The 144179-nt window shown below is 38.2% G+C and overlaps 1 protein-coding gene across 2 annotated transcripts; it reads left to right on the top strand.

The window, feature by feature from the left end:
* The first annotated feature begins 515 nt into the window (after window positions 1-515).
* On the top strand, window positions 516-98435 carry cog6 (component of oligomeric golgi complex 6). 2 transcript variants are annotated; one of them, XM_051665095.1, is made up of 19 exons: window positions 516-695; window positions 1237-1380; window positions 5798-5869; window positions 10446-10504; window positions 40020-40131; window positions 41036-41118; window positions 46309-46379; window positions 47249-47342; window positions 55479-55607; window positions 58502-58593; window positions 58846-58910; window positions 59124-59215; window positions 59469-59586; window positions 62692-62823; window positions 68465-68632; window positions 69163-69270; window positions 86985-87038; window positions 87134-87213; window positions 97757-98435. In XM_051665095.1, the coding sequence occupies exons 1-19, from the start codon at window positions 540-542 to the stop codon at window positions 97902-97904; spliced, it is 1977 nt and encodes a 658-aa protein (XP_051521055.1). In that variant the 5' UTR covers window positions 516-539; the 3' UTR covers window positions 97905-98435. The 2 variants fall into 2 exon arrangements, with proteins under 2 accessions (XP_051521055.1, XP_051521056.1); XM_051665096.1 differs by having other exon boundaries at window positions 86985-87043; window positions 97757-97896.
* Window positions 98436-144179: the final 45744 nt, after the last annotated feature.

A 144179-nucleotide genomic window follows, 5' to 3' on the forward strand; every position in this document is an offset into this window, starting at 1 on the left:
AAAGTTGATATCAGGCATAACAACGCCACAACAACATGGGCCGCCATCTTGATTGTTTTTCGAAAAGCTCAGTTTTCGCTGTCAAAAACACTGAAAGGGGCAGGGGCTCGAGCCCCTGCTGCCCCCTTTTTATGCACGCCATTACAATAGTCCTGCAGTTTTGCTATTTTTTCTTTTTTTTTACTGAAAGTAGAAATATTCTGAGGTGTCTGAGGTCCTAAAAACTACATGTATATTTATTATAAAAAATAATTAGAAACATGTTTTTTTTATTTTTTTTATTTAGTTTTGCATATAACCTGTCACACTGCAAGACTGCATCACTGCTTCAAATGTCATGTCATCTACCACGGTAAACATTGGTGTGCAAAAAGCTTAAAGATTGGCATGCATGGAAAGACTGGCTATCGGAGTGATTTAGTGACCGTATTCTCATACAGTAATATTGCGCTCCCATGCCGGAACCAAAGGTTTGAGCTCTTGTTGCAGTGGGGAGGTATGATGTGTAACTCAAAACAGCTTCCTGGAGTCTGACGTGGATGTTGATGATGGCAGAAACTAAAGCAGCAGAGCTGTCAACAGACACACCAAACCTTCACATCTCTAACAGCGGCGTCAATGTGTCCTCACAGCCAAATAACCCTCTGTCCCGAAAACTCAACAAAATCCTGGAGACCAGGCTGGATAACGACAAGGTCTGTGACAGCTGATGTTAGCCGCTTAGCCATTCATTGCACCTGTCACTAAATACAGTTTACAATTTGATAAAAAATAAATAAAAAAAAACTAAAAAAAAAAAAAAACTGATTCAAATAAATAACAAAACGTTTTTGAGACTGAAATACCATATTATATTATATATAAACGTAAAAAGATGTCAAGTAAAGATGTGCAGCTCACTAACCAAATTGTGCCATGGTATTACCGTGTTTTCTTGGACATGTACCTTAGTAATAGTATATTTGTGACATGACACAATGGTAATGTCATGGTTTTTGTCATGTACAGTACCATGATAATATAATGATGGTAATACAATGTGTTTTTGGACATTGTACCATGGTAATATCTTGTTTTTGGCGTGAACCATGGTAATGTACTGTTATAAACATGTTATCTCATGTCTAGACATGATCTTCAAGCAGCATGTGATGCTTACATGCATCATGGTGCACATGATACACAGTCAGCTTTAAAGTTCCTGTTGTCCCCTTCTCAATTTGTCTATGTCTATAGGAGATGCTGGAGGCGTTGAAATCTCTCTCAGTTTTCTTCACCGAGAACAGTCTGAGAACCAGGAGGAACCTGCGAGGAGACATCGAGAGACGCAGCCTGTCCATTAATGAAGAGTTTGTGCAGATATTTAAAGAAGTGACAGAGGTAAATCACAGTTTGAATTTGAGCTTGAAGAGATTTTTGTGGAGGTGCACACATGGATGTAAGGTGTAGATATTAAGAGCTTAAGCAGTTAATAGGTTCACTTGCAGTGATAGTGGGACACAAGAACATTACATGGTTATTAGTAAGGCAAAATGTATTTCTTAAAAAAAGACCATAAGACCTGTGAAAACTGGTTTAGACAAATATAATACATATACAGAAACAAAGGTAAAATGTCTGTTGAAATGTTACATATCATTGGTTCCCAATTAGGGAAAACCAACAAAACAAACAAAATCTATTAAAATAATTCTGTGAATAATCTCCAGTTTTTTTAATTACTTTAAGGAAAGAAAGAAAAAAATAGTTTTATTTGTTTAAAAGTGACTTTAATAAAATTAATGATGCTAAATTATATCCAGTGTAATATGAGGCAGAAGAAACACATTTTGGTTTGTTGCCTAATGGACCCTTCTCTTGAGATCCCATGGACCAAGTTTCATTCGTCCATTTGGCCTACGTATAAAAACCCATCTGGAGAATCTGAAAGTGGATCTAAACTGTGGAACAGACACATTTCTGCAAAATTCCTCCATGGGATCTCAAAAAGCCTAAAATCCATCTAGATTTAACAAGGAAACAAAAATCCAAAATGCATTCGAATGACTTCCATCAACAATTTCTGGACATAAGAGCAGTATACCCACAACATATCCCAATATACACAGATGGATCTAAATCTGGAAATAAAGTGGCAGCAGCTTTTGCAGCAAACCAGCTATGTCAGGGTATCCGCATCCCTGACCAAAGTTCAGTTTTCACTGCAGAGGCAAACACTCTACTACTGGCACTGAAGTTTATTGAGACTGCTCCACAACATTTTTGTTTAATAATAACTGATTAAAAATCATGTCTTGAAGCATTGGAAGCTACTAAAACTGATTACCCAACAATCGTGAAGATTTTAATCAAACTCTCATCTCTTGAAGCAAAGAGTTTTAATATTATTTCCTGCTGGGTACCTGGACACTCAGGAATCTCCAGTAATGAACAAGCAGACAGAGCTGCCAGAGAAGCACTATCTACTGAACCAGTAAAATGCCCTATACCTTCCACAGATCTGAAACCAACTCTGAATGTATATATCAAAAACAAATGGCAGTCGGATTGGGATCAATGTTTAAACAACAAATTACGAGAAAAAAATCTTGTTGTTGGAACAAGATATGTGTTCCCTTTTAATAATCGCTGGGATCAAGTCATTTATACACGATGCCGGAAAGGACATACAAGACTCGCACACCAATTTTTACTATCAGGAGACAATTCACCAAAGTGCTCATCTTGTCAGAACCCACTATACATTAAACATATTTTACTGGACTGTCATACCTCTACACATCTGAGGAACCTGTATTATTCAGTTGATTCTTTTGAAAAAGTTTTTAATCAGGTGAATCCAAATGTAGTTTTAAGGTTTTTAGGAAAAATGAATCTTAAACACCTCATTTAACTTATTTAACTATTTTAAATAACTAAACCTGGTTCCCACCATAGAAGCTGGCATGGCATAAAAAATGAAAGAAACAAACATATACATTGTCCAAAAATTCTAGAAATGAATAAATAAAGAATTAATAACAATACAATATGTAGCTTAATAAACGTCAGTACTGTTAGTATGTCAATTGCTGACCACTTAAAGAATAAATAAAATAAAAATCAGTACTGTATGTTTAGTATCAGTCAATTGCTGACCATTAAAATAAAGAATAAATAATAATACAATAAATAGCTAAATAAACATCAGTACTGTTTAGAACCAGTCAGTGGCTGACCATTTAAATAAAGAATAAATTCATATAAAATAAATAGCTAAATAAACATCAGTACTGTTTAGCATCAGTCAATTGCTGACCATTAAAATAAAGAATAAATAAAAATACAATAAATAGCTAAATAAGCATCAGTACTGTTTAGAATCAGTCAGTGGCTGACCATTTAAATAAAGAATAAATTCAAATAAAATAAATAGCTAAATAAACATCAGTACTGCTCAGTATCAGTCAAATGCTGACCATTTAAATAAAGAATAATAAAAATAAAATAAATAGCTAAATAAACATCCGTACTGTTTAGTATCAGTCAAATGCTGACCATTTAAATAAAGAATAATAAAAATAAAATAAATAGCTAAATAAACATCCGTACTGTTTAGTATCAGTCAATGGCTGATCATTTAAATAAGGAATAAATAAAAATACAATAAATAGCTAAATAAAAATCAGCACTGTATGTTTAGTATCAGTCAAATGCTGACCATTTAAATAAAGAATAAATTCAAATAAAATAAATAGCTAAATAAGCATCAGTACTGTTTAGTATCAGTCAGTGGCTGACCATTTAAATAAAGAATAAATAAAAATACACTAAATAGCTAAATAAACATCAGTACTGTTTAGTATCAGTCAATGGCTGACCATTTAAATAAAGAATAAATAAAAATACAATAAATTGCTAAATAAACATCAGTACTGTATGTTTAGTATCAGTCAATGGCTGATCATGTAAATAAAGAATAAATAAAAATACAATAAATAGCTAAATAAACATCAGTACTGTTTAGTATCAGTCAATGGCTGACCATTTAAATAAAGAATAAATAAAAATACAATAAATTGCTAAATAAACATCAGTACTGTATGTTTAGTATCAGTCAAATGCTGACCATTTAAATAAAGAATAATACAAATACAATAAATTGCTAAATAAACATCAGTACTTTATGTTTAGTATCAGTCAAATGCTGACCATTTAAATAAAGAATAATACAAATACAATATATAGCTAAATAAACATTAGTACTGTTTAGTTTCAGTCAATGGCTGATCATTAAAATAAAGAATAAATAAAAATAAAATAAATAGCTAAATAAACATCAGTATTACTGTTTAGTATCAGTCAATGGCTGACAATTTAAATAAAGAATAAATTCAAATAAAATAAATAGCTAAATAAACATCAGGGTCCGGTTGCACCAGCTATACGTACGTTACAACTTAGCCTAGTTGTGGCGTAAATGGGCACTAAGTCACAATTTACACTCTACTAAATATTTGAGTGTTGCACCATTAAATTTATGTAGGACGTAACCCTACCTATAAACTAAATATTTACGGAAGACTCCACCAGGAGCAACTGATGGAATAAAAAAGCAGACTCATTTAATGACATCAATGAGCTCATGTTTTGGTTGACAGGCATCAGTCCTTTCGACATATATGATGATGCTGGCATATACACTCATTTACATTTACGAGAGAGAGAAAAATAAAACGTACTTTTAAGCGGCTCTTCAGCATAAAACCGATCTAATGGTGCAGTTTTTAGGGTGCGTTGCCTGGTGTCAAGTTTCAACACATTCAAAATATATATTTATATATATATATATATATATATATATATATATATATATATATATATACATATAGGATATTAAAATGAATAAATGTCTATTTTTCCAGCCTGTTGTATTAGTATTTATCACCCCTCATTTATTTTAGATACAGTTCCTATATATTATTATTTACACAGGGCAAATATACTATTTATTAAATCTACTTTTATTACGTATCCTATTTTAATGTCTGGAAAACCAGACTTTTAAATATTACATTTTATAAATGACACGACTTTAATTGTTCGGATGAAGGGGTTACCAAACTGTGAATCCTGAACAAAACAGTTTGGTGAATACATGTTTACACATTAGCTTCCACTCAGCTGACAAGGGATGAAAGTAGCTATGTGGTTAGCTAGTTAGTTGTAAGCTCATTGTCATGGAGAGTAAAAGATGGACTTTATTTACTTTCCAGCATTGTGTCTCACCAACTAGGTAACAGCGAAGCGTGAAATCAACACTCACCACACGCAATGCACCACCACACCGTTGTCTGCTGAGCTGCAAATAGTTGCTCTGATGTTTACCTTTCAATCTGCTACATTACTGACTGCACTGACAAACTATAGCTAACAGCAAACAGACATGAGTGACATGGTTGTCAGGGACAGGGTTGACATTATATTAGTTATATAAAATGATGGGGTCATTTTTTATGAACTTTCCAGTATGTATTTCACAAACTAGTTAGCAATTTAATGAGAAAAGATCTCCTCAAATCCGCACCGTTTAACTCCGCCCTGTCTGCAGAGCCACCCTCAGCTCAGAGTCAGCTCTGTAAACAATGGAGTCAGTGCACGCTCTGCTGGACAAACTACGCAATGACACCAATTCTAAAGCATTGTTTTCTGCATTGTATGTTCTGAAAAAAAGTTTTCATATCGGCGCATATTGGTAAAATATATGCCGATACCGATATATCGGTCGGGCACTATTTTCAACTGTGTCTTTCCATAGGAACTGGAAAGTGTGCATGAAGATGTTCAAGCCATGAGCTCCTGCTGTGAAGAAATGACCAACAGATTAAAGGTTTGCTTTGTTTTTTACTTACTGTATTTTCTCAATAGGCTTATAAGTCTTTAAATGGGTAGTTGACACATTACATTTTAAAATTGACTTTTTTTTTTTTTAAATCAACGAAGTTTGTAGGTTAAAATTTACATGAAAGTATAAGCGAATCTTAAGGCTGCACTACGGATTATTTTTTTTGGTTAAAAATTAACCCCCAATCAATGCAGCTGTAAGCCCCAAGTAGCCAAAAACTTTATATCTGCTCTTACCTAGCAGATTTCTAACAAATGTGCCATTACTTACTTGTCTGCGAGCTTGCTTGGGTGAATAATCCAATGTTTTCTAATCTAAGATATCTAGAACAAAATATGCAGTCCAGCAGGAAAAGCATGCTAAACAGATCACTGGAAATATGTTATCGACTATTGGAAATGTTTTATATCATCACAAAGGGGAGAATCTCCTTTTTTTAATGACACCTAGATTGAGCTTCAAGTCCACTCAGAGGCCGAGATATCCAATGAAACAATGGGGGTGGTGCATGAATTGAAAATTAGACTGAATGTCTATGGACGAGCACATCTCTAAGGGCTATGTGTTAGACCGCCCCCTACATTTCAAATCTGAATTTTGTGATGGAAGGTGATAGAGGAATAATATTTTTTGTAGTACTTGCTGACATTTAGTAGAATAAAATATGACTTTTTAAAGGCAGAAAGAGAGAACAGAACCAAAATTACATTCTTATAAAGTTAGGACAAAAAATAAATACATAATTTGTGTTCATCATAAGATTGTAAACATGTACAATATTTTTTATGAATAACTGGAGTCTTTTTAATTTGGGGGGTGTTCAGAAAAAAATTAGTCACATTTTTTGCAATTAGTCCACAGTATGTGTGAATGGTGTGCTTTTAAATTTGAGTGTGAAAAATTGCTGGTGGCAGACCAAAAATGCACCAGATTTTAAGGGGTTAACTGAAGTCCATTATTAAGCGAGTACATAAAAAAATCAGTGTTCAAAACCCTATCCTATACACTATAGGCACAAGGTACTACAAGGTAGTTCCCCATAAATATATATTAATCTTAAGTTATTTATGATTAGGCATGTCGCGATTATTAAATAACCGTCTGATCGTGGTTATTTGATCTAACCGCGGTTATTTGAGACAACCGCGATTATTGGGCATTCAAATTCCAATCACATTTTAATGCCCAAATAAGGGAATTTTAAGCGAATATACTTAATACTTTATAAATGCTATGAACGGCGCGTTTGTGTGTCATTCAACTGAACTACGAGTCCGAGTGTCACTTAGCCGCACCGTGGAGGTCAACAGGCTCCTGTCCTGAAGAGAGCATAAAGCGCTCTGATGCGCATGTTGTCAGCAGAGGCTCACGCCAAACTCCTGTGAAAATATAAACGAACAAGTATAAACTTTGATAGGTTTCACTTTAAATAATCGCGTGATGGCATGGGTGTAGCAGCCAGGGGGGACGTGGGGGACACGTCCACCGCACTCTTTAAAAAAAGGTGATTTGGTCCCCCACACTTTTTCCAAGCTAAACCCACACCGAGTCCAAATGATGGATTTGTATACAGTATTCTTTATGTTTTGTTACTTTGGGCTGATTGAGCGACCATCCAGCCAATCACAGGTGAGTTTCATTAGCCAAAACAGCCCTTACGTAATAGGCCATCAGTCAGACAGTCTAATCAACAAGGCTCCATTAATTTCTGTATTTTATCGGCATTGATGTTGATCTAAATTAATAATCTAGAGATGAGGAACACACAAATGAGTTATTTATCTGCATATCATTCTTGATTGGCAGCATTACGTGAAATGCACTGCAGAAAAAAAAAACAAATGACAATCCTTTTAAACACACATTGTAAGTGGAGTTTATATCAGTGCATGAGTCTTCATTCAGTTATGCTTTTTACATTATGTTTGTGAGGTAATAGTTTGATCGGTTCTTTTTGCCAATTTAAGCAGATTACTTGATCTGTGTTAAATATGTAAGCTATTTTTAATATCAGCTCCTGTTTTTTAACTCTATGCTGTGTGCAGTCGACAAACTGTAGGAAAAAAAATGTATCTGCTGTGTTCTTAGAACACTTTTTTTTTTTTTTGGCATTTTACTGAAGTAAGTAGACATGTAGAGATGATTTTTTATACATGAAAATGTATAGACGTTATTGAAACTCACAATAACATAATATGTCATAATATGATAAGTCATGCTCAGCAGCTCTCAGCAGATTTGTTTTGTTCTTATAATGCTTAAAACCTCTTCTAAAGTCTCTTTGTAGGTCTGTAGACTAACACATTTTAAAAGATTAAAATTTTCTTTTGATCGTTGATTCAGTGGCTAACTTATTTTACACAAGATCATCAGGTGGCATCACCAGAAATGGTCACTGAACTATTCATTAAATAAATCTGAACGAATTTTGGTGAACGTAGTCAAAACACTCGAGCCACTTGGATAAATGTAAATCCCACAATGCACAAGCACAATTGCCATTATTGTAATTGATTAAATAATTTATTCAAGGACCAGCTTGTGCTCAGTCTTTTATTGTCATGTGTGAAACAGAAGCAAGTACTCCACAAGATGCCCTTTAATTTTGTTGCTAATTTTGCACTTAATTTGCAATACCTGAATCTTTATAATACTACAAATATTAAAAGTAAATAATACATATATATTATTATAATACTTGTATATTAATACAGTATATACTGTAATATATAAATACTGCACTGTAAATGTTGGGTCTGTGCAAGCCACCTACTGATAGCTGTGTCCCCCCACTTTTGAAATGTCTGCTACACCCCTGCGTGATGGCAAAAGTTCCTGGTTCATACACACACTGTTAATGACACGCAGTGACAAAGAGATGGAGATGCACACTTTATTTCTGTGTAGTGATAAAATGATGAAACAAAAAAAGGTTTTACTTCATGACAGATAAGGGCTCCTGGATTTAAAATAACATGTGTAAGTGAAGAATTTAGGAAATACATTTTTTACTATTGCATTATATATATATATATATATATATATATATATATATATATATATATATATATATATATATATATAAATTATTATAAAATATGAGTTCAAAAAAACAAGTGTAAATGTAAAATTGACCAAAACTAAAGTTGACCAAAAAGAAAGACATATTTTAAGTGTTTAGAAAGATTTTTATATTTAAAACATTATTTTCATGTCATTCATGTTTTTAAAGCCTTAAATGGAAATCATTTTATATTTTGATTTGTATATTTGAAGTTAAAATGTAAAAATGACTTCTTAAGGTGTATGATGCGCACATGCAGAAAAAAAGAACACCTTAAAAAATGACAGTTTATATGACAGTTACTTGTGAAAGCCTTTAACGAGACAATTAATTGGCATAGCCCTAAAACAGACAGTTAATCGTCATAATCGCAATTATTTGTTTGACAATTAATCGTCAGCCAAATTTCATAATCGTGACAGCCCTATTTATGATGTAGCAATTTCGTGGCACAATAATATATATACACTTTTCATTTGTTAAGCATGTAACCATCACTTTATTCTAACTTTACTGCCAAAGATGCATTTAAGAAAACTGTTATAATGCATATTTCTGCATATTATTTTCAAAGTATATTTCATTGCCATCATTATTGAATCTTCTTTGTTATTAGTTTTCAGTTTTATTTTGTGCATACTATTTGAATATTACGCTTTACTTGCATTATCCACTGATGCTGTAGAGTGTAAAATAAAAATAATTAAATGTTTCCCATTGAACTCATATCAGCCATATCATGTGTTTCACCTCTTAAATTTGGGATATTCTGTGTGTAGTAAAATAGAAACATTAATGTGTGGTGGATAAAACACTTGAATAATCCTAATTAAAATATGTAAATAAAAGCATTGTCTATCTGCCTCAAAGCAAGTAATCTTGTTTAGAAATGCTTTATTGAATAACATAATATTAATGTGAAAAGAGCATGTCATGAATCCAGCTCTGCAGGTGAATAATACAGAGATTGTTTTGTGATGACAGGTAATCTCAAACCATTAGATTCATCCGCGCAGAAGAGCAGTGCTGAAGCACAGCTGAAGTAAAAAACGAAAGAGTGTTCCTCCGCAAGTAACTTGCAATTTAGGTTTCAACCACAGATGCCGATAAACTGCCCAAAAGTTCCTTAGTGCAGCTTTAAAGTTTTTCACCAATTGAATCACCCTTTTGCCTTCACTATTTCATTTTAAATGGTCCTGTTTTTAAAAATAACTTTTTGAAAGTACAATAATTCCATGTATTAGGTTAAGTAATTTGAGCTCCTAAAAGCTGCATGCATAATAATTCTAAAAGCATTAGAAAAATGGATTTTAAAATAATTTAAGATGGAGTTTAGCCGGTCAAACTGCACGATATGCAACTTTTCAAAAGTATTTTATGTTATCTACCCAACTAGTTTCAGTCTTTCTATTTAAGATCTATTTAAAGTGATAAAGCTGAAAGACAAAGATGCTTGTTTTTCCAATACTTACTATCGTGTTCTTTTTGTGTCAACAGGTGGCCAAAGAACAAACCCAGGACTTGATTGTGAAAACCAACAAACTTCAAGGAGAGAAGTGAGTTTGAAATAATGCTCTGTGATATGAACATAATAATGAATTTAACCACATTCTGTATAAATATCTTGTTTGGGTGGCCTTTTCAATACTCAATTTAAGTTATTTAGTGCTTTACCCTGTACTAACTCTAGTTATGTGAGATGATATTTATATTATATGTAGGATAATTACTAAAATACTGATTGGTGACCTGCAGTACACACATTCCATGCAGAATTTTTGTTCTCCGAAGCATCCCGGCTTATTTATCTTTATTTGCGATAATTTCTATAACCATTATTACATTAATGTTAACCTGCATTACATTACTGCATTTAATTCAGAAATGTTCTTATTGGGTTTTCATGGAAATTAACGATCAGTTGATTGTTTAATCATTAGCATTAATCCTGCAAAACACAAGTGGAGGACTCCAGATAATATGTGCTGTTATAATTTAAATAAATATACTTAAGAAATATGAGTATTGATTTTTTCCTATTTAGAATGGCTGCATTACCGACAACTGTAGCCTAAAACAAAGCCTAAATAGCTTTTTGGCTGTTATTTAACATTAACCAATAGCCTGCATGGCCTAGGTGACATCAGCCATAAAGGAAAGTAATTTCAGTGGCGGAGCAACTTATTGTATTTCGATTAAATATATTTGTATTTATTTTTTGGAAATATGTGCACTAGGCCTGGGTATTGATACAGATTTCCCGATTCGATTCCGATTCACAAGCTCTCAATTCAATTTGATTTAAATTTGATTCAATATTGATCAAAATGGGTGTATTTCAGTTAGAATGTCCCTTTTGCTTACATATGAAAGAAATTCTCTCCCAGCTAATGCTGTTAATTATACAGGAGACCTTCTAACTAGGTACAGTATGCAAATATTAATTTTACTAATTATATTTTATTCATTTTTCATCATTTTGGTCACATTTTAGCAACAATCCGTGTATTCAATCAATGAATATGATATTATATTGCATATATTAGATTTTGGTACATGTTTATCGTTTAATTGCATAATTTGTACTATTAACAAGTATTTACATTGATTTGTTGAAAACATGTTAAAAACTGGCACTGTCTCTTTAAGAAAACTGGCCTTTCTGTAAAGCGCGTCTTTAAATGAGCACATGTTAACGAGAGAGACTGGAATGGCTTTACCTCAACTGTGCTATTCGTGATTAGAATTAAATGTTTCTTTTTTGTTGTTTTGATCAACAACTGAGTGTAGAGAACAGTAAGGGTATTAAAAGAGACATTATTCAGTGACAAATGGTTTGTGTGTATCTCGTCTTTGGACATGCATTACGGAACAACTTTTACTCTCAACAAGCAGTGAAAGGATGTTGTTGCAGAATGCTCCTTCACTATACTACACAATCACCAGTAAGTGAAATCTGAAAATGTACCAGCCAGTGGTTAATCACAGACATTTTGACTTGCATAGTGCGAAATTTGGTTGCAAAAGCGAGTGATTGCTTCTCATTGTAGTAGAGAGTTGTGCATAGAGTAAAAAAATCAGAAAATCAATATTTTACCCACCCCGAATGTACACTGATGAATTGTTCATAATAAGACAAGCAATGTGTATTTAGAAAGGAAATTGCGTCAACCTTGAGGTGGATGGGCTACAGCAGAAGACCGTGTCAGGCACATTATCTGGAACATAGTGTTCCTAATAAAGTGCTCAGTGAGTGTATACAAACGTTACCAGGTGTAAGTAAAAAGTAATTTGTAACATGCAATATGCAAACAACATTTTGTGATTCTCTACACCCAAAAAACACTCATTTTTTTAAAATCTTTTATGGTGACACACTTGCAGTTGAGTAAGATCAATTTTAAGCTCTTGTCTCTGTAATTGATGAAAATGCAGCTTGCTTTGAAGAATGTCACAGTGATCTTTTTCTGGTAAACATCACATTGTTTGACTATATTTGGCAGAACTGTAGAAACAGAAGCTGTTCTCTTCTACAGCACTGTCAGCATGGCAGTATCTGTACGGATGAGGACTCCACTGCTGTGTTCCACTTTCCCCATTTCCATTTATACATCAGAGAAATCTGAAAGAGTGTGCGCATGTTCACCGATGAGCTGAGCACTGTGAAGTCCAACTTTTGAAGAGGCCTATTGAATCATTCATCATCTTCTGCTGGAATATTTTACCCCCCGTTATACTTCAATATTGTGTTTCTAATTAATATTCCCTTCTCTGTTTTGCTGCTTGTTTTGAATGCGACTGATTACAAGCTAGCTGCTGATAAAGAGACAGTGTGATACACAATAAGTCAAAATGACAGCTGCCCTCAATCCCAGAGAAGAGGATTCTGGGATATGTGGCAGGGTGCCATGTTTGGTTACGATATGATTGGTTGAACTACATGCCATCAGGAAACTTGGCTGCAGGTCTGGGACTCAAGATGAGGGCACAGATTGATAAATTGAGGCTCTAGCTTGAGCATATCTCATACTTCCTACCACCCACATATCAGCTTTATGGCCCTCACTTGTTAAGTGTGCTTGTTTATGGCCATTTAGAGACAGCCAATGAAAGTCATTCGGGTGTAATTGATTGAAGAGAGGGCTGACGGGACGGTGAAACTGCTGGGTAATGGCGTGCCATCTGTTGGACCAATGAGACATAGAAAAAGACACCAAAGACTCTTTAAAGCAGATCTCGTGACCGGTAGACCAGATGACATTGTGTCAGCAGCGTGGGAGACCCGGGTTCAGATCCTTTGTTAAAACCATTAAGTAATCACATTTGCATAATCAGTGACTAGCGCAATTTGGAGGTTGCATTTTTCCCCATAACATGAAATTTTTACTTCACTGATGGTTAGGTTTAGGGTTTGGGGGTTCAATTAAAACAAATATTAATTCCTTTTTATGTATTACAACCTATACAGATGAAAACAACTCACTTCAAAACTCACTTTTGGGGCCCCTCTGTGTACATTTCGGGCTCTATTTTCGTGAGTGTGCACGAAGATGTGCAGCATCTTATCCAAGTTTCTTGAGAGCCCTAATTCTAAGTGCAATTTTCGTGCCAGCGCAGATGGGCTTTGGTGGGAATGTTTGCGCCATTGTGGGTGTAGGTACGCAAACTGTGAGTGTTTTCTATGTAAATGAAGTGTCTCCAGGGTTCCCGCAGATCCTTAAAGTCTTAAAATGTCTTAAATTCAGTTTTCCAAAATGTAAGGTCATAAATAAGGTCACAAAAGTCTTAAATATCTTAAATGATACAAAAAAAGTCTTCATTTTTATTTAAAGAGGTCTTAAATTTTGGGGGCGGAAAGACAGGAATCGTGATATGACCTAATGTGATTATCAAACTTCAAAAGATTATGATTTAATTAAATAAATGCATGCGCTGCATTCTTCAAAGTGAAAACGCAACACTGTTATATTTTCTCCAAGCACGTGGGGGCTTGTGAGTGTTTCCAGCTGTTGCAGAGCAGTTCACAATCATTAAGCCATATCGTAAATTTATGACAAACTATCACTAAAGATCAACTGTTGATGATAGAGTGTTGATGAAATATGACAGTGTTTACTTGTAATTGTTTATATTGTAATATGTTGTAGATTTTTGAAGGAGTCCACATTTTATATCCCTTATTTGTTTGAATGAGCAGCTGGAAGCAGTGAAGCGCAAACATTTCAAAATAAGAGCCCCTGGTGTATTTTAAAGTGCCTTTAAAGTTAAAAATTCCACACTAATAATAAAATCTGCAAAAGTGCATATGGAATTTAATTAAATTTGGACTCTTGTAGCCTCTGTCTGGCCCTCCCCATCACAGGAAGGAAAGACTAACAACATTTAATATAGGCTACTAATAAAAAAAAAAAAAAACTATTGCCAGATTAACTGGCTTTCTTTCAACACATTATCGAATTAGCAAAATCCAATATCGGTCAACCTCTAATTTGTATCTATTTATGTAATGGTATGTACACCAATTTTAATGTGATACATATGTGGAAAACATGTCTTGAGTATTTTAAACTTGCATATAGCCTTCCCTGTTTTACTGATAAGCAATGTTAAGGCCATGTTGAATGTGTGCCACTGCCTGTTTAAGTAAGAGTCTGTAATACATGATTTATTTTGAGATTGTGTTGGTTTGTTTTGGTATGGGAATACGGTATTAATTTTATTTGTTCAGGTCTTGAAATACAGTTGAAGTCAGAAGTTTACATACTTAGATAACTTAGTCAAATACATTTAAACTCAGTTTTTCACAATTCCTGACATTTAATCGTAGAAAACATTCATACAATCTTAGTTCAGTTATGATCACTACTTTAGTTTATTAATGTGAAATGTCAGAATAATAGTAGAGTGAATTATTTATTTCAGCTTTTACATCTTTCATCACATTCCCAGTGGGTCATAAGTTTGCATACACTTTGTTAGTATTTGGTAGCACTGCCTTTAAATTGTTTAACTTTGGTCAAACATTTTGGGTAGCCTTCCACAAGCTTCTCACTATAAATTGCTGGAATTCTGGCCCATTCCTCCAGACAGAACTGGTGTAACTGAGTCAGGTTTGTAGGCTTCCTTGCTTGCACAAGCTTTTTCAGTTCTGCCCACAAATTTTCTATCGGATTGAGGTCAGGGCTTTGTGATAGCCACTCCATCCATGCTTCACGGTTGGGATGGTGTTCTTCGGCTTGCAAGCCTCACCCTTTTTTCTCCAAACATAACAATGGTCATTATGGCAAACAGTTCAATATTTCTTTCATTAGGGGGGACATTTCTCCAAAAAGTAAGATCTTTGTCCCCATGTGCACTTGCAAACTGTAATCTGGCTTTTCTATGGCAGTTTTGGAGCAGTCTTTCAGATTATGTCAATATAGGACTCGTTTTACTGTGGATATAGATACTCATCTACCTGTTTCCTCCAGCATCTTCACAAGGTCCTTTGCTTTTGTTCTGGGATTGATTTGCACTTTTCCCATCAAACTACGTTCATCTCTAGGAGACAGAATGCGTCACCTTCCTGAGCGGTATGATAGCTACGTGGTCCCATGGTGTTTATACTTGTTTACTATTGTTTGTACAGATGAACATGGTACCTTCAGGCATTTGAAAATTGGTCTTGGCTGATCTCTTTAGATTTTTCCCATGATACAAGCAAAGAGGCCCTGAGTTTGTAAGTAGGCCTTAAAATACATCCACAGGTACACCTCCAATTCAGCACACGTCCTTTCAGAAGCTAATTGGCTAATTGTCTAAAGGCTTGACATCATTTTCCGGAATTTTCCAAGCTTCTTAAAGGCTCAGTTAACTGTATGTAAACTTCTGACCCACTGGAATTGTGAAATAGTCAATTAAAAGTGAAACAATCTGTCTGTAACCAATTTTTGGAAAAATGACTTGTCATGCACAAAGTAGAAGTCCTAAACGACTTGCCAAAACTATAGTTTGCTAATATGAAATCTGTGGAGTGGTTAAAAAATTAGTTTTAATGACTTAAACCTAAGTGTATGTAAACTTCTGACTTCAACTGTAGGTCTTAAAAAGTCTTAAATTTGATTTTAAAAACTCTGCAGCAACCCTGGGCTCAAAGCTCAATGGACTCCATGCACGGAACGTAGCCAACGTATTTCCGGTCAAATCTCAGGGGGCTAACAATCTTCTGGTATCGTATATAGCAAAAGTGTCGAGTTATAGCAAACTACTATTCTTTATAATAAAATAAAGCGATTTATCACAACAAATGTAATTTAGTAAAAGTATAAAAATGATCTCTGTGATGAGCTCCAAAAGTGTAAGTACATATGTTTTGAAGCTTGCAGAATGCTGAGCACTGCTTTACCATTGTGTAAGGCGTCCTCTGTGTGCAACGTATTTACATCCAGCGATTGTACAGAGATGTACAAGTGAGAAATACAGCAACACAAGCAATTCAAGAGCACAAACAATCACCTGAAGACGATGTGGGACAGTTGCTCAGTTATTCAGCTGAGGTTTTAGCACTATCTGCATGTAAATGCTTCACGCTGCAACCCCCCCAAAGTTCAAGCCAAATCTACACCCTTGCATTTCAGCACCACAGGAAATGAACAATGACTGATCAAACAAAAACATAGACATATTTAGGGTTTTTCCTGTGTCAAAAATGGTCTTCGGTGGTAGTTGATGTACACGGTCATCTACAGGCGTGAAGTTGGTGTATTACATAATTGCAATTCATTCATATTTAGTGTAATTAATTAGTTGCATATCAGGTATACAGTTGAAGTCAAAAGTTTACATAAACTTAGGTTGAAGTCATTAAAACTCGTTTTTTTAACCACACCGCAGATTTAATATTAGCAAACTATAGTTTTGGCAAGTCATTTAGGACATCTAGTAATTTTTCCAACAATTGTTTACAGACAGTTTGTTTCACTTTTAATGGACTATATCACAATTCCAGTGGGTCAGAATTTTACTTACACTAAGATAACTGTGCCTTTAAACAGCTTGGAAAATTCCAGAAAATGATGTCATGCCTTTAGACAATTAGCTTCTGATAGGAGGTGTACTAAATTGGAGGTGTACCTGTGGATGTATTTTAAGGCCTACCTTCAAACTCAGTGCCTCTTTGCTTGACATCGTGGGAAAATCAATAGAAATCAGCAAAGACTTAAAAAAAAAAAAAAAAAGTCTGGTTTATCCGTGGGAGCAATTTCCAAACACCTGATGGTACCACGTTCATCTGTACAAAAGAAAGTATGCAAGTATAAACACCATGGGACCATGCAGCCATCATACAGCTCAGGAAGGAGACGCATTCTGTCTCATAGAGATTAATGTAGTTTGGTGCGAAAAGTGCAAATCAATCCCAGAACAACAGCAAAGTACCTTGTGAAGATGCTGGAGGAAACAGGTAGATAAGTATCTATATTCTCAGTAAAATGAGTCCTATATCAAAATAATCTTAAAGGCTACCCCGCAAGGAAGAAGCCACTGCTCCAAAACCACCATAAAAAAGCCAGACTACAGTTTGCAAGTGCACATGGGGACAAAGATCTTACTTTTTGGAGAAATGTCCTCTGGTCTAATGAAACAAACATTGAACTGTTTGGTCATAATGACCATAGTTATGTTTGGAGGAAAAAGGGTGAGGCTTGCAAGCCGCAGAACATCATCCCAACTGTGAAGGATAGGGGTGGCAGCATCATGTTGTGGGGGTGCTTTGCTGCAGGAGGGACTGGTGCACTTCACAAAATAGATGGTATCATAAGGAAGGAAAATTATGTGGATATGTTGAAGCAACATCTTAAGACATCATCCAGGAAGTTAAAGCTCGGTCGCAAAAACCTCCAAAGTTGTGGCAAAATGGCTTAATGACAACAAATTCAAGGTACGGGAGTGGCCATCACAAAGCCCTGACCTCAGTCCGAAAATTTGTGGGCAGAACTGATAAAGCATGTGAGCAAGGAGGCCTACGAACCTGACACTGTTGCACCAGTTCTGTCTAGAGGAATGAGCCAAACTTCCAGCAATCTATTGTGAGAAGCTTGTGGAAGGCAACCCAAAACATTTGACCCAAGTTAAACAAATTAAAGGCAATGATACCAAATACTAACAAAATGTATGTAAACTTCTGATCCACTGGGAATGTGATGAAAGAAATAAAAGCTGAAATAAATCATTATCTCTACTATTATTCTGACATTTCACATTCACTTAAAATAAAGTAGTGATCCTAACTGACTTAAGAAAGGGAATACGTTTAAATGTTTTTGGCTAAGGTGTATGTAAACTTCTGACTTCAACTGTACATTGGATACACAACTTATTTTTGATAATCTAAGGATCTGGAACATTCTGAATTTGACTGTGGCACTCATGTGAAACCCAGGCTTCAATCATGTGGCGCAGATTTAGCGCTTAAGCCCAGTTCACACCGCAGGTGTCATCACACGAGACAGCGGAACGTCCCCATTCATTTTCAATGTAAGCACAGCGACTTTCGGCGACACGAGCTACTGCGGCCGTTGGCGACAGAGATCGTCATGGAGAGCAACAAGACAAGTTGAGAACATTTTAACTTTATGCAAATGACGAATGACATTCGTGAGCAACTACCAATAAGAGTGAAGACAGCAGAGCTCACGTCATCTGTTTCCTGGCAGACTGGAGAGGAGTGCAGGCAAGATGGAGAAGTTTCAGCTTCGTGAGGGATTTTTACTTGTCTGTAACCACATGCGTGGATATAATAAAACAATGATACAAGGAAAAGCATGTCAGAACCTGTCTGCATTCCGAGGGAGTTTGATTCATTCATTCATGATAGATTGATCATCTTGTTAATTATTTATATTGATAGATTAATCAACTTGTTAATGATTTAATGCACTGAACACTGCTGCACGTTTTATAAAACACTGCGGAATGTAAATTTTTAGAGACAAGATAACTGATTCCTTGTCAATACTGTAATGATATCTTAATTTTACCGGTATTAGGTCTCATCCGTGATCATATTTTCAAAAGCTATGGCCAGACGTGCAGTCTTCCAATAACATTACAGCGACAAACAGTAGGAACAGCCACTTGCTACACAAATCTTAGAGTCTAGCGACACCAAGCTACAAAGTTGCTGGCGGTGTGAATGGAGCTCTATGAAGTGCCGAACGCAAGATGAATATCATTGAATTTGCTTTGTCCGCCCAAAATTTTGCTTGGGTGCCTGTCAAAAAAAACAAAAATTTAATGTGGAAAAAACCTGATATTAGACTTTGGATAGTCTCAGCATAATTGTCAGATGTTAATTGCGCATACATTTATGAAATAATTAGCTTTTATTTATGTATAACAGCGCATTCCTGTGGATAGCCAACCATTCTTTTTTATCTACAATAATCAATCAACTTAATTTTTGAATGGATAAATACTTTTTTTTGAAATTCTAATAATCCAATCAAAATCCGCTTGCCTCAAAAATTTGAGTGTACAGTTTAAATGGGCAAGACACCATTTCTTTGGTTTTTGTCTGTTGAGCTTGTCACAATGCTTTCTGGGATTGCCTTTTTCATGAAGGATACTCTCTGTCTTGGTAATTGGCCAAAAGAAGGTATGTTAGAAAGCGGGAGCCTTCGCATCAGGGAGCTAGTTCAATAGGAAGGGACGTTTATTGTAAAGACACAGCATAAAAAAAAACATGAATAAAAGAGATGAACTGAGACATTGAAGTTCAGAGGCATTAGTGATTAATCGAGGACAGGAAGAGGAAATAATTGTGCTGTTTGAGCAGAGAGCCTCCACTATTTCTCTGACCTTGCTGAACGGCCCTTGATTTTGGCACCAGAGGAGATGCTGAAAGCTGTGATGGACAGCTGGCAGCTCTACGCTCTGTCACCACCAGTTGTGTACTCATCCAGCGAGAAAGTTTGACTAAATCCACAGAGAGATGCACAGAGACAGACAGGTAGGAGACAAGATAGAACAGAGAGAGAAACATCAAGGATATGCTTCAGAGAACCTGTTGAATCTTTAATGAGGTCATTTCTCCAGAAGGTCTGGTGACGTAATGCTGTCAGTAGATATTTGTTCATGGCAATAAATAATAATCAGCGTTTGTGTCATGCACATTCCATGCATCAATGTCTTATTTTAAATGAGACAGTATATTGGAACAAAGGACTTTTCTTTGCTTGTTTGAAAAATAAGTTTCAACAATGTAGACAAACTCAAAAATTCACATTTATTGAAACTGCAATTAAAATAAAATAGCCCTTTGGCTGAACTTGATTCAGTTGTAGACAGTGGTTCTATGTGTTTGAAATGAGTTTTCTTAACTTAAAAGTACTATGTACTAAATTAGACATGTCAACATAACTCAAATAAATCTCTTTTATTTCCTTATGTACCTAACTAGTGAAAGTGAATGTTGGCATGCTAAATACATGCTGGCTGGTAGCACTACAGAGTGTAGTATACAGTTAGGAGCTATGCTATGGTTAGCACAGCATTTGCTCAACGAAGCAAGCAATCAATTTCGTGTGTTACATCTACCTGTCCTCATTGTTAGCTCAAACTCAACTCTTGATGTTTTAAGATAACGCTGCAGATGGCTGCTTCAGTGTGAAGCTCTCTAGTGTTTTTGTTACTTTTGTTTGTTTGTCATGTTTTTTGTCTCTCTTTCCCAATCATTGTCACCAGCAATGCACTGCTGAATATTCAGCAGAGCATACCTGATAATTGTTTTCTGGTGTTTGATGTTTTATTAAACATCTTAGTTGAAGGCGCAGCGGTGCTCTACAAGCGATCCAAAAGACGCACTCGAGGGAAGCAAACCGGGGCGCTTGTGAAGCTTCTTCAGTGCGGCTTTAGGATTCCGCTGCCGAGTATTCATCTGCCAAATGTCTGCTACCCCGCCAACGAAAGGGACGAACTGCTTCTGCACACTCAAACAAATAAGGACTTTTCTAACTCCGCTGCTCTGTGTTTCACGGAAACCTGGCTAAATGAAGCCATCCCAGACAGCTCGTTTCATCTGCCAGGCTTCCACCTGTTCAGAGTGGATCGTGTTGCGGAATCATCGGGGAAAACGAGAGGTGGTGGAACATGCTTTTACCTCAACGAAATTTGGTGTACAGATGTAACAGCATTGAAGAATATGTGCTGTCCTAATTTAGAAGCGCTCTTCATCAACTGTAAGCCTTTCTACTCGGCATGGGAGTTTTCCTCGTTCATTCTGGTGAGTGTTTATATCCCACCACAAGCGTGTGTGTGAGCGCAGCGTTGCAACAGCTGGCTGACCACATCACAGACATGGAGCAACAACATCCGGACTCACTTATTATTCTAGGAGATTTTAATAAGTGGTGCTGGTGTAGTGGACTAAAGCACTGAACTGGTAAGCAAAAAGGTTGTTGGTTCAATCCCCACAGCCACCACCATTGTGTCCTTGAGCAAGGCACTTAACTCCAGGTTGCTCCAGGGGGATTGTCCCTGTAATAAGGGCACTGTAAGTCGCTTTGGATAAAAGCATCTGCCAAATGCATAAATGTAAATGTAAATGTAATAAAGCTAACCTGTGAACTGCCAAAATACAAACAACACATCACATGCCCCACCAGAGACAGAAATATACTTGATCACTGCTACCCCACTGTAAAGGATGCATATCACTCTGTCCCAGGTGCAGCTTTAGGACTCTGGTCTGGTTCATCTTTTCCCGACTTACAAGAAGAAACTAAAATCAGCTGAGCCTATAGTAAGGTCTGTAAAGAGATGAACCAATGAAGCAGAGCTGGAACTACAAGCCTGCTTTGAGTGTTTTTTAGGCTGCAGCCACAGACCTGGATGAGCTCACAGATACTGTGACATCATATATCAGTTTCTGTGAGGATATGTGCATCCCTACTAGGACATTGTTATCATTCAATAAGGATAAACCATTGTTTACCGAAAAACTCAGACAGCTTCGTCATGCCAAAGAAGATGCTTACAGAAGTGGGGATAAAATATTGTACAACCAGGCCAGGAACACACTGATAAAGGAAATCAGAGTGGCTAAAAGAAGCTACTCTGAAAAGCTGAAAAACAGTTTTCAACCAACGATCCGGCATCTGTGTGGAAAGGCCTGAAAAGCATCACCAAGTACAAGACACCTCCCCCTCGCTCTGTAGAGAGTCAACTAATGGCTGATGAACTGAATGTGTTTTACCCCTCCCCTGCTGTGATCTTCACTTCACACACACACCAACACCTCCTGGAACCCCCCTCCTCCCCCATCTTGCTACTCAATCTGCACTAATGATCTGTGAGGAGGATGTGTGCCAGGTCTTTTGCAAACAGAAGACTAGGTAAGCTTCAGGCCCAGACAGTGTTTCTTCTGCCTGTCTGAAAGTCTGCACTGACCAACTGGCCCCCATCTTCACACAGATCTTCAATAGATCACTGGAGCAGTGTGAATTTCCCTGCTGCTTCAAACTCTCCACCATCATTACAGTCCCCAAAAAACCCAAAATCACAGGACTTAATGACTACAGACCTGTCGCTCTCACGTCTGTGGTCATAAAGTCTTTTGAGAGACTGGTTTTGGCCTACCTGAAGGACATCACTGGATCCCTGCTTGACCCCCTTCAGTTTTCTTACTGAGCAAACAGGTCTGTGGATGATGCTGTCAATATGGGACTGCATTATATCCTGCAACACCTCGACAGACCTGGGACTTATGCAAGGATCCTTTTTGTGGACTTCAGTTCAGCCTTCAATACCATCATGCCTGATCTTCTCTCAACCAAACTGACCCAGGTCTCTGTGCCCACACCAATCTGTCAATGGATCACCAGCTTTCTGACAGATAGGCAGCAGATTGTGAGACTGGGGAAACTCACATCTGGGACCGTCACTATTAGCACTGCTGCTCCTCAGGGATGCGTTCTCTTTCCACTGCTGTTCTCTCTGTACACAAATGACTGCACTGCAAAAGACCCCACTGTCAAGCTCCTGAAGTTTGCAGATGACACCACGGTCATCGGCCTCATCCGCAACAGTGACGAGTCTGCATACAGATGGGAGGATGATCAGCTGGCTGTCTGGTGCGGACACAACAACCTTGAGCTGAACACGCTCAAAACAGTGGAGATGATAGTGGACTTCAGAAGAAATCCCCCCCCCCCCCCCGCCCGCCACCATCCTGAACAGCTCTGTGGCAGCAGTGGAGTCATTCAGGTTCCTGGGCTCTACCATCTCTCAGGACCTGAAGTGGGACACCCACATAAACTCCATTGTGAAGAAGGCTCAGCAGTGGTTGTACATCCTTCACCTTCTGAGGAAGTTCAACCTGCCACAGGAGCTGCTGACACAGTTTTACTCGGCCGTTATTGAGTCTGTCCTGTGCACATCTATAACATAATTTGGTTCAGCCACCAAATCAGACAGAAGGAAACTACAACTGACAGTCAGGACTGCTGAGAGGATTATTGGTGCCCCCCTGCCCACCTTCCAAGACCTGTACGTCTCCAGAGTGAGGAAATGTGCCAGTAGAATCACTCTGGACCCCACACACCCTGCCCACTCCCTCTTTAAACTGTTGCCCTCTGGCTGGCACTACAGAGCACTGAGCACCAGGACATCCAGGCACAAGAACAGTTTTTACCCTCAGGCCATTTTCCTCATGAACAAGTAAACCACCTCAGGACTCCCCCATATTGCAATAATGTAAATACATATCTCATGTACATATGTAAATTCACATATTTAATTCAATAACTGTGTGTACCCCTACCTTGCACTTGTACATATGCCATTCTGTTATATGTTATATGTACTCTTACCTAGTTATTTTTTTTTGTGTCTCACTATAATGTTCTGTGTGCACTTGTTTCTCCTATCACCAAAAACAATTCCTTGTATACGTGAGAACATTTGGCAATAAAGCTGATTCTGATTCTGATTCACCATAATGGGAATCGCCAAATCTCCAACATCTTCAAAATCGCAACATAACAAAACATTAAACACTAACAAGGATTCCCCTTTATATTCATCTTGTGCAAAAACATATAAAATAAAACTTAATTTGAACATTTACACCACCTATCGAGTCCCATGTAAAGCATGCAAGGAAATGGAAATCCCCTGCCCAGTTTCATCAATGCTACATTAACACCACAAAAAGTATTAATGTAGTCCCAGCTCAGATTAAGTATATAGATTAAGTAAAATCCTATTTTACAAATTTAAATGTATAGAACACAATAAAATCAAGTTGTGTCAAAATGTTCTAGAACTGTGTTGCTTTAATTTTTATTAAGTAAATTGAACGAGCATAAATCCTTTTTTTTTTTTTTTTTATAAGTGTGATTGTTATTATAAGAAGTGATTTTTATTTGTCCCAGAGTTACTAATGGTTATAACCAGTCATATCTGATTTACTGCATTGTCCCTTATGGACTCACATTGAGTGCTTTATGAATAGAGAGTGTCTCTCTGCATTGTGTTGTCCTGTTGGGACACAGCCTGTCTCTGTGACATTTTCATGAGCAAGATCAGCTACTTTTTAACCTTGCCTGACCGTGCCTGTACCCAGAGGGACAGCTGTGCGATGGACAGGTCAGGACATTGCTTATCATGCTTTCATAGAGGACAGAAAGCAGGATTTAAAAAAATAATACACATCTGTTGGTTTTCAGCTATTTAAATCTGGAGAATGTCCTGCTAATTACCTTACTACGTTATGTTGCATTTCATACTGTACCTAAATCCGATCATTAGGTCTGCACTATAATTTTTCAAGTGATGTAGTGTAGTCAATATCCAGTATATCATTTTCAGTTGCCATCGAAATGACTTATGTCAGCATGATGCCGAGAGTCATAAGAGTATTTGTCATAGTGGAAACAGAAAACTGGAAATTTCCATAATGACATATCTTCTATAGCTGTATGTGAATTCACTTATTTTTTTCTCACTCTGTACTCATTCACTGCTGTGCATTGTGTGTGATGTTACATAAATGTTGCATCACGAATGAAAAAATACTTGGAATTCATAAAAATTACCAGAATCTTTAATCCAATTTCAAACCACAGACGGATATGGTTTGGATTAGGTTTGTAAAAATGAGATTTCTTGTAGTTTTCTGCTGTTCAGACTGTAAACAACTAATATCCTGTCTACAATGGACGCAAACGGTGTCGCGTCGGCCGAAACGGCTTGAGGCTGATGTCACTGCTGGAATAGCGCCAGTGGGTGCACTGGCCATTTACTGGCCATTTACTGGCCAAATGGCCATTTACTGTCAGTGCGGCGCAAACAACATTAATAATAATGGGAGTGATTCGCTTTTGTCACGACGCACCGCACCTCTCGCTTCTGGTAGATGGTGCAAACAGATTTCAGTTGGATACTCCATATATTTTAATTTTTGTTGCTTGTCTAAACAAAGCCTTAGTTACTATTCTAAACCAGTGTGCTGTTGCCCTAATGAAACCAACAACAACTCTTTGAGGGCTTTGTTTTCTTGTAAAACTCTTTCACTGATCTCTGGAGTCAATTTATATTCATTTAATTAAAGGATTGATGTAGGTCTTTGTGTTTTTAAGAGACTTATTGAAATTTTTATTCTTTGCTCGATTCTCATGCTGCAGTGCTTTCTGAATATTAAGTGTTGTGTGATAAAGAATGTTTACACCTTCTGAATCCAAAAAGCCACATACTTTTTTTTTTTTTTTCTCAAGAAAATGAGAGTGGTGCTTGCCAACATCCAAAAACAGGCTCATTGGTAAAGCTCAGAATTAGTGCTACTTCTGCAGCCATGCAACTTGTTAATATGGGTGCCAAAATGAATATGTGCAGTAGAACGCAACCCATATGGGATTTTTGAGACCGATACCGATTTTAGAGGGGGAGAATTCACCGATTACCGATATGGTGGCCGATATATTTAATTTTTGAGATTTGAAAACAGACCTTTTCTATGTGGATTGTTCACCGATTTTGCACCGATATTACTATGCAAAGTTACTCAGAAGGCTGCTTTCTTAAACAAATATTTTTATCAAAGAACATTTGACATTATTATTATACATTGACAACAAATTCTAGAAATGAACACAAAGAAAATAAAGAATAAATAAAAATACAATAAATAGCTTAAAACATCAGTACTGTAAGTTTAGTATCAGTCAATGGCTGAACATTAAAGAATAAATAAAAATATAATAAATAGCTAAATAAACATCAGTACTGTATGTTCAGTATTTGTCAGTTGCTGACCATTTAAATAAAGAATAATTAAAATAAAAATCAGTACTATATGTTTAGTATCAGTCAAATGCTGACCATTTAAATAAAGTAGCTAAATAAACATCAGGGGCCGTTTGCACCATCTATACGTACCTTACAACTTAGCCTAGTTGTGGTGTAAATGGGCACTAAGTCACAATTTACGCTCTACTAAATATTTGAGCGTTGCACCATTAAATTTATGTAGGACGTAACCCTACCTATAAACTAAATATTTACGGCAGACTCTGACCAGGAGCAACTGATGGAATAAAAAATCAGACTTATATTTTATGACATCAATGAGCTCATGTTTTGGTTGACAGGCATCAGTCCTTTCGACATACAGTATATGATGATGTTGGCATTTACACTGATTTACCTTTACGAGAGAGAAAAAAAACATAAGCGGCTCTTCAGCATGAAACCGATCTAATGGTGCAGTTTTCAGGATGTATCGCCCAGTGTCAAGTTTCAACACATTCAAAATATATATAGGATATTAAAATGCATAAATGTCTATTTTTCCAGCCTGTTGTATTAGTATTTATTTATCACCCCTCATTTATTTTAGATACAGTTCCTATATATTATTATTTACACAGGGCAAATATGCTATTTACTAAATCTACATTTATTACGTATCGTATTTTAATGTCTGGAAAACCAGACTTCTAAATATTACATTTTATAAATGACACGACTGGAATTGAATCCTGAACAAAACAGTTTGGTGAATACGTTTACTCATTAGCTTCCACTCAGCTGAAAGTAGCTACGTGATTAGCTAGTTAGCTATAAGCTCATTTTCACGGAGCATAAAAGACGGATTTTATTTACTTTCCAGCATTGCGTCTCACCAACAAGATAATAACATAGCTTGAAATCAACACTCACCACACACAATCCACCACCGCACCTTTGTCTGTTGAGCTGCAAAAAAATGCTCTGAAGTTTACCTTTCAATCTGCTATATTACTGACTGCACTGACAAACTATAGCTGGCTAACAGAAAACAGATGTGATAAACAGGAGTGACATGGTTGTCAGGGACAGAGTTAACGTTATATTAGTTATATAAATGGGGTCATTGTTTATTAACTTTCCAGTATGTATTTCACAAACTAATTAGCAGCTTACCTTGAAAACACCACTCAGCTCACTCCGCCCTGTCTGCAGAGCCGCCATCAGCTCAGAGTCAGCTCTGTAAACAGTGGAGTCCGATATATCGGTCGGGCACTAATGTGCAGCCTTCTTGCTGCAGACTCAATGTGTGAAACAGGCCTTACCCGATGCTTTCTGCATAGCCTAATAGTTGAGTGATCCCGGACAAGCCCCCCATTTTATGATGTTTCATACAACTTGCATCAAGATTGATGGAAGAAATCCTAATTGTAATACATGAAAATTGCTTAAAAATTGTAATTGGTTTTCAAACCATGGAATGTGATTTGGATTGGGTTTGTAAAATTTTTATTTCTTGCAGTTTTGTACTGTTTAGATTGCAAAGAGCTAAACTGATTTGAGGAGCCCGCACTTTATGTACTCCTAGACTCACCAGCTTGTCCTCTAAAGATTGCAAGAGACTTCTCTGTTAATAATCCGGAGCACTGTTCTGGGTCTGTGAGATGCATGTTGAACTCTTAAAGTGACAGTACCATTTTGTGCTCTTGTTATACAAATGAATGTAAACTCAGTGTTATTACTTGTAAATTCTACACATTATTTCAAACAGTGACCGCTCAAATCATTATTATATATACAATTTCATGGTGTAATTAAAATTGATAGAATGTCAAATTTTTTTATTTTTAAAAAGTTAAAATGTGATTATAATAATGATGAGAATCTTTTCTTATAGAGAAAGGTTTAGGCTATAGACACTCTTATTTAAACTTTGAGCATTTATATTGTGTATTAAATAACTTTGTTGATGAGAAATTATAATGTGCATTTTGCTCATACATTTTTCAAAAATATAAACACAATTTTCTGTCATACTTTGTCATTTAAGATTTATTACATCGAATCGAGATTATATCAAATCGTGAACCTCATATGTTATATCGAACTGAAGATAACCGTATCATCCTATTCCTATGAAAAACGAATTTGCTGAAGCAACCACGTCATTTTGTGATGCGTCTATGACACTTTTGGCTCACTTGTCGACTTGCGTACTCTTCGGGACTCGTACTCTGGTACTTTTTGAGCTAGCTTGCAATTTGATTGTGCTGGAACAATGTAAATGTAGTTATTATGTAATACAAACATAAAGATGTATCACCTTACAAATCATGCACTATGGTAAAAGTGTTTAGATGACATAAGATAGCATTGTGCGAGGAACAAGGTGAAAAGTGTTTATGAACTGATAATCTGCTGTTTTAGGCAGCAAAATGGATACATGTTATTGTTATTGTATCACCTTTAGTGTTAATTTCATCAGGAAACTGCTGTGATATGTACAACAAGCAACGTAAAAATCATTTAGCAAAAATGTAGATATAGTTACGTGATTCTGTGTGACCAGGTTGAGAATAACTGTGGTGTACTGCATGTTTTTCCCTTCTGCCCTTCTGTATTAAAAATGCAGGAAGCACTTCGATATCAGTGAAAAAAAACTGACTGTCACGGTTTGATATTGCAGTGTACTCTTTTATTCTAAATGAAGAATAACTACACATTTCTTTGTGCTGAACATAATGCTTGTCATTGTCATCGTGTCATTTGCTTCCTGTACTCCTAATCATTTGCGTCAAATATCATCAGTTCTGGATAGTGATGAAAGCCCTACAAAAGAGACCAAGGACAGGCAAACAGACCAGGAACTGCCTGCATTATTTTTCAACTCCATCTCACTTTCTCATTTCTCCCTCTTATATTGTTAAATGACATATAAAGTAAGGGGAAGGAAGTGAATGTTTTTACTCTTCGCTAGGCGACTATACTTTATTTAAGGCTATTCCATTTGCTAGGCTATTGATATAGGAACTGTTGTTATGAAGTAAGTTTCATTTATATTGTTTCCCCCTTTTATCCGATATAAACTTTTGCACCAGTAACATCCCTTCCACCGAGTATAACCAGTAGCACTGTATACTGTGGCAAGCCTAAACCATTTCATTAAAAAATATGTTTGTGAGTTTAACTAGTTAAATTGGAGTGGTCCATTGAGTCCACTCAGGTCATAAGATAAACTAATGTCTTGAATTTGATGTGTCTTTCTCTGATAGTGTTGTTGTTGTGAGTGGAGAATTCTCAGTTTTAATCCTGATATTCAGAAGGGTCTGTTATCTCATTCTGCTAATTAGGCTGGGACCTTGTTACACACCCACACAAATGTTCTTTGTCTTTCATACACCCACATACCCAGTAACAGTAAATGGAAGTCAATAATTGGGTAAACCCACTGTATTATGTTCTGTGAGACTGCAAATCTGTTATTTTAGGTATAAACATTGATTAATGTCTTCACAACTCTATTCTATAATCAGAGTTTGATTCTATAATGAGAGTTTTATTCTATATTGTTGAGTTTGATCATCAGCAGGTTTGATTGGGGGAGGTGTTAGCCTCCACTTTGGATTTTTCTTTTAGCATTGGCAGATGAATAATTCATAACATTCTGGCTCATTGGTCGCTTCCACCTGAGAGAACCCTTCCCTGGTTTTGTATTGAAAAGGAAGTTCTTGACCCTATTTCGCCATTGCAAAGTCTTTCTATCAAACTAACTGGAGAAGTTAAGTTATACCCCGTTATCTCGCATTTACACTCGATATTGACAAAGGTGTCCAGAGTGTTTAACTCGGATATTTATTTAAACGTTGCCTCGAGCATATGGCTGAACCCTAAACTATAAGTCCCCTTTCTGTTGGTCAGATTGGATTGTGAGGGGGGTTAATACACTTGGTGACCTATATGAGAGTGGAGTATTGAGATCTTTTGAAAATTTGATTCAACATTTTGGGATTCCCAGATCTCAATTTTATAAGTATTTACAGCTGCGGCACCTGCTCTGCACTGTTTTTGGGAGTAGCATGCACCCCCCTAGAGCAGCAAATACTCTGGGAGTGGTGATTGCTGCTTTTGCGAAGGGTCATGAGGCATCAGTGTATTACTCCCTGCTAATTCAGAGTCTGGGGGACAGAGCTTTAAATTCTCTCAAAAGATTATGGGTCGGAAGATTTAAATTTGTTATTGGAGAAGTGAGTGTGGGCTAGGATTCTAAAAAACTTCAAGTCTGCCTCTAGAGATGCAAGGGTTCGCCTTATGCAATTTAAGATTTTACATAGATTTTATTGGACCCCCTCTAAATTGTATAGGCTTGGTCTTAAGGACACACCCATCTGCTGGCAATGCCATTCTGAAGATGGAGACACAACCCATGTTTTTTGGGGTGTCATAAGATCCAAGAATTTTGGCTGAAGGTGCAAAATTTTGTGTGTGATGTGTTTGGCACTCAGGTCTTGTTCTGCCCCAGACTCTGTATTTTGGGAGATAGGGAGGTCATGGATTTGGAGGATAAGTACATGAAGGACTGGGTTTTGACCAGTGTGATGATTGGTAGGCAGGTTATTTTGAGGAGTTGGAAGTCAGATGGAGCACCCTTGATCCCAGAGTGGTGCGCGGAGATGGGGAGGGTGGCTGCCTTCGAGGAGGGGTCGAGCAGATGGATGGGAGTTAGGGATTTTTACCATAAAAAATTGGGCAAAAATAATCTCGAGGAGGGGCGGTGGAGGGAGTAATTTAGAGTGTTTTTTTGTTTTGTTTTGTTTTGTTTTTTCATTATACTTGATTATTGTATTTTTTTAAATTTTTTATTATTGTGATTTTTTTTTTTTTTGTGTGTGTGTGTCTATATTCTATTAACCACAGGGGTGTTCGTGGGGGGTCAGGGTGGGGTGGAGTTTGGTAGGGGGAGGGGATATAGTGGGGGTTTAATGTTTAAAGTGATTGATTCAATACATATATGTTGTTTTTTCGTTGTGTTAATTTATGAATCAGTAAAAATGTTAACAAAAAAAAATAAATAATTCATAACATTCTTGGTGCATCACAAAGCTTGCAAACAATATCAAATAAAAATATTGGATGATGATGAAAATGTACTAGGCTTGGGATCGATGCCTTTTTCGTGCATCAATAATAATAAATCAGATATAAATAGGGCTGCTTGTTGCACAATAGTATACAGTGACAAGAAAAAGTATGTGAACCATTTGGAATTACCTGCATTTACACTATATGGCCAAAAGTTTGTGGACACCATATGTGCTTGAACATTTGATTTCAAACCCTTAGGCATCAATTTCCCCCTTTGCTGTAATAACAGATTCCACTCTTTTGGGAAGGCTTTCTACTATACTGTATGTAGTAACATGGCTGCAGGGATTTGCTCTCATTCAGACACAGGAGGTCAGGAACTGATGTTGGTCGATGGGGCCTGACTTACAGTTGCTGTTCCAGTTCACCCCAAAAGTGATCAGTGGGGTTCAGGTCTGGGCTTTGTGCAGGCCAGTCAATTTCTTCCACGCCAGACACAGTAAACCATTTCTTTATGGACCTCACTTTGTTCACAGGGGCATTGTCATGCTGGAACAGAAAAGGACTATCCCCAAACAGTTGCCACAAATTTGAAAGCACACAAAGCCCAAGCCATTACATAAAGAAACATTAAGATTTTTCTTTACTGGATTTAATGGAGTAACCAAATTCGTTAATTAGAAGGGGGTGTCCACAAACTTGTAGTGGATGTATAAATTTGTCTTAAAATCTGGTTTGATCTTCATCTAAGTTACAATAATGAACAAACACAATCTGTTTTAACTAATAAAACACAAATTATTGTATTGTTCTTGTACATATTGTATACATCATTCAAACATTCACAGTGCTGTGGAGAAAATATGTGAACCCCTAGGCTAATGATGTCAACAAAAGCTAATTAGAGTTAGGAGATGTCAAACCTGGCATCCAATTAATGAAACCAGATTGGAGGTGTGGGTTAGAGCTACTTTGACTTATAAAAAGCACTCAAACATTTTGAGTTTTCTATTCACAAGAAGCATCTGCTGATGTGGACCATGCATCGCAAAAAGGAGATCTAAGAAGAACTACGGTCAAGAATTGTTGCTATACATAAAACTGGAAAGGGTTACAAATCTCGAAGAGCTTAGAAATCTGTCCACAGTTAGACAAATACAATACAATCACTGTTTATACTAGCCATGATTTGTGTGTCAGTAGATGAAAATGATTAATAATAATGACTTAATTTAATGGGGCATACACCCAAATTCTGACGAGAATCACATTTTCTATGCACATAGAAGGAGCATGTCGCTGTCATGGAAATATGCCTGACATTCATCAAGGATGCAGTTAATGCACAGAAGAATGTAATTTTCAATTCTTCTAAGTCATTGCATACAGTCCATTTACACTACCAACGTCTTATTAATATGCTGTCTTTGTCTAAATCATTGGTGCTTGAGGGAATGGACTATATAGTAGGACATAGACATTGAATAACAAGAGAAGAACCTCAGAATTAAATGGCACTTGGTCACGCCTTTTGCTCGTTGCTCAGGTGATTTTGCCTAACCCTTGCACCTAGATATAGCACATGCTTGTATGAAAATACCAAAACTTCATGGCCATGCCCATTGACTTTGTGCTTATGACTTAAAGTATTGCCTTGCGCATAACGCTTGCGGTCTTAAAAAAGGGCCTATTGTTGTGCAAGGACTTGATGGTTACTTGATGGTTACACCACTTGACATTTTTAAAGTGATTAAATATATTTGTTTGTCTGTTTGTTTTTTGTATAAAATGCTATAAATGTTTTCAAAAAGTTAAATGAGTAAGTGTGTCCAAACTTTTGACTTGTGGTTTATACTCCAGTGAAAGTAGTGTGGTTTTCTTGGAGTGTGGAAATCTTAAATCAGATGCCTAGAATTCCATCTTTCTTTTTTGCAAGCTCCTATCTGCCCTTACACACACACACACACACACACACACACACACACACACACACACACACATACACATGAGCAGGCGTGTGCAACATGTCTTTGAGTTGAGATTTACGTCCTTTCTGACATTTACAATGCCCTCTACACACACAAACACACACACTGCAGAGGTGTATCCTGGGTGGCTGGCAATTACAGCTACTTAATGCATCCCTGACATGTTCCCATTGTTCAAATTTTCCAGGTCTGATATCTTTCCTCAGGCTTAAAACTGGTGTCATATGCTTCTTTAACTCCGGAAACATGGAATATGATCCCAAAGGAAGCCCACACAACCAAACGCATCCAATAAAAGCTTACATGCTTCCTTTGTCATGTTATACATTGGTACATGCATACAGCTGCAGGGAGAGTTGTAAGATATTATACTAAAGAAGGTGATAAAATTTAGAATAGTACCATGTTAGCTAATGGCATGTGAAATGAGGACTCGATTGCTGTGTTACATAAATGTTAATCTAAAATAGTTTAGCAAAACATTTCTTAAGCGAGAGCTTCATTTCGAAAGCTTAATTTCTGTTACAGTTTGTATCATGGAAAGTATGGATGCTTGATTTTCGCCAGATTTCAGCAGATGAAGTTGTCATTGCAATGGGGGGAATTTTCTTTAGATATCAACTCTCTTTTATTCTCTGTGTTTCTTGACATTTTCTGACTGTCTGGTGAAGAGAGGGCTTGTGAAACATTGCAGTTTTTTTGTCAGTTTCAATTCAGCATTTATTGTGTTTTAACATGCTTAGCATTACACAAGACTCAAAATAAGAGAAAAGGTTTAAAAGAGTCCCGATTTTATAAATATGTTCATACATATTCTAATGGTGTTGAGTAGTCCACAGTAATCAGTTTTGTTTCCTAACGTTTTCTTTAAAAAAAAAAAAGCAAGTATTTCAGCAAGTATGTGACAATGGAGACTGTTTTAGAAACGCTCCATTTTCAGTCATGGAAAATAGATTATTGTGGATAAGAGGCTTAAACCAGAGACTATTTAGCAAATACGGGCCACTTCTATTAAAATGAATGGGAGAAACTCTCAACGGATGTAGAAAGGTAGCTTACAGGTTAAAGAGCCAATCACCTTTTAGATATAGACATCGCCTGTCAATAACTATATAAAATATAGTACTTCGTTTTCGGTGGAGGAGAACATTTTTCCTAGTGTGGATAAGAGACGTAAATGTAGCTAAATCAATTAGTTAAAAAAAAACAAAAAAACATATTAGAGGCCACGTCCACATTAATCCATTAGCAAATCAAGCTCCTATCTGAAGGTACCGGCTTAGTGCAATAAATGCTTTCAATATAGAATTAGTCATTAAATTTCCCATAGTTTGTGAGCTTCATGGCATCAAATCTTTGAAAGATATATTTAAGAGTTTCATTTTCAGTCAATTATTAGCAAGTCAATGAGGAAGAATTGATTTATTACAATATTTCCTGGCCAAAACAATGGCTTGATATTTTTGTATGTTACATGTTTTCTTTTTCTTGACTGGTTTGCATTTCATATTTTATGTACTGTTTGGGTGATTCTAATGAAACCTGGACATATTTAACCCCAAATAAATAAATACAAATTATATTTAGATTTACAATATATATATATATATATATATATATATATATATATATATATATATATATATATATATATATATACAGGTGCATCTCAATAAATTAGAATGTCGTGGAAAAGTTCATTTATTTCAGTAATTCAACTCAAATTGTGAAACTCGTGTATTAAATAAATTCAGTGCACACAGACTGAAGTAGTTTAAGTCTTTGGTTCTTTTAATTGTGATGATTTTGGCTCACATTTAACAAAAACCCACCAATTCACTATCTCAAAAAATTAGAATATGGTGACATGCCAATCAGCTAATCAACTCAAAACACCTGCAAAGGTTTCCTGAGCCTTCAAAATGGTCTCTCAGTTTGGTTCACTAGGCTACACAATCATGGGGAAGACTGCTGATCTGACAGTTGTCCAGAAGACAATCATTGACACCCTTCACAAGGAGGGTAAGCCACAAACATTCATTGCCAAAGAAGCTGGCTGTTCACAGAGTGCTGTATCCAAGCATGTTAACAGAAAGTTGAGTGGAAGGAAAAAGTGTGGAAGAAAAAGATGCACAACCAACCGAGAGAACCGCAGCCTTATGATTGTCAAGCAAAATCGATTCAAGAATTTGGGTGAACTTCACAAGGAATGGACTGAGGCTGGGATCAAGGCATCAAGAGCCACCACACACAGACATGTCAAGGAATTTGGCTACAGTTGTCGTATTTCTCTTGTTAAGCCATTCCTGAACCATAGACAATGTCAGAGGTGTCTTACCTGGGCTAAGGAGAAAAAGAACTGGACTGTTGCCCAGTGTTCCAAAGTCCTCTTTTCAGATGAGAGCAAGTTTTGTATTTCATTTGGAAACCAAGGTCCTAGAGTCTGGAGGAAGGGTGGAGAAGCTCATAGCCCAAGTTGCTTGAAGTCCAGTGTTAAGTTTCCACAGTCTGTGATGATTTGGGGTGCAATGTCATCTGCTGGTGTTGGTCCATTGTGTTTTTTGAAAACCAAAGTCACTGCACCCGTTTACCAAGAAATTTTGGAGCACTTCATGCTTCCTTCTGCTGACCAGCTTTTTAAAGATGCTGATTTCATTTTCCAGCAGGATTTGGCACCTGCCCACACTGCCAAAAGCACCAAAAGTTGGTTAAATGACCATGGTGTTGGTGTGCTTGACTGGCCAGCAAACTCACCAGACCTGAACCCCATAGAGAATCTATGGGGTATTGTCAAGAGGAAAATGAGAAACAAGAGACCAAAAAATGCAGATGAGCTGAAGGCCACTGTCAAAGAAACCTGGGCTTCCATACCACCTCAGCAGTGCAACAAACTGATCACCTCCATGCCATGCCGAATTGAGGCAGTAATTAAAGCAAAAGGAGCCCCTACCAAGTATTGAGTACATATACAGTAAATGAACATACTTCCCAGTAGGCCAACCATTCACTAAAAATGTTTTTTTTATTGGTCTTATGATGTATTCTAATTTTTTGAGATAGTGAATTGGTGGGTTTTTGTTAAATGTGAGCCAAAATCATCACAATTAAAAGAACCAAAGACTTAAACTACTTCAGTCTGTGTGCATTGAATTTATTTAATACACGAGTTTCACAATTTGAGTTGAATTACTGAAATAAATGAACTTTTCCACGACATTCTAATTTATTGAGATACACCTGTATATATACACTATATTGCCAAAAGTATTCGCTCACCCATCCAAATAATTGAATTCAGGTGTTCCAATCACTTCCATGGCCACAGGTGTATAAAATGAAGCACCTAGGCATGCAGACTGCTTCTACAAACATTTGTGAAAGAATGGGCCGCTCACAGGAGCTCAGTGAATTCCAGCGTGGTACTGTGATAGGATGCCACCTGTGCAACAAGTCCAGTCGTGAAATTTCCTCGCTACTAAATATTCCACAGTCAACTGTCAGTGGTATTATAACAAAGTGGAAGCAATTGGGAATGACAGCAACTCAGCCACGAAGTGGTAGGCCACATAAAATGACAGAGCGGGGTCAGCGGATGCTGAGGTGCATAGTGCGCAGAGGTCGCCAACTTTCTGCAGAGTCAATCGCTACAGACCTCCAAAGTTCATGTGGCCTTCAGATTAGCTCAAGAACAGTGCATACAGAGCTTCATGGAATGGGTTTCCATGGCCGAGCAGCTGCTTTCAAGCCATACATCACCAAGTGCAATGCAAAACGTCGGATGCAGTGGTGTAAAGCACGCCGCCACTGGACTCTAGAGCAGTGGAGACGCGTTCTCTGGAGTGATGAATCACGCTTCTCCATCTGGCAATCTGGTGGACGGGTCTGGGTTTGGTGGTTGCCAGGAGAACGGTACTTGTCTGACTGCATTGTGCCAACTGTGAAGTTTGGTGGAGGGGGATTATGGTGTGGGGTTGTTTTTCAGGAGCTGGGCTTGGCCTCTTAGTTCAAGTGAAAGGAACTCTGAATGCTTCAGCATACCAAGAGATTTTGGACAATTCCATGCTCCCAACTTTGTGGGAACAGTTTGGGGATGGCCCCTTCCTGTTCCAACATGACTGCGCACCAGTGCACAAAGCAAGGTCCATAAAGACATGGATGAGCGAGTTTGGTGTGGAAGAACTTGACTGGCCTGCACAGAGTCCTGACCTCAACCCGATAGAGCACCTTTGGGATGAATTAGAGCGAAGACTGCGAGCCAGGCCTTCTCGTCCAACATCAGTGTCTGACCTCACAAATGCACTTCTGGAAGAATGGTCAAAAATTCCCATAAACACACTCCTAAACCTTGTGGAAAGCCTTCCCAGAAGAGTTGAAGCTGTTACAGCTGCAAAGGGTGGGCCGACGTCATATTAAACCCTATGGATTAAGAATGGGATGTCACTTAATTTCATATGCATCTAAAGGTAGATGAGCGAATACTTTTGGCAATATAGTGTATATATATATATATATATATATATAATACACCGATCAGCTACAACATTAAAACCACCTGCCTAATATTGTGTAGGTCCCCCTTGTGCTGCCAAAACAGCACCAACCCGCATTTCAGAATAGCATTCTGAGATGATATTCTTCTCACAACAATTGTACAGAGCGGTTATCTGAGTTACCGTAGACTTTGTCAATTCGAACCAGTCTAGCCATTCTCTGTTGACCTCTCTCACCAACAAGGCATTTCCATCTGCAGAACTGCCGCTCACTGGATGTTTTTTGTTTTTAGCACCATTCTGTGTAAATTCTAGAGACTGTTGTGTGTGAAAATCCCAAGAGATCAGCAGTTACAGAAATACTCAAACCAGCACGTCTTGCACCAACAATCTGTATATATATATATATATATATATATATACACAGTCATGGGAAAAAGAAAGTACACCCTCCTTGAATTCTATGGTTTTACGTATCAGGACATAATAAAAATCATCTGGTCCTTAGCAGGTCTTAAAATTAGGTAAATACAACCTCAGATGAACAACAACACATGACATATTACACCATGTCATGATTTATTTAACAAAAATAAAGCCAAAATGGAAAAGACGTGTGAAAAACTAAGTACACCTTATGATTCAGTAGCTTGTAGAATGACCTTTAGCAGCAATAACTTCAAGTACTCATTTTCTGTATGACTTTATCAGTCTCTCACATCATTGTGGAGGAATTTTGGCCCACTCTTCTTTACAACATTGCTTCAGTCCATTGAGGTTTGTGGGCATTTGTTTATGCACAGCTCTCTTAAGGTCCCGCCACAGCATTTCAATCAGGTTGAGGTCTGAACTTAGACTGGGCCATTGCAACACCTTGATTCTTTTCTTTTTCAGCCATTCTGTTGTAGATTTGCTGGTGTGCTTGGGATCATTGTCCTGTTGCATGACCCAATTTCGGCCAAGCTTTAGCTGTCAGACAGATGGCCTCCCATTTAACTCTGGAATACTTTGGTATACAGAGGAGTTCATGGTCAACTCAATGACTGCAAGGTGCCCAGGTCCTGTGGCTGCAAAACAAGCCCAAATCATCACCCCTCCACCACCGTGCTAGACAGTTGGTATGAGGTGTTTGTGCTGATATGTTGTGTTTGGTTTTCTCCAAACATGGCGCTGTGCATTATGGCCAAACATCTCCACTTTGGTCTCGTCTGTCCAAAGGACATTGTTCCAGAAGTCTTGTGGTTTGTTCAGATGCAACTTTGCAAACCTAAGCCGTGCTGCCATGTTCTTTTTAGAGAGAAGAGGCTTTCTCCTGGCAACCCTTCCAAACAAACCATACTTGTTCAGTCTCTTTCTAATTGTACTGTCATGAACTTTAACATTTAACATGCTAACTGAGGCCTGTAGAGTCTGAGATGTAACTCTTGTGTTTTTTGCAATTTCTCTGAGCATTGCACGGTCTGACCTTGGGGTGAATTTGCTGCTGTGTCCACTCCTGGGAAGACTGGCAACTGTCTTGAATGTTTTCCACTTGTGAATAATCTTTCTCACTGTAGAATGATGGACTTTAAATTGTTTGGAAATGGCCTTATAACAATCTTAATGGCCCTTAAAATAGGCTTAATATTCTATATGCAAAATATAATTTTATTTTGTAGTAAAATAGGACAGGACATTTTCTTGACAGGTTTCGAGAGAATCACCTGTTTAAATCCTGTTTAATGGTGAAAACTTACCCCATATATAGTGTGTGTGTGTGTGTGTGTGTGTGTGTGTGTGTGTGTAGTAACTGAACTTAATCCTTAATCCAAAAAGCTCTCAAAGGACACCAGCCATCATGAGCACTATTATTCTGATGTCACACTTATAGATGTGCTGGTGTTCCTATTCAAATATTATACCCAAGAGCCCATTTGCCCTTTTGTGCTATTTTTGTATTTTTATTTTATTTTTTAGATCTCATCTTATTGTTATCCCTTCAAAAAAAAATAAAAAAATATATCTTACATAAAGGTCCAATGATATGTTTATCTCAAGATTTGGAAGTGTACTGTACTTCCAACAGTGTTTTAAATTGAGTATTGCTGCCATCTAGTGTTGACGTGTGTCTTGTCCAAATAAAAATAACTTGCCAACATCAGAGAATGAAAAAGTGCCTTAACCATCAAGACACAGAATTTCCCCCTGCTGAAATTGTGAAATAGTTATATAAAGTTGTTTTTGTATTCTGTATGTTTCTCTCTCTCTAGTCATCGGCTGGAGGTTCGTGCTCAGGTGGCCCAGGCCTTTCTGTCAAAGTTCCAGCTGTCCGCCGCTGAGATGGCCACGTTACGCTCTGCTCGAGATGGTCCCGTGACTGAGGTGATCTTACATAAACATCATACAATAGATCTCTCCCATTCCCAAAAAAGATGTAACATCATGACATTTCATTGGCAGCATTATTTTACCTTAAATGATACATTTGCAAAAGCAGATGGAGGAGATTTTATTGACTTGCCCTTTTCCCGACAAAAGTTAGATGGCATGGGAAGCTGACTGTAAACTTGTCCAGAAGCATTTCTCAACTTAATCTTCCAGTTTTCGCTGTCTGAAGCAGTAGAAAAAAAAACATAGAGGAGTAACTTCTATTCCCGAAACAAACTATTTTTGGTTCTCAGAATGTTTTGGGAACATTAGTTTTTGGTTATAAAAAATAAAACCTAAAAATAGCCACTAAAGAAGCTCAGTATAAGTTCTCATTAGGTTGTTATGCAAAGTCCTCCCTGCAATGTTCTGGGAATGTTAGTTTATGGTTAGAAAAATAAAATTTAAACAGATTGTTCCAAGAACATTAGGAATTAGTAAAAAAACAAAAAAACAAAAACAAAATGGCAACCATACACTAACATTAGGGGAACATTCTGTGTTTGCTGGGTTGCCACGTTCTTTTAAAAGATAAATTGCTCTTTGAGAGTTTTGATGTTCTCTGATAGATTAAACTATTTTCATGTCAAATCGTGCAGACTAATTGAAAAATAAGTTTAGACAGAATCAGCTTTCGTAGTTTAGTTCTACTGTGATTTTATTTATTTTTTATTAATGTCCATTGTAGGCATCAAAGTATATTTTTTAATCAAAACATGAAATTACAAGACGTACTAAGCCCCTCTGGTGTCCGGATCGAGTTAGTATCGTAAAAAGGACAACATAACTTTTAATAAAGTAATGTGGTTAGCTGTGTTTTTATGAGGGTGTGTTCAACTCATTATGCTTTATTGTGTAGGACTTCTTCAGAGCTCTGAGCCGAGTGAAGAACATCCACGAAGATGTGAAGATCCTACTGAGAACCAACCAGCAAACAGCTGGGTGAGAAACAAACAAAGAAAGAAAGGCAATGAAAAGAAAATGAAAGTGAAAGAAAGACAATAGCTTTGGTTCCGCTAAAGTTGCAAATCTAATTATGCAAAAAGTCAGAATATCACAAAAACAATTTGCAAATAAAGCAGCATTTCCATCCCATGTGTTAAAGAGAACAAAATCATCACTTCTGTGGAAAATGGCGCAAAATAGAAATGAAAATTGAAAAGTTTTATTTTCACTTTTTGAATTGACTTTTATTACTTAGCCCCCCAGCCACTGGGGGTTGCGTCAGGAAGGGCATCCGGCGTAAAACCTGTGCCAAGTCAAATATGTGGATCACAGATGGTCTGCTGTGGCGACCCCTATCGGGAGCAGCCGAAAGGAGAACAACAACAATTTACTTTTATTACTTGGGGTTAAAGGAATATTCTGGGTTCAATACAAGTTAAGCTCAACCGACAGCATTTGTGGCATAGTTTCATTTTCTTTAAAAAAGCAAAATTCTGGGTTCCAGTGAGCCACTTACAGTGGAAGTGAATGGGGCCAATCTGTAAATGAGTCCACCTTAATCGAGTCCGAGTCTTTAAACAATCGAGTCCGAGTTGAGTCCGAGTACAGAAGGGGCCGAGTCGGACTCAAGACCGAGTCTGTTCATGAATCTGAATTAAAATTGTAATCGTAAACTCAACATCAATATTTTAAGCTTATTTTAAACTTCACAGCTAAGAAAACACAATTGTCAATATAAATGTAACAAAAACACCTCTATATTTTATGATTAGTTTCCTGCTGAACAAACTTCAAAGTGGTTTCAGAATGAAAGCATATGCTTTAGGTGTATGAAGACAAAACTGTCCTTCAACACAATTCTTATTGCGTTCTGTTGACATTTCAATTATTTGTTGCTTTTTCCCCTCCACTCAAACATAAACTAAAGTAAGTGAAAGCTGCGTTAGTCATTACAACCAAGGTTATGTTTTGAATTTTAATTTAGTTTTTATTTCTACTTCATTGTCAATTTCATTTGAATTTAGTTTTATTTAAAAGTATCCCTATCTAAAGAAATAATAGTCTATACTGAGATTTCTTTCTGAATCTTTTTTTTCTCTATTTGCCGACTGGTTTGGGAAAATACAGTACATACAAATGAGTCACACAGTAGTAATTAGCACTCGCTGAGAAGTTACGTCTCACGATTTGACTGCAAATTCTACATCCAAAAACACTGGAAAAGCCCACTGATCATATTAGGGTCATTTAACACGGACATGATTAATTTGCGGGAAACTGCGCAATGCAGGGCAGTTCTGCATGCTGCTCGTGTACCTAAATCCCTGATGAGTCCATGTGCGTCTCACAGCAGCTGCCGCTGAAAAAAAATAAATAATTATAATTGATATTTGCTTGAGCGGCAGCCGTGTTTGTCTGCAATCAGTCTGAAATCTTTAAATACCAACCAAAGAAAATTTCATTGAGCTCTTCTTTAACTGCAAAAACATTGAGAATAATAATTTTGAGTCATAAATTTAACAGAATTGTTCTTCAAAAGTGTCAGAGATATAGGCTAAAAAAAGATGTGCATAAGTTACCCGGTGGTTTACAATAAAAATAAAATAAAAATGTAAAATAAAAACATTATAACCAACTAAATTCATCTCGTAGAGTGAAGTTTAGCTTCATACACAAACTTTGTCATCGGTTAATACTTTTATTTTAAAGTCTATAATTAAATTATAATCAAAACATTTCACTGCCCAAAATATCCTAATATTTTATTGTGCATGGTTGAATGTTGTGAATGCTGGACAAATGCTGTAAAAGAATGTATTTTAAGCAGCTCGTCAATGCTTTGAAAATAGTCAATCAATAATAAATAGGTGCTGTTTATCTGTTTAGAGTTGCTGTCTGCTTTAGCAATAACGCTTTTTCCCCCGACTATTTAAAAAGTTACACCGTTAATTCATCAAGCTATTATGGACCAGTTCAAGCTGACAACACTGCGTGGACCACAAGAGACTACAGAAGCCTACATGTGTAGATACATTACGCCTAAAAAGACTTAATATCCAGTATTAATACTATTTTTATTTTATTTTTATTTCGATATGCTGTTTTTAGTAAACTGTGAGAGACAAGATGTGGGTGACTTGACTCAATGAAGTTCTTGATTTTAAGTTTTTAACCACGATGAAACCTCAATGCGAGCACTCTCTTGGCTGCACAAACGCCACACGCAAGTTTACCAGTTGTCAGGTCCCATGTTGTGTGAAACTGCTTTGTTTAGTTTCTGTTACATTGGATACAAACCCATCTTTATGTTTTCGTTGTGCCAGCCCTCAGTAGTCGATGTTATACAGTAGTCTCTGTAGTAACATTCAAGTGTATTGGTTGACTGATGAGTGTGCCTGTGCATGTGCGTATGTGTGTGTGCTGGCCTAAACACAGTGAGACAACTCTGGCTACGTCTATGACTTCAGGGGCTAATACAGCTGCATGCAGACAGAGATGTGTTCATTAATTTCTGTTTTGTTATTTATTTCATTGCATCACAAATATCACGGACTCGGCTGGACTCGGAACAAAATCCCGAGTCCCAAAGGCTCGAGTCCGAGTCAAGTCAGAGTAAAAATGATTGAAATTGGACTCATGACTTGGACTCGAGTCCGAGTCCAAACTTGAGTACCCCAACTCTACTGTAAACGTTAAAATATTCATGTGGTGATGGGGGCGTGGCCAAGCGACATCTGTGGAGAGTGAGGCCGGGAGAGTTAGAATGGTAAGGATTGACACCTGTGGGAAATTATCTCTTAACAGGTCTTTGTGTTCGCAGTGAGACCTGAGAGGGATAAAAGGGGCAGTCCAGACTGCCAGAGGGGAGAGAGCGCGATGCACGCAGCAGTCTTGTGTGTGTGTGTGTGTGTGTGTGTGATGGTTGTGCTGAAAAGCAAACATTTGTGTAGAATGCTGAAAAGCATTGTAAATAAAAGATTTACATCGTGTTTACCTGCCCCTGCTTTCTCCTTCATAAGAGAGCTAGTGATCTGTCACAACTCACTATTTCAAAAGTACTACCACAAGAAAAACAATATGCATGTTAACATGATTTTAGTGTGAAAATTTTAGTGTGTAAACTTTTCTGTGTTGCCATGACGATGTAATGTCAACAAACCCTAAAATAACAGTAAAAATTACGGTTTAAACAACTTTACAGCTCGAATAATACATGAGTTTTAACAGAAGAATTAATGAAAGTGCTTTTATAAAAATTATAAGCTTCACAATTCTGCATTTAAACACTCCAAAAATTGGCCCCATTCACTTCCATTGTAAGTGCCTCAATGTAACCTCAATGTAAGCCTTACATCTGGGAGCGAAAACATGTCAGACAGTTCAAGGGGGTAATAGTATCCAAACATTTTGATGACTGGTTTTTACATTTGAGATGCTATGCAATGCTATTGATCGAATTGAGCGAATAATTTATTGAGATGGCTTGTTGAGGCAAAGTCAAATAAATTGTTTATATATTCTATAGGAATATATGTTTGGTAAGTGTGTTTCCATCGAAGGTTATGCGCATGTCATCTTTCCAAATAAAAAATATATCCACCTCAAGCGAGCGTACAGTATAAGTTTTATGCACATTTTAGAAACTTCATATCTTGGTGTTTCCATCCAGCATTTTTAATGCGATATCCCAACATTTGCATAAAATTATGTGGATGGAAACCCAGCTCAGTGAAAAGAAAGTGAAAGGAAATTAAATCAAGAGAAATATAAGAAAGAAAAATAAAAAGATTTAAGTTCACCTTTATTGACAACAATAGGGGCTGTTAAAATTGAACTGAAAAAAGCTACACAACGAAAGTGTCCTAAGTCGTGTTTGTAAATGTTGATGTTCTTTTCAACTTGGCACAGCATCTAAAAAAAGCAGCGCTCCTATGCAAGATGCTGAAAAAAAACAGTGAGACGTGGCACAATGGATGAAGATGTCCGTTTAGCGCATGTTTACATAGAAAATAGGGCTGTCAATCGATTTGCATTTTTAATCGAATTAATTACATGCTGTGCAGATTAACTGAATAACATGAAGATGATTTAGTATATAACTATTTAAATAATTATAAATATAATAAATATTGTAATGCAAATAATTAAAATACATTACATCATATACATATTTTGTGAAAGCATTTAGACAACACAAAAAGTGGCTTTAAAAGTCAAAATATTGTTTGTTTTATATCCATATCATTGAACATAACCCTATTATTGGCCTTATTCCATCTGCACTATTTTTAATTGTTGGTATATGCACTCATGCGTCAGATGGACACTTTTGGAGAATCTCACTTTAATTGTTTTCAGCATGCCATCCCAGATGTAATTGACTTTCTCTCTACTCATAAACACATGTGAAGATTTTTTAGAAGAATATGTCAGCTCTCTATGTCTTTACAATGCAAGTGAATGGTGGCCTGATCTTTGACAATCCAGAAAGCATATAAAGGAAACATAAAAGTAATCCATATGACTCCAGTATTTAAATTCAAATCTTCAGAGGTGATATGATAGGTGTGAGTGAGTCCTTTGTTACTATAAATTCTCCTCCCAGCCCAGTAGGTGGTGATATGCATGAATAGTGTGAATTGCCAAAAACAAAAGAAGAATTTGAAAGTGAGAGTTTTATAGTAAAAAACTAGTTAAATATTGACCTGTTTCTCACCCACATCTATCATGTCGCCTCTGAAAACATGGATTAAACCACTGGAGTCATATGGATAACTTTTATGCTGACTTAATGTGCTTTTTGGACCTTCAAAGTTTCATTTGCATTATATGGACCTACAGAGCTGAGATATTCTTCAAAAAATCTTAATCTGTGTTCAGGAGAAGAGAGAAAGTCATACACATCTGGGATGGCATGAGGGTGAGTATATAATAAGAGAATTTTCATTTTTGGGTGAACTATACCTTTAATAGAAGAGTCTCGACAAAGATGATAATCAGGTTCACTGGAAAAGATTAGCCAGCAGTATGTGAAGGAAACATTACAGAAAGAGCTAAGAAAGAATCAGAAAGTGATGGAGAAGTAAGACCCTCTCTAAAGAGAAAGTCACAGTTCTGTGGATGTGTTTTGTGTCTGATCCTAGTGTTTAACTCTGTGCTCTGAGTGATATCTGTTTGTTTAAATAGACTGGAGATCATGGAGCAGATGGCCGTGTTTCAGGAGACAGCATATGAGCAACTCTATCGCTGGGCTCAGAGTGAGTGTGTGCTCTGGAACACACACACACACACACACACACACACACACACACACACACACACAGTAGAGCGAACAGTTTGTGGAATGTAAGCACAGCTGCTGCTGTGAGAGAATGTGGAAAAGAAAAGTGACTCACAGACTTATGAAACTCATGTTTTACGTTCATGATGACATTTTAGTACTTGAAAAGTTACATAATCCAATTATAACATGTTATTTATCTAAGCAATATCTCATGAGCAAATGGGCTCTTGTAGGGAATATTAGCCTTGGCTTCAGGGATACATGCTTGGATATAGATTTTATACAGAAGTACAACAAGCAAGTAAATAATATAAAATTGGCCAGTTAGTTTGTCCATTTCTTCTCCGCCAGAAAAATAGTTCCAGAAGAAGCCAAAGTGTCAAGCACAACTCGCTCTCTCTCTCTGCTCTCACACTATGGGTTTGACCTAGTGGTGTTCATAAATGAATCTGTGTTTTTGAACAAATCTTGTAAGTGAACTAACATTCTCGTTCACTTCTATTGTTTTAGTGGTGTGTTTTTGAACAAATCAGTTGATTTGATCATTAAATGACTCGCTCATAACATAAAAGACGCTCATTAGTCGCCACCTACTGGTGTAAATATGCAATCTCCAGAAATAGTCACTGAATTAATCAGTAAATGAAATCAAAATGAACAATAAATCAAAATCCCCACCACTGTTTGCAAAACCACGAGCATGGAGAATGATACGAATAGTGAAGCGTTGCTGTGCTGTTGGACTGTATATCAGCACTCTTAGACAGCCACTATTCCATTCACATTTTGTGTATCTGTCTTACCCATCTGTGTTTCTTTTTCTCTCCCTTTGTCTGTCTGTAGATGAGTGTAGAGGGTTGACTCAGGAAACATGTGATATTCCTCCAGTGTTGAGTCAGGCTATGGAAGCCCTCCAGGACCGGCCTGTTCTTTATAAGTGAGTTCTGTCTCTCACAAACACACACACACACACACACACACACTTCAGCTTTCCATAATTTATTTTGCATATCTGCAATGAACTGCATTAACTGCTGCAGTGGCTTATTAGAAGATTAAAGAAATATTTTAGGTTATTTAATGTACAGCTTAAGGCCTAGTGGGCAACACTATGGATAAATGTTTACAATATATAACCACATTTAACACTTAAACATTATACATTTTAGCATCAGACTGGTGTCATAAAATCGCTTATTACACGGGACTCTGAATTACTTGATTCTGATTGGTCTGTCGCAGCATTTTGCCAAGTGGTGTAACTGTGAAGTAAAAGGTATTAAAATTAGTGCTGTCAGTCGATTAAGCTTTTTAATCACAATTTATCGCATATTTTTTTTATTTTAGTTAATCGTGATTAACTGCAGATTTTGAAAGTGCTGAAATTTGACACTATATATACTTCTTTTCTTGTCAAAATGTATTTATTTCCATCTTAAAACAAATATGTAGCAATATAATACTTTATTAACATTTTCCAAACAAAGTCTTCCAAAATATAAAGATGGAATTGCACTAAAATATCACCAATTCCAGTAACATTAAACATTTCCCAAAGTCTAAGTGGGAGTTTGACTAATTGAAAGAACTAGTCCCCACATAGGTATTCATTACAATGAACATTAAATCTCTTAAACTCATCCACAATATTAATCTGCCAGTAGACTGTGGCTATCCGCTTTCCTATAGCAATCGTGAAGCTGCATTCCTGATTCGCGTTGGGGTGGCAACGCCTGCGTCGAGCGCCACTTTAAACTCACCAGGCGCCTTACATAGGCTGAAAAATACTTGATTTCTATCACAAGTCCCATCTGGGCTTGTTTTGTACATCAAATAGGGGTACATTGCTGTTTTATGCTAAACTTGCAGGCTCATCTTGGTATTAGGGCTCTTGCGCTGTTGTGCGTGCGTGTGTGTGTGTGTGTTTGTGGCATGTGGGTCAGTGTAATGACTCTGGGCAGACACATTACAAATGTTCCGCCCTTCATACAAGTGTTTATAATGTATTAAAAGTAATTGCGTTTAAGAAAAATTAACACGTAAACCTTTTTGAATTAATAGCATATGTTAATGCATTAATTCTGACAGCCCTAATTAAAATACTTTCCTTGCACCTTGAATACACATGAGTGTACACAACTTGATCATTAATTTCCAAAATGTTTTTCAATATTTTATTATTTTTCAAGGTAACAAATATTTTCACAAATATCAAGAAGTTTTCTAAGAGTTACTCCATTTGACCTGAAAAGTGCCAAAATATCAAATATAAAAAAAAAAAAAACATTTCACACAGTCTTGAGGGTCTAAGGGGGTACTCTCTGTTATATGGTTTTGTTGTCACATGACAACAGAATGGCTATCTGCATGTTGGTTACACCACCTGACTTTGATTTGGAGGACAAACGTTTTTAAATATGAATAATATGTATATATATATATATATATATATATATATATATATATATACAGTATATTTAAAAAAAAAATTCACTGCTTGAAATAATATTAACCCTTTAATGCATACAGTGCATCCGGAAAGTATTGACAGCGCTTCACTTTTTCCACATTTTGTTATGTTACAGCCTTATTCCAAAATGGATTAAATTCATTATTTTCCTCAAAATTCTACAAACAATACCCCATAATGACAACGTGAAAGAAGTTTGTTTGAAATCTTTGCAAATTTATAAAAAAAAAAAAAAAATAATTTAAAAAAAATCACATGTACGTAAGTATTCACAGCCTTTGCTCAATACTTTGTTGAAGCACCTTTGGCACCAATTACAGCCTCAAGTCTTTTTGAGTATGATGCTACAAGCTTGGCACACCTATTTTTGGGCAGTTTCTCCCATTCTTCTTTGCAGGACCTCTCAAGCTCCATCAGGTTGGATGGGGAGCGTCGGTGCACAGCCATTTTCAGATCTCTCCAGAGATGTTCAATCGGGTTCATGTCTGGGCTCTGGCTGGGCCACTCAAGGACATTCACAGAGTTGTCCCGGAGCCACTCCTTTGTTATCTTGGCTGTGTGCTTAGGGTCGTTGTCCTGTTGGAAGATGAACCTTCGCCCCAGTCTGAGGTCCAGAGCGCTCTGGAGCAGGTTTTCATCAAGGATGTCTCTGTACATTGCTGCATTCATCTTTTCCTTGATCCTGACTAGTCTCCCAGTTCCTGCCTCTGAAAAACATCCCCACAGCATGATGCTGGCACCACCATGCTTCACTGTAGGAATGGTATTGGCCAGGTGATGAGCGGTGCCTGGTTTCCTCCAGACATGACGCTTGCCATTCAGGCCAAAGAGTTCAATCTTTGTTTCTCATGGTCTGAGAATCCTTCAGGTGCCTTTTGGCAAACTCCAGGCGGGCTGTCATGTGCCTTTTACTGAGGAGTGGCTTCCGTCTGGCCACTCTACCATACAGGCCTGATTGGTGGAGTGCTGCATAGATGGTTGTTCTTCTGGAAGGTTCTCCTCTCTCCACAGAGAAACGTTGGAGCTCTGTCAGAGTGACCATAGGGTTCTTGGTCACCTCCCTGACTAAGGCCCTTCTCCCCCGATCGCTCAGTTTGGCCGGGAGGCCAGCTCTAGGAAGAGTCCTGGTGGTTCCAAACTTCTTCCATTTACGGATGATGGAGGCCACTGTGCTCATTGGGACCTTCAATGCTGCAGAAATGTTTCTGTACCCTTCCCCAGATCTGTGCCTCGATACAATCCTGTCTCGGAGGTCTACAGGCAATTCCTTGGACTTCATGGCTTGATTTGTGCTCTGACATGCACTATTAACTGTGGGATCTTATATAGACAGGTGTGTGCCTCTCATGTCCAATCAACTGAATTTACCACAGGTGGACTCCAATCAAGTTGTAGAAACATCTCAAGGATGATCAGTGGAAACAGGATGCACCTGAGCTCAATTTTGAGTGTCATGGCAAAGGCTGTGAATACTTATGTTCATGTGATTTCTTTTTTTTTTTTCATTTTTTTTTTTTTTTTTAATAAATTTACAAAGATTTCAAACAAACTTCTTTCATGTTGTCATTATTGGGTATTGTTTGTAGAATTTTGAGGAAAATAATGAATTTAATCCATTTTGGAATAAGGCTGTAACATAACAAAATGTGGAAAAAGTGAAGCACTGTGAATATTTTCTGGATGCACTGTACCTCGGGTCTTTAGTGACCTGGGACCTCATTCCTCCCCCTGTACCTCATACATTTTTTGGAGTTATGCCCACACTCCTTTAGTATTCATCAACCTTTCTATTCTAAATAGTGTTAAAAAAAAAAAAAAAAAAAGGCAAAATTGCAAAAAATACAAAAAATTATAACTTCTTAGTAATCAAAAGTGTATAGGTCATTAAAGACCTTATATATGTAATAGTGTCTTTTTTGACAATAAATGATATTTTTATGATTATTTCATATCTTTATAAGTTTACTATCACAGGATATCTATTTCTTTGTTTATTACAAGAGAAATGAGTGCTATATTCATAGGAATGACTACTATATTACTTTTATTTTCTGTGGGACAACGGTGAATTTTCAGTATTCCATATGTGTGCACACTTGCTATACATGCTATTTCTTACTCAAGGTGGCGCTGTGTGTCAGTGATTGACTTGATTTCGATTTGACGTTGCTATTTGACGAAGCAACATGGAAGTACGCTATTGCAAGTGTAACACATGAACAGTATGATTTGGGTATTGCCATTTGCGTGTACTACTGTAATTATGTAAGTTGTGCTACACCATTTAGACATTTTTGACTTTCATCATAGTAGAGGTTTAAGTAAATGTTTTCTATGACTTACATTTGTAATGTATTTTTGATTAACTTAATAGATCCAGACAGCAAAATATAAGCATCATGTCACTGACCCTTATTTGTTTGTATTATAAGTAGCCGTGTAGTAAGTGGGATAATATGCAATCAGCCGGTCACTCTTGCAAAATAAACTTCTTCAGTGTGACAGAAGACCACTCCACTTCATGTTGTTTACTTTGCGATAATGACTTACTGGCTGTTTATAATCCCACTTATTACTCGGCTACTTACCGAATAGCTAAATAAATGCATAAATAAATAAATAGGCATGACATTTATTTGACCATTTACCAACAGTTTACCAACTCTGTCTGTGAAAAGTTATATTCAATCTCTGAACTACTGTCAAAATCAGCTAAAAGAACTAAAAACATTTGCCTTTACTTGGTATCTGTGCAAAAATACCAGGAATGAATGTGATGTAGCTATTGAAAACAAAATCTTGGATTTTTGTGTAACCTAGTCCTGTCCTTTCACATAGGCAGCAGGGAATCAGGTTGCTGTTCCTCTTTTGTACCACGATGTGTCTCACCCGTCCACGTTGAAGCAGTTAAACGAGGACTATGTTTAACTTGCTCTGACTGTCAGTACATTATGAATGGTCAGACTTCCGTAAGAAAAAACAGCTGTCAGGATTGATTAGTGAGTTAATGGACAATGTTAATACAACACAAAAACAACTTTGTTTACAAGAATGAATGCTGAATGAAATGATAGTGAGTTTCAGAGTAAATAAACTCATTTCAGTTTTTTCAGTTCATCAGAATATGTTACACAACATATTTTGGTGAAGCCAACACAGTTTTAATCACACAATTAATTTCATCATTAGTGGTGTTTAAGGCAAGCATCACTTATTACTAATACTATTGTTCATACTTAGGGTTAGGGATTTGAACAAACCCCAGCCCTAATTATTACACGTAGGCACATAACTTGCGCAAGTTGTGCTACATACACAAGTGATATCTCAAATCATGAGGCTTGTTGAGGGGAGTTGTTCTATTACTTTTCTAACCAATTAGACTTGAAACAGACAAAAAAAAAAAAAAAAAAAATCCCATAGACTTGCATTGAAGGGAAACCCGTCATGTCTAGTGACCAGAATATCATAAAGACTTGGGTGTAGGCTCTTTTGCATTGAACAGAAAGCAACCACTCAAAACACCCTAACAACTGCATTACAGTGTGCTACCAACAACTCAGAACACCTTAGCAACCGCTTTGCAACCCTGCAACACTCAAACATCGTTTCAGTGATTTTTGCACAAGCAAGCATCACACGCATTTTCTTCAGAAAATGTAAAAAATATATTTTATAAGGTTATTGATCGAATAAAATGTTTAATCAAAGTAATTAATTACAATTACAAATTAATCACAATTAATTGCAAAAAAACACAATATTTGCTGAGAAAGGCCCCCAAATAAAGCTAATTTATTTATTTTATATATTTATAATTAGTTTGATAAAATATAATATATAATGTTACAAATATTCATAAAATGATATAAACATATTTAATATATTTTTAGTTTATATTCTTTTTTTATTATTTACAAGTATTTATAATTAATTATCAATTAAAATTCATCACAATTAACACGTTAAATCGACAGCCTTAGTCTATATATCCTCCTGAGACCCGAGTGTGACTGCTGTGTGCATTTTCCATTTCCCTTTTTGATTTGTAACTAGTAGCACCTAATAAACATGCAAAAAAAAAAAATTTAAAAAAATTCTAGCAAATAGTTTTCCTAAAAATGTATGTCCTCATATGTGGACAGTGGGACTAAGTTGTGAAATTTTAAATTATATCAAGTTATAGGAAGTTTTTTTTTATTTTTTTTTATTTTTTTTTTATTGTTTATTATGTTTCGAGGAGTGTTGGTTATTCATGTTTTTGAGACGTTACAGACATTACAGCTGATTTTCTGTTAAGCTGCTTTGGAACAATGTATATTGGGAAAAGCACAAATAAAAAACCACTAACAAAACTTAATTGACTTGATTTGACGTTTAGGTTACAATGTTTTTTTCTACTTTGGCAACAAAATCTCAATGTTCTCTTTTAGCCAGGTCAAACAAACAAGTGATAGCCAGTGCTAAAGCATTTTACCAATCAGAAAGTAGCATAATTAATTCCAAATAATGACCAGCATCATCCAATCACTGCCAACCATGTTGAAATAAAATTATACATTATAAATTCTGAATCTGAAAGTACTGATTACCATTGTCTCATGTCTGCCAGCCATGTTGAGTGGTTCAAACATCATCTGCAGCCTGAAACTGAACTTTTCATAGGAAGTTTGGTTTGAATGCACTTGGCTTCATAGGAAAGATATAGGATGCTCCCTTGCTCCCTATCTAGTGAATGACTTAATTCTCCAGTGTGCTGTCTGCCTGCACTGGTCTCAGAACAATTTGAAATGCACTGCATTTTCATAAAAATAAAAAATAAATCCTCAATGTGAAAATGCATAGTAAATATAGGATTTCTGATGAAAACTTTGTGCTATTGTCCGCTATTGTGTACATTGTGTTTAGCAGCGTGACGTTTTGCAATAAATAGCTCAGATTTTTAAAATGAAACTGGAGACTCTAATCTTTTGACTCAAAGAGGTTTCAATGTAAAAACGTAATTAGGTTTCCTACCAGATGTAGTTTTGTTGCCATTTCTCCCAAAGCCAAACTCCGCTGTGATCGGTGCCATGTTGTTTTGTCACATGACTCCGTACATCGAAAGTTTAACCCTTAACTGACAGCCCAGAGTCTCCTGAACTGAAATCAGTCAGTTTAAATGAAATAAAATTATGCTTTGTGTGTAGCAAAGCCAAAATACAGCGTCCACACATGTGGACACGGGGTCGCATGAGGATAAATATACAGTGTGTATATATATATATATATATATATATATATGTATGTATGATTGTTCACCCAAAAATGGAAATTCTGTAAAACAGATGCGAAAGTGAATGGTGACTGAGGCTCCATCACTAACATTTCCTTTTGTGTTCCATGGAAAAAATAAAGTCAACACATGGTTGAGTAAAATATGACTGAATTTTTATTTTAGAGAAAGACCACAATCTCTTATCTTTTCACTCAGTGACATCTCCTGCCCAGTCAATCTGTGAAAACATCCATGAGCATTTCTCTCACTGCAAAGCAATGCCAAATGCTCATATCGCCAAAATATTCAGATTTTCACACATCCTCCCCTGCATTCTCTCTGCCACAGTAACAGCGGTGCTATTATCAGAACATGTCTTTCCTAAAACTTTGGTTTATCTTTTCATAGACAATGCAGTTTTCCAAGGTGCTACAATCTTGTCATATGTGCTTGTGCATTTACTGGTTTCTTGTCATTCAGCATCTTTTCTCACACACTTTCTTGTTCTCTCTGTCTCTCTTTGTCTCTGTCTTCCCCTCTCTTTTATCCTGTGCTCTCACCCCATGGCCCGCAGTGATTTTATCTGTGGGAGTCCAAGTGCGACTCAGGGCCCCCAGAGTTCCTGGAAAATGTGCCAACTCTTCTCTATCCCTCCTCTCCTCCCTTTCTCTCTGGCTGTTGTGGTCGCTACTGTTTAGTCTGCACAGGGTCGTTCTCAGCCCGTAGATCAAAACACAGCCACATTTCCTCACTGCAAATGGGGCCCTTCATTGTTTTTGTCTGTGTGCGTGACCCTGGGTCTCTCTAACCTCACATTTTTTTTTTCTTGCACTGATTTCAGAGGCTGTTCCTAAGGTCTTATGTCGTGACCGGGCATTTAATCTCGTTTATACCTTTTTGTCTCTATTTCTGTGTGTCTGCCACTAGCGTTGGGAATAGTGCTTAAAATCAGCAGAAACCTGGCAATACGATATTTTATACTGATATGCAATAATAGTGTGATTCTTTATGTGTATTAGTGTATTACAATACAAAACGATGATATACTGTGATCTTTTACTCGTTTCTATTTATACAAATTAAGTTATACTGTATACTGTACTGTAGTTTTTTCTGTGTTTACATTTTGGTCGAATAGAACTAGAGCTTTCGTTGACCTAATGCCACCAAAAATGTTGCCTTCTCACTGGCAGCTAATCTCTCTTCAATCCAAGTTATATTCATGTGATGCTGCCTAATAGAATCTGTAACAGATTTGTTAAGGATCCGGAATCAATAAGTGGAATTGGAACAAGAATTGTTTTTTTTATTTCTCTAATTCTCCCTTCCTGTTTAATTTCTCGTAGGTACACGCTTGATGAATTCGGGACAGCCAGACGATCAGCAGTAGTTCGAGGGTTTATCGACGCCCTGACCCGTGGTGGCCCAAGCGGCACCCCGAGACCCATCGAGATGCACTCTCACGATCCAGTGAGGTGAAACTCTTATCACAAGTGCACATCCAATCCCTCCCATCCAGTCATTCCACTCAACAGCATGCAGAAAACACAATGGATGACATTTCACTTTGTTATGCTAAAAATAAACACTTCGTAGCCACTATAATTGGGGGTCATTTTTAAGGTTATACCGTTGTTAACCACTAAAAGCCTCTCCATTACCGAATAAAGTCCTTACTCACAGAAAACCGTGGGCCCGTGTTTCTGTGCAGGTCATGCTTTAATTTTCTCTATGCAGTGATATTACACTCAATGAAAACATTTTCTTTAACTGAAATTAAAAGAAGGATTATGCACATACATATATGCATAATAAGTAAATTTGATCAAATGCTTAAGTACATAGAAATTTAAGACGCCTAATATAAAGTGGGTCCCAATTGGGTAATTCAGAAACCCATTTCTTTGTTTGTTTGGATGTGTAGCCTACATAAAGTATATGACATGAATATGCCCAATACAAAAGAAGTATTTTAATGTAAATTGTATTAATTGAAATGAATCGCAATTACAGTATCATGGGAAATAATTGACACAGCCCTAAAACACCAAGGCTTCATCCACACAAATACATTTTTGGTTGAAAACATATTAATTTTGCAATTTTTATGTATCTCATTCACACTAGAAAAGTGTTTTCCTCCACCAAAAATGGAACGTTTAGAAAACGGTCTCCATTACCGCATACTTTGGTACTGCTTCTGTAGGTTTCAAACTAAAACAGATTCGTTTGGAGGTTGCCTAAAAGTAAATATGCTGAAAATCTAAAACAGAAATGAACAGTCAGTCAAAATGAAAACTAAAAAAAGAAACTAAAAATATAGAAATAACTACAAATTCTAAACTATAATAACCCTGCCTCTGTGGGCCACTGCTGCATCTACCGAAGCTGCAAATCCAATTCAGCCAGTAAGCACATTAAACCCAACGTGATTCTCTTAGGAAGGTGCTTTCGCTTTCAGAGAATTACTTAGCATGAGTTCAGAGAAAGGTTGGACTGTTGAGATCTATGGATCGCAGCATGTGCTCCAGGCCAGAACCCCTTTCAAGCTTTGCTACCCCTTCCTGTCAGGAACCCAAAGGAGAGAACATGAGGTTCCTGGCAGAACGTCGATAAAAGTGGGAAGCAGCGGTTCTCAGAATGCCACTTCCCCCCCACTGCCCCGTGTTAAAGTATATGGAGGCAAAGTAATGATAGCCAACTGTGATAGCCTCAGATCTCAGAAAATCTATAACGCAACTAGATGTAACTACAATTCTCGATATCTAGATGCAAAGTTCTAAGTAATGAATTATCTAGCAATTCAGTTCCCACCTGTGACAGTCTCTGCCCGATCTGTTTATTATTATAGCTGTTTGCTAAGGCAAGCATCACTATTACTATTTGCTCTTACTTGAGGTTACTGCTCAAATCCTAAGTATTAAAGGGGTAGTTCAAATCCTAAGTATTAAAGGGGTGAGTAAATGATGAGAGAATTTTCATTTTTGGGTGAACTATCTCTTTAAAATTTGTCTTGTAAGTCGTCCTGCACTGTTTGTGCTATGGATATGAATGATACCTCAAATTATGTGGCTTGTTGACCAGGGGTGTGCTATTACATTTCTAAGGAATCAGACTGAAAATTTTTGCCTGGCGAGTAAAAAAAGTGGGCAAAAAAAAAAAGAAAGAAAAGGAAACACATAGACTTGCATTGAAGTAGGGATTTGAGCCATATCTAATTTCAAGCCGTCAGTCATTACAATCGAATTTTGTACAGATTGGTTAGGTGGATTTTTAGTTAATGTTTGCGTGTGTTTTTATCAATGTGCATGCTTAAATGTCTGCTTGTATATACTGTATAATAGAGCTGTCAGAATTAACACGTGAACATGATTCATTTAAAAAGTTTTACGCGTTTTTCTTAAGCACAATTAACGCATTTACTGTTTATGCTACATAAACCTGCATAAATACTTGTTGGAAGGGCGGAACATTTGTAATGTGTCCGCCTGGAGTCATTACACTGATGCAGACTTCAAAACACACACACACCAGAGCCCTTCTACCAAGGGGAGTCTATAAGCTAAGTTTAAAATAGTGTTACGTGGCAGTCCCATAGACATCCTAAGGGCGGTAATGTCGTAACATGCAAGCTGACCGTTACACTCTCTCCTATGATAAAGGTTGTTATCTCAGTAAATAAAAGAATCTCTGCACACACAACAGCATTTACATGATAAAATGATGGCGAAAGGATCTCTTAATGCTATTTGATGTACAAAACAAGCCCAGATGGGACTTGTAATAGAAATCAAGTATTTTTCAGCCTATTTAAGGCACATTTTAATTACCACAGAAGTACGTCAAGTATTAACTATGAGATGTTTTTGTTTGCAAGCGCTCTTCATGTGTAGTTCAAAGCGGAACTGTCACTGATGCCCTGACGTGAATCATGAATGCAGTTTCGCGATTGCTGTCGGAAAGTGGATAGCCACAGTCTACCGGCAGTTTGTGGAGGATTTCAGTTTAAGAATTGTAATGCCCGTTGCATTTTCATTGCAACTTTGTGAGGACTAGTTTTTTTCAATTAGTCAAACTTCTACTTAGACTTTGGGAAACAGTTAATGTTACTTTAATTGGTGCTATTTTAGTGCATTTCTATCTTTATACTGTGGAAGGCTTTGTTTGGAAAATGTTAAGTGTTATATTGTTACATTTTGTTTTGTTTTCTTTCCTAGGATGGAAATACATTTTGACAGGAAAAGAAGTATATATATTGTCAAATTTCAGCACTTTCAAAATCTGTGATTAACTACAAAACTTGTATGCAATTAATCATGATTCAAAATTTTAACCGACTGACAGCACTAATATATAATCATTCTACCAGGTATGCTGGGGACATGTTGGCCTGGCTCCATCAAGCCACAGCCTCAGAGAAGGAACATCTGGAAGCTTTGCTCAAACAGGTTACTGTGCAAGGTACATCAAACTCTCATACTGAACAAACACTGTGAATACACTGGAAGCAAATGGTGCATTGAAACACAACTAGTTTGTTCCCAGGTATCATCAACGAATCTGTTATTCTTTTTTATTTTATTTATTTTTTTATTTGTTAAATATTAACTTGTACTCATGGAAAACCTGAAAATGTATTGCATCTTAGACTGAAAATGGCCCTGCCTCACTATCTGAACGTACTTGTTCAATTATCTTGCTGTGTTTTTGCAGGGGTTGAAGAAAACATGCAGGAAGTAGTTGGCCACATCACTGAAGGAGTTTGCAGACCACTTAAGGTGAGAGTGATGTGGAAATGATGACCAAAGACTGCCACACAAACTGTCAGAATATGAATTGATGTCATGCACATTTTTTAGCAGCTTTTCACTCTCCTTAGGCCTATGTATAATATTTGAACGATTCTTATTTCAGCGTGCTCATAGGTATGACTTTCATACGTGTACCTCAAAATTGTTTCGTTGATTTGTGTTTTTTGATTCCTTCATCAGGTGCGAATTGAGCAGGTGATTGTTGCTGAGCCAGGTGCTGTTCTTCTGTATAAACTCTCCAATCTTCTCAAGTTCTACCATCACACCATCAGGTACAAACACCACAGCTAAGTGAATGGCCTTTATAATGTGTTTATTGTCTTAATGTCACACTACATTTGACAGAAGGGCAAATTTTATCAAGCATTTGCCATGGCATTTGTCAGAACTGTAACATTTTGTTTAGCAGCCATAACAATAAATAATTCCAACTAAAACTAACATAAATCCAGTTTTGGCCATTGCCTTCAACGTTTCAATATGCTCGTCTGCTTTACTAAATGCATGTGTCTGTGGTTCTCGCAGTGGCATCATGGGTACCAGTGTGTCCTCTCTGTTGATGACCATAGATGAGATGCACATGCTTAGTAAGAAGATGTTCTTCAACAGTCTCAGTCTCCACGCCAGTCGCCTCATGGATAAAGTGAGTACTTACACTTTTTATAGTCATTATAAGCATAATCCTACATAAATTCTATGCATGTGAAATACTTAAGCATTTAAACAGTATACATCATCAGTATTAGGGATGTCCCAATACGACACTTGTATCAAAATGGGGTCTGTTACCGCACTAATGTACTTTTACCAGTTTTCATAAAAATGCTCTGATACCAAAAACCGATACCATCTGACATATGAATGTCATTACGTAAACATTCAGCTCACAAATTAAAATCATGTTATGTCCTAGTGTGATTATTGAACCTCAAAGGCTACGATTTAATTAGATAAATATAAAGTTTGCATGTGCTGCTCACTTCAAAGTGAATGTGTGGAGCCGGTGTTGTGCTCATACCTTTTTTAGAGGTCCATGGCTCATACACGGAAAACACCATCATGAGAATTGCGAGCTCTGTTTGTAGCAGATGACAGCGAGCAGAGCGCTAATTCACTTTGTGGCTGTAGGCACATACAAACTACATATTTAATTAAATGGCAGTCCTGTGCGGTTTAATAATAACGTTAGGTGTGCGTTCCATTCAGAAGTGATCCTCCCTATGCCCTGTTCCTTTTGAAGACTTTACCATCCACTGTGAGAGCTTTGGAGGGCTGAAAGGTGTAGGGTGCAAAAAGAACATTCATTCGGAACTTACCTTTTAAGTCATTTTCATTGGAAATTCTGTTTGAAGCATGGCTTACAGCATGGCTATCATGATTGATTGTTCATCCTTCGAAGTGCTATTTGGAGGCTGATTTATCCTGATTGAACACAGAGTATATCACGTAGCGACTTGCTTTTCTGGAGTTGAGAAGCTACCATCAAAACACACAGAAACTGAAAGGGCTTCACGCCAAAATAAAAGCTTCCCCCAAAATAAAAGCTCAATTTAAATGGAAAAAGTATGACAAAATTATGTCACTACTGTATAGTTATCTAATATTCACAGTAATATTACTACTACTACTGATAATAATAATTTAAATAGTAATTGTGTTATATTTAAACAGTATCATCTGTCATGCTCTGTTATGCAGCACTTTATTTGACAAAAATAACTCCAATGTTGTATTTTGAATTGTGCTGTGAGGTTCTGTATAAAAGCACTTCATTTGATAAAAATAATACAATATTACGGTGAAAAATGAATTGTTCAATTTTCATTTGATTGAAGGTTTAATTTATTTAGACACCATTTTGATGATAAAATTGAAATAAACATATGGAAATAAAAATAAAAAAGTTATCGTGTCGGCGAATACCGAAAAGGAAGTATCGGTACTTGTTCTCAAAAAAATGGTCTCGGGACATCCCTAATCAGTATCCAGATTTGCTGCTTGACACAGATCCATTAGCTTTGTTACATTTGTATTTTGGTGTGTATGGATTACATATAATTTATGGGTTACAAAAAAACATGCTATTAGCATAGCACAGCCAATCAGATTCTCACTTTCTTGTAGTCAACGCATCTCTTTCTGGTTAGTTTGATTGAGTTTTATCACCAGGCTAAAAAAAAAGAAAAAGCATTCTCAAACCAGGGATTGTAAATTACCCCCAAAATATCCCCGAACACGCACAGGTTACTTTGAAAAAACACTTTATCGACAAGTGGATCAGTAGCAAGAACAAGATGGCCTGCGCTCCACACTTCTGAGAGAATTATCGCCTTAGCAGCGCACTAATCAAATCACCTCGGCTTAGGACGTTGCATCTTGCTTACTAACGCCACTCGGTGCCAGCCACTAGCCTGAGCTAATGAGCCCTATTAGAGGCAGCAGTGCTCTGGGTAGGGCTCGCCTAGCAGGGTGTTTATTAGTCAGTTATCTTAGGTGTCAGTCTCGCTGTCAGACATGTTTGCCTTGATTCTGAGGGTCTTGAACATGAGTTGCAAGGGTAAATACAGCTCTTTAAACTTAACTCTAGCAGATGAACTTTGAAAGGGAAGTTGTAATGAAAATGAACAGGATTCCTCCTCTGTCTGAAACTGCTCAGAAACTGCAAAATATGAAGTCATAACCTCTGAACCTTTTCGTAGAGGGTCAATATGGTGCTGTATTTTTTGTGTCCATAATAATTTATTCAAAAAAGATTAAAGGGAGATGTAATCATTTACTCAGCCTCATGTCGTTCCAAACCTGTATGACTTACTTTGTTCTGTGGAACACAAAAGGAGAAATTTAGCAGAATGTCCAAGCTGCTCTTTTCCATACAATGAAAGTGCATGGGGACCACAGTCATTTTATGGAAACAAATCATCTTGGACGTACTAGATAACTCCTTTTGTATCAAATATCAGACCATTTTAAGGCATGGCAAGGTTAGTTCAGGATGCCAAATGGTAGAACCCCCAAAAATCTAAATGATATTCATGATTCAAAAATTCATAATATTTGTAAAAATATCTTTGCACCTTGAAACTTGTCTTTGAAAACTTTAAATAATGATTAAAAAGGTGCACTCAGTGATTATTTGTTTTTTGTTGTTTGTGCTAATTGCCAATTTCTTTTAAACTATGAAATTTATAGTATCTTTGAAAAAATATTTTTTTCAATGATCAGTCTTTAGAGTAAAAGCTGCTTTATTCTACATATGGTGTTGGGCGCCGATTCATTATTGCCACATGTTGAGATCAAATAACCATCCGAATGTTATTTGCTTTATCTCACTAATTCCCAGCGACTGAATGGTTTCATTCGCAGTATAAATTACTTGTGGCTGTCTCAAATCACGCATTTCTACATTGGCATCTCTAAACGCCTATTTCTAAATGAACGTTTTCAATTAAGCTGCTAGGTGTCAGCATAACGTAAACCAAATATTACTGAGTGCACCTTTAAGATGTGTACACTCACAAATGCATTCAATGAAAATGTTACTTATGTTGCAGTGTTACACTTACTGAACTTTTAGAGTCATTAAATCAAAACCTTTGTTGAAAATGTTAAGCATTTTTCTAAATGTATGAAACCAACGTGATTTCAATTATTACGCAAGAACTTAGCACATATGTTTTAAACTAGCGGTAGATTAATTGTCATTGAACCGATGATCTATTCATTCTCTCTCTCTTTCCTTTTTTCTCAGGTTGAGCTTCCTCCTCCTGATCTGGGTCCCACTGCCTCTCTCACTAAGACTCTGTCGCTCCTCAGAGAGGTTTTGGCCTCCCATGATTCTTCAGTTCTGCCTCTTGATGCCCGTCAAGCTGACTTTGCCCAGGTGAAGCCCCAAATCTTATTCTCAAATACTATTCGCTCACCTTATACTTTGCCTTTATATATTTATTTACCCCCACAGCACCATCTGTAAGGCTCAAGTACCCCATAATATTTTGTATTTTTTATTATTATTTATTTATTTATTTTATCCCCTTTTCTCACAATTTGGAATGCCCAATTCCCACTACATAGTAGGTCCTTGTGGTGGTGCGGTTACTCACCTCAATCTGGGTGGCGGAGGACAAGTCTCAGTTGCCTCCGCTTCTGAGACCGTCAATCCGCACATTTTATCACGTGGCTCGCTGTGCATGACACCACGGAGATTCACAGCATGTGGAGGCTCATGCTACTCTCCACGATCCATGCACAACTTACCATACGCCCCATTGAGAGCGAGAACCACTAATCGCGACCACGAGGAGGTTACCCCATGTGACTCTACCCTCCCTAGCAACTGGGCCAATTTGGTTGTTTAGGAGACCTGGCTGGAGTCACTCAGCACGCCCTGGATTTGAACTCGCGACTCCAGGGGTGGTAGTCAATATCAATACTCGCTGAGCTACCCAGGTCCCAAGTACCCCAAAATTGACACAATCAAATATGTGTAACAAAGGCTAAATATCATAATGTTTACATTAAAATTGTAATAACCCTGATGTACAAAATGAAAATATGTACTTGCCAGTTATGACATTTACGTATTTATCAACAACAACAAAATCAAATCGGGGCCAAATGAGCTGTGAAATGCACAATTAGAACAGACTAATTATACAGGGGACCTTCTAACATAATAAATATACATACACTGCGTGTGTGTGTGTGTGTGTGTGTGTGTGTGTGTGTGTGTATATATATATATATATATATATATATATATATATATATATATATATATATATATATATATATATTTATACACACACACACTGATCAGCCACAACATTAAAACCACTGACAGGTGAAGTGAATAACATCAATTATCTCGTTACAATGGCACCTGTCAAGGGGTGGGATGTATTAGGCAGCAAGTGAACAGTCAGTTCTTGAGTTTCATGTGTTGGAAGCAGGAAAAATGGGCAAGCGTAAGGATCTGAGCAACTTTGACAAGGGCCAAATTGTGATGGCTAGACGGCTGGGTCAGAACATCTCCAAAATGGCAGGTCTTGTGGGGTGTTTCTGGTATGCAGTAGTTATTACCTACCAAGAGTTGTCCAAGGAAGGACAACCAGTGAACCAGCAACAGGGTCATGTGTGCCCAAGGCTCATTGATGTGCATTGGAAGTGAAAGCTAGCTGTGGTCCGCTCTCACAGAAGAACTACTGTAGCACAAATTGCTGAAAAACGTAATGCTGGCCATGACAGAAAGGTGTCAGAACACACAGTGCATCGCAGCTTGCTGTGTATGGGGCTGCGTAGATGCAGATTGGTCAGAGTACCCATGCTAACCCCTGTCCACCGCCGAAAGCACCTACAATGGGTATGTGAGCGTCAGAACTGGACCATGCAGCAGTGGAAGAAGATGGCTTGGTCTGATAAATCACGTGTTCTTTTAGTTCATGTGGAAGGCTGGGTGCGTGTGACTAGGGAAGAGATGGCAGCAGGATGCACTATGGGAAGAAGGCAGGCTGGAGGAGGCAGTATGATGCTCTGGGCAATGTTCTGCTGAGAAACCTTGGGTTCTGGCATTCATGTGGATGTTACTTTGACACATACTACCTACCTAAAGATTGTTGCAGACAACACCTGCATGTCACCTTTCAAACTGAGTGACAGTCAAATGCAACATGAGGACGGCGCAATTTAAAGATTTATTTTATCTAGCGAAGTATATATGATGCTGTGTAAATGTTGCAGATTATGTCTTAATTAATCTGATTTGGATTTTAGAAAAGTTCTGAAATAATCAGTCTTTATCTTCATGCAATACCGTCAATGAGACGATTTCAACGGTATGATAACCGTCCGTTTTAAAACCGAGGTATATTTTGAAACCTTGAAACCGTTACATCCCAATTCCCAAACAAAGCCTTCCACAGTATAAAGATAGAAATGCACTAAAATAGCACCAATTCAAGTAAAATTAAATGTTTCTTAAAGTCTAAGTGGTAGTTTGACTAAGTATATACAGTATATATACAGTATCAATAAGTATGCACTGCTCCATGCAATGAGTTTCTGTGCTAGTATGTGCAGTCGACTCGAGCATGCACCTGCTAGAAATGTATATAAGCCAGTTTTAGTCACAGGAAGTGTGGTGGTGGGGTGGGGGTGGGGGGGGAATCATGAAGTTTTAGTAAGTGAAAATAAAAAAAAGGCAACTGTATAAATTTTCTTAATGTGTTAAATAGTCAACTATTAATTGCTGAAATTAACGTGTTAAATTTCCCAGCCCTAATATATACATATATTAATTCAATAGTCAAGACCTGGAGCTACTTCATAGCTGTTTACTGGAAAATATTTGCACACCTTAGAATGTCTGTCAACCAATCAGAATGAAGCATTCAACAGACCCGGTTTATATATATATATATATATATATATATATATATATATATATATATATATATATATATAAAGAAAAGTAAGCACATCAGAAATCAGATGACTGATAAATATTTATTTCATGCATCAAACAACCTGTTTACCAATCACACTAATTACTTCGGGAGTTTGCATCAGGGCAGAACAAGTAACTTGCGCTAGAGAGAGGTGGTGGCTCTCATTCAGCCATTGATCCCACGTTGGCACTATTTTACAGCGGACCCTTCCTTTTCTAAATGTGAACTGTGAGCTACGTTGTGATTGGTCAAGAAGGAGTTCAGTTACATACAGGTTCGATTGCTCTTCCTGAGTACCCCGGATGTCTTTGTCAAATGTACCCGAATCTGAATATAAAACCTGAATCAGTGTATTAAATTTTTTTTTTTCTGAATTTAATGATCTGAATTCGTGCCACATACATTTGAATTTAACGTTTGAATGTAATTCAAGTTCAAATAAACATGTTCAAATTCAAGTCCTAAATTTCAAGCTCAAAATCCCAATGGCACATATTTAATTCCATACTTGACCGCATAACGTTTTATATCACTTCACCAAATTATTTCAGTTATTTCAAAGAGCCCTACAGGCTACCACAGCTAAATAAGTTAAAACAAATACATTGGTTTAGTGTATCAGATAAGAATGACAAACTATGTCTATCCTAAATTTATTTCAATTTCGGTTGAAAAGCATCCACGCGCGCTCTCTCTCTCTCTCTCTCTCTCTCTCTCTCTCTCTCTCTCTCTCCTCTCTGTCACACACTCACATATGCTGACACGCATACACACATAGACTCGAGTCACAACCAACAAACAGAGCCACACCCCCCGCGCCTTGATCAATATTGTACAACAGTTTCTATATTATCCTAAATAACAATTAAATATGTGCAAGTGTTTTGATGTATTTCACCCTAATCAGCCTCCCATAGTGGAAGCATCATCGTGCTCCTTCTCTTTAGCTCTCACACAAACGCTCATACACGGACACACACACACATTCGGGACTGGAGCCAAATCTGCACACAGTTGTTTAGCAACGGAAAAGCTATATACAAGGATGGCGACTCGCGTGGCTGCTGAGAAGTATATTTAAACTTACATCTTGGCCATTTGAAGCGATGATATTGCTGATGAGAACCGCATTAAACCCAGTTAATTCCACACACGATCTCACTCAGTTTCTCTCTTTCTCTTGCTCACACGCACACACACCACCTTGTTACTTCAATGCTGAAAAGCAGCACATCCTCTGTTGCTAGTTCTAAAGTGACGTTTTCGAACTAGCAATAAGGCTTGGGCTGTTTCAAAGCTAGATGCTGAATCTGTGGAGGAAGAAAGTAGTTCCACTCACAAGAGTGTTTTTAGGGATGAAAAACAGAAAATGTCTTGATATAAAACCATTAAGGATGTCTTAAGGTGTGGTAACCGTGGTATAAGTGGAATGATTGTCTCCGGCCCGTTGAATTATTGAAAAATAATGCACACCCAAAGTGTAACGCTGCGTGTTGTGGCCGCATTACCACCTAGGGGTGTGCATTATTTTTCAATAATTCAACTGTCCGCCGTCAATTATTCCTTACATATATAGTACACACACACACTCAGAGATATACACTATATTGCCAAAAGTATTCGCTCACCCATCCAAATAATTGAATTCAGGTGTTCCAATCACTTCCATGGCCACAGGTGTATAAAATGAAGCACCTAGGCATGCAGACTGCTTCTACAAACATTTGTGAAAGAATGGACCGCTCTCAGGAGCTCAGTGAATTCCAGCGTGGTACTGTGATAGGATGCCACCTGTGCAACAAGTCCAGTCGTGAAATTTCCTCACTACTAAATATTCCACAGTCAACTGTCAGTGGTATTATAACAAAGTGGAAGCGATTGGGAATGACAGCAACTCAGCCACGAAGTGGTAGGCCACGTAAAATGACAGAGCAGGGTCAGCGGATGCTGAGGCGCATAGTGCGCAGAGGTCGCCAACTTTCTGCAGAGTCAATCGCTACAGACCTCCAAAGTTCATGTGGCCTTCAGATTAGCTCAAGAACAGTGCATAGAGAGCTTCATGGAATGGGTTTCCATGGCCGAGAAGCTGCATCCAAGCCATACATCACCAAGTGCAATGCAAAACTTCGGATGCAGTGGTGTAAAGCACGCCGCCACTGGACTCTAGAGAAGTGGAGACGCGTTCTCTGGAGTGACGAATCACGCTTCTCCATCTGGCAATCTGATGGACGAGTCTGGGTTTGGTGGTTGCCAGGAGAACGGTACTTGTCTGACTGCATAGTGCCAACTGTGAAGTTTGGTGGAGGGGGGATTATGGTGTGGGGTTGTTTTTCAGGAGCTGGGCTTGGCCCCTTAATTCCAGTGAAAGGAACTCTGAATGCTTCAGCATACCAAGAGATTTTGGACAATTCCATACTCCCAACTTTGTGGGAACAGTTTGGGGATGGCCCCTTCCTGTTCCAACATGACTGTGCACCAGTGCACAGAGCAAGGTCCATAAAGACATGGATGAGCGGGTTTGGTGTGGAAGAATTTGACTGGCCTGCACAGAGTCCTGACCTCAACCCGATAGAGCAACTTTGGGGTGAATTAGAGCGAAGACTGCGAGCCAGGCCTTCTCGTCCAACATCAGTGTCTGACCTCACAAATGCGCTTCTGGAAGAATGGTCAAAAATTCCCATAAACACACTCCTAAACCTTGTGGAAAGCCTTCCTCCCAGAAGAGTTGAAGCTGTTATAGCTGCAAAGGGTGGGCCGACGTCATATTAAACCCTATGGATTAAGAATGGGATGTCACTTAAGTTCATATGCGTCTAAAGGCAGATGAGTGAATACTTTTGGCAATATAGTGTATATATATATATATATATATATATATATAGCCACACACACACACACACACACACACACACACACACACACACTGGCAGCCAAACGTTTGGAATAATGTACAGATTTAGCTGTTTCTGAAGGAAATTGATACTTTAATTCACCAAAATGGCATTCAACTGATCGCAGAGTATAGTCAGGACATTAATAACATGAAAAATTACTATTATCCTCTTTTCTGGTTTTTAGGTGTTGTCCTGTATCCTCGACCCATTGTTGCAGCTGTGCACGGTATCGGCCAGTAACCTGGGAACAGCAGACATGGCCACGTACATGGTGAACTCCCTCTACATGATGAAGACCACACTGGCTCTGTTTGAGTTCACCGACAAGCGCTTAGAAATGCTGGAGTTTCAGGTGTGCTGACATTTTAACTAAGCATAATGCTAAATGATATGCTGAAGGAGTAAGAACAACAGGTTACACTGACTGACCAACCTTATTTTTGTAGTGAGGTCAGTGTTTCCATTACAGTCAGGTATCGATGCTCTAAAATGTGTAGAGGGTTTAAAGGCAACATGAAAAGTCATTTGCAAAGTTTTAACTTCGGTAATGTGAAATATTTAAGTAAAACAGACTTTTTAGCAGGAAATAATTTAGGATGGAAGTTTTTTTTTCAACAGGATTTATTTGGATCGTGATTGTTAGGCTGTTATATTATTATATTTTGTAAATATAGTTTTTTCTAATAATATTATGATAATATATATATATATATATATATATATATATATATATATATATATATATATTTTTTTTTTGTATTTATTTATTTATTATAACATTGCAACTGCAAAATCTAATTAAGTCATAAGCTTGTGTTATGAGATGTTGTTGATTCTCTGTCATTTATTATTTTAATTATTTTTATTGGCCTCATGCTGTAGATTGAAGCTCACTTGGACACTCTTATCAATGAGCAGGCGTCATACGTGTTGACCAGAGCTGGACTGAGTCATAGCTATAGCTGCGTCCAACAGCACACCGCAGAACAGGTGAGAACTACTGAAAACGTTCATGTTCCTGTTCTCAATGTTCATCAAAGCACTCAGGATTTGGGTAAGGAAAGGCTTTTCTTGGATTAGTGTAATGCCGCATTTAACACCAAAATACCAAACTCTCCTTCCCCTCTGTTTTGCTCGGCTGTCTACTTAAAAAAAACTGCAGAAGTTTCCCTGCATTACAGGAATTATGTGAATTATACACAGCTGCACAAGCCCAGAAATAAAGCTTTTAGAGAAATTATTTTCATAGAGCATCTTTCCGACAATTATTTCTGATGTTCTGGTGATAATCAGTTATACTGTAATAGTGCATCTCCATTTGTATCCTAAACATTTAGAGTGTTTTGTGCTTCTTATTGAGGGCAGAAGAGCAAATGAGCATGAGAAAACAAATATATATGTCATTCTATATTAATGCGCTTGGCAACCGTAAATAACATATTAATGAACAATATTACTTGTTAATAGAATTGTTTATTGTGCTGATTATTATTAATATTAAATGTATTTCTTTATGTCTTTTGTCACCAAAATTTGAATATGCAATCCAATGAAACACTGGATAATGAAGAAAATGCCAGTATTTTATTTATTTTTAGATTATTATTTAAAAATATCCAAGAAAACATTTATATTATATATTTTAGTAATGGTTAATAATAATTTAAAAAAATCTGTCTAATTATATATATATATATATATATATATATATATATATATATATATATATATATATATATACAGGTGCATCTCAATAAATTAGAATGTCGTGGAAAAGTTCATTTATTTCAGTAATTCAACTCAAATTGTGAAACTCGTGTATCAAGTAAATTCAATGCACACAGACTGAAGTAGTTTAAGTCTTTGGTTCTTTTAATTGTGATGATTTTGGCTCACATTTAACAAAAACCCACCAATTCACTATCTCAAAAAATTAGAATATGGTGACATGCCAATCAGCTAATCAACTCAAAACACCTGCAAATATTTCCTGAGCCTTCAAAATGGTCTCTCAGTTTGGTTCACTAGGCTACACAATCATGGGGAAGACTGCTGATCTGACAATTGTCCAGAAGACAATCATTGACACCCTTCACAAGGAGGGTAAGCCACAAACATTCATTGCCAAAGAAGCTGGCTGTTCACAGAGTGCTGTATCCAAGCATGTTAACAGAAAGTTGAGTGGAAGGAAAAAGTGTGGAAGAAAAAGATGCACAACCAACAGAGAGAACCGCAGCCTTATGATTGTCAAGCAAAATCGATTCAAGAATTTGGGTGAACTTCACAAGGAATGGACTGAGTCTGGGGTCAAGGCATCAAGACACAGACATGTCAAGAAATTTGGCTACAGTTGTCGTATTCCTCTTGTTAAGCCACTCCTGAACCACATACAACGTCAGAGGCGTCTTACCTGGGCTAAGGAGAAGAAGAACTGGACTGTTGCCCAGTGGTCCAAAGTCCTCTTTTCAGATGAGAGCAAGTTTTGTATTTCATTTGGAAACCAAGGTCTTAGAGTCTGGAGGAAGGGTGGAGAAGCTCATAGCCCAAGTTGCTTGAAGTCCAGTGTTAAGTTTCCACAGTCTGTGATGATTTGGGGTGCAGTGTCATCTGCTGGTGTTGGTCCATTGTGTTTTTTGAAAACCAAAGTCACTGCACCCGTTTACCAAGAAATTTTGGAGCACTTCATGCTTCCTTCCGCTGACCAGCTTTTTAAAGATGCTGATTTCATTTTCCAGCAGGATTTGGCACCTTCCCACACTGCCAAAAGCACCAAAAGTTGGTTAAATGACCATGGTGTTGGTGTGCTTGAGTGGCCAGCAAACTCACCAGACCTGAACCCCATAGAGAATCTATGGGGTATTGTCAAGAGGAAAATGAGAAACAAGAGACCAAAAACTGCAGATGAGCTGAAGGCCACTGTCAAAGAAACCTGGGCTTCCATACCACCTCAGCAGTGCCACAAACTGATCATCTCCATGCCACGCCGAATTGAGGCAGTAATTAAAGCAAAAGGAGCCCCTACCAAGTATTGAGTACATATACAGTAAATGAACATACTTTCCAGAAGGCCAACAATTCACTAAAAATGTTTTTTTATTGGTCTTATGATGTATTCTAATTTTTTGAGATAGTGAATTGGTGGGTTTTTGTTAAATGTGAGCCAAAATCATCACAATTAAAAGAACCAAAGACTTAAATTACTTCAGTCTGTGTGCATTGAATTTATTTAATACACGAGTTTCACAATTTGAGTTGAATTACTGAAATAAATGAACTTTTCCACGACATTCTAATTTATTGAGATGCACCTGTATATATTTATATGTACAGTGTGTGTGTGTGTGTGTGTGTGTGTGTGTGTGTATATATATATCTATATATATATATACACACACAATTTAACATTATATCAATACTAAAACTCATGTACTCCATCATATTTGGGGTTTTGTCCTCCCATGATGCATCACAAACATATACTGTAAATAATCATTAACACATGCGTGGACGTTGTATTTTGGCTTCGCTATACGCAACGCATAAGTTAATTTCATTTAAACTGACTGATCTCAGTTTAGGACACTCTGGGCTGTCAGTTAAGGGTTAAACTTTTGACGCGCAGAGTCATGTGACAAAACAACATGGCGCCGATCACAATGGAGTATGTCTTTGGGAGAAACGCCAACAAAACTACATCTGGTAAGAAACCTAATTAAGCTTTTACATCGAAACCTGTTTGAGTCAAATGATTAGAGTATCTGGTTTCATCTGATACACCATTTTTTAAATTTGAGCGATTTACCATGAAACGTCATGCTGCTAAACACAATGTACACTATAGTGGACAATAGCACTTAATGTTTTCATCAGAAATCCCATATTTACTGTCCATTTTCGCATTGAGAAAAATTTGTTTGCTTTCAGAGGCTTTCTGTGGAGTTAGGATGAAAATAATGTATATTTCGAACTGTTCTGAGACCAGTGCAGACAGATGGCACACTGGAGGTTAAGTCACCTGAATAGGGAGCAAGGGATCATCCTATATCTTTTCTATGACACCAAGTACATTCAATCCAAACTTCCAATCAAAAGTTCAGTTTCAGGCTGCAGATGATATTTGAACCACTCAACATGGTTGGCAGATATGGGACAATGGTAATCAGTACTTAGATTCCAAATTTATAATGTATAATTACATTTTAACATGGCTGGCAGTGATTGGACGATGCTGGCCATTACTTGCAGGGACAAGTGGATTTTTAAAGGGGCAAGTGAAAGAGAATTTTACTTGCCCGACCAGACAAGTAGCCTGATTAAAACATCAATTATGAAAAAAATAACCTGTCTATTTTATATATATATATATATATATATATATATATATATATATATATATATATATATAGCATAGGCCTGTGTCACTTATTGCAATGTTTGTATTCTTATTCTGCTGTTGAAAAAAGTCTAGAGCACATTTTATCATTCCCTAGCGATCTAGTAGCTGCACGCTATTTGACTGACAGAAGGCTTGTGTGCAGCGCTCTTTACATGCGCGTGTGCTCCGAGAATGTTCGCGCCTAAACAGGCAAATACATTTACAAATTCCGCCAAAATGTCTTGGTAAGGTGTTCATGTAAACACAGAGAGTCGAAAGTGAATGTAAACATTGGGGGAAAAGCTGATTTGTAACAAATGAAGGACTTGTAAGTTTAAATGTAACATAGTAGACCTGCCGCTGTCTAGTGTATCCTTAATGTTAATCAAACAACAAAGACAAGAAAACGACAAAACTACTCACTGATTTTGGCTGGATAACTTTACTAGTATAACTCCAAAATAAAAGTATTAATGTATTATTCACATAAAGAAGACCAGTAGTAGTTTTATGTCAAAATCATTCTGAATGTTTAATTGAATTCTTGATACCATTAATTTCTTTTAAATGTTGTTAAAAAGCACTGTTTTCTTAATTTCTTTTCTATAGTGATTTTTAATTTTGTTCTATTCATTTCATTTCTATTTATTTTCATTTGTTATGTTATTACTGACTGTTTACTATTGAATTTTAACTTAATTATTTTATAATTAACAAATTAGTGTTTGGCTATTATTTGTTGTGGTATTGAAGCTGGTATCAAAAATCATCACATTTCGCTAGACTACTGAAGTTTTGGTATTTTGACTGTATATATTGTGTATGGTTGATCTTGCTGCAATAACATGATGGAAAAGTAGATCTTATTCCATAGAAGTGTGAGCACCCCTGCTGTAAGTGATGGTGATGGATGCTTTCCTTTATTTGACTACTGTGCATACATGTAACATTTAATAACCTCCCCAACCCCTACCCAGCACTGTTTACATTTCTGTCCCTGAGAACCTAGTTGATTGCATAGGTATAATACTATTAGGTTGGCCATCTGTCGGAATTTTGGAAAACATACAATCGAAACTTTGACATGTTACTACTTGAGCATGTAACCAGTACATGTCCTTTTTTTCTTTCTGGACAAGTAACTTTTTTTAATCGGACAAGTGAATGACCAATTTACTTGTCCGAAGGACAAGCACATCACAATGCTTAATGTCGATCCCTGACTTGGATCAGAACTAATAATGCTAATATCTGATTGTTGCCAAAGTACAAAAAACATTGTAACAAAGTCAAATCAAGCCAAATAATATTTATTTGTATAGTTGTTGTTTTTTGTTTTGTTTTTTGTGCTTTTCCCAATACACATTGTTCCAAAGCAGCTTTACTGAAAAGCCGCTGTGATGTCTGTAATGTCTCAAAAACATGAATAACCAACACTCCTGGAAACATAAAAAAATCTGACTTTCTTTAACTTGGTATTATTTAAAATTTCACAACTTAGTCCCGCTATTCACATATGAGGACATACATTTTTGTGGAAAATTCTTTTCTCTAGAATTTTTTTTTTTTTTTTTTTTTACATGTTTATTAGGTGCTACTAGTTACAAATCAAAAAGTGAAATGGAAAATGCACACAGCATTCACACTCGGGTCTCAGGAGGTTAAAACTCGGGTCTTTTAAACAGTCCAGAAAGATGTCCGTCTTAGTGTTGTAAGGCTGGTTAAATCCTGTTATATAAAAGCAAGAAGCCAGGAGAGGCTGCACTATGCACTGATTTTACCTTGGTTATAGATTTTGGAAGGCATGAGACAAAGCGCAGTTGCTTATTGCTTTAATGGCAACTTTGAAAGTTTGTGAGACTTACTTCTGTCAGTTCTTCAATTCTGCAGCTTAGTTTTACAGTGTGACCATTTCTGACCATCTTTTCTCTTGGATAATACCTCCAACTAACACACACACTAATAGCACACATTACTACCCTATTATCTTTTTCTCATTTTACAAGAATAGTCTCTATTTTTTATATGCCCTCTCTTTAGACCTTATTACCATGGTTACCCTATGGTTAGAGGCTCATTAATAAAATCGTGGATTTTCACTCAAGTTCATCACATGGCAGGAAATGCCTTAGATTGAAAAGAACACAAAGTAGTACTTATGCTGTAAACATAATTACTCATTCACATCTGTTGCACATATACAGCAGCCTACGCATTTACAGGTTTGACGGACCAAATTATTTGTCTTTCCACATTTGGTTTGTTATTGTTTATACCTAAGTGACGTGGATTTGCGCAACTTGAAGCTTCTTCACCCATTATTAGGCCCTGGTGTTCTTCTAAGGATTATTTAGAGCACTAGCACTGAAAGTGCGGAGGCCCTATTGTTCTTCTAAGGATTATTAGGGCCCAAGCACTGAAAGTACGGAGACCCTGTTGTTCTTCTAAGGATTATTATTATTAATAGGGCCCAAGAACTGAAAGTGTGGAGGCCCTATTGTTCTTCTAAGGATTATTAGGGCCCAAGCACTGAAAGTGCAGAGGCCTTATTGTTCTTCTAAGGATTATTATCATTAGGGCCCAAGCACTGAAAGTGCGGAGCCCCTGTTGTTCTTCTAAGAATTGTTATTATTATTATTATTATTAATGATACTCAAGATGGCACCGAGTGTGGCTGCTGCGTTGTGAGCTCCGACACAGCATGGTAGTGTTTTGTTTGTTTTGTTTACAAGTTGTCTGCCTTATTGTCTACGACAGACAAACACTTTTGGACATTGGTTCAGCAATTGCACACCATAAACCGGACTTCAAATTCCTCAATACCGACCCGCTGTTAACAAACATGCCAGCGGAGCCCTTTGTCTGGGCTGCCCGGCCGTGGAAACGCAGGAGGAAAAGGGGAAACAGAGCCGCCGTTCTCATCAGAGTAAGACGTCGCGCAAATCGACACCCGCTACCCAGTATTCTACTGGCAAATGTTCAGTCTCTGGATAACAAGCTCTGCGAGCTGAAAGCGCGGATTTCTTTCCAACAAGAGACGAGGGACTGCTGCATTATCTGCCTTACAGAAACTTGGATGTCTGCGGAGATTCCAGACTCAGCCATCGAACCCATGGGGTTCTCCATGCACCGAGTGGACAGAGTGAAAGACCTCTCAGGTAAAAGCAGATGTGGTGGTGTATGTTTTATGATCAACAAATCCTGGTGTGATCAGAGGAACGTACATTCTATCAAGTCTTTCTGCTCTCCTGATCTGGAATTTCTCATGCTTCTGTGTCGACCATTCTGGCTACCGAGGGAATTCACAGCGGTCATTATCACTACTGTGTACATCCCGCCACAAACTGACACAGACCGGGCACTCAAGGAACTGTATGGGATTATAAGCAAACAGGAAACCGCGCACCCGGAGGCTGCATTCATTGTGACCGGGGACTTTAATAAAGCCAGTTTCAAATCAGTCGCACCAAAATACCACCAACACATTAGTTTCAACACACGAGGGGATCGGGTTTTGGACCATTGCTATTCTCCCTTCCGGGATGGCTACAAATCCCTCCCCCACCCACCATTTGGCAAATCGGACCACTCTTCCATTCTGCTTCTGCCCGCTTACAGGCAGAAACTGAACGATCTAGTGCTGGTCAGATCAATCAGACTCTACGCTACAAGACTGTTTTGATCACGTGGACTGGGAGATGTTCCGGTCCGCCTCTGATGACGAGATCGAGCTTTACGCTGATAGCGTAATGTGTTTCATCAGAAAGTGCGTAGAGGATGTCGATCCGACCAGAACAACACAGATCTATCCGAACCAGAAGCCATGGATTAATAGCGATGTTCATGCGGCACTTAATGTGCGGACCTCCGCTTTTAATTCCGGGAACGCGGAGGAGCATAAACAAGCCAGTTATGCCCTCTGAACAGCAAAATGCCAGTACAGGAACAAGATTGAAGGACAGTTCAACACCACCAACTCTAGAAGCATGTGGCATGGAATTAACATCATCACGGACTTTAAAGGGAATAAAAACTCCGCCATGAACACCGCTGCCTCTCTCCCGGATGAGCTAAACACTTTTTATGCTCGTTTTGAGGGAAATAACACCACCCTCGCGGAGAGAGCTCTCGCTGCTGAAGCTACAGAGGTTAGTTCACTCTCCGTCTCTGTAGTGGATGTAACCCAATCCTTCCGACGGGTGAATATCCGCAAAGCTGCGGGTCCAGATGGCATTCCGGGCCGCATCATCAGAGCGTGCGCGAACCAGCTGGCTGGTGTTTTTACGGACATTTTCAACCTTTCCCTCTCTTTGTCTGTAGTCCCCACGTGCTTTAAAACGTCCACCATTGTGCCTGTTCCAAAGCAATCAAAAATCACTTGCTTAAATGACTGGCGCCCTGTTGCTCTGACCCCCATCATCAGCAAATGCTTTGGGAGACTAATCAGAGATTACATCTGCTCTGTGCTGCCTCTCTCTCTAGACCCATTGCAGTTTGCTTACCGCAACAACCGCTCCACTGATGATGCCATTGCATCTACAATACACACTGCTATCTCCCACCTGGAAAAAAAGAACACTTATGTGAGAATGTTGTTTGTAGACTACAGCTCAGCATTCAACACCATAGTTCCCTCCAAGCTTGATGAGAAACTCCAGGCTCTGGGCTTAAACAGCTCGCTGTGCAGCTGGATCCTGGACTTCCTGTCAAGCAGACGCCAGGTGGTTTGAATAGGCAGCAACATCTCCTCATCACTGACCCTCAACACTGGAGCCCCACAGGGCTGTGTTCTTAGCCCACTCTTGTATTCCTTGTACACACATGACTGTGTGGCAACACATAGCTCCAATGCCATCATTAAGTTTGCTGATGACACGACAGTGGTAGGTCTGATTACTGACAATGATGAAACAGCCTTCAGAGAGGAGGTGCACACTCTGACACACTGGTGTCAGGAGCACAACCTCTCCCTCAACGTCAGTAAGACAAAGGAGCTTGTGGTGGACTTCAGAAGAAAAGAAGGAGAACACAGTCCCATCACCATCAATGGAGCACCAGTGGAGAGAGTCAGCAGCTTCAAGTTCCTGGGTGTCCACATCACTAAGGAACTCACATGGTCCATCCACACTGAAGTCTTTGTGAAGAAGGCTCATCAGCGCCTCTTCTTCCTGAGACGGCTGAGGAAGTTTGGAATGAACCGCCATATCCTCACACGGTGCTACCCTGCACTGTAGAGAGCATCCTGACTGGCTGCATCTCTGCCTGGTACGGCAATAACACCGCCCACAACCGCAAAGCACTGAAAAGGGTGGTACGAACTGCCAGACACATCATCGGAGGTGAGCCTCCCTCCCTCCAGGACATATATACCAGGTGGTGTGTGAAAAAAGCTACTTTTGGGGTACTTAACATGCGTGAAACTCTTGAAAGTTTGCACACACATGAGAGCTATCGGCCATTAGGGCTGGGCAAAGTTGCAGGGGGGGCTCTGTAGCGCCACCTAGAAGATGGGCATGTTTGGGGGCTCTGTAGCACCACCCTTTTCAGCTACTGTCACCAAACTTTTTACACATATAGATCTCATCAAGCCGGACAACTTTCATGCGACAGTCATAAGCTCTGCCCAACAGGAAGTCGGTCATTTTGGATTGTTTGAAAAATGCATGCTCTGGAATTTTAAATGCTCCTCCTAGGGCTTTCATGTTATGGGTACATAATGTGGTTGACATCATGCCAAGACATTGACGATGCTAAATTGCAAACTGATTTTTGATTTGTCGAACGGTGTTGCCATGGCGATGCGATAAATTAATGTCAAAAAATGGGAAAAGGGAAGTATCTCATATATGCTGCATGCATCGTATGATTTACATAAAAATGGTGTGGCTATTGTGGGTCGCAGTCATAGCGCCACCAACTGGCGGTGGGAAGTGTGGCACGTTAAACATACTTTGAAATATCCCTTTTATGTTTACCTGAATTGCTTCAAAATTCTTTAGAATAATGTCAAGACACTGCTGGTGTAAAATTGTAAAGGAATATTTTATATCTTAAATACTGTTGCCATGACAATGCATTAATTGTTATTATTCCCTCCTATATTTGGGTGTTTTTGAGGCACTTGGCATGCTTAAAATTTCATGAAATTTGCTTACACATCAGAGTCGTTGGCCATTAGAGCTGGGCAAAAGTTCATGCATGGGTGTGTGTGAGGGGGCTCTATAGCACCCCCTTTAAAATGGGCGTGAAAATTTTCACCTATAGTCACCAAAATTGGTACATATGTAGTTCTCACCAAGCTGGACAACTTTCATAATTATAGTTATTGGCTCCGACCAACAGGAAGTTGGCCATTATGTTTTTTTTAAATTGCAGTCTCTGAACTTTTAAATACTCCTCCTATGGGATTCATGAGACTGTCACCACATTTAGACAACATTATGCCAAGACATTGAAGATGCTAAATTGTGAACAGATTTTTGATGTATCGAACGGTGTTGCCATGGTGAGGCATTAAATTAATGGTGAAAAATGGGAAACAGGAAGTGTCTCATCTTCTGTGTGCAATATGTGATTTAGATCATAATTGAGATTTTGAGACTTTAATTTATTCTTGGGGGCTAATCACATGGATGTGACTATTTTGGGTCACAGTCATAGCGCCGCCACCTGGCAGCAGGAAGTGTGGCTCTTACAACAGACTTTAAAATAGTCTGTATATTTACCTAAATTGCTTCAAAATTGTGGAGAATAATGTCAAATGCCAAAAGAATGTGTCCACCTTGCATTGTTTTCTGAAAGCGACCGGGTGGAAATGGACCTATGGTGCTTGGGCCCATCATATTATTTATGATTGATTTCATATTTAAGTTACTGAAAAGAACAGTTCACCTAAAAATGAAAATTCTGTCATTGTTTACTCACCCTCAACACCATGAAAGCATCTTAAAAGTAGTCCATACGGATTGTGTCTGTATTCTAAGTCTTCTAAAGCCATACAATAGCTTTGTGCGAGGAAATGAAATTCAAGTTGTTATTCACTTAAGAGCTTCCCTTCCATGCTTTCAAATCTCATTCTCACTCGCATTCAGTTCAAATGTGGTGCATCAAGACTCATTGCACCAGATTTAACATATTTGAATTGAATGAGATTTAAGAGCTAAGGTGGAGAGGATGTTTTTCAGCAAATAAAAAAAATTTCAGTCTGTACCTCACACCACTTATGTGAAAGATCCAAGTTCATGGGCAATGGAAGAGTCAGGAGACAGTAAACAGTTCACACACTTCAGATCCAACAAATAAAACAAAGAAATGGCTCTTAGTGGCCAACTCAAATAGGGCTTTCAATATAAAAGTTTTGCTGCTGGTCCTTCAGAAACCACTGCTCTGAGCCACTCTCTCTCTCCATCTCTGACGCTCTGGCGAGCCTTATCAGGTCTCCCTCTGCCATCATTATAATGAGAGACAGGTGTTAGAGTAATTACAGCCCAGGTGACGAGCCTTACTGCTCTCCCTCTCCCGCAGACAGACACATGACCACGCCCCCCATGCCACATACCCCCACTGCCGACTCAGGCCGGGGCAACATCTGGCCTGCCTACTCTTCCCCCCCCCCCCCCAGGTAGGTAGTAGCGGAGAGTAAGAATGGCCCACTTAATCGCAAGACACTCCTTCTCGGTGGTGTTGTACTTTGTCTCCCTGAAGGAGAGCTTGAGACTAATAAACAGCACCGGCCATTCCTCCCCTCCCACCTCCTGCGAGAGCACCACCCCCAGCCCCTTGTCAGATGCATCCATCTGTAAAATAAAGGGAAGAGAGAAGTCAGGTGCATGTAACAGCGGCCCCCCTCAAAGTGCAGACTTTACTTTAAGGAAAGCCTGTTGGCACGACTCTGTCCACTGGACCGGATCGGGAGCCCCCTTTTTAGTAAGGTCAGTCAGCGGGCTGGTGACATCAGAATAACTAGGCACAAACCTTCGGTAGTAGCCCGCCAGCCCCAAAAACTGCCTTACCTCTTTTTTGGTCTTGGGCTTTGGGCAGGCTGTGATCGCTGCAGTTTTATTAACCTGTGGATGCACCTGCCCATGACCCAACCCAGATACCGAACTTCCACCTGCCCAGTTGCACACTTCTTTGGGTTGGCCGTGAGTCCCACCTGTCGCAGTGCTCTCAGGACAGCCCTCAGATGTTGCATATGCCGCTGCCAGTCATTACTATAAATGATGATATCATCTAGATATGCGGCGGCATATTCCGTATGTGGTCTAAGGATTTTGTCCATGAGGCGCTGAAACATGGCCGGGGCCCTGAACAAACCAAATGGAAGCATCGTGAATTGGTGTAATCCGAACGGTGTGGAAAAAGCAGTTTTTTCTCGGGATATTGGAGTTAAAGGGATCTGCCAATAACCCATAGTTAAGTCCAGCATCGAGTAAAATTGAGCCGCGCTCAACCGATTGAGTGATTTGTCAATTTGCTGCATTGGATAAGCGTCAAATTTGGATACCGTGTTCACATTCTGGTAGTGAACACAGAACCGGACTGAGCCGTGACTTTTCGGTACCAGAACTACTGGGCTGGCCCCATCGCTGTGCGACTCCTGTATTATACCCATTTCAAGCATTGCCTCTAATTCTTTCTGAATTATCTTTTTCTTGTGTTCAGGAAGACGATAGGGTCAGCTACGAACCACCACCCCCGGGGTGGTCTTGATATGGTGCTCTTTAAGGTTTGTGTGACCGGGAAGGGGTGAAAAGTCATCCACGAATTCCGCTTGCAACCGGGCAATGTCCGTAAACTGCGACAGTGTTGAGAGGTGGTCTCTACAAGGGACCGGGTGAATGAATTTAGTTTGGGAGTCACCTCCGGCCGGAGCTCCGCCCTCTCCGGGACTGCCATCGCCAAGGCTATAGGCACCGCCTCCCTCCATGGTTTCAGGAGGTTGAGGTGGTAGATTTGACGTGCCCCTCCCATACCCATTCGCTTAACCTCATAATCGAGATCTCCAAGGGTGCCTCAAAGGTTCCTTACCACTTGGCGAGTAATTTAGAGCTTGAAGTGGGCAGCAATACAAGCACTTTACCTCTCTGTGCGAATTCTCATAGTCGGGTGCCCCTGTTGTACAGTCGGCATTGATGTTCTTGCGCTTGGAGCAAATTCTCTTGTGTTACTTGCCCCAAAGTGTGGAGTTTTGCTCTAAGGTCTAGAACGTATTGAATTAGATTTTTGCTATTCGAAGGTCCTTCCTCACAAGCTTCCCATATGACGTTGAGCACGGCACGCGCCGACGCCCATACAGTAGCTAAAATGGGGAAAAACCTGTGGAGGCTTGCGAGTTCGTGCCACTTATCCCAATTCTTAGTGTCTTTGTGAACAAATTTACGAATCATGTTTTTCAAGGTCTTATTAAATCGTTCGACCAACCCGTCAATTTGCGGGTTATAAATGCTGGTGCGAATCGATTTAATACCAAATAATTTGTACAGTTTGTGTAGTGTACGTGACATGAATCTTGTGCCTTGATTAGTGAGGATTTCCTTTGGAATCCCCACTCGGGAGATAATTTTGAAGAGTGCCTCCACAACACTACATGCTGAGATGTTGCGCAGGGGCACTGCTTCCGGATATTGAGTTGCATAATCCACCAGAACTAATACAAAGTGATGTATGGCCTGACGAGGTCCATGCCAATTCTCTCGAAGGGAACCTCGATCAGTGGCAGAGGGCGCAATGGCGCTTTTGGGGTGGCCGGTGGATTCACCAACTGACATTCACGGCATGCCGCACACCATTTGCGTATGTCGCTGTGAATGCCCGGCCAAAAGAAACGGGCTATTATATGGTTCAAAGTCTTTTCGTGACCTAAGTGCCTAGACATTGGGTTATAGTGAGCCACCTGGATGAGGGTTTCCCGACGGCTCTTTGGTACTAATAGCTGAGTTGAATTCTTTTTGATCTGAGTGTCCTGCATCACTCGATATAACCGCTCCTTAATAATAGAAAAGTGTGGGTATGTGAGCACAACATTAGGCTGGAGCTGTTGACCATCAATTACTTTCACTTGGTCAAAGGCATGCTTGAGGGACTTGTCACATGACTGCGCCAGAGGGAAATCCCCCTCAGGGAAGCCCCTGAGTACGGGAACTCCCTCGTCTGCATCATCATGATGCAGAGCAGACATCGACGGCTCTGGCACCGCCTCTCCAGCCATAGCGTCGCACGTCACACACCGTGACACCACTTTGCAGGACCCATCCACACACACACATTACCCTCAATAAATTTTTTAAGCCAGGCCAATTGGTTCCCAGAATTAGTGGATGGGTGAGGCTGAAATTAACTGTGGCCTCGACTCTATGCCTTTTCCACCTAAATCGTATCTCAGTGGTAACCACTGGATACTTGTGAATGTCACTATGCACACACCTCACCCTCACTCATTTATTCTTATCCAGTGCCCCATCTTGCACCAAGCGTTGGTGGATAGAGGTTTGGGAACAACCCAAATCCACCAAAGCTTGATGTGTATCCCCTTTTACCTTTACCGGAATCCGACACGCCCCTGCCCGATCATGGGTGGCCTGCAGAGCGTCAGGGATCTGGATCAGTGTCCCCACCTCCATCACCAGACATTGATCCTGGCAGTGCCTGGCTTCCCCACAGCTCCGATAGACCGGCCCAGGCTTTCCTACCACATTCTTGGGGGCGGTCTCGCCAACCTGGGGAGGAGAGTGGAGGGAGAGAGGGGGAGTAGGAGGGATGGACAAGGGGAGGGGTTTGGACGGGGCTCCTCCCCTCTTCCGGGGAGCCAGAACAGGGCAGAACTGGGAGGGATGGGGGGGGGAAGAATGAGACACGGGGTGGAGAGAGAGAAGAGGGAGAAGAAAAAATCACTGCATCGCTGCCTCCTGGAAACGCCGCCATGTAGTCATCTGCCAGCTGGACGGCCTCCTCCAGCGACGCATGGCAGTGGCACTGGACCCACTAGGACATTCCTCGAGGAAGCTGGGAGATGAACTGCTCCAGTACCACCGATGACATCCACGGCACCGTGGGTTCCCTCTGCCAGCAACCATTTCCGGCCCGCATCCCGGAGCTGTTGGGCAAAAGCGAACGGGCGGCCATGCCTCCCGAAGCTCAGGGACCTGAAGAGCTGACGACTCTATTCAGGGTGATGGCCGACCCGTTGCTGGACGGCTTTCCTCAGATGTTTATAGTTAAGGAGTCTGATTTTGGGAAGTTGTTGTGCCACTAGCTGTGCCTCCCCGGAGAGTAGGGGCAATAAGCGGGCCGCCCACTGGTCAGGAGGCCACTTCCATACCTCGGCCGTTTTCTCAAATAAATCTAGGAAGGCCTCTGGGTCGTCATTTGGCCCCATCCTCATCAGAGACATGGGTGGGGTGGGCTCCGGGGGGGGGTTGCAGCACCAGCCCCCTCTCTAGCGTTTAGGCTCCGGAACACCTGCCGGTCCTCAGCTTGTGCCTGGAGCAGGACTTGCAAACACTGTTCCTGCTCCAGGCATAACTCCATCAGGGCTTGATATTGGTTTTCCTGGATGCTGGCGAGGGACTTGACAACTTTGCCCAGCGGTGAAGACTCCATAGCGGCGTAATCCTCCAAAGCCGGGTTTTCGGCACCACTGTGAAAGATCCAAGTTCGTGGGCAATGGAGGAGTCAGGAGACAGCAAACAGTTGAGTATTTATTCACACACTTCAGATCCAACAAATAAAACAAAGAAACAGCTCTTAGTGGCCAACTCAAATAGGGCTCTATATATAAACAGTCTCTGTTTTGCTGCTGTTCTTCAGACACCACTGCTCTGAGCTACTCTCTCTCTCCGTCTCTGATGCTCTGGCGAGCCTTATCAGGTCTCCCTCCACCATCACTATAATGAGAGACAGGTGTTAGAGTAATTACAGCCCAGGTGATGAGCCTTACTGCTCTCCCTCTCCCGCAGACAGACACATGACCACGCCCCCCATGCTACACCTTAGTATTGAATTCAACACATAACTTGTCCTGCACTGTTTGTGGAAATCATGAATGATACCTCAAAATTGTGCAGTTTGTTGAGGCTACTTTTCTAAGCTCTTTTTATTTTTAAGATTTTTGCATGGAAGATGATTAAATAGGCAAAAAAATTTCACTGACATACATTTAAAGGGATATTTCACCCAAAAGTGTTAATTCTCTAATCATTTACTCAACCTCATGCCATCTTGTATGACTTCCATTCTTCAGCAGAAACACAAATGAAGATAATTTGAAAGATTTGTTCAGTGGGGTCCAAAACTTTCAAGATCCAAAAAGGACATAAAGGCAGCATTAAAGTAATCCATATGACTTGAGTGGTTTAATCCATGACCTCTGAAGCGATACACTGCCTTTGGGTGGAAAACAGACCAAAACAGTCCTTATTCACTGTAAATCTTGACCTATGGCCCGATGGGAACACAGTCCATGCTTCAAGACAGTGATTCTTTGATGCCGCACATGGTTGCAAGGCCCTCAAATCCCGGTATCATTATACATCAATAAGGCATTTTCTAGTGTTTATCATCAACCTTTTGGCGATCGCGGTACATTTTAAAAGTATCGTAGAAATCTCAACCCACGACTCTTTCATTTTAACTCGCCTTTGCATTTTCAAAATACCCCAACTGGGCATAAAAACTGCGAACTTGGCAACACTGTGTCTGTTTTGGGTCTGTTCCTCACCCAAAGCGGTCGTATTTCTTCAGAAGACATGGATTAAACCACTCGAGTAGTATGGATTACTTTTATGCTGTATTTATGTCCTTTTATGGAGCTTAAAAGTTTTGGAATTAATTTACTTACATTGTATGGACAAAAACACCTCATATCTCCAATCAAAATATGTTTGTTTGTGTTGCGCAGAAGAAAGAAAATACGAGTTTGAGATGGCATAAGGGTGATTAAATGATGAGAGAATTATTATTTTTGGGTGAACTATCCCTTTAAGGAGGGACTTGAACCATATCTAGACCAAAATATCTACCACAGACACCTGAGCATTGTGGCTGCCAGTTTTGCACAAGCTAGTTCATGTAAATATCTAGTTTATCTCTCTCGTTTTGGATTTACAATCCATGATCTTTTCAATTCAACACAGCAGTTGTCAGGTGAAGAAGTTTCTAACAAACTCAGTGACTCTTATGAACATTTGCAGGCACTTTTAGTAAGGTGTTATATTACAGAAAACAGGCGAGAAAGAGAAAGCATAGAAAGTATGCGCGTGTATGTGTGGGTCTTGGCACAGCAGTGCAGTCTGGGCATTTCCACGCCTGTCCTCATCACACACCCCCGTAAAAGGCTGGCGTGTGACTAAGCGTCTCTGGACACCTGCTGTCCACCAGCTCAGGGCACAGCTGTCTCTCCTACTGCATCAATGTCTTCACTGTCCACTCATGCTGTTATTTATGGCCTGTCTCAGCTTTATATTGCTCCTGTTGCCCACATGAGTCATGATTGATGAAGCTGGCCCTCAAAAGCCAACATTATGTCTCATTTCAGTGGCATCATTTTAAAAACATTACGGCCCTCAAAGGTTTGTATGCAAGAACTTCCACTAGACGTGCCATGTGAAGTTCCTGTTTCCAGACTTAATTAATCTTTGTCCTTTGTTGTTTATTAAAAGAAAAAGCCATTCAAGCATTTCAGTGATTTTACCAGAGTTAAAGGATTAGTTCACCCAAAAAGCAAACTTCTCTCATAATATTCTCACTCTCATGACACAAACTTTCTATACAATGAAAGCATACAGTAACCAGGGGCTGTTATGCTCATAAAAGGATAAAAAAGTACCATAAGTCTTCTGAAACCATATGATAGCTTTGTGTAAGGAACAGACAAAAATTGAAGTCGTTATTCATTGATAATCTTGCCATCCATCAGAGCTGGAGGAAACTCATTTACATTTCTGCATTCAATTTTGGAGAATTGATTTGGCTATTATACAAGAGAACCAATGCTGTTTGGTGTCATTTATGTCAAATATGGCGTGATGCATCTTCAGAAGTTTAAAGATTCATGTGGAGTCACAGGTGTGTGTATATCTGCTATTTTACAATCACTTCAAACATGGTCCATCCAATTGCATTAGTGCCCGCCCACTTTTTCAGCTGCCTTGGTTCTAGAAGTATTTTTCCCGTCCATAGGAGGTGAAACTTTTTCTGTCTCAAGTGGTCCTGTTCCACCCCTTCCTTTTCATGGTTGTTTATGTGTTAAATTCACAGCTCTTGTTTGCAGCCGTTTGGGGAAGTGGCTGTTGTATCCTTAACTGATGTTTTGCTGTGTTCTCTCTCTCAGGGGCCTCTGGCCAACCTCCCCGGCATGGACAGCACATCCTTAAAAACAGCCATGGTGAGGCATGTTTCTTTTTTTATATAACCACTGCTTCTTTTATTTGTTGTTTTGTTTGTCTACTGATTTGTTATTTGTGTCTGTTTTACTCATAGGTCCAGTTTGACCGTTATTTGGCCTCTCCTGATACGCTTGTAATGCCGCAGCTCAACTTCCTGCTCAGTGCTGCTATCAAGTATGTGTCATCTCACATTTCATCTTTAATACAGATTTAAAAAATTTAAAATTAAATTAATTTATGAATGAATGAAGCATTTCAGTACACTAGTGGTGTCCGCTGCACACTTTATCTTAAAGAGTTCATCCTCATGTGATTCTAAACCTGTATGACTTATTTTCTTCTGTGGAACATAATTCATTTTTTTATGAATTATATGAATTTTACACAATATTTTCAGTAGTGAGCACAGTAATAACCCAATAATCATCCAATGTAGAAAATGGCCCCTTTTAAATGTTTCACTTCTAACATTTACATTTCTGCAGTGTGCATCACATTTATTAGAACCAAGATGTAGAATTTGACAATCAAACTCATATGGTTAAGAGTATTTGAACAGTGTTTAATTGTATTTAATTTTTTTGTGTTGTGTTATTTTGTGTTGTGTTGTGTTGTGTTTTTGTTTTATTTGTTTGTTTTTTTGTGTTGTTTTGTTTTGTTTTGCACTATATGAATTGTATACAATATTTACAGTAGTGAGTACAGTAATCATCCAATAATCACACAGTGTAGAAAATGGCCCCTTTTAAATGTTTCACTTCTAAGATTTACATTTCCGCAGTGTGCATCACAATTTCACATTTATTAGAACCGAGATGTAGAATTTGTCAATCAAACTCATATGGTTAAGAGTATTTGAACAATAATGAAAGTTTTTTTTGTTTTGTTTTGTTTAGATTTTTTTGTATTTTGATTTGTTTTTTGTTCACCACTATATTTTTTTTCACCATTCTTTCAGTGATATTTTATTTTTATTTTTTTCTAGTTTAGTCACCATTCTTTTCGCTTAGACCTAAACAACTGATTGGTTTTAGACCATAAAATTTATTCAAGCGTCATCGCATTAACAAAGCGAGGAGCATGAGAGGTTTCTCATGGATTTGTCACGTTTCCTTCTTCCTTGCAGTAAGAGCATGCTTTTAGCATCAGCGCATCAATGCGATGTTGCTATTTGAGCGGTAGAGAGGCACGCAACACTGAGTCACATTGTTACTGGGAAGTGTATCAGGCTTGAGGAGCACTCACTGTCCCTCAGGTTAATGTTCTCTATTAATGGAGATGGACTCGTGCACAGGCTTGGCACAACTAATTAGCTCCTGGTCCATTTCTCTCTTTCTCTTTCTTTCTCTCTCTCTCTCTCTCTCTCTCTCCCTCTCTCTCTCTCCCTTGATCTCCCACACATAAACATGCCATACGTGACTTAAATCTGTGTGAGGTACAAAAAATGTCTAAATAGAGATGGATCAGCACACACAAACACACACACATACGCATGGTTTTTGTTCAGTACACTTCATCTCATACATTTAACTTTAAAGCAATAGTTAACCTAAATATGAAAATTCTGTCATTGTTTACTCACCCTCACGTTGTTTCAAACCTGTATGACTGTTTTTCTTCAGTGGAACACAAAAGGAGATATTACACACAATGACAGCCTTAGTCATCATCCACTTTTATTTCATCTTTTACCTATGCAATGAAAGTGAATGATAACGGAAACTGTCAGTTCCTAACATTGTGCCTAACATCTTCTTTTGTTTTCCATGGAAGAAAAAAGTCATATGGGCAACATGAGGGTGATTAAATGATGACATTTTTGGTTGAGCAAAGCATTTAAAGCAAAGCCTCACTGTTACATAAGGTATATTTATGCACAATATAGATTTTTACATGCCTTTAAATTGACCCTACCTTTAAACCTTTTGATGCATCATGATGGCACCGCGGATGGCTGCCTCGGTGTGGAGCACTCCTATTCTTTTGTTGTTTTGTTTGTTTGTCCTGTGTTTGGTAATCTTTTTCCAGTCAGTTTTACCAGGGACGAACTGCTGAACATTCGGCAGCACATACCAGACAGTCTTTTCCCAGTTTTTGAATATTTGGAAGCTTTGCTGGACATTTTAGTCAGAGGTGCAGCTCTGCTGTTCAAGAGATGCAGGCAAGGGAGACGAGCCAGCACGCTGGTCAAGCTCCGTCGGTGCGGCTTTCGAACAGCACTGCCGAGCATTCATCTAGCAAATCTCCTCTCTCTTTCTAACAAAACGGACAAACTGCATCTCCTCACCCGTACAAACAAGGACTTTTCAAACTCTGCTGCCTTGTGCTTCACAGAAACCTGGCTGAGTGAAGCCATTCCGGAAAGCGTATTACATCTGCCGGGCTTTCAGCTGTTCAGAGCGGATCGCACCGCGGAGTTAACGAGGAAAACGAGAGGTGGTGGAACATGCTTTTACATCAATGAAAGTTGGTGTACAGATGTAACAACATTAAAGAAGATGTGCTGTCCTAATTTGGAAGCGCTCTTTATTAACTGTAAGCCATTCTACTTGCCACGGGAGTTTTTCTAGTTTATTCTGGTGAGTGTTTACATCGTGCCAAACACGTACGTGAGTGCCGCGCTGCAACAGCTGGCTGATCAAATCACAGACACGGAACAACAATACCCAGACTCAGTTATTATTATTCTTGGGAATTTTAACAAAGCAAATGTCACACGTGAACTGCCCAAATAGAGACAGAAATACATTGGATCATTGCTACACAACAATAAAGGATGCATATTGCTTTGTCCCTAGAGCAGGTTTGGGACTCTCTGATCACTGTCTGGTTCATCTTCTTCCAACCTACAGACAGAAACTAAAATCTGCTAAGCCTGTAGTTAGGACTGAAAAGATATTGACCAGTGAAGCAGAACTGGAACTACAAGCCTGCTTTGATTGCGCTGATTGGAGTGTTTTTGAGGCTGCAGCCACAGACCTGGACGAGCTCACAGATAATGTTACATCATATATTATTTTCTGTGAGGATATATTCATTCCTACTAGGACTTATTTAACGTTCAACAACTACAAACCATGGTTTACAGCAGAACTCAGGCTGCTTCGTCAGGCCAAAAAGGATGCTTACAGAGGTAGGGATAAAATCTTGTACAATCAGGCCAGGAAGACACTGAATAAGGAAATCAGAGTGGCTAAAATTAGATACTCTGAGAAGCTGAAAAACAAGTTTTCAGCTAATGACCCTGCATCAGTGTGGAGTGGCATGAAACAACTTATGAATTACAGGACTCCTACCCCCAACCCTGTGGTGGACCAACAACTGGCTGACGACCTGAATGTGTTCTACTGTAGATTTGAAAGGCCCAATTTCACTCCCCACACCCACCCAGACCTTCACTTCACACAAACACCAACACCTCCTGCAACCCACTCCTCCCCTCTCCTGCTACTCAACCTGCACTTAAGATCTGTGAAGAGGAGGTGAGCCATGTCTTTCGGAAACAAAAGACTAGGAAAGCTTCAAGCCCAGATGGCGTTTCACCGTGTGTCTTAGATCATGTGCTAACCAGCTGGCCCCCATCTTCACACAGATCTTCAATAGATCACTGGAGCAGTGTGAAGTCCCATGCTGATTCAAATGTTCCACTATCATCCCCATCCCAAAGAAACCAAAAATCACAGGACTTAATGACTGCAGACCTGTCGCCCTGACGTCTGTGATCATGAAATCATTTGAGAGACTGGTGTTGGCCCACCTGAAGAACATCACTGGACCCTTTCTAGATCCCCTTCAATTTGCTTATCGAGCATGTCTGTGGAGGATGCAGTCAACATGGGATTGCATCATATCCTGCAACATGTGGACAGACCAGGGACATATGCAAGGATCCTTTTGTGGACTTCAGGTCGGCTTTCAACACCATCATCCCAGCTATACTCCAGACTAAACTACACCAGCTCTCTGTTCCCACGTCTATCTGTCAGTGGATTACCAGCTTTCTGATGGACAGGCAGCAGCTTGTGAGACTGGGGAAATTCACTTCCACCACCTGTACAATCAGCACTGGTTCCCCCCAGGGATGTGTGCTCTCCCCACTTCTCTTCTCCCTCTACACCAATGACTGCAATGCCAAGGACCCCTCTGTCAACTCCTGAAGTTTGCAGATGACACCACTGTCATCGGCCTCATCCGAGATGACGATGAGGCTGCATACAGAAGGGAGGTTAACAGCTGGCTGTCTGGTGCAGTCAAAGCAACCTGGAGCTGAACACGCTCAAAACGGTGGAGATGATTGTGGACTTTAAGAGAAACACCCCAACACTGTCCCCCCTCACCATTCTAAACAGCACTGTGGCAGCAGTGGAGTCATTCAGGTTCCTGGGCACTACCATCTCACAGGACCTGAAGTGGGAGACACACATTGACTCCATTGTGAAAAAGGCCCAGCAGATGTTGTACTTCCTTCACCAGTTGAGGAAGTTCAACCTGCCACAGGCGCTGCTGATCCAGTTTTACTCAACAGTCATTGAGTCTGTCTTCTGCACTTCAGTAACTGTCTGGTTTGGTTCAGCTACGAAATCAGATATCAGAAGACTACAAAGGACAGTTCGGACTGCTGAGAGGATTATTGGTTGCCCTCTGCCCTCCCTTCAAGAACTATACACTTCCAGAGTGAGGAAAAAGGCTGGAAAAATCACTCTGGACCCCACTCACCCTGCCCACTAATTTTTTTAACTGTCTGGCTGACTCTTCAGAGCTCTGAGCACCAGATGGGCACAGGAACAGTTTTTTCCCTCAGGCTATCCATCTCATGAACAGTTAAAACTGCCCCATTGAGCAGTGATTATGTGCAATTCAAAGTCTAGTCTTTTTATATTTATCCAACACATCCAACTTCTTCTGCCATTACATTCCCTTGCACTGTATATAACAGATTTGTATTTAGTTTTTCACTACGTTTGTGTATGTGTGAATGTATGTATGTTTGTGTCTATGTGTGTATGTGTGTGTGTGTGTATGTATGTATGTATGTATGTATGTATATGTGTATATACTGTCTTATTGTGTATTCTATATATATATATATATATATATATATATATATATATATATATATATCTATTCAATTTTTATTTATTTTTATTCCATTTTTAATTATTATTTTATTATTGTCTATGTCAATGTTGCTGTTTTGTATTGTTGTGCACTGGAAGCTCCTGTCACCAAGACAAATTCCTTGTATGTGTAAGCATACCTGGCAATAAAGCTGATTCTGATTCTGATTCTGAAAACGCTACTTACTGTACTAATCCTACTTTAGCAACCATTCCCATCTGCCATATTATCAGACAAGCTTTTGCTTTAATACAAGTCTATGAAAGTCCTGAGTTTTTGGATAGTTTTAAACAGAATTTACAGAAACATCCCAAAATATGGTTAAAATTTTGTTGCAGAAGCACTTATAATAGTGACACAAGGTATCCAGAAAGTATACATTAAACTATGTATCAGCCCTCCTTTCCAATAACATCAGGAAAGATTCCTAAATTTGCTCCAATGTAAATAAATGTAATATCATTTAACAGTAATCCATTTATGACTTGATTCTTGTCATAGTAGAGGCGATAAAGAGTTCAGAGTAGGGCAATTCCAGCATTATGGATGACATTTGCAGTGAAAATATGAAATTTAACTTCATATATAAAATACTCATTACCAGCATATTAAACAATTTTTATGTATAATCATAGATCCCTGCAGACAGATGCACAATCCAGAAATAATTATAGCCACAGAATATAGAAAGGTTGGCACTCCTAAGAACATGTAATATTTATTTTTTTATTCATTGTCGTTTTCACATAAATGGGGAAAAACCAGCATTGTGGCATGACATCTCTTCGTTATGGGCATGACCATTGTGAAAGCAGCACTTACATCATGAGGGGAAACCATCCAAAACGCTTTGAAATCTGCAGACATCGACCTCTGAGACATATTATATTACATTATAATACCCATCAAGGCTGCATGATGAATTGAAATAGGTTTGAAAATTGCCATTTTTCCATGGTATGGCTGACATTTTTGTGGAATTGCCCAGTACTGAGTATGTTGTAGAAACGTTAGAATCCTTTCATTGTCACACATCATTAAAGCCAACCTAAGAGTATATATCCATTACATTTTTATCACTTATTAAAACTTTTTATAAAAAATCGTGCTGTTTAATGAAATGTGCGATTCATTCATGAGATGTTCAGCTAAGCTTGTCTAAGGAAGCAGCAAAGGTAACAAAGTGGGGAGAGAGCAGTATACAGTGTGTAGCCATGCTGTAGCATTGCATCTGTAGAGGGCAGTGTTTGTCCTGAACTGAACCTAGATATGTGCTGTGTGTAGCTCTACAGTCTGTGCTTACTCAACCAGCAACCAGCTGATTGGCTTAGTATTTTGGGTCACAAAATGTAAAATATGTTGGTCAAATTACCCTTGACGTGTTTGTTTATCAACCAAAATATATATGTATATGTGTGTGTGTGTGTGTGTGTGTGTGTATGTGTATATATATATTATATATATATATATATATATATATATATATATACACACACACACACACACACACACACACACACACACACACACCGATCAGCCACAACATTAAAACCACCTGCCTAATATTGTGTAGGTCCAAACAGGATTTGTGCGCTAAAACAGCACCAACCTGCATATCAGAATAGCATTTTTCTCACTACAATTGTACAGAGTGGTTATCTGAGTTAATGTAGCCTTTGTCAGTTTGAACCAGTCTGGCCATTCTCTGTTGACCTCTCTCATCAACAAGGCATTTCCGTCCACAGAACTGCCGCTCACTGGAAGTTTTTTTGTTTTTGTTTTTTTGTTTTTTTTTGGCACCATTCTGAGTAAATTCTAGAGACTATTGTGTGTGAAAATCCCAGGAGATCAGCAGTTACAGAAATACTCAAACCAGCCCATCTGGCACCATCATCCATGCGATTATCTAACCAGCCAATCATGTAGCAGCAGTGCAGCGCACAAAATAATGCAGATACAGGTCAGGAGCTTCAGTTAATGTTCACATCAACCATCAGAATGGGTAAAAAATGTAATCTCAGTGATTTGGACCGTGGCATGATTATTGGTGCCAGATGGGCTGGTTTGAGTATTTCTGTAACTGTTGATCTCCTGGGATTTTCACGCACAACAGTCTCTAGAATTTACTCCAAATGGTGCCAGAAACAAAAAAACATCCAGTGAGCGGCAGTTTTGCGGATGGAAACAGCTTGTTGATGAGAGAGGTCAATAGAGAATGGCCAGACTGGTTCGAACTGAGAAAGTCTACGGTAACTCAGATAGCCACTCTGTACAATTGTGGTGAGAAGGATATCATCTCAGAATGCTATTCTGAGATGTGGGTTGGTGCTGTTTTGGTGGCACGAGGGGGACCTACACAATATTAGGCAGGTGATTTTAATGTTGTGGCTGATCTGTGTATATATATATATATATATATATATATATATATATATATATATATATATATATATACAGGTGCATCTCAATAAATTAGAATGTCGTGGAAAAGTTCATTTATTTCAGTAATTCAACTCAAATTGTGAAACTCGTGTATTAAATAAATTCAATGCACACAGACTGAAGTAGTTTAAGTCTTTGGTTCTTTTAATTGTGATGATTTTGACTCACATTTAACAAAAACCCACCAATTCACTATCTCAAAAAATTAGAATATGGTGACATGCCAATCAGCTAATCAACTCAAAACACCTGCAAAGGTTTCCTGAGCCTTCAAAATGGTCTCTCAGTTTGGTTCACTAGGCTACACAATCATGGGGAAGACTGCTGATCTGACAGTTGTCCAGAAGACAATCATTGACACCCTTCACAAGGAGGGTAAGCCACAAACATTCATTGCCAAAGAAGCTGGCTGTTCACAGAGTGCTGTATCCAAGCATGTTAACAGAAAGTTGAGTGGAAGGAAAAAGTGTGGAAGAAAAAGATGCACAACCAACCAAGAGAACCACAGCCTTATGATTGTCAAGCAAAATCGATACAAGAATTTAGGTGAACTTCACAAGGAATGGACTGAGGCTGGGGTCAAGGCATCAAGAGCCAACACACACAGACATGTCAAGGAATTTGGCTACAGTTGTCATATTCCTCTTGTTAAGCCACTCCTGAACCACAGACAACGTCAGAGGCGTCTTACCTGGGCTAAGGAGAAGAAGAACTGGACTGTTGCCCAGTGGTCCAAAGTCCTCTTTTCAGATGAGAGCAAGTTTTGTATTTCATTTGGAAACCAAGGTCCTAGAGTCTGGAGGAAGGGTGGAGAAGCTCATAGCCCAAGTTGCTTGAAGTCCAGTGTTAAGTTTCCACAGTCTGTGATGATTTGGGGTGCAATGTCATCTGCTGGTGTTGGTCCATTGTGTTTTTTGAAAACCAAAGTCACTGCACCCGTTTACCAAGAAATTTTGGAGCACTTCATGCTTCCTTCTGCTGACCAGCTTTTTAAAGATGCTGATTTCATTTTCCAGCAGGATTTGGCACCTGCCCACACTGCCAGAAGCACCAAAAGTTGGTTAAATGACCATGGTGTTGGTGTGCTTGACTGGCCAGCAAACTCACCAGACCTGAACCCCATAGAGAATCTATGGGGTATTGTCAAGAGGAAAATGAGAAACAAGAGACCAAAAAATGCAGATGAGCTGAAGGCCACTGTCATAGAAACCTGGGCTTCCATACCACCTCAGCAGTGCCACAAACTGATCACCTCCATGCCACGCCGAATTGAGGCAGTAATTAAAGCAAAAGGAGCCCCTACCAAGAATTGAGTACATATACAGTAATTGAACATACTTTCCAGAAGGCCAACAATTCACTAAAAATGTTTTTTTTATTGGTCTTATGATGTATTCTAATTTTTTGAGATAGTGAATTAGTGGGTTTTTGTTAAATGTGAGCCAAAATCATCACAATTAAAAGAACCAAAGACTTAAACTACTTCAGTCTGTGTGCATTGAATTTATTTAATACACGAGTTTCACAATTTGAGTTGAATTACTGAAATAAATGAACTTTTCCACGACATTCTAATTTATTGAGATGCACCTGTATATATATATATATGTATATATATATATATATATATATATATATATATATATATATATATATATATATATATAATGGCTATTTAAATAGGTGTTTCATTTTTAAATGTGATTTCTTTTTACATTACTCATCAGGTGTTTCTGTAGTGTGATTTATTATATAAAAATAATGCATAAAAAAACCCTCCATTAATTATGCCCCCTGACCCGTACATAAATTCCATAATAAAAGTATGTAATTTCCTACCATAAACTCATTTGCAAGATTGCTGTGGACTGTAGGCCAGGAATAGGTATATTTTCAATTACATTTATTAAGCCACTTTTTGTTTTGCCTACTCAATGCTTTACTTGTCTGCCACAAGTAATACATTTCAATCTGAATATCTTATTTATTTTATAGAAACACTTTATTTTAAGGGTCCACAATAATGTACAAGTTTAACATAAATAAGACACTAATTAATTATTAACAGAATGCTATCTTAGCCATAATATACAACTTAATGAATGCCTTATTTTTTTGTGTAGAAAGTAATGTAATTAGTGCTCTGCTTAATAGATAAAATTTCAAGTTTACTAAACAATATTAAGCCAGTAATTAAGGCTAATTAGGACTGGCCTTTCAAATCTGATTTTTTTTTTTTTTTTTTAAGTTTACTACAAATGCTGTAAACACCTAATAAATAATAAATGTTAAATATTAATATAAAATCAAATTATCTTTATTTTAAGATTCATTTCATTTAACTAAATTAGATCATTTGCAATAGTTCATTAACGCAGTTCATTAGTAGCAATTTAGTAATTCTAGTACTAATAATTACTTAATATAGTTCAATAAATTTAAAATACCACCTAACATGTGTAAAGCAATCCTGTAACTTGAGTAGGTAAAAACTGATCTTAAGAAACAGGGGGTCAAGTTGTCTTTAATACAAAATTGTAGCAATTTATTAGTATAACCAATACTGATTTGTCATAATTACTGTCTTAATATATTTAAATAAACTTGAATACCACCTAATAAATGCTAAACAAACCAGTAAGTTAAATAGGTTAAATTTTCACTTTAGAGCAGGAGGTCCTATTGAGATAGACTTACTCTACATTCAGTTAATTATTAATTGATGTCTTATTCATGCTTAACTAGTGCATTATTGTGGACACTTAAAATAGTGTTACCGAATTACCTTTATTTGGGGGGCCTTTCTCAGCAGTGTTGATGTATGCAATTCATTTTCAATTCATTAATCTGCATTTCATGTAATTAATTCAGTTACAAATTTTAATCTATTGACAGCCCTGATCATTATGTAATAAAAAATACATTGAAAAAGTACAATAAAAAATTAATTCATATTCAATATATGGTGTTAATTAGTATTATTTAGTAAGTATATTGTAACATGGTAACATGGGCACTGTAATGTAAAGTCTGACCATTTATTGTGATCTTATTTTTATATAATGATCATGTCTTTGAGTACTTGAGTGAAATGTGTAAATTAGAGTAATATATTCAGAATAATTCTTTATTTTTTCTCTTTCTCTTCCTCTCTCAGGGAGCAGATCTTCAAACAATCTACAGAGCTTATGTGTCGTGCATACGGAGAGGTGTATAAAGCCATCACCAACCCTGCAAACTCTTATAAAGAGCCAGAATCTGTCCTGCACAGATCTCCACAGCAGGTACAAACACTGCTGTCCTGAAACGTGCTGCACCAACCACAGTTACTCAATGTGCTGCATCCAATGGTGGATTCTGGTCATAAGAATGCATTTAAGAGATTTCATCTGGTGACGGGACTGAGTTTTTGACTTTTTAATTGTAAAGATGTGACATAAAGACACTTAAACAACAGCAAGTGTACAGAATTTGTGGATTTCTCCCAGCATTCTGATTTCTGGCTTGCACGCTACCCTTTGGATGGTGCTGTTTGCCAGAGGAGAATCGCACTCTGAGAAAAATATTTATTTTTCCTCCCCACATGAATGGAGATCCCCAGTAGCAGGCCTGGGGAAGCAAACTACAGACCATTTTATTGCCACACATATTTGTGTTCACTCAAATATACGTACAGTCATTACATATACAGGGGCTTTTTCGTGCAAACCCACACTTTCATGGCCACAAAGAGCCCGATGTGACTCAACTACAATCTGTAATCTGAAACAGTTCTCCATTTTTTTCTCATTAAAGCTTTTTTCTTTCTTAAGTGCATTAAAATACACCTAAATGTTCACAGGCTTGTGTGTCTCGCTGTTTTCTTCCCTCTCAGCCTCTTTTGAAAGAGATAGTTAAATGAAATTTTGCGGCCACCCAACGGAGAAGCCGACCAGTGTGGAGAGAGTTGACTGCATTCTCTCAGACAATGGTGCTTTCATGTTAGCAGCCCAATGGGCAGTCACGCCATCCTTTAATTGCCGACAAAATGCCTGCCAGCCCTCGTTCGTCAACTAAATTTAGTGAAATGCTGAAAAACAGCAAAGAAAAAACTCTGTATTACTCTCTGACTATTAATAGAAATTTGTGCTAGTTCTGAAATGGAAAGAGACAGAATAGTAAGGCAGAAACTCAGGGTGACAGATAAAGGCTGTTCGGGTGCGAGGAGACTACAGTGAGCTCAGTGTGTGAGAGTCGCCGGGGGCCACATGGCCTCTCATCTGGGGTAGTATTTTGAGCGTGTCACATGGCCGCAGTAAAGGGACTCTCCCCGCGGTGCCCGTAGCTGAGGCGCGCCTCACATGCCTCGCATTCAGCTTGAGGCTTTCATTTAGCGAAAAGCAAAGTCAAGTGAAGTACAAGTGTGACACTGTGGTGTGGTGTTCTGTGAAATGGGCAATGAATTTAGAGGGCTATTTTTAACCCGAGTCACGTTTGCGGAAGGCACGGAAACCCATTTTGGTTATCAAATGTCATATAAACCTGGAACACACCATTTGAACTGAAAAAGATTTGTGTGCAGCCAAGTGTCAGTCTGAAAGATTTTCGAAAGAATTTCCTTTTTCTACATACAGTGGCCCCAAAATGTATTAAGCAGAGTAACCACAAGTGTAGTTCACAGTAACTATAGACATGTTCCACTATGTTAAACAACCAGAAAGTGTCCAAATACTTCTCATCATCATTTTGAACAGTATGTCTGTTTTTTTATCATCTAAAACCTAACAAACATGAAATAATTTGCTTAAAAAGTGTGCTTAAAGGGATAGTTCACCAAAAAAATTTAATCCCAGATGTGTATGACTTTGAACGTACTTGAAAGATTTTTAAAATCTTTGTTTGTGTTCAGCTGAAGAAAGAAAGTCATACACATATGGGATGGCATGAGGGTGAGTACCATAAATGATGAGAGAATATTCATTTTTGGGTGAACTATTCCTTTAAGCTAACTTCTCTACAATAAATTTGGTTTGATATTTTAATTAAACCAACGTTCAAATACTTTTGGGGCCACGATATAACACTTGTTTGTGAAAGTTTCAAATGTATTTTCCAATATCTATCATCTGCTTCAAAATGTACAAGGTCTTTTTTTAACTACTATATGTACACCGATCAGCCACAACATTAAAACTACCTACCTAATATTGTGTAGGTCCCCCTCGTGCCAACAAAACAGCGCCAACCCGCATCTCAGAATGGCATTCTGAGATGATATTCTTCTCACCACAATTGTACAGAGTGGTTATTTGAGTTACCGTAGGCTTTGTCAGTTCGAACCAGTCTGGCCATTCTCTGTTGACCTCTCTCATCAACAAGGCATTTCCATCCACAGAACTGACGCTCACTGGATGTTTTTTGTTTTTGGCACCATTCTGAGTAAATTCTAGAGACTGTTGTGTGTGAAAATCCCAAGAGACCAGCAGTTACAGAAATACTCAAACCAGCCCATCTGGCACCAACAACCATCCATGTGGTTACCTAATCAGCCAATCGTGTGGCAGCAGTGCAGTGAATAAAATCAGGCATATACGGGTCAGGAGCTTCAGTTAATGTTCACATCATCATGGGGAAAAAAATGTATCACAGTGATTTGGACCGTGGCATGATTGTTGGTGCCAGATGGGCTGGTTTGTGTATTTCTGTAACTGCTGATCTCCTGGGATTTTCACGCACAACAGTCTCTAGAATTTACTCCGAATGGTGCCAAAAACAAAAAACATCCAGTGAGCAGCAGTTCTGTGGACGGAAATGCCTGGTTTATGAGAGAGGTCAACAGAGAGTGGCCAGACTGGTTCAAACTGACAAAGTCTACGGTAACTCCGATAACCGCTCTGTACAATTGCGGTGAGAAGAATATCATCTCAGAATGCTATTCTGAGATGCGGGTTGGTGCTGTTTTGGCAGCACAAGGGGGACCTACACAATATTAGGCAAGTGGTTTTAATGTTGTGGCTGATCGGTGAATACATTTAGGATATTATGTTTCTTGAAGGCTGCACAGGGACGCCACATTATCTAGCCACACCTTCTCTTAACATTGCATGCTCTTAAGTGTTACAACATTAGACGTTATCTAAGCCAGTTCACCACAGAGGTGTTGGACTCTGTTATGCGATGACATCATGGCTGAGGATAGGCCGCTGGATTCAGATCTAGGCTGACCCACCCCACCCACTCCAAACCCACAATCAACTTCAGTCCAACAAACTAAAGGTATACAAAGGCTTCATTGGTTTAATCTTGAGCCAACAAGAAGATAGAAGTTTTTATCTTCTGCACCTAAAGAACAGGCTACTAATCAGTGTCTGCTTACTCAAGTTCCCAATAGAGCTTAGTCTTTGTACTATATGTGAGTGTTAATTATAAGGTAGGCCCCTACATATTTGAGTGTATGTGCCAGTCAGATTTAGCAAGCACTCCCATACAAAAATCGAGAGCTCATGGCAAACTTGCCACAAATTCACCACTGATTATTTTCACAAGTAAATGAGCTTTGTGGCAAACTTGTGGCAAACTGTCCATTGTTGCCAAAGGTTTGCTGCAGGTTCACCACTGCCGGTGATGAGCTGCAAACTTCTGGCAAACATTTGCAGCAAATCATAAGCATATTTGCCTGGGGCTAGTTTGCCATAACTCTAGATTATTTGTAAGGGCTAGCATGGCTAACTAGCTAATATAGTTAGCCATGTTATATATTTTTTACAATAGGCTTATAATGTTCTAAAACTAATGAATCATTTTACAGTCACAAAAGGTATATTTAAAAATGGAGTTAGACTCCATTGTAGCTCAAATGCAATGCATGTTATAGCCCAGATACTATACAAAAAGCTGCTTGTTGCTGCTTGATGATAAAATGTCTCCTTGTATGTTGGTTACACATTGACATTTAAAAAAAAAATTTTTTTTGCCTGACAAACATTTTTGCATTTTTTAGTGAATCACACAAAAAATTAAAATACAAAAATAAAATAAATCTGATTCAGAAACTGAAAGCTTGTTCATCATATTGAGTGGTGCATTGAAGTAATTTTCTTGAAGAATAGCATTTCTAATGCGTGTTTTTTTAATAAAGGAGATTAATAGACCCGAACCAAACAATTAACGTCACATCACTGACCCACATATCAAGCAATTTTGTAACACATGGAGTGGCTGTTAAATAATTTGTGATATTATTAACATGAACAATGCATGAATCAAATTAGTGTTACTTTAATTTGAACATCACTTTTACCTGTTGTTGAATGTGCAGTTTTATGTTTGGATACAATGCAGTCCCTTTTAGTTTGAACTCATACTTTGAGTTCATCCGTGATCTGTGATTTATCTGTGATAAACCTTTTTATATTTACTTTTAAAGGAATTCTACAATAATTCACTTTTTTATGAGTTCATTAAAATGGACAGATTGGTAATTAGGCGACTGGCCTTATTCTGTGTCTTTGTGTTTAGGTCTTGGTCTGTATCATAGGCCTTGAGGGATCTAGTCTTGGTCTGGGTTTAGGTCTTGGGGGTCTTAGTCTTAGGGAGTCTGGCGTTGGCCTGGGTTTTTTATTGGTCTGGATCTTTGAGGGTCTGGTATTGGTCTGGGTCATAGAGGGTTTTGTACTGATCATGGTTTTGGAAGGTCTGGTATTGTTCTGAGTCTTGGATGGTCTCATAATGATCTTGGGCTTGGAGGGTTTGGTATTGGCTGTGGTCATATAGGGTTTGTACTGATCTGAGGTTTGGAGGGTTCAGTTGTGATATGAGTTTTGGAGAGTCTGATTGTGTCTTGGAGGGTCTCATAATGATCTTTGGAAGGTCTGGTATTTGTCTGGGAGGCTCTGCTATTGATCTGGATCATTGAGGGTCTGGTAGTGATCTGGGTCTTGGAGGGTCAGGTATTAGTTTGGGATATATGGTGTTTTGTATTTATCTGGGTTTTGGAGGGTCTGGTAGTGATCTGGGTCTTGGAGGGTCTGTTGTTGATCTGGGGCTTGGAGGGTCTAGTATTGATCTTTGTCTTGGAGGGTCTGGTTTTGGTCTGGCTCTTGAAGGATATGGTTTTTGGCGTGGGTCTTTGAGGGTCTAGTATTGATCTTTGTCTTAGAAGGTGTGATATTGGTCAGGGTCTTGGAGGGTCTGGTATTGATCTTGGTCTTGTAGTGTCTTAGATTGATCTGGGTCTAGAAGGGTCTTGTATTCTGGGTTTTGGAGGGTCTTGTATTTGTTTCGGTCTTGGAGGGTCTGGTATTGATCTGGGTTTTGGAGGGTCTCGTATTGATCTTTGTCTTGGAGGGTCTTGCATTGGTCTGGGAGGTTCAGGCCTTGACTCCAACTCTGACTATCAATATTGGTCAACACCTACAGGTTTAATAGTGATAGTTTGCATTTCCTGACTCAAGCAAGACTCTTTTAATTGACTGCCTGTTTTCAGTTATGATTTTACACTTTAGCTCAAAAAGCCTTCAAAAAGCTTAATAAAAAATATGTAAGCGTGCTATAAACCTTTAAAACCGCTCATGTAAATTAAAGTGTTCTGGGTTAATGTGTATCACACCAGCTGGTGGTTTGGGTTTGTGCATGTATCAGTGTGCAATGAAGCACATGGCTGTGTTTAACTAGACACGCATACACGCTCACACCTTCCCATTAGCACGTGATACACGGCAGACTCGTTGATGTGCAACAGGTGTTGTGTTCCATGAACAGGTGTTGGAGGAACCATTAGAGTTAACACTTCAGTGCACACAGCTGAAATATCCATCCATCCATCCATCCGTCCATTTTGCTGTTTGCGCTCTCTTAATTAACCAGGGTAGAAATGGCCTGCGTTGACCCTTTGACCTACTTTGCGTTCAAACTGGTTTCGCGTTTATACTGTTTGTGCTTGTATTTGATTTTGTGCATTGTTGCATACCAAAATGTGTCAGACCACAATTCATAACTCGACACAAGTTCGCTTAGCACTCTGTGTTGCAGCAAGGGGTGCTATAATGGACATCAGTGTAAACTGTCCTGTTCTACATTGAGTTTTCTCTTTCAAGTAAGATACTGTCACAGCAGAGCAACAGTTTGAAGAGAATACTGCTGAGCAAGTAAGGTAAAGTCAATATACGGTATTTATAGCAACTTTTATCTACACTCACTGAGCACTTTATTAGGAACACTTGAACACCTACTTATGCAATCATCTTAATAGCCAATTGTGTGGCAGCAGTGCAGTGCATAAAGTTATGCAGATACGGGTCAGAAGCTTCAGTTAATGTTCACATCAACCATTAGAATGGGGAGAAAAACTTGATCTCAGTGATTTCAGACGGGCTAGTTTGAGTATTTCTCTGCTGATCTCCTGGGATTTTCACGCAAAACAGTTTCTAGAGTTTATGTTGCCAAAAACAAAAACCATCCAGTGAGTGGCAGTTCTGCGGAGGGAAATGCCTTGTTGATGAGAGAGTTCAACAGAGAATGTCCAGACTGGTTCGAGTTGAAAGAGAGTCTACGGTAACTCAGATTACCACTCTGTACAATTGTAGTGAGCAGAATAGCATCTCAGAATGCACAATACGTCGAACCTTGATGGTAACTCTATTGCCTCGAGTACTCATTGGCAATGTGGTGGTCAAGCATTCATATCTGCGTACGCATACTTGCATAAAATATGTTTTTGGCCTTATAGTTTTCTCCTCAAATGAAGTGTGTATATGAGAAAAAGTTTCACAGATCACCTGTAACTTTACAGATTCATATATTGAGAAAAGTTTTCTTCAACTGAAAAAGTCGAAAGTGAACATGCATTGGGGCTGTATGCAATATTAGCTGAAATCATGAGTTTGAAAAATCATATGGGCACCTTTGTCTTAATATTCCCAATGTACTATAATTTGGAATGCACTAATTCTTATCTTGCATACTTTTGTTGGATGGATAGGATGCAAATATTACACCAGAGCACCAGAGTCAAGATTTTGGACAAGCTGATTTTGAAAGGCCAATTCAATCGGATGTGATAAACCTCTTCTATAGTAAGCAATGGTTGAATCAATAAGCTCTGTGGGACTTTGGCCAGTACTGCCACGAGCTCAGGATGATGTCAGACACATTCTTCAGACTAAAACCTATTCCTATCTTGATCTGTTGCATATATAACTCATTGAAGTGAAAGGCATAGTCTCCTATTACGGAAATATATGTAAAACACATACATAATATATATGTTCATGTATGGTTTTAAGTGAAACAATGTCACATACCTGTACTTGAGTTCAAAATACTGCAAAAAAAAGACGTAGCATACAGGATATTTTCCCATATACACACACATTTGACATTTCTATGAATTCCTACATATCAATATAGATCACATGAATATATAGAGGGTAATTCATTCTCCAACACTAGATTTGTGCATTCCTCCTTTTGTACGTTCAGCCCCTAGCATTTTTTGCTGCTTCTAAAGTGTCCGAGGAATTCACCATCTCAGCCAAATTCTTAGATGGCTATTGTTCGGTTAATCTTGGCGCCTGCCTCCTCTTCACCAGCTCCCCTGTTTGCATTAATTGTATTCGAATGAAAGCTGGTTATGTAATGTACATGCTCGCTATCGCCTGCTTCATTTAATAAGGCAGAACATTCTATGACGAAACTCATTTTAATGACCTTCACGTATACGTCGACACCGCTGGGTTAATTATAGGTCTGCTTTTGAGGCACTTCGAAAGATATTGGTTAACATTAGAAAAGTTTTTATGTGACCTTTAATTTGTAAATTTACATTGTTGTCATGGAAATCGGAATAAGCCTTTTTGACTATAATTGTGAAAATTCTGAAGGGTCTAAGTTTGAATCATAGATTTATGCTATGGCATTGCCCTCCAGTTGGTAAGGTATGTTGTTGTTGTTTTTTTTGTTTTTTTGTGTGTGTTAATATGTGGTTGCTAGGGTGTTGTAGGTGGTTACTAGAGCTTTGCTATGGGGGTGCTTTATGATCCAATTGAAAAAAAAAAACACACCAAAATTTATATGATATCCTGATCACTAGATATGGCTCAGATCTATGAAAATTACATGTGGTGACATTTTTGCAAAATGAGATTACACGTACATGTATCACAGCAGTTCCGAGATAAAATGTCCACTGTGTGGCACTAAAAGTGAGTTACAGTTTCTCCCAAACAGATATGGTTTTGAAGGTTAATGCTCTATCGAGTTTTAAATCAACAAAACCTACCTCCCTACACTAAACCTAAACCTAACCGATTGTGTCTTAAAAAGGAAATGTGGTGTCATTTTGTGGTGCTTCTATGACATTTCGACTGACATGTCGACTTATCACTCAAGGTATCACTCATGTCCACAGCACAAATGCGTATAGGATGAGTTATGCTATGAAGTTTAATGCTTAGTGTATAGTAATAGTGATGCTTGCCTTAGCAAACACCACTAATTAACAACCTTATGCTTTCTCAGAATGTTGATATTTTCTGCTGAGACTGTGTCATTATCTGAGCGAATAAAATCTGTGTGAAAGAGAATGTGAGAGTAAGCTTATCTAATGTTACATAAAACAGAGACATTGTGTCCCTATGTTGGGGAGCATGAATAAGGGATTTTAGTTAGCAGCTCAGTGGAGCGCCCGGGTTCCCTTCTCTTCTGCATGTGGTTATTCATTGCTCTGTCAGAGGGCCAGATGCTCATGGACCAATTCTAAAGAGCCGAGAAAAAAAAAAAAAAAAAAAAAATCACAGCCTGAGTTTTTGACACTATAAATGGGAGTGGAACTTTTTATAACACTATTAAACAAATTTGGACCATTTAATGCCACGTCAATATTATACTGCAGTTTTCAATTTCCCTTTTATTTGAGGGCTAAAATAGATGCACTACTCTTATATAAGAAGAAAAAGATATTTGTTTTTGCACACTTTACATACATGCAGACCTAAAGGAATGAAAAATCACTTTTGAGATCTCTTTAATATCTTTTCCAGAACAGTAGGGAGATTAAATGGAGATCAAATGTAGACTTTTACTTAAGACTTAAGTAATCTCACATCTCTCTAAAGTTTCAGAAGATTTCTTAAACTATGCTTAGATTTGATGAGATAATACTCTTAATGTATGTCTATACTCTTAACAATTGTCTCATTTGTGTCTGTTTATCTATCCTAAGAGATTTAGGAGAAACATGACACAAAGATGAAGATGTTTAAAAAAAAAAAAAGGGCAGATTCAATTTGGTTTTGTTTGACCATCAATGCAATTTGCTCATGTACTTTACAAAGTAAGGCTGTACTCCCCTATCAGTGCCCCAAAATGCTTTTACTGTACCAAGCATGCCAGCGATGCCCTATTGTCCAAATCTTTTTTCCCCGACCCTGAAGAAATGTGTTTGCTTAGCTAATGTGAATACTTTGTCTGTATTCCTGGAACCTTCAACAAACCACATACATAATTTCCAAATAGTATCACTTCAGACTCATATGCTGTTGTTATTGCGTGGGCCATTGTTTTGATTTTTACGGTGATGCTGTTGCTGTTCTTGTTTTTGTTGTTGGTGAGTGGCAGGAAAGTGGTGACGCAGTCGTAAATGTTCAGCATGATCTCTGTTGCTTGGAGACACTATTACATCGTGTACTACATTAGAGGGTTAATAGTAGTATGGGGTGGAGTCTGGTTACTCATTCATGAGTTTATATCTGGCAGTGTGAGACCATGATGTTTGGTGTTTCATCAAAACAATCACCCATTGGTTCATTGGTTATTATAATATTATTGTGTAATTATGAATGTATTATAATGATTTTTATTTTCAACAATGGCTAATGTAGGTGGCTATACCAAAATGTTGTTGTTTGCAGGACTTTCTATTTGTACAATGTTTTATATATATATATATATATATATATATATATATATATATATATATATATATATATATATAATTTAAGAGACTTTGCCTCTTTCTACACAATTACTGTTTATATACATTTTGAATAAAGCAATTTATTTATAAATGTCTTTTTCTGCTATTTTTATTTAAAATAAACATTTTAGACTGTGCTTTCTACTAATTTGGTTTATATATATATATATATTTAAAATAAGACCTTTATTTTCAAATGTATTTTAGATTTAAGAAAGTGCATGTTTCTGCAAAACCTTATAATTTTTAAATATGTTTTGATTAGAATTTAAGAGGCAGTGCCAATTCTACTAATCTTTTTATTTTAAAAATATATTTAGGTAATAATTTAAGAGACAGTACCTATTTCTACAAAAAGTATTATTTTAAAGTATATTTTAGATAGTACCACTTTCTACTGAACTTTTTATTTTAAAATATATAGTAGATAAGAATTTAAGAGACCATGCCTCTTAAATATATTTTATATAACAATTTAAGAGACAGTGCCTCTTTCTACTTAACTTTTTATTTTAAAATATAAGTCAGGAGGCAACCAATTAATGAAACAAGATTGGAGGTGTGAGTTAGCTACTTTTACTAATAAAAAGCACTCAAATATTTTTAGTTTGCTATTTAGAAGAAGCATCTGCTGACATGGACAATGCCTTGCAACAAAGAGATCTCAAAAGACCAAAGATCAAGAATTGTTGCTTTGCATAAAGCTGGAAAGGGTTACAAAGTTATCCCAAAGAGCTTAGATATTCATCTGTCCACAGTTAGACAAATTGTCTATAAATGGAGATGATTTAGTACTGTGGCTACTCTCACTAGAAGTGGCCATCCAGCCAAGATGACTCAAAGGGCACACCGCAGAATGCTCAATGAGGAAAAAAAAAAGAACCCTAAAGTGACAGCTAAAGACTTGAAGGAATCATTGGAACTGGTTAACATCTCTATTCATGAGTTTACTATATGGAAAACATTAAACAGGCATGGTGTCCATGGCAGGACACCGTGATGGAAGCCGCTGCTTTGGAAAAACTTTGCTGCACACCTGAAGTTTGCTTGACACTCCACAGTGCTACTGGGAAAATGTTTTGTTGACTGATGAAACTAAGTTTGAATTGTTTGGGAAGAACACACAGCACTACGTATGGTGTAAAAAGGGCATTGCAGACCAACACGAAAACATCATCCCAAAGGTGAACGACTCGGGCAAGAAGATTTCAGAGGTGAACTAATCATTTTTGTTTCTCATAATTTGTCCTTGGCTGCATTATAAATTTTTCCTTATTGGGACTATAATCAAAGTTTGCGTAAGCTAATGTTGGGGGGGGGGGGGGATTTGGTTATTGAAAATTTAACATTTTAATGAACGAAAAGAATGAAATGACGTGAATGAAGATTCGTTCATTTTGCTGAACGAGACTCAAAGATCCAAGTCAGTAAAATGATCCGATCTTCCCATCATTACTGTGAATGTTTAATGGGATGTGTTCAATAAAGACATGAAAGATTATAATTGTTTGTGTGATTTTAGCATAAGCACATTATGTTTGTCTACACTTTTTGTCTATACATTTTATGACCAATTAATGCAGAAAACCAGCTAATTTCAAATGGTTCATATACATTTTCTTGCCACTGTAAGAATTTAAGAGTCTCTTTCTACTAAACTTTTTATTTTAAAATATATTTTGGATAACAATTTAAGAGAAAGTGCCTATTATTATGGTAATTTTTTATTTTTAAATATATTTAGAAAGATAATTTAAGAAACAGTGCCCCTACTTTTCTACTTAAAATAAAAAAAATAAATAAAAAAAAATTATATATATATATATATATATATATATATATATATATATATATATATATATATATTAAATAACAATTTAAGAGACTGTTCCTCTTTCTACTGCTTTTTTTTTTTTAAACCAAATTTAAATAATTTAAGAGTCTGTGTCTTTGTGTTTGTTTCAGTAAGCTGTCAGTCAACTTTAGTAAACTCTCCTACATCCTTGCCCACTCCGAATTGAAAAACAGACCCAAGTGCTGTAACACAGAGGTCAGCGTTCCCCAGTCAACAGCATACTGGTGTAGATGTATATCTGAGGGCCATGACTGGAGAACTACTGTATACACAGTGTTGTGCTGCCCCTTTTGGGTCTCAAGGCCAGTAAATAAACAGAGCAGGTGTGGTGGGCTGTGCGTTGTGATCTGTTTGGGCCCTGAGGTATGATGAGAGAGAAAATAAAGATGAAAAACATAAGGAATAGGAGCACAGAGAAACTTAGCTTGTACAGAGACTGTTGTGAATTACCTATTATTCTAAACTAGAACAAAATAGTGAAAGAATTACACATTAATGTCTGCAACAATTCCGTGGTGGATGACGCTGTAGCTGTTCTGAACTGAGCACTAGGTGGTTAAATGGAAGTTAAATAATGTGTCCTCCAGCATTTCTACTAACTAGATGTATTACCGATGTTTTCAGCGGAGGAGCACTCAGTAGGGTGCTGACTAACTCGATTAAGGCAATCGAGAGAGAGAGACTGAGGTTAGGAGCGGAAGATGGGTAGAAATGGAGCAGAAGCGCTGCCTGAAAAGCCTTTAAGAGGGAAGCAATTGCCCTGGTTACTAAGTAACCCAGTGCAACAGTGTTCACTTACCTCTCCCCTTATACCCTTCACCCTTAGGCCCACGTGTAGAGGGACTGCTCCGATCCGGCCGGCTCTTGTGTACACTCACCCACACACACACTCTGAAGCTGGTAACATGGAGGACTCTTTAGAAAAAAAAAGTTAAAGAGCACTGAAATGCTTAAAGGGTTATATCATACATTTCTTAATAGGAATAGTTCACCCCAAAATGAAAAATGTCATTATTTAATCATCATAATGTCACTCGAAACCCATTTGTCTTTCTGCCGTGAAACACCAATTTTTTTTTTATTTTTTTTTTTGCCATATAATGACAGAGAATAGTGACTCCGGACTGTCAAGCTTGAAAAGGGACAAACAAATGGCATAAAAGTAAAAGTAATTGATACGACTCCTGCACTATACTCCAAGTCTTCTGAAGCAATATGATCACTTTGTGCAATGAACAAAACAGATTTTAGGTCGTTATTCACTCTCAAATCAAACAACTAATAAAGCACTTAAATCAAATATGGCAGCTACAGCAATAACATCAAACCTCACTGGTTCTCATTGCGTCTCGTGACCAAATTTTATGACATCATGTTGCCCTTTGGATACAAGACGCGATAAGAACCAATCATTTTTATCCCACTGAAGTCCACTTATAATGCCTTTATAGTCATATTTTAAGCTTTGTTCATTTTTTTTGGTCCAAACCACAGTTCGATTCTACTCCTCTCCCGCTGATCTCCCAAGGTCTCGTTTATCATTGTATTATTTGGGTCCGCATTATGTTTTCATCATCAATCTGGGTACTGGTTGCAGCTGTTTACTACTGTAGCTAGATAACAATTCCATCTTTAACTGTGCTATTGAAGGATTTGTCCCTTTACCACCAAAACTTTACATGCACAGAACAGCACTTTTGCCACAAATGTGTTGGAAGGGTTGATCTCCAAAGGAAATGTATGTAGGAACAAGCATATCCAATAAATGCATTACCATAATAAGTGTGACCGAGAGCATGCAAAGTTACACATTAACAATAGAGCTGTTCAGTCGTGACGTCAGTTTGTAGGTGAACCCAGAAGGCTAATTCGCCTCTGGATTTCCCAAAATAAGGTCTGTGGTAAACATTACTTGACGATATGTTGACCTTTTGTTCTACAACACAAATTACATAAATTACACACTTTCATACCTCAAGTAGTTTAGTTTTCACTTTGTTAGTTTTAGTATAGTTTTAGTTTTGTTTGTTAGTTATTTGTTAGTTTTAGTTTAGTTTTTCAGTATATTGCGTTTTTATTTTAGTTTTAGTATTCATATTGAGGGATAATTGGAGAATGGGGAAAAAAGGTATTTGTGTAATGTGGGTCGTATAGCTGGACTCCCCAATGTCCAAGTTGTAAATAATATTATTGTGGGTGGCCTCCAAGTAGGATTTTGCTTAGGACTCCCACATGCTTAGAAACGGCCCTGCTAATTGTACAGCTCTGCAATCAACTTGATTTTCTGGGACAGAAATGTAAACTACGCTGGGTAGGGGAGGAGGCTATTGTCATATGGTAGTTATATAATGTTATGTACGGTAGTCAAAGAAAATCATCCATCGCCATCATTTACAGCAGGGGTGCTCACATTTCTATGGAATGAGATCTACTTTTTCATGTTACTGGAGCGTGAAGAATTTAACCATGTTTCCATTGATCATGGTATAAATATTGTGGGTTGTACTTGCTTGTTTTAATTGTTTTGGAACCCCACAATCCACCCCCACCCCATCCCCCCTGGAATCTACGCCCTTGCGTGACAACAATACCAACCACGAATTGAACTCTGCCATCAAATGGATCAAACTTCTGCGGCTTTTAGAAATGCCCCCTTCACATTTGAAAAAAGCAAGTGCATTGATCGCTGAGCTCTGGTGCTCATATGCGGGCTCCAGGATTGCTGTTGTGTCTTAATATAGTTTCTAACTGGCCCATCCTTCAATAACAGCCTCTTTGCAAAGCCTGTGTTACTCTGTAACAGGTTCTCAAAACAATTTGCAATAAAATGTACTGCTCAAATAGTGAAGATCGATCCGACATGGTCAGGGATCTTGTTAAAAATAAACTTTTAGAAACATTTTGTTTCTAATGTTGTAACCCCAAATGCAGATTTGAAGGTGCCACACACAACCAGAAAAACCACAAGGTTTGACAGACTTTCCCACATATTGCTGTGGGAGCTGGGGTTTGGATCACCCAGTTTTTGATGACCCAATAGATGGGATTGTTGTGTAAATGTAGACGGCTATGTGTTCATTCATTCATCTATGTGACGTTACAAAAAACAGAACAAATCGTTTTTCCAGCTTAGTTTCAATAAATGCTCTTTTTGGACTGGGTAGGAAGCTTTAAGTTTATTTTCATAGTACATCGAGCTCCTTTATGTTAAAAGATCAAGGAAAATGTAATTCCTCATGACATGACACTTTTAAAACACTCTGATAACAAAGACATAAGTTGAGACTTCCTCTCCGTGATCTTTCAAATTGTATTCAGGGCTGGGTGTGGCGGATAGGAGCATTTATTTAAAAGGTCAGCTTGTCAGATGATTGTCAGCCTTATTCTTCTTGTTTATTATGTTGACATTCTATATTTTACTGCCTTTCAGTACCAAGACCATAATAGAGCAAAATATGCATGATAACCTCAACACACACACGATAATCCAAGGGTTGTCTTAGTGCATACTGAGATCCCGGGGCCCTAGAGATTTGTGTGACTCACTGGAGAAGTCGTGTGGCTTTAGTGCACTAAATGTGTGTTGGGATTGTGTCACACACATAAATACACGTCCAGACTAGCACAGGGAGGTGTGGAATGGTTGGTGGCAAGAGGAACCAGACTGAACCAGTCAAAGTTCTGACACTGCTTTCCACAGCAAGGAAGGGTGTGACTGAAGCCTGCTTGCAGGCCAAGACTTTTGACTAATTCGGGTGCAATCTAGAATGAGCACTTGGTGTCTTTGGTTAGAGTAATTCTTAAGACTGGGAAATATGGCTAAAACTATATGTCACAATTTTTCAGCCTTTTGATGTTTAACTTGATGTTTATGTACTGTATTTACAAAAGAGGTGTTGTTTTGTCAGAGGAACCATAATTTCAACCAAAAAGCCATTATTTCAAAGTAGATACTAAATGTGTAATGCAGGAAGTTAAATACAGTAAAAAATTTGGTCTGGGAGTTTTCGATTCAGAGACATTGGGAATCAAAAGTCGACTCCTTGCAGGGGAATCGATGGCACTCAGGGGCTTCACATGAAATTTTGTCATTCATACTATCATTCATAAATATTTTGAAGTATATTGCACTGTTTATTGTAAGATTTCACTTTGCGTCTAGTTTTTTTCTGGAAATCAAGAAAATTAGTTGGGGATCAACTCTGAATTCTGAAACCCTGGAACTGGAATCCAAAATTTCTGGAATTGAACAGCACTTGTAAAAATGTAGCATTTATTATACATTTTAGTTTTTATTATAAATTTCATATTTAGGGAGGAATTCACCAAGGATGAATTGCTCCCAGTAAAAGCGGCAGTTATTTGCATGCACTGATTTGGCGTCCGATTCACTGAAGGAATTATGCAGATCAGGCAACAGCGCAAACATGCCCGCAAAACCTGAACACATTTTGCAAATGCAAGTTGCGGGCTCTGATTCTCTGCGCTCTATAGCGGAGGATGCAGCAGATCACCGTGATCTGACACAGTCTGCCGGCACTCAACCGTATTACTCACTACTGTGATTCAGATGCCTGAATCATCTCTTTAACATGCAGACACTCCTCCATCATTTTGATGAATTACTGCAGATAAGATCAATAGAAAATGTACTCAAATATCTCTTTTAAATAAAATTCATTTTATCATCTGCTTTCATCTGGCGGTAATAGCACAATGTAAATTACACCGGGCAATTTTTGTGATTGAAGCGCAATCTATAATAAGCCTAATTTACATTGGCAAGAAAAGATATGTGAACCCTTTGGAATTGCTTAAATATGGTTTGATCTTCATCTAAGTTACAGTAATGAACAAACACAATCTGTTTTAATAACACACAAATTATTGTATTGTTCTTGTACATATTGAATACATCATTAAAACATTCACAGTGCTGTGGAAAAAAGTATGTGAACCCCTTGGCGAATGATGTCAACAAAAGCTAATTAGTGTCTGGAGTTAGCAAACCTGGCATCCTATTAATGAAACAAGATTGGAGGTGTGGGTTAGAGCTACTTTGACTTATATAAAGCACTCAAACATTTTTAATTTGCTATTCACAAGAAGCATGTGGTGACGTGGACCATACTTCACAAAAAAGAGATCTCAAAAGATCTACAATCAAGAATTGTTGCTTTGCATAAAGCTGGAAAGGGTTACAAAGTTATCTCGAAGAGCTTAGATATTCATCGGTCCACAGTTAGACAAACTGTCTAAAAATGGAGATGATTTAGTACTGTGGAGACAATGTATTCCTGTGGAGACAATTTATTCTCCCTTGAAGTGGCCGTCCAGCCAAGATGACTCAAAGGGCACACCGCATAATGCTCATTGAGGAAAAAAAGAACCCTAAAGTGACTGTTAAAGACTTGAAGGAATCATTGGAACTGGTTAACATCTCTGTTAATGAGTCTGCTATATGGAAAACAGGCATGGTGTCCATGGCAGGACATCACGAAGGAAGGAAAACATTGCTGTGCACCTGCAGTTTGCCAAAGAACACCTTGACCCTCCACAATGCTACTCTATACTTGTGACTTTGATGAAGATGAGTTCACATTTTTTCACATTTATTTTTCTTGACACTATATATAGAAAGGAGGCGTGATTCCTTGGAAAGGAATGACAATGATTTAATTTTACATACTCAAAACACAGATAGATTGCAGGTGGATAGTGAATGAGTATTTTGCACTAAAATACCATGCACTAAAGTGACGCAACTGTTTAGTAAATTGGCCCTTAATATTTAAATAATATGTAATCTTTGCATAATAAAAAGCAATATTTACCAACATATATACATTGTAGTGCATGCAAAATGTCACACATGGACTTTCATAAACTTTTTTGAGTAATGAAACAAAGAAATTGCTCAGTCTAGGTTTTGAATCCATTCATAAAACGAACATTTTAAAAGAACTGATTCACGGAAATGAATACAATTTTCCAGCTGCATTTTTGCAGAAACCAGAGATTTTAGGAAACTTAATATCCAAATAAAAATTGCATTAAAATTAACATGATATTGACGATGTTGGTTAATTTAATATCACTAACAAAAAAATTTGATTATACGATGGTCATTGGAATACTCAATTCTGATTGGCTGGAATGTGTGCGTTAAAACAGTTTAATGCACAGGTAGTAATGAGACATTGTTAGATTTATGCCTCTTTTCAAACTACCTCCAGATGCGAATATAGTGTATCAAGTCTGATGATTCTCAGAGCCAGGATTAACCATCACATCACAAAACACAACATCATCAAGTCATGCAATAATGTCTTTAAATCAACTGTGAAGCGCTACAGGAAAAAACAGAAGAGAAACCAATGTTCATCAGCCATGTATTACTGAGTCCTTCCCTGAGATAATTAGGAATTACACACCCATAAGTCTTGTAAGGAAAGTATGGCTTGACATTCAGCTATGTTTTGCACAGAGGGGGAGAGAAGGAAACCGGGACCTATCAAATGTGTCTTTCGCTCTCCGGCAAGACAAGATTATTTTAACTGTAATATGATAAACATCATCCAATATTGCTGCGCTTCTCAGCACACAACCGCTAGAGGGCATCGATAGATCATGCACCGCTGTCTAAAGTGCTGAATGAAGACTGTTTCACGAAACGCAGCCTTTTGAGGTTTAGTAACCGTGCAAAGCCGTACTGCAATTTCATTCTTAATTCAATCAATCTTGCAGCCTTTATGGATACTATGCCGAAGTCTGCAGATTTCAGAGCATTTTGGATGGTTTCCCCCTCATCATGTAAGCGCAACGTTTACTCATGTCACGTCCACAACGTCATTATTATTTCTGGATCGTGCATTTAAATTCACAGAGTTTTTACAGAGTGTGCACATGTAACATTATCGCACTACTTTCCTCTGTGTCTCATTTAGAACTGCAGAAGTTAACCATTATTGTTTTTCTTACAGTCTAAATTAGTGCTATAAAAATCAATGACAGCTTAACTAATCAATGCTGGCAAGTGACCATGGTATAAGCGTAATAATCCACGGCTAGGTGTGAGTTAAACTATTTTAATGCACTTCGCGGAGGCAACGACCCTCGAAATCGTTTAACGCACGCCTAGCCGTGGATTATCCCGTACATATATAATGTAATGTACTGTATAGGGATGTAACAGTTTCAAGGTTTCACAATATACCTTGGTTTTAAAGCGGACGGTTATCTTACCGTTGAAATCTTCTCATTGATGGTATTGCATGAATATAAAGACAGATTTTTTCAGAACTTTTCTAAAATCCAAATCGTTTTAATAAAGACAGAATCAGCGACGCATCACAAGTACATCAGTAGTGCAGCACAAGCGGAATGCAGCATGAGTGCATCATACAGACATGTCCGAGCCTGAACCTTTATTTCCGTCTCCAAAGCGTTTGAAGTCTGCTGTCTGGGATTACTTTGGGTATGTTAAAGACCCACGAAGCACCATCAATGTTGATGGTTACCCAGTCTGTAAAGTTTGTCACAAAAAAGTATCGGCTCAGGCAGGAAACACCTCAAACCTTAAGCACCATCTCCGTGAGCACCATTCCACGGAATTTGCGGAGATGATGTAAGTGGAAATACAGTATACAGGATAGTAAATTATAGACCCTGTTTCATAAAAACACCAGATTCAATACAGTTTTACATGATATGTAATGACTAGTTAGGCTAAAGTTATGTTTATGCTTTCTGTCACATTCACAAATGCAGCTAACAGTTTTAAGCACTTGCTCAACTTTACGATGTGCCAACTGTTTGTTCATTTGCTTAAGTGCAGCGCAACAGTAAGCCAACAATGTGTTTGATACTACTAATAATATGTTTTACTTGTAAAACACAGTACTAAATACGGTTTACGAATGCATGGCTTTTGGTGTGCAGGAAATTGACATTGACAATATGCATGCAGGAAATTGACAGTGAAACTGTGGCAGAAAATAGACAGTATTGGACAAAATGGTAATAAATAAACTGTAAATGAATAATATATATTCAGTAGGTATTGTTTAGAACTAAACTAAATCACAAATGCAACAAATTACTGAATGCATACAAATGCATATCTGAAGTGTTAACTGGGCAATAATCATTACAAATGAGTACAATAAAATTTCATAAATCATAAAATAACAATAACAAATTTTTTGTTATAATCATCTGACTACCGTACATGTTGCAATTTTTGTTCTTTTTTTTTATTCTTTTTCCCTTTTTTTTTTTTTTTTTTTTTTTACCTTGTTGGATTAAGAGAGCATCCTGATGTTCAAGATCAAAAGTTAAAGGATTAAAGTTGAAGAAATTCAAAATAAAGTTCAAGAACTGGTTATAAGTGAAATATTTCTCTGTGTGTTTATCAGACATATTTCATAACCAAATATTAAACTGCTAACAATATCATCAATGCACCTCAATAACGTGATACCATACTACTGTGGTAATTTTTGTAATGGTTATCATACCGTGAAAATGTCATGCCGTTGCACCCCTAGTACTGTATATAATGTATTTTGTTTCTACATATATTATAAACAAATGTTAAATTATGCTTAAGACATCCAACTACTTTGGCACACTGTGTTTGGAATAGCATTTATTCATTTTAATGCAAATTGATGCATTAACATTTTATTTATTGTTCCACACTATAAGGAAAAGATATTTGCACAATTCGGGAAGGTGTAGGATGATTTATAACTGTCAGTTATAATATACTGTTATGTCCCGTATATGTGTCTATGTTTTTGTTTGTTTGTTTTCTCTCTCTTTATCTCACTCCGTCTCATTCTATCATACTCACAGACACTCGTCATTGTTGTGATGTCATCACCCTACCTCTGCCAATCAGCTTTTCACTACGCCTGTTAATTACCCGTCTGTAACTCATTGTGAGCAGTCTGTTGTTGGCTCCCTTTGTATCACGCTGTCTTTTAATATCTACTGTTCTGTGCCTGTTAATCTTGCGGTGTAACCATTTATAACTGTCCTGCTTGCTCTTGAATACTTGTCATTCGCTATTGTTGTTTTTTGTTCTGTAATTATGACATCTGTGCCTGTTAAACATACTGTAGACGAAAAGAGGACAGGTAAGTATGTCATGTGACATACATGGTGCACATGTAGTTATATTGATTTTGCATTAGACACACCAGGTAAGGAGTGATTGCCACCCCTTGAAAGTTTTGCATTATTGTTAGAAAGAGTAGATAAGTTATGGCGTCTTGGACGCTGAAGACACAAGTTTCACATTGTTCTTTTGTTTGTCAGTTTTAGAGGGACTGGGATAAAAGCTAGAGGGGTCTTTGTTTTGTTTTGCTCTTTGATTTGGCGCCACTCACATCTCTTTTTTTCCCCCTTTGTCCATCGTCATTGTAAATCTTGTGTATACTCTTCACTTCAGCTACTTCTGTACATAACAAACCACTTTGTTTTGAATTATAGCTTGATTGTCTTGGTCATTTCTTAACTTATTATAGCTCATAATTTTAGGAACTTTATTTGTTATTTACTCCTTTTGTTTACACAAATGGTCTGTAGAGATTTCAGGGCTGGTTACACATGCCGTGTGCCACAGTCTTATGTAACACTATATTTTATATTCATTTAAGATTGACAGAGAAAGTCAAAACAGCCAGAGACAGAATATGTAACCTGAGAAACTTATTTATCCAGTATAAAAAGTGGATAAAAAGATGGTGTGGTTGGGTACCTTAAGTCATGTAACAAAAGGAGACTAGAAATTATTAAACAAATCTTGTGTTGTCTTGGCTGGAAAAATCAGAAAATGTCTCAGAAACAAACTAAACTTTCAACGCTGTCACCAAGGGTCAAAGCGAAGTGCTCATTACTAGTAATTGAAAGTAAAACATGAACTCTCTCTATTCCCTTTCTGCTGGTGTAGTCAGACCTAGTAGCACTAATTTAATGTTTTTCTGCATTAAAATGCCTTTAACAGAAAATAAAAAAAAATCTGTTGGACTATAATCCTAGACTGTACCAAAGTAGACCAAATTAAAACTTGGAAACTTTTAAAATTAAAAATTGTTAAATATATTTATCTATTTATTGCAGTTCTGTAAGGTGCTGCTAGTGGTGCAGAAATAACACACTTAAACTTTAAAGTCCAATTCTTTAAACCTGGCATAAACCTGTACACACTTTTCTACAAAAAAAAAATGATGGCATTGCATCTACTCTATATCAGGTTATTGAACAAAAACTTCATTCACAGACTTCTCTACAAAGAGGGAGTAAAGACAATAAGCAAGCCCATTTACAGCAGGTTACTGTCCACCACTGCTGTGAAAAGACTATCTCATGCCCTACGTGACTCCCCGTTCTGATCCTTTGGCTGCTTCACTCTGGACAGTCATGTAAATGAATGGCCGTGGATGAATCACACATGGAAAAAGACTAAGGCTCGAGTGGACTCACAAAATGAATCATGCAACCTGTTGAGAGCCCAAGTCATTCAAGCAGCTGTCTCAACACACCGAGGTTACATCCCTCCATCGGGACTCGCGGTGGGGTGTGTTTTTATGGCGATCAATCTGTGGGCGTATTTTGGATTATTTTTCTGATTTTTAGCCTGAGACAAATTCATCTGATCTGCTTCGCAATAATAAACTCAGTGGCCACTTCGAACCAGGTTAAAAAATAAACAGTTTGAAGTACCGGCGTTGAAAAATAGGGCTGTTTGCAGTCACACACAAAAAAATGCTTCATATTGTTTTAAGTTACTGCTACTCAGGATTAGTGCTCTTAAGGTCATTTCCTGCCATTCAGCTACAAGTGCTCTCCACTTACTTTTGGGCAAGAGACCTTAGCTGGCAAACGTGGTCTGATTTAGTTTGAAAAATAATCTGGGCAAGCAAACAATAACTGTTCCTCCATAGTGCTGCTAAAAGCTAATGAGCAGGAATCATAATAGGAAACGCAAAGCAAAGTAAACATGAGAAAATATCTCAATGAAATTTGTACACACTTCAGCCATACAGTATGGTCCATGAATCATACGTTTGGTACCTTAGCCATTGACTGAGCTTGTGAACGATTGTACTAGGTGCGGATTAGAGCAAAAGTTGCCTCCATGATTCTAGGGTGTTGTGGGTAGTTGCTATGCTATTGCTAAGGTGTTATGAGTGGTTTTAAGCATGCTCCAATGTGATTCCTAGAGGGTTCTTGGAGGTTGCCAGGTACCTGATCTCATGAAAATTAGTGACTGTGGCGACTTTTTGCAAAGTGATTTTACGTGGCTTCTTAAACATATCTAGCAGTTCTGAGGTTAAAAATGTTCACTATGTGGCGGGTCGAGTAGGAACGGTGACACTGGTGCCATGACCCAGATGGGAGTGATGTTTGGGGGGGGGGGTGAGTGTAATGGTAGCCAGCTGGTATGTGATAGCTGTGCAGTGTGTAAATCTCACTCTCCTGGCCTTAACAGACGCACTAGCGACCGAGGCCAGAGGCCATGGCTTTCTAGCCTCCTTGATAGCACTTCCAACTCCAATGCCAGGGATCAATGGTTCGAATCCCGCTCAGCACGGGTCAAGTAGGACCGGTGACACCTACACACTAAACCTAACCTAACTAAATAAATGGTGTCATAAAAAGCATAAGTGACAAAAAAAAAAAAAAACACAATTGCTGAAGCAACGTCATTTTGTGGTGCTTCTATGACACTTTCGGCTCACTTGTCAACTCGCGTGCTTTTCAGGACTTGTACCCTGGTCCTTTGCATCGCAAGTGCAATGCTCTTATCAGTTGAACTAGTGCAAAATTTGATCATACTTGAACAAGCTTGTAAATGAAGATGGTTATGTAATGCAAATGTTAAAAAGTATCGCATTACCATTCAAGCACTATAGTAAAAGTGTTTTGATGTCACAAGATAGCATTGTGAATAACAGGGTCAAAAGTAAATGTTTATGAACTAATAATTTGCCATTTTACTCTTGATTTGTGTGAAAAGGAATAAAAGTCATTGTTGCTGTAGAGCTTAGTCTTCATTTCACCAGGAAACTGCTGCGATGATACTACAAGCCCTATGATACTCATCTCTGTGGCTCAAAACCCTCCTTCAATTTAAGTCTATGGTACTTTATGCCGGTTTTATTGTCCACCAGGCATTTTGTTAAAGTCCCCAACCCTAAGTATAAGCAATAATACTTGCCTTAGCAACAACCACTAAATATAAGGGTTTACATTATGAATTCTTATAAAAGAGCATGAATTACTGTTTGTTCATTGGCAGCACTTTTAAAGCTATGTTGTGGTCATGCAGCTTTGAATCATATCAAGAGAGATCTATAGAAAGTGGTCCAATTCATATTTAGACCTGCTTGCTGGTCGTTATAGAAACCGTTGATCAGATGGTCCATCAAACATGTGAGTCATTGGAAGTGACTGCTCAGGTCTCATCTGTTGTCACGATATGAGAAGAAAACACTACTGATTGCATAATTGCTATCACGACTCATATAATTACTTGCCATTTTAACAGAGGCTTTTTTTTTCCCCCGTACAAATCAAATTACAGTTGACTGCAGGCACAAGTCCTACGAGCAGCCAGGGGTTACGGGTATCGATCAAGTCGAAACCAAGGACTGCTATTGAGAATGTGAACCCATAGGAAATCTATAGTTTTGTTGGAAAGATTGTTCAGTTCAGGGTTGGTTCTTTCTTTTTTGCCATCATATCATTTAAAATGCTTTGGGCTGAGATGATACTGGTCTGATCATACAGTGGCCCCTAAAAGTATTTGGACATTTTAAATCACACTTTCATTTGATAACACAATATCAAACCAAGTGGCATTTGGAAACAAATGATGCTTGACCTTTTCTTAGAACTAACTTCACTAACTTCAACTAACAGGTGTTAAGGTGATTTTTAGTGGATGTATGAAGTCAGTTCACCTCAGGTTCACAGGTGTCCTTGCAGAGTAACCACAGGTGTAATTGAGCACATTAACTTTGAACACTAACTTTTCCAGAAAGTTACTTTTCAGAAAAATACTTTTTGGTCTCAATATTAAACAATGTATCTATTGTTTTATCATTTATACCTAAAAAAACGTCTTTTTGTAAAATGTATTGCTTTCAAAGTGTGCTTGTGCTATTTATTTGCTTTATGTATTTATTTATTTTTATAAATGCCTCTTGGTTTGATGTTTTTTTATGTAATAAAATGACATTCAGATTTTTGTTTTTGTTTTTTTGTGTGTGACTTAAGTGACTAAATACTTTTTTGGCCACAATAGGTAGGCCTGGACAAAATCTGTGTACCTTGCAATTGCTTGCTTATTTTCAGGTGAAAGCTTGGGATGGATTTAAAAATGGTGAAATCATAAATAAACCCAGTGAAAATAAACCCAGGAATAGCATTTTGGATGTCTTTAATCTCCTGAGACCTGAATGTGACTGCTGTGTGCATTTTCCATTTGCTTTTTTTATTTGTAACTAGTAGAACCTAATAAATGAGCAAAAAAATAAAAAGATTCTAGAGCAAATAATTTTCCTAAAAATTGATGGACATACTGTATGTGGACAGCGGGACTAAGTTGTGAAATTTTAAATAATACCAAGCTATAGAATGCAAGACTTTTTTCATCAAATTGTTTATGTTTCCAGGAGTGTTGGTTATTCATGTTTTTGAGACATTACAGGCATTACATCAGAAATTAGCATAATTAATTCTGATTCAAAGTAGTGGCCAGCATCATCTAATCACTGCCAACCATGTTAAAATAAAATTATACATTATAAATTCTGAATTTATGTACTTATTAACATTGTCCCATGTCTGCTAACCATGTTGAGTGATCCAAACATCATCTGCAGCCTGAAACTGAACTTTTGGTTGGATTTTAGTAGTAAGTGCACTTAGCTGCATAGAGAGCTATAGGATGCTCTGTTGCTCCCTATTTAGTGAATGACTTAACCTCCAGTGTGCTGTCTGTCTGCGCTGGTCTCAGAACAGTTCAAAATGCACCTTATTTTCATCCTAACTCCATATAAAGCCTCTGAAAGCAACATTTTTCAGCTTTTGGATGAACACATTGAGTCTCAATGTGAAAATGCACAGTGAATATAGGAATGCACGTAATGTATTGTACAGTGATTGAAACACTTTTGTTGGAAATCAATGTCATGTTGTGTCATGTGACTTGGTGTGCCAGAAGTTTAACCCTTAAATGGCAGTCAAGATTGTTGTGAACAGTATTTAGTCGGTTTAAATGAATTTAAGGTTAAATTGTTGTTAGACAGCAAAAAGCAGGTGGATAACAGCCACTTATTCCAGTTTCAAGATGGATGCCTTTGTTATTCACATTAAAAATGTTTAAAAACTGTATTAATGAATTATATATTTAAGCAATGAAGTACAAAAAGCCTTGCAATATTGTGAATATAGTCATGGCTAAAGGGCATTGTAAGGCACGACACACAGCGGAGTGACTAATTTCACAATATAGGACAGCGTTGAGTGCCTTATTGCTTTTTAAATTAAAATTAAATTTAAAAAATATTAAGGACAAAAATGTTGGCCTCTATGGGTGCTGCACAGTGATATAGACAGTAGCTAGATGAACAGGTGTTACTAGATTGTCTAATTGAATGGCTGGAATGTTGTATGGACCATTTAGCATCCAGGACCGGAACTATCCATTTTCTAGGAACATTTTCTAGTGCAATTTTTTTGTTTTGCTAATTGAACTACTGTAATCTCCAACACATGATTCCTTAATTGCTTTTGAAGTTAAATGTTAGTCATGTGTCATTAAATGACTAATTTAAGTTGAACAGTTGTTTCTCTTTCCTTACATACAGAGCATCAGGTTACACACTCTCTCTCTCTCAACCTTTGTGGCCTAAAACCATTATTTTCCCCATTTTGTGTACTAGAAATAATTACTTTGATACTTTGAAGTGAGCTTTGATTACTTAATAGACTTTGGATAATAGATCTCAGACCCTGTGACATTGCGGTATTTGATGAGATAAAAACTAGGGAATCTCCACCATCATTTTACAACTGAAGAAACTACTGGAGTGGCGAAACATCTTAGGCAACAGAGAGACACATCCAGTTGTACTGAACAAGTATTCTAGAATAGACGATACTAACTGTTGCTCAAAGACAACATAACATGGCTTTCATGACACATTTTCCATACAGTATGTAATGTGACATGTTTCCAAAAGCAACAGAATATTGAGCAGGAAGTAATGAGGGATGATCCTTTGGGATTTGATTGGATCGTGAAAAGTGTGTGTGTGGGGGGGGGGGGGGGGGGGGTCCTCCCCTTTTCTCCCCAATTTGGAATGCCCAATTCCCAATGCGCTATAAGTCTTCGTGGTGGCGTAGTGACTTGCCTCAATCCGGGTGGCGGAGGATGAATCTCAGTTGCCTCCGCGTCTGAGACTGTCAATCCACGCATCTTATCACGTGGCTCGTTAACACGGAGACATAGCGCGTGTGAAGGCTTCATGCTATTCTCTGTGGCATCCACGCACGACTCGCCACGTGCCCCACTGAGAGCGAGAACCATATTATAGTGAACACGAGGAGGTTACCCCATGTGACTCTACCCTCCCTAGCAACCAGGCCAGTTTGGTTGCTTAGGAGACCTGACTGGAGTCACTCAGCACGCCCTGGATTCGAACTCGCGACTCCAGGGGTGGTAGTCAGCATCTTTACTCGCTGAGCTACCCAGGCCCCAGAAAATTGGGTGTTACATAGCAACATGCAAGCAAATGTTACTGTGTTTTGGCTTTGTAAGGCACTTAAGTCTACTAAGAAATACTTGATTGTCTATGATACCAACTATAATATTCATCAGTTGTTCAAATACATTTTCGAGAATCCAAACATTTAAATCAAGCAGTCAATGACAAGAGACGTGTACCTGTAGCATCCAACACTCTGAAATTAGAGCAGCTCTTTTAATGTCACCCAACCAGCCATCCAGCTCTTTGTTTAACCTGGTCACAGATGTGGCCCGTATTAGGATCACTTATCACCCCATACATCCCCAGAGGAACAAGGTGTCCCGCTCAGACTTGTCAGCCTGAGATGAAATCAGCTCCCACTGGCATCACTCAAGCCTGTTGTCACATTGTATACTACAGCTTTAGCACAGAAACAAAGCTGAGTAATAACTGGAGTCAAGAGGCTGAATCAGACCTTCCACTTGCATATTATGTGGATTACTGTAATATCTATGGTATTGTTACTATTAGTGTATTAGAGTGGAGGTTTCCACATTACAGCTTTTTATGTGGAGATGAATAATGTGGTTTGGAATGAGAAAGTCGTCATACCATGGGTGTATTTTGACAAGTTGTGTTTGACTTGTAAATTAATGAGCTTGACATTCTTTATTTTGATAATCCTGTTTTTGAATGCTTGTCTATCTATCGATCTGCCTGCCTGTCTGTATGGATTTCAGAATATGATAGGTCATGAAAACAAAATCTTGGCCTGAATTTTTATAGCTGGTCTATTATGATCATCATAATGAAATATGGAAAATGAATGTGTCTTTCAACATGCCAGAGCATTAAGATATACTTTTATATTCAAAGTTACAATTATACATTTTTATGTAAAACTATATATTAAGAGTTACATGAATATATTTAGGATTCACATTTATATCTTCAACTATATATTTTGATTTACAACTATATATTCAGTTACATTTATATATTCTGATTTCTAGCTATACATTGATGAGCCAAAACATTATGACCACTCACAGGTGAAGCAAATAATGTTGATCATCTCCTAACAAGGCCACATGTCAAGATCTTGTTAGATTAGATGTTAAGCAAACAATCAATTCTTGTAGTCAACGCGTTGAATGCAGGAGAATTGGGCAGGAGTAAAGACCTGAGTGACTTTGACAAGGGCCAGTTTGTTATGGCCAGATGACTGGGTCAGAGTATCTTTGAAACGGCAAGGCTTGTGGGGTGCTCCCGGTCAGCAGTGGAGTACCTACCGACAGTGGTCCGAGGAGGGACAAACCACAAACCGGCGACAGGGTATTGGGCGCTTAAGGCTCATTGATGCGCGAGGGCAACGAAGGCTATCCCATCTGGTCTGAACTGACAGAAGGTCTATTGTGGCACAACTCACGGAAAATCTGAATGATGGTTATAGGAGGAATGTGTCACAACATAACATGCATCGCACCCTGCTGTGTATGGGGCTGCAAAGCCGCAGACCAGACAGAGTGCACATGATGACCCCTGTCCACCTTCGAAAGTGCCTACAATGGGCACACAAGCATCGGAACTGGACCTTAGAGCAGTGGAAGAAGGTCGCCTGCTCCGATGAGTCCTGTTTTATTTTACATCATGTGGATGGCTGTGTACGTGTGCGCCGTTTACCTGGGGAAGTGATGGCACCAGGAAGCACTGTGGGAAGACAACAAGCCGGTGGAGGGAATGTGATGCTCTGGGCAATGTTCTGCTGGGAAACCCTGGGTCCGGCCATTCATGTGGACGTCAATTTGACACCTGCTACCTACCTAAACATTGTTGCAGACCAGGTACACCCCCTCATGGCAATGGTATTCCCTGATGGCAGTGGCCTCTTTCAGCAGGATAATGTGCCCTCACACACTGCACACATTGTTCAGGAATGGTTTGAGGAACGTGATGAAGTTAAAGGTGTTGCCCTGGCCTCCAAATTCCCCAGTTGCCGGATTCACGAAACGTTATATATTTTGTATTCCCAAATAAACTTCTTAAGAAAGTTCTTATCTTTTTGCTTAAGATTGTTCTTAAGAAAAAAACTTAAGAAGCATTCAAATTCTTGACATTTTTTTTTCTTAATTATCGTCGTAAATAACATCTTAAAGTTAGGATAACCTCACAGCTGTCTTAAATCCTAAAAGATAAGATGTTTCATTAATTTACTGGGTTTTTCATGTTGAGAAATGTTATTTTAGACCAAAAAAAAACAAAAACGTTTTTGACTGTTTTGTGTTATTTTATTTTTATTTTCAGATTGAAGACCATGTAAATGTTATCACCAAATTCAAACAATAAATTGTTGTTTTGAAGCTTCTTAATGTGGTGACCACTCATTAGAGTTCATAGAAATATAATAATTATAACATTAGAAAGCTGAGACTTTCTTTATCACCACCTATCCACATCCCTATCGGAGTTGGGCACAGCGGAGACAGCCTCTGCCACCTTTTCCCATTTACCCGCCTTGTACTTCTGACTTGATATTATTATCAAGCTTCCCAAGGAGAACTATTTCCTTTCAGTAATTTCCTCAACAAGAACATCCAGCTCTTGTCTACTGAAGTTTTTGTTTCTTTTCTTTTCCTCCATGTCAAATTAAAAGTTACCAAATGGTTAGCAGGAAGTAAATTCTCCTTTGACGGTTAATGTCATTAAACTAACTTAATGTTTGCTTGGGTAAATAGATAAATTTAGCATTACAATTTACCAGTGTTGAAGTGTTGAATTTGTTGTAGGCTATTAGACAAGGCAACCCCATGAGCAGGCTGATCAGACAATGTCAAAGCCTGTCTTGTTATTCTTAAGAAAAAAATTAAGATGTTCTTAAGAAAATATTTGAGAACTTCTTAAGAATTTTTCAAGAACTGCACTTATGAACGTTCTTATGAACTTCTTATAATTTATCCTAAAAACTTTCATAATTTTTTTTTTTTTAAGAACATTTTCGTGAATCTGGCCCCAGATCTCAATCCCATTAAGCATCTGTGGGATGTGCTGAACCAACAAGTCCGATCCATGGCAGCTCCACCTTGCAACTTACAGGACTTAAATTATCTGCTGCTAATGTCTTGGTGCCAGATTCCACAGAACACCTTCAGGTATCTTGTAGAGTCCATGACTTGGCGTGTTAGTGCTGTTTTGGTGGCACATGGAGGACCAACAGCATATTAGATATATTAGGTCATAATGTTTTGGCTCGTCATTGTATATTCAGAGTAGCATTTATATATTCAGAATTTACATTTGTATATATTACGATTTCAAGCTATATATTCAGAGTTTCATTTATATATTCAGTATTTATATTTATATATTCAGATTTATAACTATATATTCAGATTTATAACTATATATAGCTGACCAACTATACATTAAGATTTATTTTATTAAACTGCATATTCGATTTTACAACTATATACAGTATTCTGGATGTATATTTATACAGTATATTCAGATTTATAACTTTATTACATTTATAAATTCAGTAATATAACTAAATTTGTATATATTTGGATTTCTAACTATATATTCAGATTTAAAACCGTATATTCAGAATTTTCATTTATATATTAAGTTATATAACTATATATTCAGATTTACAACAATATATTAAGATGTATAACTACAGTAAATATAGCTGACCTACCATACATCAGATTTATAACTTTGTATTCAGAGTTACATTTATATTTAGGATTTACACTGGCAGCCAAAAGTTTGGAATAATGTACAGATTTTGCTCTTATGGAAAGAAATTGGTTTTATTCACCAAAGTGGCATTCAACTGATCACAATGTATAGTCAGGACATTAATAGTGTGAAAATGTACTATTACAATTTGGAAAAAAAAAAAAATTTCAGAAATTCTTAAACTACTTCAAACAGTTCTCATCAGAAAATCATCCACATGCAGCAATGACAATTAAAGTACCAATTTCCTTCCAAAACAGCAAAATCTGTACATTATTCCAAACTTTTGCCCGCCAGTGTACATTTATATATTCATTTTATATTCAAATTTACAACTGCATATTCAGGATTTATATTGGTCCTACTTTTTATTAGGTGTCTTCTACTATGTACTAACATTGAAATGCATACAATACAAAGTACTTATTGTGTAACTACGTGTTCTGTAAAATTAGGGGTAGGGGTAACATTAGGGTTATGAGGTCTTGGTTTAGGGTAAGGGTTGGGGTACTACAGATTTAAATGCAGGTACTTTAAATGCAAGTAAAGTGTATCAGCATGTATGTATATAATGAATACATTCTATCAAATGCTTAAGTACATAGTAGTTAAAGACTTAATATAAAGTGGGTCATTTATATTTATATATTCAGATTTATAACTATATATTCAGGATTAAAACTATATATTCAGATTTACAACTATATATTTAGATTTATAACTATATTTTCAGATTTATGCCTATATTTGGGGTTACAACTATATAAATATTCAGGATTGATAACTATTTGGATTTACATCTATATTTCCAGACGTGAAAATATCTTCAGGATTTATAACTTTATAACTTTATATTCACATTTACACAGTACTCTGGTAACTGTATATGTTTGTTCGTATATATATATATATATATATATATATATATATATATGTATATATACACACACACACACACTCACACTACCGGTCAAAAGTTTTGAAACGCTTGACCGAAATGTTTCTCATGATCTTAAAAATCTTTTGATCTAAAGGCGTATGCTTAAATGTTTGAAATTAGTTTTGTAGACAAAAATATAATTGTGCCACCATATTAATTTATTTCATTATAAATCTAAAATGTAATTAAAAAAAAAAGTTTTTGAAATTGATGACTTGGACCAAATAATAAAGAAAAGCTGCCAGTAAGTGTCCAACATATAGATGGGAACTCCTTCAATACTGTTTAAAATGCATCCCAGGGTGATACCTCAAGAAGTTGGTTGAGAAAATGTCAAGAGTACATTTCTGCAAATTCTAGGCAAAGGGTGACTACTTTGAAGATGCTAAAATATAACACAGTTATGATTTATTTTGGATTTTGTTTAGTCACAACATAATTCCCATAGTTCCATTTATGTTATTCCATAGTTTTAATGACTTTACTATTATTCTAAAATGTGAAAAAAAAAAAAAAAAAAAAAAAATATTATAATAAGGAATGAGTAAGTGTTTCTCGGTAGTGTGTGTGTGTGTATATATATATATATATATATATATATATATATATATATATATATATATATATATATACAGTATATTGATATTTTGTTGTGTTTTGCAATGATATTCAAACATTTCTTAGTGTTAAATTACTTTATGTGGCCACTATATATAGTACTTGCTTAGATCCATCAATTCTTGAGAGATGAGGTTCGAAAAAAAGCCCTGACCTGGCTATTCTCTGCTCCAAACTCTACTTAACAGTCTCCCAGTCTGAGTGTAATGAGTGGTTACACTCACCTCATGAGTCTAAAGCTCTTATGACCTGGCTACGGCTCTCTCACTGTGGCCTGGATTCAGAAAAGCCAAAGGCAGGCTGTATTAATTAAAACAGACTGGTTCTCTTGGGATCCAGGAGCATGAGAGATTGTATGTGTATGGGCAGTAAAACGTGGCCACCTGTTCAAGGCTATCAGAGATTAAACTATAGACAATTCATTCTGAACTATTGGTTTACATAATTCATTTATGGACATTTACCATAATCTTGTGTGTTACAGTATGTTGGCATTATCTTAAATCAGGTTATGTACTGTAAGTATTTTACACTCATTATGGCACCTAATATTGTGAATTCACTCTCAGCATGCATAATGCTAATGCAACTGCTTTTTTTTGTTTGTTTTTAAGTTACACTCAAGCTACACTACAAGCTACAAAAAAAGTATCAAAGCTGACTGATCGCACTTTGAATTATGCGAAAGTTCCGCTGCTTAAATCAGTCTGTGCTAACCAAATTTAGAATCACTGCCCCCAGTGACTGAAGATGGAAATGTTATTGAACGTATCTACGAATGAGCTCCAGTTTCTGGGTGAAATCTAGACATAGTGGTGCCAAAAGCAAATAGTATTTTTAGTTGTAAAGGTGGTAATACAGTCAACAGGAATGGCTATTTTATGAACTCTACTACCAAACCAAACCCCAACCCTAAACCTAAGCGTCAGTGGAGTAAAATTTTTATTTTAGAGCGAGAGTGCAACCTCCGAATCACATTCACTATTGTTTATGTGAACGCGATTACTTACTGACTAGAACCCGTGTCTCGGAGGTCAGTCTCGCAACACAATACCAGTAACACTAAAGGGAAACACTGAAACATGAAAACATTGTGAAATGTCATGAAGAGAATATGTAAAAAACAAAAAAAACAAAACTTTGTTTTAGCGGTTCATTAATATGAACCATCTGAACGAACAAGTTCCTTTATATGAAATCGACTTCCCAATGCTAAATATGAGAGAGAGAAAACATTTTGGAGAGCATGTTTGATTATTGCTTTGTTACAAATGTCACAATAAAAACAGCTACTGTATGTAGCATTTTGTCATGCTGCACTGCAGCTCATTGGAAAAAGTAACGTGTTACTGGAAAAGCTACACTGTTTTAAAAACAGCTACTGTAACACATTTGAAAAATGAAAGTTAGTCCAACTACTTTTTATAAGAAGTTTAAAACAATCTTAGTAATTAATCTTCTAAACTCTTCTATCTGATTTAGCAACCGATCCCACCAAATGCATCCTTGCATTAAAAAAATTTAGAAGCAGCGTCATGAGTCAAACGTATGTGTCTAGAGACATATTTTTAACAGTTGAAGATCTTTTTTTTTACTTGACACAGAGTCTAAAAGTGCCGCTACTGCGCAAAAAAAAAACAAAACAAAAAAACAGCATGAAGTGGTGCAAAAAAATTAGAAAGCGTCACTTCAGAAATGGCAGCTTGGGCTGTTTCTCACAAGTTATTGGAGTAACAAGGACGTGTGAGAGATTGAGAGAGAGAGCAACTGAGCGTGTGTGATTACCTGCATCTGTCATTGTGATGAACTCTATTCCTAAGCTGTGGTATGGGAGTAATCAACTCAGAGCGCTTGTGAAGTGTTGCTGCCATCAAGATTATCCTAACTCCCACTTTTGAAGTTGCATTAATGACTATGTCTTCTGTTCAAGTCTTTTGTTGTCGGAGAGAAAACATGGAGGACGCCGGTCTCATTCTTGCATATTTCTTAGGGAACGGTCTGCATTCAACTGTAACCTTGATTTACTGAAAGGAGGGAAACAAATGCTGCTTCAGTAGCTGACACCATGCTGAAGCACTTTAAAATCACTGCAAATTATAAATGTTTTACTCTCTTTTGATGCTCCCCCTGATGCTCGAGTCATATTGAGCATATAAAATGGAGCAAAGCTTAATTTTATCAAGATTTTTTGACTACAGGCAAGAGAGCTCATCTTTTGGTCCCTTAACAGCAAGAAATCAGTAGTACAGAAAGCGTACACAACATCTCGTTCCCTCCATTCAGGGAACATCGGTTACAGTCGTAACTAGACCATTCCCTTTCAAATCAGTCACTTTGACGCTGTGTCAGGATCTGATGCTATGGGATTCATATACCATCACACATCATACTTCTGATTCGCATGCACAAAGCAATGCCTACTAGCCAGCAGCGTAGTTAAAAGGCATTGACAAAGTCTCCTCTTCATATTGACAAAAAGAAAAAGAGAGATAGGCCAAAGGCGTTAGGGAAAGCACAGCCTGCAGTCAGACAGATGTCCTCCTTTGCCCAAGCCCAGGAAGAGGCCATGCTCCTGGTAAAGGGAGCCTTAACACCCATAGGACATTGCATGGCTTGCAAATCATAAGCAAGCATAATGGCTTTGACAACCCAGTAACAAAGTCTTTTCTTGGAGACAAAACCTTTGAACTCCCACCAAAGAAAACAAAGAGGGGGGCATCCAACAGCTCTACCTGCTTTGGGAACCAAGAGTGGTTGGGCAATATGGCTTCCCTTTCCTCCCAAATTTTTAACAACACTTGGTGTAGCAACCGAACTGAAGGAAATGCATACGTGTGCTTTGCTGGCCATTTGTGAGCTAAGGCGTCAAAGCCCACAGGCAATCAGGTCCTACTCGGCCTCCATGAATACCTCCCAAATCAAACAGTATGAGGGTGAAGTCTTCATTCCCCTCTATCTGTCAACAGGTCCCTGTGCTCGCACGCATGTGCCACTGACTGTGCTAAAAGCAACCACTTGTCGAGGTAATTCGGAACACGGAGGCTGCTCAGCCTCAGCGGAGCGAGTGCCGCATCGACACATTTTGTGAATGTGTGAGGAGCTAGGGACAAACCAAAGGGCAGGACTTTGAAATGCAGTGCCTTTGAAGGCGAACCTCAAGAATGGCCTGTGACGAGGGGCTATCTGCAAATGAAAGTGCGTGTCTTTCAGGTCGATCGACACAAACCAGTCCAGAGGACATTAGTGAGACAAAATCTCAGAGTAACCATCTTGAACGGAGACTTGAATAATGGCTGTAGAAGCCTTTCGGTGCGCCACATGCTGGCACTCTATCGCATCTTTGGCAAGGTGACTTCGTACCTCTGAGCGCAAGACTGGCGTGCCCTGCACCATCATGATGGAGGACAAAATGCCGTTGAAACAAGGTGGCCGCCTCACGAACTGAAGCACGTAGGCAAGTTCGATTGAACGCAGTACCCAACTGGAGATGCCCGGAAGACCGTGCCATTCATTTATGTAACGAGTCAGAGGACACAGAGGATCTGAACGCCACCCACCCTTGGGGAGCGATCGTGCACTGTAAATGGGTTTACATGGGAAACTTCTGACCAGGCCCTCTTAAGGGTTAAAGGGCTGCTAGGCAACATGGCGGCACCTTACATCTCTGTGTTGCAACATGGCAGTCTTAAGTTGTGTTGCGACATGACAGTCTAACAACAGCAAGATGGCAATGAAGTGAACAGCGTTAAGCCTCACACTCTTTTCCCGCTTGCGATAGCGGGGAAAGTGAAAGGGCTGCTAGGTGACATGGAGGCGCCTTAAATCTCTGTTTTGCAACATGGCAGTCTCCTGGCATGCTGTAAACAATAGTATAAACAGTGCGAAACCATCCTGTGCTACAGAGGAGATGCCACACTCTCGTTTCTGGCTCACAACTGTGGGGAAAGAGAGAACTATAGAAATTAGACCTGCCAATTTCCTTGCACACCTCCCTCAGGAGCCACAGAATGAGTGTAGCAGGAAGAACGAAAATGTATCTATCTATCTGTCTGTCTGCCTGTCTGTCTGTGCACTTGTTTGTCTGTCCATCTGTCCATCCATCCGTCTGTCTATCTATCTGTCTGTCTGTCTGTCTATTTGTCTGTCTACTTGTTTGTCTGTCTGTCCATCCATCCATCTGTCTGTCTGTCTATTTATCTATCTGTCTATCTATCTGCATGTCTGTCAGTCTGTTTGTCTGTCTACTTGTTTTTCCGTCCGTCTGTCTGTCTGTCTATCTATCTATCTATCCTTGTGTTGTCTGGCTCATTTAGTCATAGTAAATATTATATTTAACTAGAATAAAACTAGTTAATTTTGATCTAACCACATGAAGCACATTTTCAGGTAACCTGACATTTAATGTAGTATACTTGCTTTAGCAATACTCTACCTAACGAGTCCCCTTCGGCAGTCCGTCACCTCCAAACTTCACCGTCTCCCTCATTTGCTAATTAGAGCTGCAGGTCTTTCCCGCTTCACATTTTCCCAGGTGTGGGCTTCACTGTAGACACTTCTTACCAAGGAAACCAGGCATGGAATGCCCAGAGGCTAGCACACCTCCTCTTACTCATCACAGAATATTTCCCCAAACAATACAGAATAGACACTGCATTTCCAAATTCATTTTCAGGAAATATAAGGTATTCAAGTTCTATCAAATTTCAATTTACAGTAACATGCATTAAGTTTCATATGCCTTACTCTTTTTCTGTGTTTGTCCAATGAGTTATGATGATCTGATGGTCTCTGCTTAGCTGTGGATCTCGAAGGAGATCAATCATCTAAGCTTTGCTTGCTCTGAATGTCTTAGGAATTTGTTACCGTAGTGATAAGACTTTATTCCCAACTCTGTCCTAAAGTCTGGCTTAATCAGGCCCCTCTAGACATCACAACTCTGCTTTAAAGGATTGATTTCTTTATCACAAAAATGAAAATTCTGTCATAATTTACTCACCCTTATGTTGTTCCAAACATGTATGATTTTCTTTCTTGTGGAACACAAAAGGACAACATGTAATGATGTCCAGGTCCATCTTCTCAATACAATGGCAGTTGATAGTGACTAAATTTAAAGCTTAAAAAAGGACCTTAAATATCAGTTAAGTAGTCTGTGTGACTCATGCATCATATTGCAAGTCTTCTGAAGGCAAACGGTTGGTTTTGGTGAGAAACAAACCAGCTCATTGCTTGTTGTTTTGCGGAAATAATAATCAGAAATCTTTCAAGAGGCCCACAGCTCATGATTGTCTTGGTTTGATTAATTGTCATTTTCTATTGGAAAAATGTTCTCTGCTGTTTTTCTTTGTTTCTGCTCTCAGTTAAGTTCCCTTACTGAGTCCTCGGTGCAACTGCAGCAAGATTCAGCTGAACTTTAGACAATGTTTTGGGAGGAAAGTTAGCATTAGCATAGGAAACTGCCCAATAGTGCAGTGTTATGATATCTTCATAACCGTATTTAATGTAAATACTCAGAATCTCATACACACTTATAAACAGTGTAGAGGTTGTGGTGGAAGAGTTTACATTTTAGGAGGCTGTAATTTCCATCCATTAATGTTTAGATTAGAAACCTTTGTTCAAAGAGTCTGATATAATTTATCTCAAGCTGACAGAGTGTGGAAAACCCGTGCCAACATCACACAAACATTACCTGAGGTTATGTTTGCTCTGGATTGGATGGTCACATTATGTTTTTTTTTAGTTGGTTTATCTTTTTCTTTTCATGACCCCTATTGTCAAACAATATACTGTACTATATGTATACACATGTGCAAACAAACTGCAGTGGCCTCCTAAAATATTTGGACACTTAAGTCACACTTAAAAATGCATGAATATCATTAAGATCATACATTAGATAAAATAAATAAAATAAAAAATCAAACCAAGTGGAATTTATTTTAAAGAAAGATAACATAGATACAAAGATAACCTTTTCAAGCAAAAAGAAAAAAAAAAAAATTGTCACTCACTGGATGTTTTTTGCACCATTCTGAGTAAACTCTAGAGACTGTTTTGCGTGAAAATCCTAGGAGATCAGCAGTTACAGAATTACAATTACAGAGTTACAGAGTTACAAACCAGCCCATCTGGCACCAACAATCATGCCATGCTCCAAATCACTGATATCACATTTTTCCCATTCTGATGGTTGTTGTGAACATTAACTGAAGCTCCTGATCCATATCTGCATGATTTTGTGCACTGCACTGCTGCCACACGATTGGCTGATTAGATGATCGCATGGATGATTGTTGGTGCCAGATGGGCTGGTTTGAGTATTTCTGTAACTGCTGATCTCCTGGGATTTTCACACACAACAGTCTCTAGAGTTTACTTAGAATAGTGCCAAAAACATCCAGTGAGTGGCAGTTTTGCAGACGGAAATGCCTTGTTGATGAGAGAGGTCAACGGAGAATGGCCAGACTGGTTCGAGCTGACAGAAAGGCTACAGTAACTCAGATAACCACTCTGTACAATTGTAGTGAGCAGAATAGAATCTCAGAATGCACAACATGTTGAACCTTGAGGCGGATGGGCTACAACAGCAGAAGACCTCATCAGGCACTTTATTAGGTCCATGGTGTTCCTAATAAAGTGCTCAGTGAGTGTAATTTTCAAGAGATCAGGCTGGATTTTGCAATTTATCAGTAGATCCAATATTAAAGAACTAAAAACAATTTAGTAGAAAATTGCAAAAATCGTTCAAAAAAATATATCGGTCAAACTGATTATCGGTATATCTCTGTGAAGAGTGCTAGTCCTTCTAAACCATTTTAAAATCTTACCCGTTTCGTGATTGATCCCAGTCCCCCCTCCATAAGTTTTACCAATAGACTCATCCTCCCCTTTAAAACACAGCCAAACCTGCTAATCATGCGATCCGGACAGAGCTGTGAGCCACGCATGCCTTTGCACACGGCAGGGCAAATTAGAGTCTCTCTAGCAGTCTGGATCTCTAATTCAGCAGTACCAGGCCTTCATCTGTCCCATGAATTACAGCCCAGCACTCCCCGCTGTGCATCCAGCTCAGCCTGGCCTTGCAGCGCTTACACACAGAGAATTCAGCATGGAGAACAACACGGAATGAGTATGCAGAGCACATGAGATCAATGAGAAACAACCCGTGATATACACCTTTGCATTAACCATATGACAATTGAGGCAAGATGGATAATTAGGGTCACAAAAGTAGAGCTCTTAGTTCAGGCATGGTTTGATGTTTTGGGTTGGTGATGTGTTTATGACTTTAAATGGGCACAAATAATCTGTTCTTGCATGGAGAGAACGATCAGATTTCAAAGCACTTCTAAAAATTTACCCCATGAAATCAAAATCGAAGTTTTGTGGCAAGTAGCATCTCCCATCAGACATTTTTGCAGCTGTGTTCTCCTTCCCTTGTGGTGTGACCAGAAGCGTGCTGTGTCAACAGCATGGAAGACCCGGGTTCGAATCCCACATTGAAACCAGGAAATAATCGTATTCACTTAATCAGTGATAAATGTGATTCAAAGGTTGCACTTTTCTCTCTAACATTATATTTTTACTCTTCAGATGGTTAGGTTTAGGTTTGGGGTTAAAGTTGGGTGGTACAGTTTATAAAATATGAATTTCTCTTCACTCTATTACACTATGTACAGCTGAAAACAACTTGCTTCACAACTCGCTTTTGGCGCCCCTCCATGGACATTACAACCACAACATGGAGCTTACACATGCCCATATGGCCAACAACACTTACCACTTTTGCCACTGGGGGCAGTGTTTAGAATTTCAATAATCACAAACAGATTTTAACTAAAGAACAGTCAACCTATTGTTTCCGATTTCACTGTGAGATCAGTCTGTAAATTTTGTCTTTCTCTTTCTGTAATATGGACTAAAATATTGATGACTCATCCTGTTCACAGGGGCGTATACACATTTTTGACCAACTGAGTGCTCTCTTGAATCGAAAAAGTTCCCCATAATTGCACCTGTCACCAAGCAGTGTTGGGTGTAACACGATTCCAAATAAGTTAGATACTGTAACCTAATTCCTTTTTTAGTCAAAAAGTTGTGTAATGGATTACATTTTAAATTCTGGTAACCATATTAATTTATAACTTTGCATATATTCAAATGCGTGGTATAGTCAAGTGTACTTTTGGCATGTAAAAGAGATGAAAAAGATCTGTGTCTGGATCTTAGTGGTGGAGGGATGCTGTACAGTCCTGGCAGAGTGTTTCAATTTGCTGTAGTCTGCTGAATCCTCTGCTATATAGTGTTCAGAACCGGCCCGCAAGATCGCAATTGCGCCGTGCAATTTGTGTTCAGCACAGATTTTGTGGGCCTGTTTGCACTGTTGCCTGATCTGCATACTTCTGTCAGTGAATTGGCCGCAAAACCAGTGCAGACAGCACTGTTAAACACCCCCCCCTCCCCCACCCCCTTCAGTATAACAATATTTGATGCCTTGGGAGTGAGAATGGGTTGTAGATTTTGGACAAGGGAGCATCTTAGAAGACAGCATCATTTTGCTGACTACCATTTGCACCTTCATATTGGAAGTAATTTCCATGATGCCCTAAAATGCTGTCTACAGTAGGTAGGCAGCTCACTGGGTTTTCGAACAGAGCTATTGTATTGGCTTTGTTATACTATAATCGTGTGTATTAAACTAGCACAAAATTTCCTGTCTGTTGGCTCAAACCTTTGCACATTTTCTATTCAAACAAAATAAATTGATCTGATTCTGTGCAAATTTGACATATTCAACAAATCACTTGCAAAGAAATGGATGCTCTGTGGATGCTCTGACATTCTGCAGTCATGACGTTTGCTCCACTAGTAATTCTAGTGTTATAATGATGAATCAGGTCTGGTTTAATTGCTTATACAGTTCCTCAAGCACCTGTGTGTGTGTGTTTATGTGTGTGTGTGTCTCAGCAGTGGGCGACGAAAATTCGAAGCTTGTTTCCCTTCACTCCAGAAATCTGCTGAGGAGGCAGAGATTCACAGCAGATGGGCTGACATCAAGCCAACATAACATATTTCTCCAGGATTAATTGTCTGGCCCTATGCTCGCTTTCTCTCTCTCTCTCTCTCTCTCTCTCTCTCTCTCTCTCTCTCTCTCTCTCTCTACGGTATATATATATATATATATATATATATATATATATATATATATATATATATATATATATATATATATATTTCTCTCTTTCTCTTTTTGAGCATTGGACACGATTATATCCTCTTTGCTGATGATCTAGCTGTCCACAACACTCGAATAGTCTTTAGAAAAGTCTGTTTTTAAAACGGACAGTTTCAACTCTAAATTCTGATTGGATGAGACTTGTTTGAGGCTGAGGTAAAATTATTAGAAATGCCTAAAGTTAGGCTTATTAACTATATTACAATAGTTAATAATAAAGCAATATCACATGAGCAAGAGTGCTTCATTTCCAGCTATCAGCCTGACTGTGATTCGGCTGTAGGCTCGAGACTGCAGAGATGGACAATACAGCACGTTTGCAAATGTGATATTGCTTTTATACCATAGTTCATTAAGAAAAGCTCTTGCCATTGCTAGTTCGAAAGATGTAACCAATCCTCCCATACTAATTAAAAAAACACACTTTAGATCTTGTAACGAAAGCTTGGGCTGTTTCTAACAAGTTATTGGAGAAACAAGGACGTGTGTGTGTGTGTATATTAGAGAGAGAGAGAGAGACACTGAGACTGAGTGTGTGATTACCTGCGTCTGTTAGTTTAACTCTATTCCTCAGCTGTAGTGTGATAGTAATCCACTCCAAACGTGGGGTAATGCTGCTATACGTGCTATTGGAATTATCCTATGAGTATTTCAGTCACGTTCTGGTATATTTCTTGCGGAACTCTTATTTTGACACCAACAAAAAAATGAGACTCTCCTCTATCATGTTGAAAGTTTACGTCTTCTCCCAACTCGTATTAGGTAGGCGCCCTGAGCGTGTTTGATTATTCCATCTGTCATTACTCTCAGTTGTGACCGGCAGTAATGCTGAAGCTGTTAGTTTAACTCTATTTCTCAGCTATAGTGCAGTAGTAATCCGAGCAATCATGGAGTAAGAGACAATTCCGGATGACCTCAAAGAAATTTGCATCTCAACTCACTCATAGCACACACGAGATGGTCTTTTGTCGCCACATGCTGACTCAATCTCTGTCACAGGGATGAATAAAAATTCACATATCTGCACTGCTCTTATACATTAGTTTTGAACAACACAAACAAAAGTGGAGTGATACAAAGCGTCCCAGTGAAAAGTGTCCCCCTATATGCAATCTTGGAACGCCTCCTTGTCCAGTCAGTTTTGAGGACTGGAACTAACTGTTGTATATATGAGTCTTTTGCCATATCGCTGTTGTCGAATCATCACTATATTCAAGTGTACCTTAGCACTGCAGGTTTGGGTCCCATCAGTCTGTTTTAAATGAAAGCAATGAACGCAAGGGGCCATGCATAACAGTGATTGTATCACAGGCAAGGGATTTTCTTACGTCCTGTCGTGCCTAAGAACTCTCCTACACTTGAATTTAGTGATAATTGTGTAAAGCGTTTGTAAATATTGTGTGGATGACATTTGGATTCATAAACAATGCAACACATTGTAATCTAAATAACTTAATCAAATACATGGTCATAAACCGCAGTATTTAGCGAAATATTTAGTTCATTACCAAAAATAAATGAACAAATAACATAACATGCTGCACAAGGACTGTGAACCCTACTGTGCGATGATTCAAATGAACTGATTCTTTAAAGGAATTTTCAGTATAGTACAAGTTAAGCTCAATCGACAGCATTTGTGGCCTAATGTTGATTGCCACCAAAAATAATTTCGACTCATCACTCATTTTCTTTAAAAAGAACAAAAATCAAAGTTTACAGTGAGTTACAATAGAAGTGAATGGGGCCAATTTTTGGAGGGTTTTCTGTTAAAGCTTGTGTATTAAAAGAGCTGTAAATATGTTGAAATAGCCATTTTACAGTTGTTGGTTTACGGCAGGGTTTACGGCGTTACGTCACCATGGCAACGAAGTTGTAAAATTCTATGGCTGTGTCTTGTTTCGAAGGCTGCGTGCTAGGTAGGACACGTCCTTTAAAGGCTGCAGTATACTGAGTGTCCTCCTTTAAACAAGTCTCGTTTAAATGAGATGGCCTTCGTAGGACAAACGGAACATAACATGGTTGCTATGACAGCACGCCACTTTTTAACAAGCGCGAGTGCTTTGAGTGAGAAGGGAACAAAGTCCCTTTGGAAGGGAATGTATGAGGTACATTTTAGGAGAGTTATAATGATGTAAAGAGAAAAGAAAATAGATTTTACAGCTCGTGCTTGTTAAAGAGTGGCATGTTGTCATAGCAACCATGTTATGTTCTGTTTCTGTTCGTTCTACGAAGGCCATCTCGTTTAAACGAGACTTGTTTAAAGGAGGACGCTCAGTATACTGCAGCCTTCAAAGGACGCATCCTACTTAGCAAGCAGCCTTCGAAACGAGACACAGCTCACTTTGCACATAAGTGATTTTATACCATGGTCTGTTTGAATACTCGATTCTGATTGGCTGGAATGCGTGCGGTTCAAACCGTTGAATACACAGGTAGTTCCGGTCAGTTTTAATCACCGTTCGAAACCCTAGCAACATAACATTACAGAGCAAGCAGAATGAACTATAACAATTTAAAACATTTCCTAACCACTTTAAACAGCGTAACGAATATAATGGAATTCAGTTTGTTTTGCATGGAGGGTGAAATCAGGACCTATTAAATGCATTTTTCGCTGTCCAGCAAGGTGATGCAAGACGATTTAAACTGTAATGTGTTGTGTATATTATGTTTCTGTGCTGAAGTGCCACCTATAGCCACTAGAGCCAGCCCCCCCCCCGTTGTTTACAAAACGCAGGCGAACGCGTTTTGTGGTGAAGCGCTACCGTGCAGGGACTAATTGCAATTTCATTAATTCACTCAATCGTGCAGCCTTGATGGATACCATACCGATGTCTCAGAGGTCCAAATCTGCAGGTTCCAGAGTGTGTTTTGAATGGGTTTCCCCTTATTATACAGTAAGTGCTATTTTTACTGTCACTGCCACATTTGTAATGTTGGTTTTTCCACGTTAATGTGAAAATGACAATGAATAAAAATGTTATAATACATTTTCTCTGGATTGCCAACCCCTCTACATTCTGTGGATATAATTATTTCTGGATTGTGCAATTAAATTCACAGTTTTGACCAAGTGTGTGGCCACACTATTTTTTCTCTGTCTCAATAGGCAGAGCTGTAGATCTAATGACCCTTTTTATGACAGCTGTAATCAATTCTGGCAAGTGACCATGGTATAAGCGGAATAATCCATGGCTAGGTGTGCGTAAAACGATTTTAAATGCATTTTGTGGAGGAAACCACCCGACACCTCCACATCGTGCATTTAAAATCGTTTACCGCACTACCCGTGGGTTATCCCTTACTTATCACACTAAAATCATGTTAACATGCATATTGTGTACATCTTGTGTTTGGCTGGAGTTTTACAGCATCTACTGTTCAGTACCAAAAGGGATTAAGAGCAGAAGCTAACCAGCTAATCCTTGACCACTTGGTCCAAAAAACTGATTCACTAAATTGATTCGGACTTCTCGGCCTTAAAGGAATAGTTCACCCAAAAATGAAAATTTGCTGATAATTTACTCACCCTCAGGCCATCCAAGATGTATCTGAGTTTCTTTCTTCATCTCAGGTCTCCTCCTCTAAACAATACAAGTGAATGTCCTCCATTTTTTGATGGTCCAAAATGCATATTTAGGGTGCATCAAAATAATTCACATGACTCCATTCGACAAATAAAGTTCTTCTGAACCCAAACAATTGATAATTTTGAGAAACAAAACAATACTTATATACTTTTTAACTACAAATGTTCGCTTCCATACATCTCTGTGACGTGCACTTGAGAGGAATGACGTAAGCTCGTTGGTAAGCTCACGCGTCACATGGAGGAGTCAGGAAGCGCGTCATAGTTTACATTGTTTTTTTTATTATTATTATTTGGAAATGATTTTTTATTTTATTTTATATTGTTTTGAAATTGTTTTGGACTGTTTTTGTTTGTGAACGGCGCTTGGTCTGTGCAAGTTTCTATTGTAAATAATGATGCACTTCCTGACTCCTCCACGTGACGCGTGACCTTACCAACGAGTTTAGGTCATCCCTCTCATGAGTGCACATCACAGAGATGTACGTAAGCGAACATTTGTAGTTAAAAAGTATATATGTATTGTTTTGTTTCTCAAAATTATCAATTGTTTGAGTTCAGAAGAACTTTATTTGTCGACTGGAGTCATGTGAATTATTTTGATGCACCCTAAATATGCATTTTGGACCGTAAATTATGTAAGCATTTTTAGCATTCCTTTAAAAGCCCCTCTGTACTTCGTCTGTACTTTTTCTGTACTTTTTACAAACCAAAGTACAAATTGCAGGAACAAATTAGCAGAATGCCTTGTCTTTTAATTATAAAATGATGACATAAAACACAAAATAAAGACAGTTTTCTTCTTAAATTATATAAAATAATCTTCTGTCCTTGTGAAAAACAAAAGAGCTAGCTAGCATTGACACTGTTCTTGTAA

The sequence above is a fragment of the Myxocyprinus asiaticus genome, chromosome 31, assembly GCF_019703515.2.
Source record: "Myxocyprinus asiaticus isolate MX2 ecotype Aquarium Trade chromosome 31, UBuf_Myxa_2, whole genome shotgun sequence".
Classification (NCBI taxonomy): Eukaryota; Metazoa; Chordata; class Actinopteri; order Cypriniformes; family Catostomidae; genus Myxocyprinus; species Myxocyprinus asiaticus.

Excerpts from the sequence above, each read along its gene's own strand:
- cog6 (XM_051665095.1), top strand. The coding sequence starts at position 540 with ATGTTGATGATGGCAGAAACTAAAGCAGCAGAGCTGTCAACAGACACA. Across the intron at positions 40,132-41,035 it reads GAGATGGTCCCGTGACTGAG|GACTTCTTCAGAGCTCTGAG; the intron begins GTGATCTTACAT and ends TTTATTGTGTAG. Across the intron at positions 58,594-58,845 it reads CAAACAGGTTACTGTGCAAG|GGGTTGAAGAAAACATGCAG; the intron begins GTACATCAAACT and ends GTGTTTTTGCAG.